This window comes from Vipera berus, assembly GCF_964194415.1.
Source record: "Vipera berus genome assembly, chromosome: Z".
NCBI lineage: Eukaryota > Metazoa > Chordata > Lepidosauria > Squamata > Viperidae > Vipera > Vipera berus.
The window spans coordinates 13693871-13824393 of record NC_138205.1 but is presented as its reverse complement, the minus strand read 5'-3'; the positions used below and the strand labels follow the sequence as shown (position 1 = coordinate 13824393).

Here is a 130523-nt window from a genome sequence, read left to right as displayed (position 1 = left end):
CATACATTGCAACTGGGAAGACCATAGCCTTGACTATACGCACTTTTGTTGACAGGGTGACATCTCTGCTTTTTAGTGTGCTGTCTAGATTTGCCATGGCTTTCCTCCCCAGGAGCAAGCGTCTTTTAATTTCTTGGCTACTGTTAGGTTCGAATAGACGATCACGCCGTGAGGTTTAATGCAAGAACGTTTATTAACACAAGCATAAGTCAACTGCCAATTAACCGTTTAACTCCCCCTTATATAGTTAGCTACATTCAAACAGTGGCCAATCCCCAGCCCGGAAACTCCCGCCTAAGTTGCATCAGCCAATCATGGCACTCAGAGCTTCCCGCTTCCAGAAAGGCCCCTTTTAATTAATCTACAGACACAACAGCTACAGTCCCCATCTGCAGTGATCTTGGAGCCCAGGAAAATAAAATCTGTCACTACCTCCATTTCTTCCCCATCTATTTGCCAGGAATTGAGAGGGCCGGATGCCATGATCTTGGTTTTCTTAATGTTAAGTTTCAACCCAAGTTTTGCACTCTCCTTCTTCACCCGCAACAAGAGGCTCTTTAGTTCTTCTTCACTTTCTGCCATTAGAGTGCAGTCTAGCGTTCCTTTAAATGGGGGGGGCCCTTCCGCGCATCTCAGATTGGTTGGGGGATCCAAGGAGGTTATGCAGGGGTAGGCAACCTTGGCTCTTTTATGCCTCGTGGACTTCAACTCCCAGAATTCCTGAGCCAGCATGGCTAAGCATAGAAAACTCTCCCTTTCCCCCTCAGCATGGCTGGCTCAGGAATTCTGGGAGTTGAAGTCCACGAGTCATAAAAGAGCCAAGGTTGACCTACCCCTGGCCTAGGTCTTAAAAGGCAATGGCTCCCCTTGAGTCCTGTGGAAATCCGGTAATCCCATGGACATGCCTTGAATTATTAGAGCAACACTACATAAATGGTTGGAAAGGGATGTTTCTCCCACATTAGACTACACGGCAGACCTGATGTTTGCATCCGACCACTGTATTCACCAGATGCAACCTTGTTTAGCGTTTCCAAGAGGAATGGGGGGGGTGGGGCCTTGATGTGATAGGTAACTCTTCCCACAATTTTGTAGACGGAGGCAAAAATGCCAAGAGTTTCTCGGTCTCTGCTGCTGGCCAGTAGTTATCCAGATTTGTTGTGGCCCAGATCCGGGAGCTTTAATTCTGGCTGGGGCTGCCCTTGGGCTGTGGAGCTGTGTGGCTAGAAAGAATACAACTGCTGGTTTTTATTTATTTAATTTGGTGTTAAAATATGCCTTCTTTATGACTGCCCAGGAGGAGGGACTTGCAGTTAGGTGCATTAATTGGGAAGGGGAGAGAGAGGGAAGAGAAAGAGATTGTTATGTATGTGCTCTGTAGTTTACCCTGAAGCTTTATTTATCTAAAACTTTTTCCTCCCTCAGGGCAACTGACAGCAACAATAAATGCAAATCAGAATTAAAACAAAATGGCAAAGACAGCATTAACAAAAGGCTGGATAAAGCGAATTAAGGCCAAATTAAAATAAACTGATTTCTGCCTCGTTGCAAAATGGTGTGAAAATACATAGTTCTCAGGGAAGGTACTTTTTTAGTTGGAAGCATCGGCTAAAACGGCTGCTTGGGTTCACAGATTTTTTTTCCCCAATAGAGGAACTAGGAAAAGAAAATCTTTAAATCCCGACCAAATGATTCAGAACAGAATTTCCCAACTGTGGCAAAATGTGTTGGCTGAGGAATTCTGGGAGTTGAAGTCCACCTGCCTTAAAGTTGCCAAGGTTGGAAAACTCTGATTTAGAGCCATTGGGCAGCAAATTGAGAAAGATTTTAAGGCTCCAAAGCAGAATTTAAGATTAAGCTATGAAGAGAAGGTGATCCCAACTAGCTAATTCAGCTGTTTCAAAGCGACTTGCTGGTGTTTGCTGAGCCTCAATGATTAACCGTGGAGCTTTGTTTTAAATAAACAGGAATGTCCAAATAATCCACTGAGATAAATCTCATGGACCATGCACCACATTCACAGAGCTGGGAGTTTGCCAAGGCCTCGATAATTTTAAATGTACAAGTAGTTCTTGACTTATGACCACAATTGAGCACAAAATTGCGGTTGCTAAGTTCAGAAAGTCATATTAAGTGATCATATAACCCCAGGACGCTGCACCCATCATAAATATGAACCAGTTGCCAAGTGTTCAAATTTTGATCACATGACCATGGGGATGCTGTAATAGTCATAAGTATGAAAAACGGTCATAAGTCATTTTTCCCCCAATGCCATTGTAACTTTGAGCAGCCACTAAACAAACGGTTGTAAGTCAAGGACTGCCTGTATGTATGTAGTTATTTAATGCATTGCTTTCCTTTATTTTTATATCAACAGGACAATAAGCCTGAATGTGACTAGGATCCATACTTGGGAGAACCTGTCCTAGTTACATTTACCCAAGGAAGAAACAAGTATCTTCCTAGTGGTTAAGTAGCATTGGGGAAGCAAATGTTTAGTTCTATAATGGCCTAAAAAGATAGGACCAAAGGAATTGCTACTCTCCTAGCCAAGTACTTATTATTTTGAAGGAAGGAAGGACATTTTTTTTAAATCAGGCATGTTCAACCTTGGCAACTTTAAGACTGGTGGACTTCAACTCCCAGAATTCCTCAGCCAGCCAATGAAGTCCACCAGTCTTCAAGTTGCCAAGTTGGACACTCCTGATTTAAAGAGTATGAGATAGGGTAGGATGGATGATGATGATAACTTTATTGTCACTTTGAATGTACACCAATCGGCATACATCAAAATGAAATTTCGTTGCATACAGCTCTCAAAGGGTCACCACCTCCGATATATACTCCTTGTTCAGGGCCCGCTCAAATTTCACATTGTCCATTTTAGTCTCTAGGGAGTGAATGATGGCAAACAGGACAGATGGAAATGGGGCTCCATGTGGATTTGCCCTCAAATTCGCTTGTATTCTGACAACCTCGCCTTCTTTCCTTTTTCTGATCCTGACTCTTCCACCTTTTCCTTAAAGAGGCCTTGCTTCTTTTTACGCCTGGAGCACGCTACTGCCGCTGCCACCAACTCCTCCAAAAGCCTCTCTCTCTTCCTCTGGGCCTGCCGACAGCCTCATCCAGTTCCTTCGCTCCATAAGCTCCAGGTCCTCTCCTCCTCTGCCTCCTCTGGAAACAGCCCTGATTTGCAGTAAAATCCATCACTGGGCCAGCAGTCAGATCTTGCTGCTGGTAGAACAAATTCAAACAGCGCCAACGACTTTTAACAGTCTCACCAACAGTTCCAAAACAACTAGAAACTCGCCAGGCCAGCAAAGATTGTCGGTCGTATGTCGTATGTTACCTTAGTTCCACCATGTTGCTCAAACACATTAAAATCTTCCTGATCATATGGCCTATAGCCCTTACTATCCCTCCCAAAACTATTCACCTTCAAGAGCCAATGCAGCCGCAGCCATTCCAGGCGCCGCCATCTTAGAAGAAGGGACCTTAAAGCAATCAAAAGCTATTCTAACAGGAAAAATCTTTCTTGTGTTTATGGGATAGTCTGTGTACTGTATGAACTCTTCGGAGAACAGGGATAACTGGTTGGTTGGCACATTTAATAGGAGCACAATGCTGCAATTTTATGGCCCAAGGTCCCATTTTATAGGTGTCAGCTGAAATGGGTGTTCCAATGCTCTGTCAGGATAAGAACACTTGATCTTTATAGCCAAATGTTAGAAGATGACCTTGTCTTTTATTAATTGCACTGTCTTTTATTAATATTTAACTTCAAACAATGTCATGCCTACATTTTGTGCTTTTTATTTATTTATTTTCATTTCATTTTATTTATTGCCTTTTGGAATGGCCCATCTCCTTCACAAAGGGAGTCTGGGCGGTGTGAGAAATGTACATGTTGTAATTTTCCAATTCTGTTAAAGGAATAGGCATATAGAGGCACTTACCTAAGATACATTTAGGAAAGGACATATACAGTAATAAGATGAAGAAATAGAGAAATATATATACTGACTTAAAGGATACTTTTAGAATAGGGCACACTATTGTAGAATAACATATAGCTTATGAATTCATTTTATATAAGGCTTATTCTTTATAAAAATTGCTTAGAGTTAGTATTTTAAAGTATAACTAAGAACCAAAGTGCAGCCATGTTTATCTGAAGCATGAACTCTGTTACACACATAGCTTCTAGATACAAAGCAGGCATTCTTATAGAAAAACAAGGGAAGACATAAATCTTTTATAATTGCAATTATCCAGCTTGGGTAACAGTTCACCTTGTAGATAAGGCTATACCCCAAGTTAGCAGGATGTTACAGAAAAGGGAGTGAAGATAAGATAGAAACAAAAGGGCATTTGATCTAATAATTGGAGGGTTTGGTAATTGTAATGGGTGCTAGGCTGTCAGAAAGCATGTGACCAGGTGGGCCTATCAACTGGACTCACTTTGGAAGGACGTGGCGTGACGTACGGGACAGGGTATAAAAACCTATGCAAAAATTGCTTCAGGTGTGGACTCTGGGATTTGCCATTACAAGAGTTCCACCACTTTTGCAAAAGCTTTAATAAAACTTGTTTTGTTTTCCAACATCCTTGGAGCTGAATTTTTTTTTGTTCCTTGCAGCGGTATGCAATAAAATATTTAAAAAGATTAAAAACAGTATACGAAAGTTAAAATTTTAAAAAGGCAATGCTAAATCCTAAGGTAAAGGTAAAGGTTCCCCCGCACATGTGTGCTAGTCATTTCCGACTCTAGGGGCTGGTGCTCATCTCCGTTTCAAAGCCGAAGAGCCAGCGCTTGTCCGAGGACGTCTCCGTGGTCATGTGGCCGGCATGACTAGACAACGCCAAAGGCGCACAGAACGCTGTTACCTTCCCACCGGAGTGGTCCCTATTTTTCTACTCGCATTTTTACGTGCTTTCGAACTGCTAGGTTGGCAGAAGCTGGGACGAGTAACAGGCGCTCACTCAGAAGTTCCTGTTAAATCAAATGACTTACAGGTAGTCCTCAACCTAAGAACATTTGTTAAGTGACCTTTCAAAGTTACGACAGCGCTGAAAAAGGTGACTTATCACCATCCTCGCACTTATATCCTCGTACAATGTGGGTGCTTGGCAACCAGCTTGCACTTATGACAGTTGCAATGTCCTGTAGTCACGTGATCACAATTTGCTAAATCCTGCATTTGTGCAACTCACTCTCTCTTTCTGATTGCTTAGATCATTTTGCAACAATTCTTGGCTAAACGCTTATTTAAATATACCCATAGTAGCACCATGAATATGCAGCTTCTTTTTCTAACATAGCATGCTGTGATAGCAAGTCTTGTATGGAAAAGCAAAAGGAAGGATGGCACCTTCAGGCAGATTTAGTCTAATGCGTGTACATTTAAAAAATAAAAATAAGATATTGTGTTTTTCCAAGGCACAAATTAATACTGTAGCACAGATAGTCCTTGACTTACAACCACAATGGAGCCCCACATTTATATTGCTAAGCAAGTCCGTTTTTAAGTAAATGGTGCCCCATTTGACAACCTTTTTGTCATGGTTAAATGAATCCCTGCACTTCTTAAGCGAATCATGTAGTCGTTAAGTGAATCTGGCCTCCCTCATTGACTTTGCTTGTTACAAGCTGGCTGGGAAGGTTACAAATGGTGGTCACATGACCTCGAGTTGTGGCAACCATCATAAATACATGGCAGTTACCAAGCGCCCAAGTTTTGATCCTGCGGATGTAAAAAATCTTATCAATTCAAATTACCGTAATAGATTGTTTTCAAAGAAACTTCACAGGACCTATGAATACTGTGTGTGTGGTTTTTGTGTGTGTGTATACACACATACATACATATACATACATATATACATACATATACATATAGGGACGCGGTGGCTCAGTGGGTTAGAACGCTGAGCTTGTCGATCAGAAGGTCGGCAGTTTGGCGGGTCGAATCCTGAGTGCTGCATAGCAGAGTGAGCGTCTGTTACTCGTCCCAGCTTCTGCCAACCTAGCAGTTCGAAAGCACGTAAAGATGCAAGTAGAAAAATAGGGACCACTACGGTGGGAAGGTAACAGCGTTCTGTGCGCCTTTGGCGTCTAGTCATGCCGGCCACATGACCACGGAGATGTCCTCGGACAAACGCTGGCTCTTCGGCTTTGAAACGCAGATGAGCACCGGCCCCTAGAGTTGGAAATAACTAGCACGCATGTGCGGGGGAACCTTTACCTTTACCTTACATATATATATATATATATATATATATGTATATTTTATTTATTTATTTATTTGATTTGTATACCGCCTTTCTCCCTAAGGACTCAGGGCGGTGAACAGTGACATAAATATCAAATGCACAAATACAGATATTGAAAACATTAATGTAGAAGATAAGTTACCTTAAAACAATAATTACAACAGAACCCGTCAGACCAGACCGGATTGCTCAAACAGATAGGTTTTTAGGTCGCGTCAGAAGGAGCGAAGGTCGGGAGCCATCCGGAGCTCAACCGGTAAACGGTTCCATAGGTCAGGTGCGCCCACAGAGAACGCCCTCCCTCTGGGAGCCACCAGACGGCATTCTCCGAATGGCAGAACCCTTAGGAGGCCCTCTCTGTGGGAGCGCACTGGACGGAGGGAAGTTGACGCTGGCAGCAGGTGATTCCTAAGGTACTCCGGACCCATGCCATGTAGGGCTTTGAAAACCATTACCAGCACCTTGAATCTTACCCAGAGGACAACTGGGAGCCAATGCAGCTCACGGAGTAGAGGTGTAACATGGGAGTATCGGGAGACTCCCAACACAACTCTCGCGGCTGCATTCTGTACCAGTTGTAGCCTCCGAGTGGTCCTCAAGGGCAGCCCCATGTAGAGAGCATTACAGTAGTCTAAACAAGAGGTCATGAGTGCATGAGTGACCGTACGCAGGGCATCCCGGTCTAGATAGGGCCGTAATTGGCGTACCAGGCGAACCTGGGCAAAGGCTCCCCTAGTCACAGCTATTATGTGGTCTTCCAAGGAAAGCTGTGAATCTAGGAGGACTCCCAAGTTGCGAGCCCTATCTACGGGGGGTAATAACTCACCCCCTATAGAAAGAGATGGAATGTTCTGAATATCCCGAGATGCCGGTACGTACAGCCACTCAGTCTTGTCAGGGTTGAGTTGAAGCCTGTTCCTCCCCATCCAGATCCGAACTGCTTCCAGGCAATGGGACATCACATCGAGGGCATCACTGAGGTGGTTTGGGGTCGAAATAAAAAGCTGGGTATCATCAGCATACTGGTGATACCCGACTCCAAAACCACGAATGATCTCACCTAGCGGTTTCATGTAGATGTTGAATAGGAGAGGCGAGAGGACCGATCCTTTTTGAAGCATGAATATATATATTCATAGGTCTTGTGAAGTTGAAAAAAACAGTTCTTGGTTTGCATACCTGCACAACTGATCTTCTTATCGGTCCAAGATCATATACATATACATATCTTGAGTATTTTGAACACCTTGCCAGCCCAAATACGGGCCAAATCTTTTTGCCTGTATCAGCCCAAACTCAGGCCGTCGCACAGTCGCAACTGCAACTCCCCGATGCAGCTGACAAAGTGAGAAAGAACCTGTGGCCTAGAGGTTAAAACAACTGCCTAATATGCAATCAGCCCAGGTTCGAATCTCAGAAGGGTCTGGCTGACTGATGAGAACAAATAAGTTTGAAATGGCTATATCAGTCTCCCTTTAATTCTTTGTTAGCAATCCAAAAAAATTTACGCACATACAGTATACATATATACAGGAATTCACGCTGACATTTCCAACCAATGTAATGAATGGTAGTAAAAAGGAAGAATCAAATAAGGAACATCAAGGTGCAATTCAGTGTCCTGGTGGTCATTTTTAAAACCTTCAAGAAAGGGAGCCAGAAAATTTGAGAGGCCCCTTTCTCTGCTTGTACAGCAGCCCAGCAGGAGAGTCATGCTCCATCTCTTAAAGAGGGCCATCTACTAAAACCAAAGAAGTGAGCCTTTTCTATTGTTGAGTTTGCTTGTCCATCTCATCCATGATTAGGTTGTCCCTGACCCTCGTGGCTGTTTGAAGAGCCTTAAGACTTGGCTTGTCCTCCCAGGAATGTGGTTTCGGAGGTTAGATGAGCCAGTGCGATATTATTGATTGACTGCTGATGGTTATCACCACCTGTCATTGTGTTAGTTCTATTCCTGCTGGGTGCATATTTTCATTATCTTTATTGTTCTGCGTTGTTTCGGAGTGATGCTTTTAACTCTGTTTGTCACCCAGAATTGCTCGTGTGGGGTGGAAGGCCATATAAATCCAATCAGTCAATCGATGGATCAACAATATTACGAAGTCCAGGGGCAAAGTTAAATTTTGGGTAACCCATATAATAGGCTAATGGCAGAAAGTGAAGAAGAACTAAAGAGCCTCTTGTTGCGGGTGAAGAAGGAGAGTGCAAAACCTGGGTTGAAACTCAACATTAAGAAAACCAAGATCATGGCATCTGGCCCTCTCAATTCCTGGCAAATAGATGGGGAAGTAATGGAGGTAGTGACAGATTTTATTTTCCTGGGCTCCAAGATCACCGCAGATGGGGACTGCAGCCAAGAAATTAAAAGACGCTTGCTCCTGGGGAGGAAAGCCATGGCAAATCTAGACAGCATACTAAAAAGCAGAGACATCACCCTGTCAACAAAAGTGCGTATAGTCAAGTCTATGGTCTCCCCAGCTGCAATGTATGGCAGTGAAAGTTGGACCATAAAAAAGGCTGAGCGCCAAAGAATGTAGGCCTTTGAACTCTGGTGCTGGAGAAGACTCCTGCGAGTCCCTTGGACTGCAAGGCGATCAAACCGGTCAGTCCTGGAGGAGATCAACCCTGACTGCTCTTTAGAAGGCCAGATCCTGAAGCTAAAACTCAAATACTTTGGCCACCTAATGAGAAGGAAGGACTCACTGGAGAAGAGCCTAATGCTGGGAAAGATTGAGGGCAAGAGACGAAGGGGACGACAGAGAATGAGGTGGCTGGATGGAGTCACTGAAGCAGTAGGTGTGAGCTTAAATGGACTCCAGAAGATGGTAGAGGACAGGAAGGCCTGGAGGAACATTGTTCATGGGGTCGTGATGGGTTGGACACGACTTCGCAGCTAACAACAACAACAACAATAACAACAACAACAGATGCAACATTTCCATTCATGTTGTAAGGGCTAAGTTGGGGAAAACAGGCAAAATAAAGACAATATTTCCATCTAAGGAGGTACTTGAGGACGAAAAAGAACAGGAACACCTATAGCAGTGATGGCGAACCTTTTAGAGACCAAGTGCCCAAACTGCAACCCAAAACCCACTTACCGGTATGTATCATCGGGGGCTGGGTGGGCGTGACCCATTGGGTGGGTGTGGCCCATTGGGTGGGCATGGTTGCAGTGATAACGGCAGACTGGGTGGGACTAAAAAGTTCAATCAATCAATTCCAACTTTGCAAGATCTTTTTTTTCCCCACAAGAAGTTGAAATTGATTGATTGAACCTTTTTGTTTTTTGCACACGGTGGTGGAGGCCTAAAGTGAAAAGGTTTTATAAAACCCAGCTGAAGACCTAGGACTGGGGCGACGGTGCACGTGCCCACAGAGAGGGCTCTGCATGCCACCTATGGCACATGTGCCATAGGTTCGCCACCATGGACCTATAGGGAGTCCCTGACATACAACCAGTTGCTTAGCAACCATTCGAAATTATGAAGGACTTATCTGGGAACTAATGACCTGGATTTGAAGTTCCGATGTTTGGGGGCCCCGTGGTCATGTGACCTGGCAGCTGGGCTGTATTTAAAGCTGTTTGCAATGTCCCATGGTCACATGACTGCATTTTATGCCAGTGTTGCTGAAAACTGGCTTTTAGTACTGGATTTTGGCCAAACCATTGATTCGCGTAATAATCAAGGTGTTCACTTAATAATTGCCACAAAAAAGCTTGTAAATTCAGGTCAAGCATGTGACTGCTTTCACAACTTATGACTGTGATGGGCAGGGTCCATTACAGTCATAGGTCAAGTACTACCTATGCTGCTTTTGAATTTCAGAGGTAATAAAATGAGGTCAGATTGAACCGTTAATTAAAATAAATTCTACATTTGGAACTGAATACCATAAAAATCAGAGAAATAAATAAATCATACAGGTAGCCCTTAATTTACAACTGAGCCCAAAATTTCTGTTGTTAAGCAAGACAGTTGTTAAGTGAGTTTTTCTCCATTTTATGATTTTTCTTGCCATAGTTGTTAAGTGAATCACTACAGTTGTTAAGTTAGTAGCATGGTTATTAAGTGAATCTGGCTTCCTCATTGACTTTGTTTGTCAGAAGGTCGCAAAAGGTCTCACATAATCTTGGACATGCAACCGTCATAAATACATGTCAGTTTCCAAGTGTCCAGATTTTGATCACGTGACCATGGGCATAATGCAATAGTCCTAAGTATGAAAAGTGGTCATGGCTCACTTTTTTCAATGCCATTATTAACTACAGTATGAACGGTCATTAAAAGAATGGTGGAAAGTCGGGGGCTTACCTGTAATCTGCCTGTAGGAAAAGGAGGATTGTGGGCAATGGAGGGCTTGCGCTACAGCTTATGTGTTCCTTTAAGATGGTACTAGATTCCATTTGTTTCTTTGTTTTTTTCTTTTCTTTTTGGTTTCTTCACTTTGAAGTATTTACCCAGATGCCATTCTTCACCTGCATCCACTTTAGTCAAACATTCACCCCAAATAACGTCAGAAACCTAGATGGAATGTAGATATTTGTTTCACCATTTCTACAAAGCCAACCGATTGAAAACATAGCTCAGCTTCCATCTGGAGCATTTAGAGGAGAGATATTTTTTTTCCCACCCAAAGAGACACAGAGTATACTAGGTGAGGAGGAGGAGGAGGAGGAGGAGGATGGGAATCAGAAGCCAGCACATGAGGATGGAGAACTCAGATACCGGGACATCTCCAGGATATGGTCAAAAAAGTCAAGATGATGGTCCCCACAATATAGTTGGAACTCTGCCTGGTTTTTATGTCCATTGTAACAGAGATACTAAATGGTTAGCAATTATCCTGTCCTGGCTGACATTTTGACTTTTTTTGACTACTTGAAGAGACCTCTGTCTGATACAAGAGAGCAGAGTTTCTTCTGATTGTTTTTTCTTCCTCACATTTTTCATATATATTTTTTCTGATCAAGCATGTAGTGATCCATTGGTTGCAACAGGAATTGAGTAACTGGCTTATCACCTGAGATTGATGTTCTGGGCTGAGAATGACCAACCCCAATCACCCAGCCAGCTTTCATGGCTAAGGTGAAACTAGAATTCTTTGCCTCCTGGTAATTGGCTCAGTCATGCAGCTGACTTTCATGGTTAAGGCAGGACTAGACCTCACAGTCTCCTGATTATTGATCCAAATCACTCAAAAATTTTACACACACACCCCTTCATGATTATGGCCAGAGAGATGAAAGATACCCAGTAATTTTAATTGAGTTTTTTTAAATACAAGGTTATGTTTATTAATGAAATTACTTTGTATTGATTTACTCCATAACTTTCTATCCATGGGCTAGAGTTAAAATGTCAGACTTGGAGCATATACCATCATTTGGTTACCTCCAAGTTTATATAAAGGGCCATTTTCTTATGAGCTTTTGCACATTAGAGATCCCAGGATTTCCAGGACAGGAGAGCAACAGAAGCCGTATTTCTTTTCAGTGAGGAATTGCTAATATTAATTTGATGCTATTTTCTTTGCAGGAAGTAAGACATTCTCCACTTTTCTTTGTTATTAGAATATTATCTGTTCACAACTTGTTGTTGTTAGCTGCGAAGTCGTGTCTGACCCATCGTGACCCTATGGACAACGTTCCTCCAGGCCTTCCTGGATTAGCGTGAGGCAAGACCCGGAGACAGCAGGCACGTTCTGGAACCTTTATTTAAGGGGAGCACCGGCTGAGGCACAGCCGGGGCTCCCTGCTATTTATACATAACTTGGACAAGTAAACAACCAATAACATTTCGGCGTTCTCCCGCCGCGTGGCTTCGGCCAATCAGGCGGCGAGCTTGACAGCCGGGAGTTGACAACAATTGCCGCGCCTCTTTCCAGCTGGTGGCAACACTTTGACAGCTTGGCGCTACTGCGCATGCGCAACCTCTGGCAACTTGACAGCTGTCATTGAGCTGCGCCTGCGCGGCCGCCTTTTGACAGCAGTCACTGTCAGCCGGCCGCCGCGCATGCATGTTAGTGAGCGGCAACCCGTTTGACAGCTGTCAAACGGGCTGCCGCGCTTTTTCCCTCACGGCGTTTGTGTGGATTGTGACTAGTTTAATACACAACACTTCCTGTCCTCTACCATCTTCTGGAGTCCATTTAAGCTCACGCCCACTGCTTCAGTGACTCCATCCAGCCACCTCATTCTCTGTCGTCCCCTTCTTCTCTTGCCCTCAACCTTTCCCAGCATTAGGCTCTTCTCCAGTGAGTCCTTCCTTCTCATTAGGTGGCCAAAGTATTTGACTTTGAGCTTCAGGATCTGGCCTTCTAAAGAGCAGTCAGGGTTGATCTCCTCCAGGACTGACTGGTTTGATCGCCTGGCAGTCCAAGGGACTCGCAGGAGTCTTCCCCAGCTCCATAGTTCAAAGGCCTCGATTCTTTCGCGCTCAGCCTTTCTTATGGTCCAACTTTCACAATTATCTACATTCTAATAATCCTTTCTTTGTGTTCAACAAATTATTTCCTAATGGCATAGCAAATAGTTTATTGAATACGTACAAACAAACACAAAGCAGTCATTTCCTAATTCCGAAGAACTGATTCTATTTGGTCAAGGATTATGGCTGATTTTTCTTCAAGTATTCTTTAAAAGGAAGTGCGTAAGTATCAAGGTTTTTCCCAAAATCCTTTAACAATAGGCTCGTGTTTATTATTCAGCTACCTGATCCAATACTTAGATGCAGATCTGAAAATGAAAGCAAACTGTTTGTTGTTGGAAAGCAAATAAAGAATTAAGGTAGCCGTAAACTCACCCAAACTCTTTATATCCTTGAGTTAGTCGAAAAAAACGAAAAAAACGCAGGCACGAGATACACTGTCCCCACTACCAGTTCTGTTTTACCCTTACTGAAATTTTTTTACTGTATTTATTTTAAAAGCAGACAGGTTGAAAAGATCTTAACAAGTAAAAATTCCAAGAGATTTTGGAATTCCAAAAATACTGAGGTAAACAGGGGAAAAACAACTTGGCCCATTACCGTTTGCAAAAAGGGTAGCTTTTCCGAAATTGAAGCTAGGATAAATTTTCTGGTATATGCCAAGACCGCTGATCTTCTATATGTCCATTTTTCATAACAATTTTCCATAATTTTTCATACCAGAGTGCTAATGTGGAATGTCAGGTGAATTGGGCAGCTAGGGTCCAAATGGAATCAGAGAGACTGAGACAAACTTGTAGAATAATAATAATAATAATAATAATAATAATAATAATAATAATAATAATATAATAATAATAATAATAATAATAATAATAATAATAATAATAATAATAATAATGATGATGATGATGATGATGATGATGTAAGTTGGAAGGGACCTTGGAGGTCATCTAGTCCAACCCCCTGCTCAGGCAGGAAACCCTATACCATTTCGGACAAATGGCTATCCAGTCTCTTCTTAAAAACTTCCAGTGTTGGTGCATTCACCGCTTCTGAAGGCAGGTTGTTCCACTGGTTAATTGTTCTAACTGTCAGGAAGTTTCTCCTTAGTTCTAGCTTGCTTCTCTCCTTTTACAACTATAAGATAAAGGTAAAGGTTCCCCCGCACATGCGTGCTAGTCGTTTCCAACTCTAGGGGCCGGTGCTCATCTCCGTTTCAAAGCCGAAGAGCCAGCGCTTGTCCGAGGACGTCTCCGTGGTCATGTGGCCGGCATGACTAGACGCCAAAGGCGCACGGAACGCTGTTACCTTCCCACCGTAGTGGTCCCTATTTTTCTACTTGCATTTTTACGTGCTTTCAAACTGCTAGGTGGGCAGAAGCTGGGACGAGTAACAGGTGCTCACTCTGTTACGCGGCACTCGGGATTCGATCCACCAAACTGCCGACCTTCTGATCGACAAGCTCAGTGTCCTAACCCACTGAGCCACCGCGTCCCTGCTTTACAACTATATATACAGCAAATTAGATAATCAGGCAAACAGGAGTATCGTCAGGTAAATCAACATAGCAGAAACATCATGAGATAAATTACAGAGCACATATATAGGAAAAAAGGCTGGGAGGGGGGAAAGAGAAACACCCAGTGCTTTTTTTGTAAAAGAAAAAGGTGCCAGAACTCACACATGTTATACAACCCGCCTTGCCTACCCTACAAGGTTCCATCCAAAAAAGGTGCCGGAACTCCGTTCTGAGCGTTCTACGAGAAAAAAAGCCCTGGGGATACCCCTCCACACCCACAGCAACCAATCAGAACGCAGACTGCCTCACGCAGGAGCTAGCAGTTTTCAAACAATCAATGACAAATGTCTGTTCTGGCTGACTGCACAACGCCACTGCTCCATCTACTAACTTTAAAGATCTTAACATGGAACCTTTACACTTTGTCATTATTGTGTTACGCTGCTTATGTTTCGTGTCCCTGCAGCATACCTTGTGAAGTTTGGGGGTGGGTGGGAATGGCGGGAGGAGGGCTTCTTGGAAGTAGCCCCACTGTATGCAACTCTCTCCCCGGGAGACATGCACAGCCCCCAGCTTACCTGGCATTTCAAAACCAGGCAAAAGGAATTCTATTTCATTCTTGTCTTGGTCCAAACTACAGGTCGTCCTCAGTTTACGACAGTTCATTTAGTGGCCGTATAAATTTACAGCAGTACTGAAAAAAGTGACTTATTGACCGTTTTTCACACTTACGACCGTTGTAGCATTCCCATGGTCACGTGGATCAAAATGCAGACGCTTGGCAACTGAGTCACATTTATGACACTTACATGTGATCACGTTTTGCGACCTTCTGACAAGCAAGGTCAATGGAGAAGCCTTTGTTAACCTGACAACTGCAGTAATTCACTTAACAACTGTGGCAAGAAAGGTTGTAAAACAGAGCAAAACTAATTTAACAGCTGACTCGCTTAGCAACAGAAATGTTGGGCTCAGTTGTGTGGTCATAAGTCAAGGACGACCTATAATTGAGGGACACATGAAAGAAGAGTGGGGTTTTTTCCCCTTAAATGAATTTATTGTACTCTTAACTACATTTTATTGTCATTTTATTTTTATTTTTTTGCTGTTTACAGCCCAGAGAGTTGGGATTGGAACAGTTTAAAAACACTGAAAATAAATAAATTAGAAATACAACACATCATGGCTTAGGATAATATATAGAGCCAGTTAATATCAGGGCTAATGGATGGTGTTTGACCTGCACAAATGTCTCCCCAAGTACATGTGCTCCTCCACTTATAATCACAATTGAGCCCCAGACTGTTGGTAAGCAGGACAGTTGCTTACCAACTGCATTTTGCCCTATTTTATGACTTTCTTGCATCAGTTATTAAGTGATTCACTACAGTTGTTAAGTTAGTAATACAGCTGTTAAATCAGTCTGGCCTCCCCCTTGATTTTGCTTGTCAGAAGGTTGCAAAAGGTGATCGCATGACACTGCAACCATCATAAATATGAGCCAGTTGCCAGGAGTCTGAATATTGTTCACATGACCATGGGGATGTTGCAGTGGTCATAAGTATGAAAAATAGTCACTTTTTTCAGTGCTGTGATTGGTAACTTTGAACAATCAGTAAACGAATGGTTGTAAGTTGAGGACTACCTGTATGGCCAGGACTTTTTGCCATATAGTAAACTATTTACACTGGTCAAAAATGTGGGAAGTCATCCTTTTAAGAATCTCCCACCAGCCATGCGGAAGGGAAACATTGCCCTCTCCGTTCAATTTCGTGGGCAAAGCAATTTCACCAATAAAGGTAGTCCTCAAATGATGATCTCAACAGGGATTGTAAAATTTGTTGTTAAGCGGTATGGTCGTTAAGTGAGACATCTTGACCTATTTTATAATCTTTTTGCTGTGATCATTAAGTGAGGCATCACACGACTGCAACTTGTGAGTTCCTACAATATTCCCCACTGAGTTTGCTTTTTGGAAGTCGATCGGGAAGGTCGCAAATTGTGATCACGTGACTACAGGACATTGCAACTGTCATAAGTGCAAGCTGGTTGCCAAGCACCCACATTGTACGAGGATGTAAGTGTGAGGATGATGATAAGTCACCTTTTTCAGCGCTGTCATAACTTTGAAAGGTCACTTAACAAATGTTCTTAGGTTGAGGACTACCTGTAAGTCATTTGATTTAACAGGAACTTCTGAGTGAGCGCCTGTTACTCATCCCAGCTTCTGCCAACCTAGCAGTTCGAAAGCATGTAAAAATGCAAGTAGAAAAATAGGGACCACTATGGTGGGAAGGTAACAGCGTTCCGTGTGCCTTTGGCGTCTAGTCATGCCGGCCACATGACCACGGAGACGTCCTCGGAGAAGCGCTGGCTCTTTGGCTTTGAAACGGAGATGAGCACCGGCCCCTAGAGTCAGAAACGACTAGCACGCATGTGCGGGGGAACCTTTACCTTTACCTTTGAGTTAAAACTGGATGTTTGGATGGATGTCTACTCATTTGTCCTTGCCTCATTTTCTCAGTCAGATTTCTCTGCATGATGTTGGGCTTCACTTAGGAGAAAAAGTTCACCTGATTCTTTTCACAAGCAAGCATAATGACGCATGGATGATAACATCCCCTGATGCGTAACTGAGACCTTGCTAAAACCTCCATTGTGCGGTTTCAGCCAAAATTTGAAAAGACAGTACGCAATTGGATTGCTTCCAGTATCAACAATCTGGTATGAAAATAAGTCCTCAGGGAAGCGTTAGGAATGAGGTTATGGGAATGACTCTTAGATTTCTTTTAAAATAACCTAATTTTGTCCCCCTCCTGAGTAAAGAGCTTGTATGGAATTTTGTTCTCTATGAGAGGGAATTGATGTGATGGAAAGAGAAGACAAGCTTGACGTTTGGCAGAGCTTGAAGTCTTATCAACTGGGGCTTTCTCCGGCATATCAAATATATGGTGGGGAGCGTAATTATTCTGCAATGAAAGGAAGACATCTCTCATTTCTCAAAGCCTCAAGAGAATTAGTTATGTTTATGCTTAAAAAGCAATACTCCAAATCAGTGTTTCTCAACCTCAGCAACTTAAAATGGTGTGGACTTCAACTCCCAGAATTCCTCAACCAACATGCAGGCTGGGGAATTCTGGGAGTTGAAGTCCACATCTCTTAAGTTGCCGAGGTTGGAAAACACTGCATTAAATGGAATTTGATTACTTTCCATATTTCCGTGTGTACTTTCTGCCACATTAAATGTTACATTTGCATACCTTTCAGAGAGGACTGGGGGATCGCACCCCAAGGTGTGATGAAGTCCCAGCACATACCAATACTGCTACATACAAGTTCAGTGCGGAGAAGACAGAAGGTTTTAATTTACAGGCAGCATTCAATGAAACAATCATAATAGTTATTGTGTTGCAGATTCTGCCAATTTGATACCCTCTAGAACAGGGGTCCTCAACCTTGGCAACTTTTAAGACTTGTGGACTTCAACTCTGACTGAGGAATTCTGGGAGTTGAAGTCCACAAGTCTTAAAGTTGCCAAGGTTGAGGACCCCTGCTCTAGAAGTCAGGCTGCAATTTTCACCGGTAGAACATTTGAGCACTTTTCCAAATCAAGCAGAAAGTGGTACCTTCTGGGCATCCACATTACATTCACCTCTGGATTTACTGGAAATCCCACATGGGTTTCTGAAGAAGTCCTGAGTCTCCCAGAAGATTTCAGTAGAACGATGGGCTTGTGAAATGAGGGTGAGCAGCAGGAAAATTGTTAGTGAAATTGTTCTAAAAGGAAATTGGTCAAGGAGGCTCTTAATTGTATGGTTTAGTCATGATGTCCCATCATGGAGCTGAATACTAGCAAAGCAGTTGCAATAAAGGAAGCTCCTAATCTTATTGTTTGTCTTCAGGCCAAGTTCAAGAAAAGCAAAAAAAAACAGAAAGGAAAGGATGAAAATGTTAGATAGCAGCCAAATATTACGCAAAAGTGACAAAATGGGCCAGAGTTCATAATTAGGAGTGATGAAACATTAGTGATCTTTTTCTTTCTGAAATTTCAACAGTTAGAAACCAGAAATAGAAGTATTTCCCAAATTTATGAGGGAGTCATTTTGTCAATATGTTTGAAAAAAGTCAGTTCCTCTTCTAGAACAGGGCTTTTGAACCAGTGGTATGGGTACCACCTGTGGTACATTGGCACCTGGCAGGTGGTACGCAACCATCCTAGAAAAGTGGTAGTGGGGGAGGGGAATGAGCTGAACTGGTGGCAGCACCACACAAGCCTGAGCGAGAGACGGCTGGAGCTGCAGGGCTGTCAGGGCTCAGCGGAAGCCCCAGGATCAGTGCTTCTTCGGGGCTGTCAGGGCTCAGCGGAAGTGCCAGGATCAGCACCAGCCTCCAGCTGGAGCTCAGTGTTGATCCTGGTGCTTCTGCTGAGCCCAGAAGACGCTCCAATCAGCTGGAATGTTGCAGCATCCCCAGGGTCTTGTGATTTACATTCAGATGCTTGGCAACTGATTCATATTTATGACGGTCACAGTGTCCCAGGGTCATGTGAAGTGACCAAAACCTGCTGCAACCACCCAGCAGACGGGGGGGAATAAAAACCAAATACACCCCACCCCCCCGCTGCCAATCCTCAACAGAAATGCTCACAACAATGGAAACCTCGGACAGGAGGAAGAGCGCCACCGGGTGGGCAGGCAGGTGTCTTGCTTTGCTGTGGCTTGGGAGGCACTTTTTTCAGTGCCATTGTAACTTTGAACAGTCACTAAGCGAACTGTTGTAAGTCGAGGACTACCTGTACTTCATCACTTTTTTCCTTTTTTTGGGGGGGGTCATCAAGTTTTTGACACCTTGCTAGGCGACTGGTGGTGCTCGGATGTTGCCATATCCTAAAAGTGGTACAATGGGTGAAAAGGTTGAAAAGCCCTGTTCTAGAAGTCCAAAATACAATTAATGGCTAAATTATGAAATTGAATTTTCCGCTTCTTGTTTCCTCTATGTCAGCTTTTCAGTTTGTGTTTTTATAAAAAAGAATTATTTGCAGATCTGATATTTGTGATCCGTTTACATCTTCACACTCCTTCATCACGGCTGTAAAGTAGGATTCAGAGTTTATTCTTCTACAAAGTTAATATTGATATCTATATTTGACATGGAATTCGCTATGCATATACTTAGGTAATATCTCATTCTTTCTGAATACAGGTAGTCCTCAACTTATAGCCATTTGTTTAGTGACTATTCAAAATTATAATGGCATTGAAAAAAGTTATTATGACCAGTTCTCGCATTTGCAACCATTGCTATCCCCACAGGCACATGGTCAAAATTCAGCTGCTTGGCAATTGGCATGTGTTTATGATGGTCACAGTGTCCCAAGGTCACATAGTCACCACTGTAGCTTTCCAGTTGGCTTCCGTCAAGCAAATTCAAAGGTGAAGCTTGATTCACTTAAGAACTTAACAGCTGTGGCAAAAAGCTTGCAAAATTGGGCTTAATACTTTACAGCTGTCTTGCTTAGCAATGGAAATTCTGGCCCCGATTATGGTTAAAAGTAGAGAACTACCAGTAGTATACTTATTTCCTTTCATTTTGGTGCTGCTTTTTAGAATGAAAAAATCAAGATCAGCCATCCTTCCTGTTCTCCCTCATCCCGCATTATAATTGGATCTCCAAAAACCATAAATAATCTAATTTGGTCAGTGATTATTAGATTATTTATAGTTTATGGAGATCCAATTTTACTGCAGGATGAAGAAGGAAGGAAGGAAGGAAGGAAGGAAGGAAGGAAGGAAGGAAGGAAGGAAGGAAGGAAGGAAGGAAGGAAGGAAGGAAGGAAGGAAGGAAGGAATATAGAAGCTGTCCCTAAAACTGCAGCACTTTCAAGAAATCAGAACTCTGCAAAATTACAAGAAAAGAAAGTGAATGTAAACACTGCAAAATTAGTTACCCCAAACGAAACAGAAATGGCTGCTGCCCACTGTTTACCCTGACTGTAACCCATTCTGATTAATATCCCTTATATTTGTCAAGCTGTCTAAATATTTCACCACTCCGAAACCAAATTAAAGTTCCTGGGATAATCCCCATAATGATGAGTACTGTATAAACAGAGCATTTGATTGTGTTATGATAAGCTAAGTTCCTTCTGTTAGTCAGGGTCAGAGGTCAAGTATCCATTCTACATTGATGATACATTTTTTTATAGTGGCAGGGGACGTGATCTATGCATTTGCAAAATGGCTGGCAGTGGAGGTGAAGCCATTTTACAAAGTCACAAATCACAAGAAGATAAATGGGGTATGATGCTCCGGGACATACCCACCAGCCCTCTGGTCCGGTTTTGCACGTAACCATGATTTAAATCTTCTAAGAGTGTATTTGCTGTAAATAAAGCTGAAATTGAAAGCTGTGTTTTGCTTTGCACTTCACTTTGTTTCTTCAATTTTATTTAGGGCAAAAAAAAAACTTTAAAAGGGGAAAATGGAGAGATTGGTAGGCAGTAGGGAAGGAAGATTGGGAGTAGGTGAATAGGTTTTCTAAGTTTGGAAGATCATCTACAAAAGAGACAAAGGATCTGATCTTGACATCATACAAAAACTGTGTTAGACTTTGGTGCCAAAGCATCAGAAGCCTGGTAGCCTGTCTTCCGACTAAGCAATTCATGAAAGCTTATGCCTTTTAATAAAATTTGTTACAGGTAATCCTCGGCGTACAACCATTCACTTAGTGACCATTTGACTTACAGCAACACTGGGGGAAAATGACATGTCTGTTTTTCACACATGACTGTTGTAGCATCCCCACGGTCAAGCGATCAAAATTCAGGCACTGGGCAACGGGCATGTATTTATGACGGTTGCAGTGTCCTGGGGGTGGTAGTGGTGTCATGTGATCAACTTTTGCGATCTTCTGACAAGCAAAGTCAATGAGGAAGCCAGATTCACTTAACAACTGCAATTATCAGCTTAACACCTGCAGTGAGTCACTTAACAACTGTGGCAATTGTAAAATGGGGTGAAACTCACTTAACAACTATCTTGCTCAGCAACAGAAATTTCGGGCTCCATTGTGGTCCTAAGTCGAGGACTACCTGTGATTGGAAAAAACTCCTGCAAAGATCTGTTCAGTTTCTGGAAATCCACTCTCTAGTTCAATTAACAATACAGTGCAAAAGACCAACCGCAAATTTGCATCAGAAGAGGACGGTGCCGTCCCGCTCTATTATATGATGTGCCAATAATCAAAATTATTTCAGCAACATTTGCCGATCTTCTTTGTTCTGTCATGGAGAGGGGAGAAAGCCCCCCCCCTGTGAACTCCATAACCATTGTTAGGAAATGATGGCAATTGGAAATAAAAGCGATTGCTAAACCATTTATGAGAAAGACAGGAAGTGAGCTTTTTTACTGGCCGAAAAGGAGGAAACTGCATGCATAGTTGGATGATGAGCTGAATCATAAAAATTAGAATGGAACCCAATGGAAAAAACAAACAAACTCAAATGCCCCTCAGAGGTGTCCCCTGGATAGCTCAAAGACTGGGGGTGAAATTTTTTTGGGGGGGAGAACTGCTTCCAATCCTTAAAACACCACAAAAATCCAATGTAAAATCCTGTTTCCCATTATAAGTAAAACAGAACTGAAATTCATTCATCTATTGTCTCATCATCTCTCTTTCTCTCTCCCATCTCATCTGTCTGTCTATCTATCTATCTATCTATCTATCTATCTATCTATCTATCTATCTATCTATCATCTATCTATCTAAAAAAAGTAGTGCAAGATCAGGAGATGTGGAGAGACCTTATCCATAGAATTGCCAAGAGTCGGACATGACTGAATGGATAATACTAGTGGTGGGATTCAAATATGTGAACAACTGGTTCTCTATGTAGATGCCGCTTCTGGAAGTCCATTCTGGGCCTGGGCAACAAAAAAATTAGTTACTGGTGCTGAACTGGTGCAAACTGGCTGAATCCCATCACTGGATAATACCATCATATCTGTCTGCCTGTCCATCTGTTTGTCTTTCTATCTATTTACCTGTCATCTTTCTATTCTCTTTCTCTCTCTCCAAAATTCAGGAGCATCTGTGGCGGGATCTCTGTATATATTTTAGTCTCTGTGAATGCTCTTTCTATTCTTATTCCCATTTTACAAATAGACTGACCACTGATCTAACCAATTAAAATTTGTTTCTGGCCCAAAGGTTGCCACACCCTGGGGCTGACACCCTGATCCAAGGTTCCTCCCTATGAGTCCTCTTGATGTTTAGCAATATTCAATCATTCTCTTCCTAAGGAACACCTTGGGAAACCAACGAAAAATGCTTCTTAGGAAACAGTTAGATAAGAGAAGGTGTAGCCTGCAACTGCATAGCGGGTGAAGAAAGAGACATAGAAGGGAAGGAACCGTTCCTAACTGCTGAGGCTGAAGAGGAGATGGTAGAAGATTTACACTTTCAGACTTGCAAGATTTGGTTGACAGAAGCTTACAAAAAAGTAGTATTAACACATCTGATTGTGTTTCCTGTCTGGTCTACCTGGAAAGGCTGACACTTCCTTCTTCTCCCAAACTGCTGATTTAAATATTTTTTTCCTGGAGATATTTGAGGGCTGAGACCCAGCTAATATTAAGCCACTGAATTTTGATATGTTTAAACAATAATTTTTCAGCATCTAGTATCTTGTTGGTGACATGGACCTAAGAGTGGCCTATAGTGTACTTCTGGTTAGCTTTTATCAGGCCAGAAAACACTAGAGTTAGGAATGTACTTGGAACAAATTAATTATTATAATGTACTTAAGGCAGGGCAATCATGAATAGTTGCATATTGGCACTACAGCATATTTAAATATTTTTTAAAAAAGCAGGATAGATCTTAGTAACTCAGAGCATCTAGACTGGAGGTATCCAACCTTGGCAGTTTTTAGACTTGTGGACTTCAACTCCCAGAATCCCCCAGGCAGCCACGGTCTTAAAACTGCCAAGTTTTAATGCCCTGATCTAGGCATTAATAGAATCATAGAAGCATAACATGGCAGAATGGAAAGAGACATTGGAGCTCATATAGTCCAACCCTCTGCCCACTTCAGAAATCGGCCGTTAATTAGTCCTTTAATTAGTCAGGGGCATTTGTAGAGGGATGGAAGGGGTGTGTCCAAAAAGTCAAAATGGTGGCCACAACCATGTGATGTGCAATGCACATTAAAAAGAGACTGTGTCACAGCCACTTCCCTGCACTTTTGGGATGCCCCTGTTTAAAAGATTATGCTGTAAAACTCCTTCTGTGTCAATGTGCGAACAGGCTTCTGTGTTGTGGACGCTCCGATAATAAACCAGTCACTTGTGATACATTGCAACCCACAATGAACCCAGCTGAGGGTGGGGGTGGGTTCTGGATCATGATTTCTGTCTTCATGTTAAACCAGACCTTGCTGTGTACTAGATGTGAACCCCAAGGCTATGATATTCTTGGTGCCAGAATTTCCCCATTAGCATCATTAGCAATAGACAAGATGGGTAACCATCCGGAGTGACTCCATAGGTGCTAAATGCCCGATCCAGCATTTCTTGCTCTGTGATTCTGGTGTTAAGAATTTGACTGCACCCCCTTACCAAGGCCATATCAAGGGCTGAGGAATCCCCAACCATTCAGCAAGACAAGGCAGGCCTGTTCCTGGATCACCTGTGTCTAAGGAAGGATTCACACAGCTCCTCCCCTCTTTTCTCACTTGACACATGGCCTCTCCTCAACTTTCCAGATCTCAGTCATCTTCACATACCTGGCAAACAGCAATCTCAGGCAATGCTCTCTGAGCTGGCAACAGAGAAGCCCATTTAGCATGAGCCAAGCCTGCCTATGAACCCTAAGGGAAAGGGGGAGTCTGAACTTGCATGTAATTGGCATGTATGACGAAGAAAGCAAGAGAGAGAGAGAAGCATGATCTCTCACAAGGGAGTGAACCTTGATGTCAGGGTTGCACTCCTGGGATTGGTGACTACACATCTTACATGCTCAGTGCTGACGAATGTCATCCGAGGCCTGAACTGAACCTTGGCGTGGTTGATGAAAGCAGATGTCCATCAAGATCCATCTTTTGGGGTGCTCTTCATGGTGCTGGAATGCCGGGCTGCCAAGTCCTGTAAACTGTTCCCCCTTGACACCTTGAAATACAGCTTCCATCATACCCTGCCAGACCATGCTGCTGGGCACAATAATAGTTGCAGGTGATTGGCCTTAACTTATCAAAAACTCCTTCAGGATGTTTCAGACTTTTATGGCCTTTCAAAGGCTTTGTGGCTTTTCTTCCGTTTCTGACTTAGTCTGTGGCTTGAACTCCAACCTTATAACCATGGTCTATGTTGTAAATCTAGCCACTGTGCTTTTCTCAGTAAAAAGGAAGCTGGGTTTCCCCACCTTCGTGGAATTAAAAGAGAAAGAAGAAACTTCTTCAGGTTAATCCAAACCTACAGTAGTGGCCTCATGGGCATGTTTTGGTAGATTCATGTTTACATTGTGGAATTGACCTGTTCCGGTCCTTTTGTCTTACTACAACTCTGCTATTTCTCATGGTTCCCCACCCATGTCCTTGCTTCCTGGTTCTACCTCACTATTTAAGATCATCCAAGGTCAGGTAGTGGCAAAAAAAAATGGTTAGTTTTTTTGAAGACACATTGTGGGCCTTTCTTGTCACCACTTCAATGGTGTTCTCTTGGCTCATTCCTTCTTTTTAGCCACTTTAGATCACTGTTTCTCAACCTTGGCAGTTTGAAGATGTGTGGATTTCAGCTCCCAGAATTCCCCACTCAGCATAGTTATGCATAGCATAACTGGCTGGGAGATTCTGGCAGTTGAAGTCCACACATCTTCAAACTGCTTTAAATCCATTCTTAGACTCTTCCTTCTAATCTGCTTTTCCTCTCATAATTCTGATGGTCCGTTCCATCCCATCGCTTCTTCTTGTCTTCCTTGCCAAAGGTCTGAGCACCCAACGTAGCAGCTGACATAGCATCTGAGCACTTATTGCTTATCTGTCCATCTCTACCTTTTTTCAATCAATCTTGACCAGAGAGAAGGAGGAGGAAGAGGATGCGGAGCGTGCAGGGGGGCGGGCGGGGGGAAGGGAGAAGTCGAGGAAGAGGAAGGAAGAGCTCCAAGAATGAGGCTCTTGAAATAAGGCAATGATTAGCCCACCAGAGTTTTCAGCTCCGCCTTGGCACCTAAGAGGTTTACTTTTCTTTGGAGGTGTGCCCTGCATAATTTTTCCAAAAGCAAAATATATGCATTGAACTGAACATTGGTGATCCAACCTAGAAAGGTTGGGGGGAGAGAGGAAATGCTGGCTGTATGAGTTTGAAGAAGGGACCTGGAAAGCAGAATATGGTTCTCATGAAAAGATAGCAAATTGTAAAGGTAAAGGTAAAGATTTCCCCGCACATGCGCGCTAGTCGTTTCCAATTCTAGGGGCCGGTGCTCATCTCCGTTTCAAAGCCGAAGAGCCAGCGCTTGTCCGAGGACGTCTCCGTGGTCATGGGGCCGGCATGACTAGACGCCAAAGGCGCACAGAACGCTGTTACCTTCCCACCGTAGTGGTCCCTATTTTTCTACTTGCATTTTTTTACATGCTTTCGAACTGCTAGGTTGGCAGAAGCTGGGACGAGTAACAGGCACTCACTCTGTTACGCGGCACTCGGGATTCGACCCGCCAAACTGCCGACCTGCTGATCGACAAGCTCAGCGTCCTAACCCACTCAGCCACCGCGTCCCTTATAGCAATTTGACATTTGTTTAATGAATCTTAATGACTGTTGCTGTTGCTTGTATTGCTAAGGAAAACAGAGTATCGGTTGTAGAACGTCTTGTAATAAATGCAGCCTAACTTTATCCTTCCTGGCTAAGGGACCCAGAATGACTCACGGATGCTGCTTTATGAAGGTAGTCATTAAAAAACAGTTTCTTATCTTTAGCCCTGGGAGAAATGTGAAGAACAGGAAGATACATGTTGTTCCAGCTAAGGGGAGACTGAGCCCATGTGTTTGGCTGCAGATCCATCCACACATCCACGATGAGCTGTTTCCTCCTGTCCCTGAGATAGGAGGGAAGGTATTACTTCAGAAAGCGAAGACCCCATGCTCACTTTTTATCATGAGATAAGACCGGAAAATAACTTGGGTTGCCTTCAAGGGTTCTCCAGTGCTGGGAAGAAGCAGCTCAAGGATCTCTAACCAAAGAGAATTGGATGGGATCGCTGGTGCTCTCTTGAGCTTGGTGGTTTCCTTGCAGGCATTTCATTACCAAACTAGGCAACATCGTCAAGTTTAAGATGTGTGGTCTTCAACTCTGATGATGTTACCTAGTTTGGTAATGAAATATTTTGCAAGAAAACCATTAAGCTCAAAAGAGCACTGAGGACCAAACAGTTTAACCCTGGGTCACAAATATTCCCTTCCATTGTAATTGGATGGGATTGGTACCCCTTGTAGCTCAAAAAGAGAAAGAATGCAAGGATCAGAAGGATTTAGCTAGCCGAAAGAAGAAGACGCACCAAACTGGGAATGTGGCATTATTATTCCAGACTTAATGGTATAAATCTCTAAACAAGGCATGCGAAGTTCCAGAACATCAGCTCATTTGCATTCAGTCAACAGGAAGAAACTAAGAAGAGGTCAAAGAACAGGCAGCCGACTTACGATTCTGCTTTTTCACTAGCCCGCCAGAGTTTTCAGCTCCGCCTTGGCACCTAAGCTTATCTAGCATCTCGTGGAGAGGGGAGGGCTGAAAAAATGCAGGGATCTGCTGGGAGGAACATCCCCTAAGTACTAACCATCTACAGCAGTGTTTCTCAACCTTAGTACCTTTTAAGATACAGCATATAGACTTCAACTCCCAGAATTCCGCAGCCAACATGGCTGGATGGGGAATTCTGGGAGTTGAAGTCCACACATCTTAAAGTTTCCAAGGTTGAGAAAAACACTGATCTAGAGACTCAAACCAAAGCTAAAATCCGTCCTAATAATTCTTTTGTGTACAAATGGGAATCCTAAGCATTGGTAGAGTTTTCCATGAGGCCACAAAATATCCCTCACCAAACCAAACCGGGGGGGGGGGGAAAGCCCCAAAAGGAGATTGTTCAGAAAAGGGGCATCCAGTCTCTCTGGCAGCCACTGTAGAAATGGACGCAGAGGCCTGAGGCCTGAAAGCTGGAAAAGGTAGAATTGCAGTGAGGCAACTGGAGTTGACTGGAGTAGATCCTGTCTTCCCTACTGATTCATTTATCAAGTGTCTTAACCACCCATCTCCAAAATTACTCAATTTCACAAGATAAAAGAAATGAGAAGACCACAAGAATATAGTCATCCATCCTGAGGGAGTAGATTAAGAAAAACACTTCCGTACATCACTCCCAACCTAAAGAGACCCACCAAACACCTTAACCGCAATCCTAGAGAATGAACCACATTTTTAGGGCTCCTAGGTCAGGGGTAGGCAACCGTGGCTCTTTTATGACTCGTGGACTTCAACTCCCAGAATTCTGGGAGTTGAAGTCCGCCAGTCATAAAAGAGCCAAGGTTGCCTACCCCTGTCCTAGGTAGAGTCGTATAAATCTTCGTGTGTGTGTGTGTGTGTGTGTGTGTGTGTGTGTGTGTGTGTGTTAGTCCACAGGGCATGTGCTGTGTTAGAGGAAGCCCACCTCCTGGGTTATTCTAGATGGTACTGATTGACAGGAGCTGCAGCAAGCCAACTCTGCAGGAATGCCCAGGATGGCCAAATCACTATTTTCCTAGGGCTGTCTGAAGGAATTTGAGCAGGGAAACAGGAAAAAGAAAAAGAAAAAGAAAAGAAGGGATATTAGCTGAAAGCTGAGGCCATTTGCGGAGCAGAATGTAACTGCAGAATTATCGTAGCAAGGTGCCTATGTGGATATTTGTGCTTTACTATATTTGTATATTTATAACAATTGTAGCTTTCATTAAATGGCCGATATGAGTGTGTGTTGTCACTGAGGGGAGTGGGTGGTTATTTTATTATTTTTTAATTCCTCCTGAATTGTGTTTTTATTTTCCGTAAGCTGCCTAAAGTCATCCTGAGCAAGTAGGTGGCTATATAAATTTTCCTAAAGAAATAAAGAGGGATCAACATGAGCAAGACAGCAGATGCAGCATCGTGATGCAGTATCAAAGAGGCATTGCGATGCCTTGTCCGCCATCTTGCTCATTTTGACCTCTTCCCGTGGACATCTGAGGAAACACTGCAAAAATAGCTGTAGATTTTCCCTTGCATCTATCCAAAACTCCTCCCTGCTCAGGAAAGATGGGAAGCCTGGAAATACAACAGATCTGCTTTTCAGGGGAGCTGGAGTCAACTGCTGTGTGGCTGGGAATTATGGACCTTGAAAGCTTGGAGAGGCAAAGCTTACTTCTGTCTGTATCCCTGAAAAAGGACTCCTGCATATGTAAAACCCAAAGAGATGCAAGCAGCAAAAGGTGGCAAGGGAGAAGCCACAGAACCATCAAAATTTCATATTCCTCCCCCCCCCACCACCACCCCCCACACTTCTGCTAACTCAGCAGGACCACTGTTGTCAATATTCTGGCAAAGCATAAGTCCTTTTGGGGGTGGCTGGGGGAAGGAAGATGACTAATTTGGCTACAGCCTTACACATGCCGAAAAATGCCAGATTGTGCAAGCAAGAAGAGGTGTGGGGGGGGCGGAGCAACCCAGAGATCCTCCTCCTGCAACATGCCTGGAATACATATAAACCTTGAGTCCTGCAGAGAACAAGCAGATGCAAAGAGATAACCTGGCAAAGATGACAAGACAGATAAGATCTGCCAACACTGGGCTGATTCTGGCCTTGGTTCTTATGGGTGAGTTACTAAGCTTGGATAAAAGGGTTAGTGAAACTAGGTGTGGGATTGGGCTATACAGGGCTAGTTTGATTTATAATTTATTGCATAGATGATTCAGTTGGCGGTTGGACAATCTGCAGTTTGTTTACTAAGGAGGTAATTGGGTGGTTAAATGGAGTGTCTCCCTCCTCAACAGACACTGTTTTGTGGCGGCAGAATACAAAGCCAAATTTGCCAGCCAAACCCAACAGCTTTGGCTAAAACAAATATTATCTGCCATAAGTAAGTTGACAGAGTTCTACCATGTGCCATATGGTAGGCATGGCTGGATAATGGGTGGGAATAAGGGCCATTAAGGGCCATAACCTCCCCACTAAAAATATTTATAGTATTTAAGATGTTTTTTTTAATGGGGGTTAAGAAATGGCACAAGTGCATCGGAGGGGGGTGTAGCTAATGATTAACAAAAAGCAGGGAGAGAATGCAAGCGATCGGTACTTTATCGAAAAAATATAAGTGGCTGGAAAGTTGCATAATCTCATTTGATTCTGGCTGCTTCTGAAAAAATGGGGGTGCTCAGTATTAGAAAAAAAAACAAACCCAGCTGGAGGCGACATATCCTCTTTGGGACAAACTGGAACAACCAACAACAATTTAGCATCCGTCAGATTCTGCAGTGTGATATCTTTGTTTAGAATAAGTTAAATAATGTCTGGAAGTAGTGTCCATGGAGCCATTTAGTTCAAAATCTCCTCATCGCTCATTTTGAAAGGAAAAAGGGTGAAAGAAGGGGGTCTAAGCAAAGCAGACAGCATTTATTATCCTGGCTGCTCCATGCTGATCTGCAGAAATCAGTAAAAAAATTTCCCCAATGTAGCAGCGACGATGAGCATCCTTTGCTCTCTGCAAACCAGGGGCTCTTATTAGTCCCAGAAGCAGGCGATTTCAATATATATTTCCAATTTATACAGGAAACGCACACTGTTTCACAAGAGAGCAGGGGCAATGATGGAGGAAAGCCAAAGTTTCAAGAAGCAGGATCACCGCTGGTGATGCTTGTGCAACAAATGGCAGCCTTTAAGAATAACCAAGCTTTTTGTGCCTTCAGAATCTACCAAACAGGCAGGAATTTAGCAGACAAAAGTTATTCCGAGTCAGGAAGCTCAGTAATGCAAAAAGCTGCTCTGAGGACACCAGAGTATCCTGGAGAGGAGTTAACCCTTCTAGATTACAGTGCAGTGTACATATTGGATCTAGACCAGTGTTTCTCAACCCCAGCAAAACTTGGACTCTGGGAGTTGAGAGTCCACTTCTGGGTGGACTCTCAACTCCCAGAATTCCCCAGCACCCGTCTTAAATTTTTGAAGGTTGAGAAGCATTGATCTAGTTTTGTCTATTCTCAGTTTCCCACTGTAATCAGCCAAGCTCAGGCTACTTATGACTAACTTTTCATATGCATTTCTGTGAGTCTTAAAACATGGCTTGGCACTGGAGAGCACGCATGTACTCCCAGTGTAAAGTTTCTTCCACTGGGGATGTTGCAAATGGGAGAAGATACATTATTCTTCTCTTTGTACTTATGGTTCTTGATAAGTTTGCAGAGGTTATTTTGTGACCTCTCTCTCTCTCTCTCTTCAACTAGCCGTCTGTCCGTCCATCCATCCATCCATGCATCCATGCATCCATCCACCCATCCATCCACCCATCCATCATCTATCTAGCTAGTTAGCTCAATCTCTTTGTGCAAGGACATTATGTTGGGGAAACCTCCCCCTGTTGAATTCTTGCCTGCTATCTTTGCTGACATTCTGTGTCTTGGAGACACCGAAGCAGTCAGTAGAACAAGCTACCAGCTAATGTAAAGTAGTTCCCAAAGGGCCCTCACTTGTGCATTCACAACCTCCATCTTGACCTCCCTCACTTCCTGGGGGCGCAACGGGGGGGAGGGGGAGGTTCCCCACTTTTCCCCTGAAGTTCTTTTATGGTAGGAATCTGAAGAAGTGGGAAAGCCAAACAGTTGTAGTTTTATTTGCTAAGAAGGTCAATGTTGGGAAAGGTAAGAGTTATAATCTTCTTTCCCAACTGACCAGCATGACCTGTTTTAAATGTCAGAACTCCAACCCCTTAACCTGTGAAACGCTAGTTTAAAAAGGCCAGTTTTGTTTGCCACCATCATTCTTCATTCTATCAGACACGAGCAGGAAATCTTTTCAGATTTCAGATCTCAAAGTTCAATATTTGATTTTTCTCAGGATTGCAAAGAGGTTTTACAAGGGAGGGGCTGGCCATGAGCAATGACTGTGCAGAAGGCCAGAATGTCCAGGGTGGGGTAGGGTGAGAGGGAGAAGGGATCAAAACAGCAAGATGGCAACTGTTGGTCCTGTTTACAAAACAAGACAGCTATCCTAAAACACAGGGAATTTTTTTTAAATTCCATTTATATCCCGCCCTTCTCCGAAGACTCAGGGCGGCTTACAATCTAAAGCACAAATCAATGTGCTTAGCAATAGCCTTCATTCTATGTATATGCTTGCTTATTAGGGCTTTCGCCCTCCCCCAAGCGGCATTATTACAAAGTCAGCTTATTGCCCCCAACAATCTGGGTCCTCATTTTACCTACCTCGGAAGGATGGAAGGCTGAGTCAACCTTGAGCCTGGTGGGACTCGAACCTGCACTAATTGCAGGCAGCTGGTGTTACTTAAGGAGACATTAGCCCACTGCTCCACCAAGGCTGATTTTATACATACGTGTTCTCCAGTGCCAAACCAGATTCCTTTCTAGCCACGTTTGAGACTCACAGAAATGCATGCAAAAAGATAGTCATGAGTAACTAAATCCTGGCTGATTAGGGAAACTCGAGATTAGATGAATCCAGATCAGTGGACATGAAGACTGAGGAATTCTGGGAGTTGGAGTCCACACATCTTAAAGTTGCTGAAGTTGAGATCCAATCTGTACACCACGCTACTATCTAGAGTCCAATCCACATGGCTGTGGAGGCCATTTTGACTTTTTTGACCTCCCCTTGGAGGAGTGACTAGGAAAACGGCACCAATGGTGGGATCTGAATCAAGGCCTGATTTGATGTGCTGGTACATTATCGTTTTGTTCACTTGATTGCTAAGAAACAGGATAGATCTTTTTCTGGGGTTTCCCTTTCTTTCTCAACCCTTGTAAACGTCCGTGACAAGCGCTGGGCAGACAAAATATTGAAATAAGAGATTTATCCCACCTTTTGTGTCTTTCCCATATTTTCCGGCTCTTTTGTTCATTTGTATTCTGTATTAGCGCATGCTGTATATCCAGTTACTGCCGTTGCTCAAACCTGAGTTCATAATCTGGCTTGTTATTTAAATCTGCCAACAATTAGTGGATGTGGTCATTGAAGGGGGTTTGGGAGATTGTGGGAAATTAAAGTGACAATCCCTGGTCCAGGGGTAGGCAACCTTGGCTCTTTTATGACTCATGGACTTCAACTCCCAGAATTCCTGAGCCAGCATAGCTGGCTCAGGAATTCTGGGAGCTAAAGTCCATGTGTCATAAAAGAGCCAAGGTTGCCTACCCCTGCCCTGGTCCTTCCTTTCCTGCTACTGCAAGCCAAACCTAAGAGAGGTGGTAAACAGACCCCAGGGGTATAAGCAAGAGAATTCAAAAGTCAAGATGGCAGCCATAACTTTCTATACATAAAGAGGGTGGTGCCGCCATCTTGATTTTTGTTGCGGCCGCCATCTTGAGTTTTTGGACCTGTTCCCTATGCATAGTCTAGAAAGCCTATCAGAAAATACAGCATTTGACCCACATTCTTCTCAATTTTGAACCACAATTTAATTCTAAGGAGGACCTGGCCTATGGGACAAATGAGGGAAAAAGAAAAATCCTGAGAATTATATGTACCACTTCAGATTTTTCTTTTTTAGCAGTGGGGAGAACTTTTAATTATTTTTAAAACATCCGGAAAATAAGAAATTTAGCCAAACACAGGCTGGCTTTAAAGGAAAGCTATTTCCCTCAGGGTGCTTTCCTTTTTTTTTTACAGACAATATTCAAGAGGGTTCCATAAGCACACATAGACACTCATTTACTCACACAGCCACACATACATATAGTTAAAAACTGAAATCTATGTAAACAGCTCAGAATTGCATGCAGGTAGTCCTCAGTTTATGACCACAATTGAGCTCAAAAGTTCTGTTGCTAAGCAAGGCAGTAGTGTGTGTTTTGCTCCATTTTACAACTTTTATGGCCACAGTGGTTAAGCCAATCACTGCAGTTATTAAGCGAATTGTGGTTGTTAAGCAAATCTGGCTTCCCCTGTTGACTTTAAAAGTCGCAAAAGGTGATCACATGACCCTGGGACAGTGCAACCATCATAAATACACACCAGGGGCAAAGCAGCTAAATTTTGATCACATGACCACAGGGAATGCTACAATGGTCGTAAGTGTGAAAAATGGTCATAAGTCACTTTTTCCAGTGCCGGTTTCCAGTGCCGTTGTAACTTCAAACAGTCACGAAACAAGTGGTAAATCAAGATTGTAAGTCGAGGACTTACAAATGGTTGTAAGTCGAGGACTACTTGTAGTGCTGATTTTACTCAGTGTATAAACTGAATGGGATTCAAAGAACGAGGTGATGAATGATGATGATAACTTTATTGTCACTTTGAATGTACACCAATCGGCATACATCAAAATGAAATTTCATTGCATATATACTCCTTGTTCGTGGCCCGCTCAAATTTCACATTGTCCATTTTAGTCTCTAGGGAGTGAACGATGGCAAACAGGACAGATGGAAATGGGGCTCCATGTGGATTAGCCCTCAAATTCGCTTGTATTCCAACAACCTCGCCTTTTTCTGATCCTGACTCTTCCACCTTTTCCTTAAAGAGGCCTTGCTTCTTTTCGCCCCTGGAGCACGCTGCCGCCGCCACCAACTCCTCCAAAAGCCTCTCTCTCTTCCTCTGGGCCTGCCGACAGCCTCATCCAGTTCCTTCACTCCATAAGCTCCAGGTCCTCTCCTCCTCTGCCTCCTCTGGAAACAGCCCTGATTTGCAATAGAATCCATCACTGGGCCAGCAGTCAGATCTTGCTGCTGGCAGAACAAATTCAAACAGCGCCAACGACTTTTAACGGTCTCACCAACAGTTCCAAAACAACTAGAAACTCGCCAGGCCAGCAAAGATTGTCGGTCGTATGTCGTATGTTACCTTAGTTCCACCATGTTGCTCAAACACATTAAAATCTTCCTGATCATGTGGCTTATAGCCCTTACTATCCCTCCCAAAACTATTCGTCTTCAAGAGCCAATGCAACCGCAGCCATTCCAGGCGCCGCCATCTTAGAATGCTGAAAGGCAAGGTGCATGTGGACCCTGAAGTGCGATCCCCATTTCTTCTTTCAGGGATAATCTTGCCTCCGTAAAATCTTGCTTCAGGCAGCAGGCTTCTGGATAAAAAGGATTAAGTCATGGTTTGCAAGCGTTACACCTACCAGGAGTTTATCTTAGCTCGTACTAAAGCTCTTAGTCAAGGTGGCTGGTGTGTCCCATGTTGAGAAAGGGGGAAGAATTCTCCGTTGACAGACAAAGCCACACCAGCCTGTATTTTTAGTGTTTCATCTGGATTTCAGGATTTCAGAGTGCCTGGATAGCTCCTGGTCAACGAACAAAATATACATCTAACTTCAGCTGAATAGACTTGATATATTAGAAAGTTCCAGAGCAAATAGACTTTATTGAGGCAGAGTTGAGCAGAGGTCAGCAGGAGAGAAGGGCTGAATTTAAATTTGCAAATCTGGAGAGCAGAGCATTACCCAGAAGTTGTGCTTTTAGAGCAGTGTTTCTCAACCGTGGCAGCTTGAAGATGTGTGGACTTCAACTCCCAGAATTCCCCAGCCAGCTGGCTGGGGAATTCTGGGAGTTGAAGTCCACACATCTTCAAGCTGCCACGGTTGAGAAACATTGCTTTAGAGGGCATCTGGTTGGTCTCTAGGATGTATAAAATGATGGAGCAGATTGGTAAAGATCTGGCCTGGTTTCCCTTCTACATAGTAACCAGAATTCATCCTACTTAACTTTCAATAATTACTGAGGCTCTTAATGGCAATTGGCAGGAATTAGCAGTTTACATCTTCTAAGCAGAAACGATCCATCTTGCTGCAGGTAGTCCTCGACTTACAGCCATTCATTTAGTGGCCATTCAAAGTTACGATGGCACTGAAAAAAGTGACCTAGGTGCATTTTTCACACTTCCAACCATTGGAGCATCCTCATGGTCACACGATCCAACTTCGGATGCTTGGCAAAACTGGCAGGTAGTTGCGACGGTTGCAGTATCCTGGGGTCAGCTGATCACTTTTTGCGACCTTCTGACAAGCAGAGCCAATGAGTCACTTAACAACCATGTTACTAATTTAACTATTGCAATGATTCACTTAACAGCTGTGGCAAGAATGGTCATAAAATGAGGCAAAGCTCCCTTAGCAACTGCCTTGCTTAGCAATGGAAATGTTGAGCTCAGTTATGGCTATATAGGCCGAGGATTTCCTGTACTTACCAACTACTGCTGATCACATGACAATGTTCGTGACACGGGTGCGAAAAAGAGGCCAGTTCAAATATTTGTGGCCAAAATTTCTCATCAGTTCTTTGTGTGGAAATGAGGGGGAGATCCTTCAAGGAGTGAGTTGGAAGCCCCTTGTATTTGTTAACTGTTGCAAGTTAACTGGAAATTGCCTCTTTGAGTAGCCCCTTTGAACTGAATCAGGCATGACTAATATGTCTGAAGTCACACAACTGCAGAGATAACCCAGAACAAACATCTCCATTTATCTCAAAGGCAATTCTTCACTATCAAATAAATCCACTTATAGCCAATAGAAATTCTCCAGCGAAGCTGAGGGTGTTTGTGGATTCATTTCTAATTGTTGATACTTTATCTTAGTTATATGTAACTTTAAATGTCTGCTTGGTAGCAAAGGGGATTTATGTAAGCATTTAATAAACTCTGGATTTATTTTTTTTGAAAGGATTTTAACACTCACAACCCTGTTTTTTGTTTTTACCAGTTCTTCAGAGAGGATCATCAGGTCCAGGTATGTTCATTAATGGGCCATACTTTTTTTTTATTTCACAATTTTTTCTCATTAAAGTAGAGTAATAAAGCATTAAGGCTGGGCTGAAAATGAATTAGTACGTGACCCTTCCATCCTAGGTTTGAAAGGTACCTGCAAACAATATTTGGGCGGGCTTCTGTGTTTAAATTGGAAAATGTTTCAAAATTGGTCTTGCATCGTATTGATATGATTAGGGCTATTTCATAAACGAAGCATGATTTCCACCCCCACCCCCCAAAAAAATCCCATCAAAGATGGTTACCTACTCTGAAGCTATACATTTCACCAGTCAGTAAAAGAAGAACAAGATTATGCCACTATTAATCCCAGATGGCTGATGACAGCTTCAATATTTTTAAAGAGGAATTCTGGGAGTTGAAGTCCACACATCATAAAGTTGCCAAAGTTGAGAAATGCTATCAGGTGACGGCTAGTTTGGTATGGTGGTTAAAACACCAGGCTACAAATCAAGAGACTTGAGTTCTAGTCCCACCATAGGCATGATGCCAGCTAGATGACTCAGGCCAGCCACTTTCTATCAGCTCTGGGAAGCAGGCAAGGGCAAACCACTTCCATAAACCTTACCAATAGAACTGCAGTCTCATCTAGGGCCGTTGCCAGGAGTCAATAGTGGCTCCGAGGGACCAAAACAAGATTGGATAATCTCTGTAAAAGATGCCTTTTAATCTTCCTGTTCCCCATCCAGCATTAACATGTGGAGTCCAAAAGCCTGTTCTACGGATAGCGGGTGGCGTGAATGCCCAGCCTGGCGAGTGGCGGTGGCAAGTCAGTGTCCAATATCGCAGCCAACATGTATGCGGAGGAAGCCTCATTAATGATCAATGGATTGTCACTGCTGCCCATTGCTTTTTCGAGTAAGTGAACATAGATACCCTTTTCTTCATGCCCCTAAATATGCTTCTTAGCCTGACAAGGTTCCTTGTACCTCCTGGTGGCTATTTGGTGGCTTAACCTCCTCCGGCCACCATTCCCCATTGAAGACTGTTTTGATTTTAATTGGCAATAGAAAGCTGCTTTTGTTACGACGTATGTAGTTGGCTTTGGTGCAGCAGCATGAAAGATCGGTCGGACCCCGAAAGGACTTCCTTTTCGGCAATGCGCTCTCTGTAACTGTAATTCGTTTAAATGTTAGATATTATATCACTTGGTTGTAATTTTACACATTATCATATTTAATGTAATTTTAGACTCTGCTACATTATAACTTTACACATCTGGAGCTCACTTAGAGTTGCTAGTTAGATTGTTTACTAAATGTATTTTAATTTTGTCTTAGAATTGATTCTGTTCATCAGCGCACACACACAGACAGACAGACAGACAGACAGACACACAGATATGCATCCTTATCCCAGTCTGCCTGCCTGTAGCTACCTAACTATCTATCTAGCTATTCTCAGGGCATTCTGCTTGTACTAGTCTACAATTCAATAATTGACTCAAATGGAACCAAATCAAATTGAACCAGTAGCTGTTGAATACCAAAACAAATCATTGGGTTGTCTACTCTGGAACCAATTCTCCAGAAAGACAGTTCGACCTGGAGGTACAAGGGACTGGTAGTTTAGGTGTGTCTGAATGAAATCAATACAGGTAGTCCTCAACTTACAACCACAATTGAGCTCAAAGGTTCTGTTGCTAAGCAAGACGGTTAAGTGAGTTTTGCCCCATTTTATGACCTTTCTTGCCACAATTGTTAAGTGAATCACTGTAGTTCTTACGTTAATAGCGTGGTTGTTAAGTGAATCTGGCTTCCCCATTGATAGCTTGTCAGAAGGTCACAAAAGGCAATTACATGACTCCCGGACACGGCAATTGTCATAAATATGAGTCAGGTACCAAGTTTCTGGATTTTGATCATGTGATGATGGGGATGCTACAACGATCGTTAAATGTGGAAAAAGGGTCAGAAGTCACTTTTTCCAGTGCCACTGTAATTTCAAACAGTCACTAAACAAATGGTTGTAAGTCGAGGACTAGCTGTAATTAACAGACATTTCAGGACTGTTCCATCTGTCTTTACTAAAAGTGATCAACTTTTTTCTATCAATTCATTGCAAACCCCTGTCATTTACCTCAGGGCACACTTTCTTCAACCTGGTGCCTCCCACTGGAGCCCTTTGTTTAACCAACCTCAGCCATTTACTGTATACCGGCTGTAAATGATGGGAATTTTGGTCTGGCACATCAAAGTGGCACAAGACGGCAGATGTTTGGAGGGAATTAGAGCTCTCTTATATGGATGCTGTTTTATTCCAGGATTGGGAAAGAAATCCATGTGAAGCACTGGAACGTGATCTTGGGAAGCCTGAAGCTGATGGGCCGGAGGGGCAGAGGGACAAAACGGAATGTCTCCATGGTTATCCCTCACGAAAACTACACCAGCTACGAGACAGGTCATGACATCGCTCTGGTGCACCTGGCCAAGCCTGTGCGCTTCTCCAGAGTCATCGCGCCCATCTGCCTGCCCTATGCCGATCACCGTTTTGCCTTTGGGACCCAGTGCTGGCTGACTGGCTGGGGAGACGTCAATGCCAATGGTAAATATAAAAGGTTAGAGCAGGGGTCCCCCAACTCCTAGTCTGTGGACCGGTACCAGGCGCGGCATGCCAGCAACAAACAAGCAAACAAGCAAAGCCCCATCCGCAGGTTGCAGGCAGCACACAAAACCACGCAGCCTCCGGTCCACGGAAAAACCTCTCTCCATGTAACCGGTCCTTGGTGCCCAAAAGGTTGGGGACCTCTGGGTTAGAGGGGAGAGGCCTGGTGGGTCTTTATATCTAGCTCAAGGGATCTGTAAAATACAGCTTTGTCTTTTTTAAAAAATGAAGGGTCTGGACTTTCTTATTTATAAGGAGAGGCTTTAGGGCAGAGTTTCCCAACCTTCCCAGCTTTGTGGATTGGCGGGGGGGGGGAGGCGGGGGAGAGGGGATGGTTCCATGCGAGCAATAGGCAAATGCAGGCACGCGCAGGTCCATTTGAATGAGCAGCAGGCACATGCAGCTTCCGCTCACGCAAATGGAACACACGTGCACACGTTCGGCCACTGCTTGCGCAAGTGGGGATGTGTGAGCGCGCTCGCTCTCCACTTCTGCAGCCCGGTTCCGAATGGGTCAAGGCCTGGTAGTATGGGCCATGGCCCAGAAGCTGGGGAAAACTGCTTTAGGTGGGTCGTGGATATGTTAAGTATGGATAAAACTATCACAGGCCATCATCATCATGCTGGTTGCATTCTTTTCTCCCCTCTGTGGGGAGAAACCAGCATACTGAGAAAGAGGCGGTCCCTAGGGGATTAGAAGCCAGGATCCATAGAAGTGATGGGATTAGTGGCAATGGATACAGCCCCATAGAGAAACAGGAAGAAACTGGGGCTGAAGCCAAGCTGAAGTGAAGTGGAGGTGGAACAGGACAGTATCTTGTCTGAGAAACTACAGGTAGTCCTCAACTTATAAGAGTTCATTTAGTGACCGTTTGAAGTTACAACGGCACTAAAAAAAAGTGACTTATGACTGCTTTTTACATGATCGTTGCAATATCCCCATGGTCATGTGATCAAAATTCAGGTGCTTGGCAACTGACTCATATTTATGATGGTTGCACTGTCCTGGGGTCATTTGATCACCTTTTGTGACTTTCTGACCAGCAAAATTAATGGGGAAGCCAGATTCACTTAACAATTATGTTACTAATTTAACAACTGCAGTGATTCACTTTACAGCTGTGACAAGAAAAGTCACAAAATGTCTTGCTTAGCAACAGAAATTTTGGGCTCAGTTGTGGTCATAAGTTAAGGACTACCTGTACTAGAGACAAGAGAATGAATATGTATGTGCAAGCATAGTAGTGTTTGTATGTGCATGCTTGAGTGTATCTGGAATGTGTGCATGCATGTGTTGTGTTTAGGGCTACCTAAATGCAAAGTGTTGTGCTTAGGGCTACCATTTCTGCAGGTTTAACCTCGTTCCTTCTTGTCTTCCAGTCCATCTGCCAGACCCCATGCCCCTCCAAGAAATAACCATGGACCTCTTGACCATCGACACCTGCAACTGCATTTACAGCAATCTGCGCAACAGGCGGATCATCAGCCCTGCCTTGCCTGGCATGGTCTGCGCCCTGACTCCTGACCGCAAGAGAGGACCTTGTAAGGTTAGTCAAACATTACAACCTGCAAAGAAGCATGCATTTGTCTGGCCACTTCCTAACTGTTGGAATACAAGTTGGAATACATTTTGTATTGCAACAACTACAGAAACATTCGCCAGTAGGTGGCAGTATTTACAAGTTTGGATCTGTGGTATATACTCTATGCTCTTTTTTCCTAAGTAGTTTCCTGTTTCCTGTTACAGTAATATAGTTGAGCAGTAAAGCACATGGTGACTGTACTTAGTTTGCTATTGGTGGTGTTAGAAACAGAATTTCTAAGACTAACCCTGCTGACCTGTCAGGGAATTGCATAGCAGGTGTCCAAATGAATTCAGAGACACCGATGCAAACTTGTAGTTTTATATAAATAAATATATTTTACATCTATATTTACCGCAGACAAGATAGTTAGACAAACAAGAGCATCATGAGGTAAATCACAGAGCATGTAAGGCACACAGAAGAAAAAGGTGGGGGAAAAAGAGAAACTGCCCCTCCACACCCAGCGCTACCAATCACAGCACAATTACCTCATACAGGAGCCAGCCCACTCCAATCTATCAACTACAATTGTCTGTTCTGGCTCACCGTTTAACCCCAATGTTCCAGCTACTAAATTTAAATAACTTTAAATTTACCTTTGATGGAGAAGAATTGTACACAATTTAAAATTGTTAATTTTAAAGCAAGAATGTTTCTAGACCTCTAGTTCTAAGCTTGGGAGTCTGCAGCAATGCTTGAGGGAATCTTCAAATCCAGAGGCTAGAAGACATTTCAGGAAGTACAATTCCCTCTTTTCCCTCCATTTTTTTTTCTGGCTGGCACAGAATTCAGCAGACAGTCTTATGTATAACTTGAGATACATTCAGTCTAGCCCCATATAACAGAACAACAAGGTTGGAAGGGACTTTGGAGATCTTCTAGTCCAACACCCTGCTCGAGGCAGGAGACCCTATACTATTCCGGAAAAATGGCTGTCCAGTCTCTTCTTGAGAACTTCAAGTGATGAAGCATCCCCACAACTTCTGAAGGCAAGCCATTCCACTGATAAATTGTTCTCACTATCAGGAAATTTCTCCTTAGTTTTACGTTGCTTCCCTGATTAATTTCCATCCATTGCTTCTTGTCCTGCCTTCCTGTGCTTTGGAGAACAGCTTGACCCCTTAAGAAAGTCAAGAAGGTGGCCACCACTGGCCCTCAAAGCCCCACCCCATTTTCACATCCTTCGTGTGTGAACCTTACAGAAACCTGCAACCTCTGATTTTGGTTGATGTTGGCTTCCAGGACATCATTTTCTTGACCTTTGCTATTGCTTTGGCTTTCCATTTCTCCAAACTGGAAATTCTTTTGAGGATACAAAACAGGGGAGATGCACCTCAACTTTTGAAACTGTAGGTATATTTACAAATCTATCCAAAATCTCTAAGCCTAAACCTAAAGCTAAGACTAAAAAACACACACACACACCCCAAAAAAGACGCTGAAGCCTTAGAAAGAGTAGAGAAGAACATCAAAAGATGATAAGAGCTCCGGAGGCTAAATCGTAAGATGAACGGCTAAAGGAGCTAGATGATACGCTTAGCCTCACGAACAAAGAGGGAGAGATGACAGCCGACTTCCAACACTTGAAGGGATGACACAGGAAAGAGGGTATGGATTTGTTCTCCAAAGCACCTGAGGGTAGGACAAGAAGCAATGGGTGGAAGCTCACAGAGGAGATCGAACCTGAAAATAAGAAGGAATTTCCTAAGAGTGAGAATGATTAATCAATAGAACACCTTGCCTTCTGGAGTTGAGGATGCTCCATCGCTGGAGGTTGTCAAGAGAAGTTTGGACTAGAAGACCTCCAAGGTCCCTTCCAGCTGTGCATTTCTATGATTAAGACTAAAAGACTAACAAGATTTCTCAGTTCTGCTGGTTGGTTTTACATCCATGAATTCACAACTCTCACTCTTTTCGCTGGTTCCCATCTCTAGTTCCTTTCCTTCATCTGCTCCATGCCCTCGGCTTAATTTTGTTGCCCATCCGAGGCTGGAGAGGTTTCTAATTTAGCAGCGGGACACATCTCCTTGCCATTAGCTCCCACTGGTGGATCATGGAGTAAGAGAACCTGCAAGCAAAGGAAGGGATGGGGTGATACACCACCGTCCATGCAGAGAAAATGCAGATAATCTCTCTTTCCACCCTAGGGCGACTCAGGCGGCCCGCTGGTTTGCCTGGAGAATGGCAGATGGTTCCAGGCTGGGGTCATGAGTTCCTCGCTGAGTTGTACCCAATTCTACGGTCCCACCCTCTTGACGGACACGAGAGCCTACGCCAATTGGATCCAGCATCATGTTGAAGGCGCCTCCTTTGCCCATCAGATTGAGCCCATTCCCAACACCACTGACAGTTACATGTGCAGAGGTAGGCATCTTCGCATCTCACTTCTGTGAATACCTTCATTGACAACCCATCTGTCCAAAGCCTTGCTTCAGGATTCTGGGGACATTCCATACTGCTCCATCTTTGCCTTCTGATCCAGTTTCAGTTCAGCCTCTCTTTTTTTTTCAGAATAGGAAAGGTCTTAATTTAAGTCAGCTGTGGGTGCCGGATAAGCTTCTAAGTCTGTTTGCATTGCCAATGCTTAAACCAAAGATCTGCAAGTTTTGCTTTTGCAATAAATATCAGCTATCAGCCCAAAGCAGAATCAACAGTGCTCGCCTTGGCAACCTGAAGATGTGTGAACTCCAACTCCCAGAATTCTCCAGCCAGCCCATGTTGAAGTCCAGATTTCTTAAAATTGCTAAAGGTTGAGAAACACTGCTCCAACTAGTCACCAGTTCTGTGTAATGGCTGTCACCTTATAAAGCAGCATTTCTCAACCATAGTAATTTTAAGATATGGACTTCAACTCCCAGAATATCCTTAAGAATTCTGGGAATTGAAGTCCACACATCTTGAGGTTGCCAAGGTTGAGAAACACTGGTCTACATGCTAATCTTAATTTAAGACCCATTTAGTGAAGGATCGATAGCCCTTCTTACATTGAACTATAATCTCCACCCCTACTGACGATGTTGCCTGGGATCACATTTGGAAGGCCACAGGATTCTCATCAGAACATTGCTTCTTATCTGGCCTATCGCCGTTTAAAGCTGGTTGCTCTCATCAGCACCTTTTTTGTGATGGGAATTATATGTGGTGGCTCAGTGGGTTAGGACGCTGAGCTTGTCGATCAGAAGATCGGCAGTTTGGCGGGTCGAATCCCGAGTGCCGTGTAACAGAGTGAGTGCCTGTTACTCGTCCCAGCTTCTGCCAACCTAGCAGTTCGAAAGCACGTAAAAATGCAAGTAGAAAAATAGGGACCACTACGGTGGGAAGGTAACAGCGTTCCGTGCGCCTTTGGCGTCTAGTCATGCCAGCCACATGACCACGGAGACGTCCTCGGACAAGCGCTGGCTCTTCGGCTTTGAAACGGAGATGAGCACCGGCCCCTAGAGTCAGAAACGGGGGAACCTTTACCTTTACCTTATTCATCTAGGCATCCAAAGGCCACATCCTGGGGAATGTGTAATAGCTTCTTCAGTGTGGAATAGTAAAATTTTGGATATGTGTGTGGGTTGGAAACTAGAAAAATGTTTTCCCTTTCACAGTGGCTCAATGGGCCTCTTTTGCTTCCTATTTTATTGTCCCCTTCCCTACACTGTGAAAATCTTCAGTGTCACCAGGCTGCGTTGCTTGGGGGTGTTTGAGGTTCATGACTGGCACACCCCTGCAACATGGAAGAGGTGCTGATGGAGATAGTTATCTTTGGGGACATAAGATGAAGTGGCACCTTATGTTACAGGTGGTCCTCATTTTACGCCCATTTGTAGTTACAGTGGCATTGAAAAAGTGACCTACGACCATTTTTCGCACTTATGACCATTGCAACATCCCCATGGCCACAAGATCACATTTTGGACACTTGGCAACTGGCAAGAACTTGTGATGGTTGCCGTGTCCCAAGGGTCACTGCGTGCAAAGCAAACATTGACAAGCAAAGTCAATGAGGAAGCCAGATTCACTTAAGAACAGGGTTGCTAACTGAAGAACTGCAGTCATTCCCTTAACAACTGTAGCAAGAAAGGCCATAAAATGAGGCCAAACCCACTTAACATCTGTATTGCTTAGCAACAGAACTTCTGGGCTGAATTGTGGACATAAGCTGAGGACTACCTGTGTTCTTTATTGATCTCCAGGCTGTGGGGTCCTGAAACAGGAGAACAAACCATGGCCTTGGTATACAAGCCTACGGCATCAAGGGCAGCATGTCTGTGGAGGCACTTTAATTGGTGAAGACCGGATTCTGACTGCTGCCCAGTGCTTCATTGGGTGAGTAGTTGTCAGGCAGCCTCTGAGTAGAGAAGAAGCCCATTGGTCGATATCCACATTCATCTCACTGACTTTGGGTTAGATCTGAGAACTTCTTTTCAACTAATGGTGTCCTTTGAATGTTCTCAAGCTTAGCTAAGCTGACCCATTCATTGCTCTGTATCGTAAAGATGAATGAATCTGGCACCAAGCCTCAGCCATGGATGGTGACTATTTATTTGTATCCTGCCTTTTATTATTTTTACAAATAACTCAAGGTGGCAAATACATTCAACATGTCTTCACTCTCCTACTTGTCCCCAGCAACAATCCTGTGAGGTGGGCTGGGCTAAGAGAGAATGACAGGCTCAAAGTGACCCAGCTGGCTTTCATGGCTAAGGCAGGACTAGAATTCACCATCTCCCGATTTCTAGCTTGGTGCCTTAATCGCTAGACCAAACTGACTATGGTAGAATCCCAACTCCCAGAATTTTTGGCCTGACTTTACAAAAATCAGGACATCTGGAAACCTCCCTCTTTATATTAAGTCAACCCCCCCAAACTGCAGATAATTATTACAGATAATTCTTGACTTACGACCATTTGTTTAATGAATGACCGTCCAAGTTACAATGGTGCTGAAAAATGTGACATGACCTGGCCTCCTACTCATGATCATTGCAATGTCCCCATGATTACATGATCAAAATTTGGGCACTTGGCAACCAGCATGTAGTTACAAGGACTGCAGGATCCTAGAATCATGGGATCACCATTTGTGACCTTTCCATGGGCTTCCAGCAAACAAACTCAATGGGGGAAGCCAAATTTGTCAACAGATGCATGATTCACTTAACAACCACATATAGGTGGTACCATACCGTATGCTCAATAGTAGTGACTGTGAGAGGGATCTTGGAGTCCTAGTGGACAATCACTTAACTATGAGCCAGCAGTGTGCTCCAGCTGCCAAAAAAGCCCACACAGAGCTAGGCTGCATTAAGAAAAGGATAGAATCAAGATCACGTAAAGTGTTAATACCACTTTGCAATGCCTTGGTAAGGCCACACTTGGAATATTGCATCCAGTTTTGGTCACCACAATGTAAAAAAGATGTTGAGACTGTAAAAAGAGTACAGAGAAGAGCAACAAAGATGATCAGGGGACTGGAGGCTAAAACATAAGGAACGGTTGCTGGAATTGGGAATGTCTAGTCTAATGAAGAGAAGGACAAGGGGGGACATGATAGCAGTGTTCCAAATCTCAGGGGCTGCCACAAAGAAGAGGGAGTCAAGCTATTCTCCAAAGCACCTGAAGGCAGAGTAAGAAGCAACGGATGGAAACTAATCAGTTAGAACAATTAATCAGTGGAATGACTTGTCTCCAGAAGTTGTGAATGCTCCAACACTGAAAGTTTTTAAGAAGAAATTGGAGAAACATTTGTCTGAAATGGTATAGGGCAGGGGTAGGCAACCTCGGCTCTTTTATGACTCATGGACTTCAACTCCCAGAATTCTGGGAGTTGAAGTCCATGAGTCATAAAAGAGCCGAGGTTGCCTACCCCTGGTATAGGGCTTCCTACCTGAGCAGGGGGTTGGACCAGAAGACCTCCAAGGTCCCTTCCAACTCTGATTCTATTCTATTCTATTCTATTCTATTCTATTCTATTCTATTCTATTCTATTCTATTCTATTCTATTCTATTCTATTATTCTATTCTATTCTATTCTATTCCTATACTCACTTAAGGACTGTGGCAAAAAAGGTTCTAAAGTTGGATGTGATTCACTTAATGTCTCCATTGTTTAGTGATAGAAGCTCCAGTCCCAATTGTCATAAATTGAGGACCATCTGTATTCAATCCAACCTAATTGCACAGACTTCCTTTCTTGTTTTTCTTGGGCATCATTTTTTCCCCCTTCTGCGTCATGTTTTCCAGGCGCCAGGAAACGGAAGGCTGGGAGGTATTTCTGGGAGAGCAGCTGGAAGGAGGGAATCAAACGTGGCAAGAGAAGAGAACTGTTCAAAATATTGAGCTACACGGTCTCTACGTTGACATGATGGAAGGTTATGACATTGCAGTAGTCACACTGGCGCAACCTGTGGTGTTCAACGACAGCATCTGGGCCATTTGTGCTCCATACGCTGCCCACCAGTTCCCCTTTGGCTCTACTTGCTGGACCCGTGGGCGGAGAATTGGTAGGTTGTAGATCAGCATGATGGGAGAGGGGGATGGATTTTTCATCTAGGATAGGCGTTTAATAGAATTTGTACTCTGCCAACTCATGCAGATAGAGGATGTGGAGAAAAGAGAGGTTGCTCACAACTCAGGATGCTGCCTAATGTTGAAGAGATCTGTGGTGCTTTGCAGGGGAAGGAGAAGAGAGATTTAGCATTACTTCCCCCCCCTTTTTCTTTTCTTTTAATGACCCTGTAATCCCTTGCACGCGGTGGCTCAGTGGGGTAGGACGCTGAGCTTGTCGATCAGAAGGTCGGCAGTTTGGCGGGTCGAATCCTGAGTGCCGTGTAGCAGAGTGAGCGCCTGTTACTCGTCCCAGCTTCTGCCAACCTAGCAGTTCGAAAGCACGTAAAAATGCAAGTAGAAAAATAGGGACCACTACGGTGGGAAGGTAACAGCGTTCCGTGCGCCTTTGGCGTCTAGTCATGCCGGCCACATGACCACGGAGACGTCCTCGGACAAGCGCTGGCTCTTCGGCTTTGAAACAGAGATGAGCACCGGCCCCTAGTCGGAAACGACTAGCACGCATGTGCGGGGGAACCTTTACCTTTTACCTAATCCCTTGCATTGGGGTGGAGTTGGGGCAACTGAATGGAGCTGAGTGTTTAATGGCTGGATGCCCTTCCTGACACCTATGCAGAGCTGACAGCAGATGTTTTTCACTCTTTGCACCCAGAGAGAGAGATATCTTCCCTCACAATCACAGCCTCCTGATTGTGAGGGAAGAGCTCCACCTCTAGGCCACCACGCTGCTCGTGTAGAATTACTCCCGCTATTCAACCATACTGTTCCTTCTTTATCCAGATGACCATGGGAAGGCAGGTCCTCTGCAAAGTGTGGAGGTGAAAATCCTTGGTCCAAAGAATTGCAACTGCCGCTACAATGCGACCAATGATCCTGGGCATAAAACTTCCATCATACCTGAGATGATCTGTGCTACACCACATAACAGAAGCATGCTTTGTGAGGTAAGGAATTGCCCTGTCTCAACTTAAAAAGGTAAAGGTAAAAGTTCCCCCGCACATGCGTGCTAGTCATTTCCAACTCTAGGGGCCGGTGCTCATCTCCGTTTCAAAGCTGAAGAGCCAGCGCTTGTCCGAGGACGTCTCCATGGTCATGTGGCCGGCATGACTAGACGCCAAAGGCGCACGGAACGCTGTTACCTTCCCACCGTAGTGGTCCCTATTTTTCTACTTGCATTTTTACGTGCTTTCGAACTGCTAGGCGGGCAGAAGCTGGGACGAGTAACAGGCGCTCACTCTGTTACGCGGCACTCGGGATTCGACCCGCCAAACTGTCGACCTTCTGATCGACAAGCTCAGCGTCCTAACCCACTGAGCCATGACGTCCCTGTCTCAACTTAGACATGATCATAAATGACATAAGTGAAAAAATGGGAGCTGCATTATCTCTTTAAAACTGAATTGTCCAGGTTTTTTTTTCTTGTATGACTTCATTCATTAACAGCTTTAATGCAATAAAAAAAACTACTTTAGGTCTTTTCACGTTTCCCAACAGTGGCACGTTTTGACAGATTTGGTAACATACGCACGTCTACCTGAGTGTTGAGCTGATTTTCTGCGAAAAGGGAGTGAATGAGGGCCCCAGCCAAGCTGTTTCTTACTTTCAGTCCCTTCTTAAAGTAAGAAACAGCTTGTCTGGGCCCTCATGGGTCCCTTCTGCACCCCATTTCTTGCTAGACACCAGTGGTTTTTACTGTTTCCTCCTCCTCCTCCTCCTCCTCCATGGATTCCATTGAATAAGAAACAGAAATGCTTGCTTCAGTGCAGCCTGTACAGAATTTTGAATTTGAATTTCCCTTGAATCCTAAAATTCTAAATTTCTCCTCAGAGTGAAATTTGTTTTTCTTCTATTAAAGTGAATTCAGGAGTACTCTGGGATTAGCCAGTGATACAGCAGCTGTTGTGGTGTGTACTATGTACTAAGACACCACCACCAGAATAAAGTTTTCGTCAGATGCTGTGGCTGAGAATCAATGGAATCATAATGAGGATCTTCACCTTGGCCACTCTCACAAACACTGGTTACAAGCAGCACAATGCCAGACGATGGAATTCATGCAAACCCTGGGCTCTTTCTTTTTTTTGGGGGGGGGGACTTGGGAATTCTGGATTCTCCCTGAAAAAATGAAAGGAACAAATATATTTGATTTGGATGCTCGTATGTTTTAAAAATTTGGCACTTGATTTAAACGTGGCCTGTTTTGTTAGAAGTTTCAGAGATAAATTATGTTGAGAATGGTGCACTTAAACATTTGTGGGAACTTTTTTATGCAAATTGACCCTGCTTGGGGTAGGTAGACTATTTCCTAACTCCCGGGAAATTAGAATTCCTTGCCACAGTAAAAAGGCACCCCAAACGTTGATTAGTTAAATATTATTAACTGAAGCACTGATGTTCCCCAAGAGATAAAGCAAAAATCATTTTTTCCGAAATGGAGCTGTCCATCATCTGTGGTGCTGAAATATTCAATACAGGGTTGTTCTAAGGCTGTGACCAGCTTTACATTTCAAAGTGCTTTTTATTTTTTGTTTGTCAAGTACCCCTGCCTAAAATTTCTCTCATTCCCCTACTCACAGTTTCAATTGTCAGTTCATGCACATCTTTTTGATGAACAGAAACAACAACCTACAATCCAAAGTGCCATAAGCCATAAGCCAACAAACAAGTGGTTTCTTTGGCTGTTTCCTAGCTTTAATCCAATATGCAGTTCTTTATGTTGATTGGAAATGAAACCCAGACGTTCTGTCTCAGATCTTTTCCTCATTTAAGCCAATGAAACTCAAAATGCAACCTAGGAATTTTCATCCATTTTGTCCCATATAAAAGACACTGCAGAGGTACTGTTGTAGATAGTACCATTAATGGGGCTCTTAAGCAAAATAGCATCTAGCTGATCTTATCTAGGCATGTAAGATAAACAGGGTTGGACCTAATTAGATGACTGGTGGGAGACCACCAGGGGATACCAGTAGGTTATTTTGGAAAATTGAAAAAATACCACAGAATAAAGCAGAATAAATGATTCCAACTCTTATTTTACACAGACTTAGATTTTTTTGAACATTGTAAGTAGAGACTATATTTGTCCTTTAATAAAGGACAACTGAATTATGATTTGCACCTACTGCTATTGTGTTTTCTAGAATCAATATTCAGATAACCCAAATAGCATTACTTATTTCTGCCTGCATTATCTCTGCCTTATGATTTGAAAATGTTGCCCCACAGCTTCCCATTTTGGTTCTTGTTGGCTAGAGATGGTAATCTTTCTAATCTTGAATCTCTAGGTAAGCATCGGAGACCCCTTGGTTTGCAGCCACAATGGGGTGTGGTTCTTGGCCGGAATTTCCAGCTTTGGAAATGGATGTGGAACCCTAATTCGTCCAGGGGTTTTCACATCAACCCAGTACTACGAAGAGTGGATCATGAAGGCTGCCTGGTCCGCATACTACAATGTGCAAAAGCCCCCTCAACCAAAGGCCACAGATGAAGAGACTTGCCTCATTGTGTAGCTTTCTTGTTAACATCTAGCAAACTCATGAATCAGGATTTCTCTTAACAGTGAAGGGTTGAAAAGCAAACTATTGCTTCATCTTATGATCTGTATATAAGCAACTTGAATCTTGGTATAATCCAGCAAACCAGAGAAATTCTCCAGTCAGCATTGCATTCACTTACTCATGTTTCTCAACTGTGGAAACTTTTAAGATGTATGGACTTCAACTCCCACAATTCCGTCATGCATCTTAAGGCTACCAAAGTTGAGAAACACTGTCTTAAAGATGCAGTTCATACAGTTTCATACAGTTACATTTCTGATTTCATTTTTTTTAGTCTCTTTTTTTTTAGTGGTTCTCCAATCCTGATTCTAAAATATCAGATTGACAAATACTTATTTGTCAAAATTTATTTCCTTTTTTCCACCTCAAACTATGCCTGGGACTAAACTGACCAAAACTGACTTGCCCAGTTTTTACACTCCCAAAAATCCATTGTCAAAGGCTGTGAAACTTATATAGTCAATATGTCCTGCTCTTTAATGGATTTTTCTTCTATCATTTTCTAAAAAACACACCACACATACCAAGTGACCTGTGTACTAAATCTGAGCTTTCTAGTGTAAGTAGAGTCTTGCCAATTAGTTACAGCCTCATACCATTTACATTCTCTAGCATTTCAACAGAATTATTAGACAAGAGGATTGAGACTGACATACGTCCCTCAATGCATTAAACCATGATATGGCTCGCTTCCTTCCGCGTTAAGTATTCTACAAACTTAACTGCTGTGGCTTTTGACTTAGCCTTTTAAACAAACCCTAAAGGTGGTTTGTTATACAGTGTACGCCATAGTTATATATAAACCTTTGTACCACATACGAGCCCAGACTACAAATTCCTTGGCATTTGTAGCCAAGCCAGGAATCCAGGTTTCTTACCCTACTCTTGCTTTCTTTGAGCCTCAGCACTTCACTACAAATCATCTTCAGTTTGAAAGCAGGATGCGGGCAGAATCTTGGGTTTTTCTTCTGAATTAAAAGCATCCAAGCTAATTTTGAGGGTTTCCCCCCCAAGATGATAAAACTGACGTGGATTTGTTGGTGTATTTATTTCAATGTTCCATTTAATGAAGTAAGTTATTTAAACATTTCTAAGCTCTCTGGCCAGCATCTGATTATTTGTACATGGTAATGTTGCTGATTGTATAGGCTTTAATTGTTGGGAACCAGCATCTTGTACTCATACAAAGCATTTGGTTGTTCACCTTTGTCTTTTTAAAAATGTCTTCTCCCCCATGCTGATTTATAATATGCTGTACTTTTCTGCCTCTGTGTGTAGATATATTTATATTTGGTAACATGTATTTATTATATACTGCTAAAAAAAATAAAGGGAACACAAGACATCCTACTATTAAATACAATACATTGTGTTGTTTAAGTGTTCCCTTTATTTTTTGAGCAGTATATTTTGTTTTTCTATTAAGTTACTGTGAACATTTGTTTGGAAAAATGGGATATAAACAATAATAAAAGCAAGGCAAACATCACCACTGTTTTGTAGCACAATATTGCCTCAATGATAATATTATAGAGAGTCCTCAACTTAAGACCATAATTGAGCCTGGAATTACAGTTATAAGTTGTGGTCATTAAGCAGGTCGCCATGTGACTGGACCTCATTTTATGACATGTTTTGAGGCAGTCCTTAAGTAGCGGACTGCAGCCAGGCATTGGGAAGCCCTGTATTAATGGGAGCCAGCGTGCACGCATGCACACACACACACACACACACACACACACACCCCTACTTATCTATCATCTAATCATTCATCTTTCACTCTCTCATCTAACTTCATCATCATCTCTCTAATCTATAAAAAAACCTAAATAAATAATTGCAAAACAATTGATATTCAAGATGTTAGAAAATGGTTGGACCCATCACAGTGTTACAGAATGCTATCGGTGAGCCAAAGCTTCAAGCTCTTAGAAATGGATCCCACTAATTTCACAAGGCTTCGCAAACACCCCCTTACTCAGATGGGGGCCCAAGTGTCGGAAAAGAAACACCCCCAAAATGGGAAGTCCCACCGGAAAGTGACTTTCTGTGGACTTGACCCAGCATAGATGACAAAAAGAAAGTCTAACGGCCGGACAGTGGCCCTGAGCAGCTTGGGTAGGCCTTGGATTCATCCAACGGTAGACTTGGCTGTTTCGTGAGATCAAACTAACAGATCTGTCTGCTGCTTTGCTGATGACCTCAGCCAGCTTGCCTAAAAATAATGTGACCCCCCTCCCCTCCCCGTATATTCAAAACAGCAGAGAAAGCACTTTTACTTTAAAAATTAAAAACAATTTATTTGCCACTGAGGTTTTTCCACAGTTCACGCCTGGGCGCCAGGGGGCAGCAAATACCTTTCGAAAGAAATTCCCAGGCCTTTAAACATAGTTGGGCAAAGTCTTCCTCTAATGGGGGAGAATAAGCCTTTCCTGGCTTGGTAACCTGAACCAGAGCACCAGTTCCTGCCAGACAGTGTGCTTGCTGGGGACGATAGGGACTGTCATCCAGCCCATCCATTGACGGTATCAATTTGGGAAGGCTGGGGTTTGAGAGCATGTCAGCACAGCAAAATATGAAGGCTGGAAAAACGTCTCCTCCTTCCATTCTGCCTTTCTTCACCACCACCACCACCCTCCTTCCCAGCCAGGAGCTTTCACATCTAATGACATCCAATAACGCCTTGGATCGTATTTCGTGCCAGCATTTAAGGAGGAGGGGAAGCATTTGAAAACGTACGAAACTCAAAAATTTTATTTTCCTTTTGTGAGGTTTCTTGTCTTTTTCTTTCTTTCTTTCGCTGAACCAGAGCTCAAATGTCAGTTATCCAAAACAGCAGCATAAACATTCTGGCGTTGTTGGGCACCGTAAGGAATAAAACATTGAAGGCAGAAAAACAGATTTCAGCTGGCGAAATAAACCAACACGTGTCCCTCCCACACCCTATTAAAAATATTACCCGCCTATGTTAGAAATTCTATAAAACTTTTCATCACAAATGAAGAGTTCTGACCTACTTAAAAACATTTATTCTTCCACTGAACCAAATTCTACCTGAATGAGAACAAAATTGGGGGCTGGCCTCAGAGCAGTAGTGAAACGTTGTACCCGTGCCAACCCCAAACAGAAGAAGATAGCCTGGTGATGGTCAAGTTTCTAGTCCTCTTATTTATTTTTTCAAAATCCCACCCACCGCATCCTTGCATTCTAAAAGCTGCTCACTATAAACCACTTACAAATTCTAGAGATTATGAGGGTGACAGCTCTTCGATGCACCTCTGGCTGCTCCCTTGGAGAACAGGGAAAACATCTGGGATGCTTCGTTTCAAAGCATCTCAATTCTGGCTGGTCTTTTAAAACAACCTCAGGTTGTTTGGAAAACAATCCCACCCAAGTTGATTCCCTTCTCTGTTTTCTGAGCTGTAGAGAAAGTCCTCCCCCCCCTTGCGGGGTGGGTGGGTGGGTGAGTTTAGAATCCTTTCTCTGCAATCTGATCTGCATCCAGATCAACACTAAGCCCTAAAAGGATCCAAGTACTGGGGGGGGGGGGGGAAACAGAATTAGATTTTTCTCTGGACAACTGAAAGAAAGGAAATCTACGCTTCCTGCTCTGTCGTCTTCCCAGTGTTGGACCACCAGGCCTATGATCCTGAGCCACCTTGCTACTGATTAGCATTGTTAAGTCTTGCCTGTTGAGAACTGAAATGGGGAGAAATAAAGGGCACTGCTTCACATTGTGCAGGATTAGGCTTAGTAACTATTCCTCAGGGGAATTCAGGTCCAGACTGAATGGGAGAATAAATATGCCTTTAACAGAAGGGTTTTTTTCTTATTAAAAAAAAACAACCCAACAACTAAGCATCAGGTGGAGGAAGGAGGCCTAATACAATCTGTGCCAAGCCCTGTGCAAATCTCATGAAGAACAAGATTAATTAGCTTTCCACATCAGCTAGGATCCCAATTATTAGGCTTATATTAATATTATTTACGTTGGGGGACACACACACACACACACACACACACACCCTGCATTTTGAACGCAAAGTGGCAATTGAAGAGAAATTAAAATTAAGTGCCTTCCATGCCATCTCAAAATAATGGCAGAATCAAAACCAATCTAGATGTGACAGGGCTCCGAAAGTTGAGCACTTTGAAAGGTTCCTTCAAATAAAAAGTACACCAGATGCTTCTCCCAACCTAACCCAATTTGGCTCAAAGAGAAATAAAGAATGTGAGATTTGAGTCTGGCCTTCAAAATCACCCTAAGGGAGAGTTTGGGTCATAAAATGACCTGTGTGCATCCTTTCCCCTACAGCTGGGCATCCCATGTCTTCTTTTAACAAGATGGACAGTTGGCTGTACCAGCCACAGAGATCCAAAGGGTGGTGAGGGTAGCTATAGCCAAGAGGCGTTCCCAGAGTTGGCTTCTTCCAGATGCTTTAAGATGGTAACACCCATCATTCTCAGCCAAAATGGTGATAGGGATGGTGGGCTAACCCATTTGGAGGAGGTCAAGGGGGGGGGAATCAAAAGGGGGGCTAAGAAAATGGAATCGTCCTCCAGAGAGAGAGGCCTGTAAGAAGTCCAATTAATTTCGGAAGGTGATGGAAGGATGGTTTTTCTTGATGACTCACTCACAAAAATCCCAAAATAATTTTTCCTCAGGATCTATCCTGATAAATCACAGCCAGCAGAGGTTCTGCCAAGAAGAGCCAGTTTTACCCACATAAACCTAAAACTTTCAGTCAAGTTTCTTTAGCAAGCATTCCACATAAAACCCTAGTACCTTTGAAAGCGATCAAAACCTATGTCTTGCGAACGGTTGTTAATGTTTCCTTGCATACCAAGGAAACGGGTACATTTTTTTGAGTGAAGGAGGTAGAATTTTTTTTTTTTTTAAAAAAAAGATTACTCCACACCAAGGGTTATTGTCTTCTTCTTTAAGTCTTTGTTCGGGAACAAAAGTGAGACCCACCCCCAGTATTCTTGTTTTTCCCTATGAGACAGTACTTTTGCCATTAAAAAAAAACAAAACAACCCAGCAATTTAAATACTATATGCAGCTTAAACATGGAGTTAGCTACTCATCGGACTTCCCAAAAGGATAGAAAACAGCTCAAAAATGCAAATAGCAGAATGTCGATCCACAATCCTCTGAAGTCTCGAGGGTGCTAAAAGTCAGTTCCCCAAAGAGGATCCGGGACAGAAAAAGATAGGACATATTTCCAAGAGACACCAGAGAGATGTGTTATGCTATGTGCTCAACGTAACATTCAGTTATAGGAGAAAACCCCAACCCCGTCCCACATCGTCTGCTCTCTTCCATGCTATCCCAGCTTGATTTTTTTTAAACTATCTTCTGAAGGGAAAAAAAAAGCTGGGTAATCATGGATCCGATTTTCCTTGCCTTTTCTCCCCTCGATGTGGCCCAGGGCTCCTATCTATGACCAAGTTTAACCTTTCCCTTTTTTTCAACGTGCGGACAATTGTTCCCGTGAAGCCAGCTTCCCACCCAACCCGTTTCCCTGTAATTGGATCTCCCTGCCATACAATCCTTGGCGCACCTTCCCACGTGGGCTAACAACCCTCAATTCCCTTCCCCCGTGATACTGCCCTGGGGAGCACGGTGCCCATCAACCTTGCTGTGCAACAACTGGTGCTGCTGGAAGGTAAGATGGTGGAAGAACGTCTTCGAGCAGACGGAGCAGGAGAAGGTCTCGTCTTCCTTAGACCTGCCGTGGACCTTGGTGTGGGCGGTCAACCGCTTGGCCGTCCGGAAGGTCTTGCCACAATGGGGGCATCGGTGGCGTCTCTTGTCCGTGTGGATGTGAAGGTGGTTCTTGAGTGCCAGGAGGTTGTAGAAGTCCCTCTGGCATGTGGGGCAGTGGTAGAGGCCTGTCGCATGGGCCTTCTTGTGATTAAGCAGACTACCAGGATGACGGTATGTTCGCTCACAGCTGTGACACTTGTAAGGCAGGTCCTCCAGCAACTTGCCTTTAGGACTATCCCCTCTTTCCTCAGCTTGATGCCTTCTTAGGTGCTGCATCAGATCCCTGGAGGCCCGGTAAGCTTTGCCACAATCTGAGCACTCCAAGCGTTTCTTTGTACGCGCACGGCTGCGGTTCTTTTGGGAAGCGCGGTTGCGAAAGCGTTTGGGGCGCAGCTGGCTCTGCAAAGTCCCAACAGGTGCCTCTCCGGGGCTGTTCCCCTGCTCCCTTTCGGGATCTGCTTTAGTTCTTTCGGGCTCTTGCCCTGGCGTGACCTGGCTGCAAGGATGAGGCCGGCGCTGGTGTCTCTGCAGTTGCCGCTGCCACTTGAAGGCCTTGCCGCATTCGGGACACTGGTGGCGTTTCACCTCGTAGTGGATGCGCTGGTGGTTCTTCAGGGACATGAGGTTGGGGTAAGCCTTGCTGCACAAGGCACAGGCAAAGTGCCCCACCTTGTGGCTCTTCTGGTGGTTGAGCAAGCTGCCTGCATGGCGGTACGAGCGCCCGCACTGCCCGCAACTGTACGGACGCTCTTCGGGATCCGGCCGCTGCTTAGCAGTGGCCGGAAGGAGTGGGAAAGTCTCTGCCTTGCCAGCTCGCCTGGTCCGAAGGGGCCTCTGGACAGTGTGGAAAGCGGGCTCCGGCCTCCTGTCCCGGTGCACACGCTGGTGGCTGACCAGTTGCTTTTGGAGCCGAAACGCCTTGGGGCACTCGGCACATCGGTAGCGTTTGGTTTCAAAGTGGGTGCGGTTGTGGTTTTTGAGGGCCATGAGGTTGTAGAACTGCTTCTGGCAAATGCTGCAGTGGAAGAGGCCTGTCTTGTGGGTCTGTTTGTGGTTGATAAGGCTGCCGGCGTGCTTGTAGCTACGTCCGCAAACATCGCACTGGAAGGGGCGTTCCGAGAGAGAGTCCTCCTCTTCTGCCTGAGGACCCTTCTCCTCTCCTGCTCCTTCTTCCTCTACCGTCTCCATTTCCTGTACTGCTGGGTGGGCCTCCTCCTGCTCATTCCCCTCTCCAGGAACACCACATTCCCGAGCTTCTCTGCTCTCCGGCAGGCTTGTGCTCAACTCTTCTCCTTGTCCCACTCTTTCTTTTGCTACAGGAGAGGCGAGGAAAGAATTACTTGGAGGAGCCTCTCCTTTTGGGGAACCGCCACAAGGCTCCTCCTTCAGCCTCTCGTAAGGGCAAGGCAGCCCTCTTTCTGCAGCAGGGACCGGTTGCCGGAGTTGGGCGATGCTGCCGTTCATCTTGCACCTTGGATGGTTTCGAAGGTGATTCCGGTAGGCAGACAGGTTACGGTACTGCCGGCAACAGACACTGCACTGGTAATCTCCAATTAGGTGGATCTTTTTGTGATTGACTAAGCTGCCACCATGCCGGTAGGTCTTGCCACACTGACCACAGGCGTAAGGCCGGCTGTCCAGCAAGTCATCGGCAAGAGGAAGTGCTTCCACCAAAGGTGGGGGTGGAGGGGGCGGGTCATCCTCCATGCGCGGAGCTCGCCGGAGCTGGATGGAGGTATCAGCCAAGGCTGCAGCTTTCTCTTCCAGATGCCCATTGCTGTGCTCTTCCAAGCTGGCCATATCGTCAAATGTCTGTCCACAATAACCGCAGATGTGGGAGAGGAGCTGGTCCTCCTCTGAATCCCCTGCACCGTCCAGCTGCTCTTCGGTTTCCCTTTCCAGCACATCCTGACTGTCGCTCTGGCCTTCGCCGTCCTCGTGCAAGAAGCTGTGGTGATGCTGAAGGCTCTCTTCGCTGGGGAAGATCATGCCGCAGAGGCTGCAGAGGTACGGCTTCTCCTCAGAGTGGCCTTCGCCCACCGGGTTTTCCTGGCCGGGTGCTGTGGCCTTGGCGTGCCCGTGGAAGTGGTGTTTTAGAGCAAGGAGAGTGGGATACTCTTTAGGGCAGAGAGAACATTGGTAGATGCCAGCTTGATGGGTCTGTCTGTGGTCAATCAGGTTCTCAGCCTGGTCAAAGCCCAGCCCACACTGCTCACAGAGATAGGGAAGAGCTTCAGGATCACCAGGCAACGGGGAAGACGCTCGTGACTGGGACTGCCAGCCATTGGCTAAGGCATCTTTTCCCAGAGTGCTGCAACTATCTCCCGGCTCTTCTGCCAAAGATAAAACCACAGGCATGGCAGCGCTACTTTCAGTTTCAGTCTCTTCGTTTGTGGTCACCAGCGTCTCGGACAGTCCTCTCCTGGGCCTCTGATGGCCACGCAAGTGGCTTTTAAGGGAGGCCACATTTTGGAAGTGTTTGCCGCAAAGTGAACAGCTGAAGTCCCCCGTCTGGTGTGTCTGCTTGTGATTGATGAGACTTCCCGAATGCCGGTACGATTTGCCGCACAGGTCGCACCCGTAGAGACGCTGGAGGGGGACAGGTGGGTCGGTTCCTTCTGCCATCCCCTCCAAGTGCTCCTCTCCACTGCTATGTTGCACGGCATGAGCCTGCAGGCCAGCCACGGTAGGAAAGGCCAACCCACACTGGTGACAAACGTGAGACATTTCCGAGGCCAGGAGGATGTCCTCGGCCACCGCTGTCCCATTCTCCAGGGCTTCCACATCCTGTTTAATAGTCTGAAGAAGATCGGCTTCCGGAGAGTGAAGGACGCCAAGCCGAGGCATTTCTGCCGTCTCAATGTCCTCCGTGCAGGGCAGATGGCGCAGCTGGTGAAGCTGGAATTCAGCCTCTTCCTCAAAACTCTCTCCGCAATTGCTGCAGGTCAAACCGTCCCCTAATTCTTTGCCCCGCATGCGGGCAGCCCGCAAATGCACACGGACGTGGTTGCGGAGTGCCATGAGATTGGAGTACTGCTTGGGGCAGATGGAACACTGGAAGATTCCGGTCTGGTGAGTGTGGCGATGGTTCACCAGGCTGCCCCGGTGGCGGTAACTCCGCCCGCAATCTTCACACCGGTAGGGCCGCTCTTCCTCTCCAAGAGTCCTTTCTTCCTCTTCCTTGGGACAGGCAGCTGGCCCCCTCCAGGCATCCAAGGGCTGGACTGGGCAGTCGTCAGGGCAGTCCTGCGCTTTCGGCAGGTCCAGGAACCCAGACGGGTGCTGGGAGGCCTCTTCTGGGGCCGAGGCGTTGAGCTTGGACCTGAGGTGGACCCGCAAATGATTCTTCAAGGCAGCCAAATTGTACAACTGTTTTGAGCAGACGGTACAACTGTATACTCCGATCTGGTGGCTCTTCTTGTGGTTAATGAGGCTCCCTGCGTGGCGGTATGTCCTCCCACAGTCCCCGCAGCGGAAGGGACGCTCCTCAAACATGGGAAAGCCTTCCTCGCTCTTCAGACGGGCTTCCCAAGCTTCGCTGGAGCTGGGTGCTGCTTGTAAAGGGCTGCTGCCTTCAGCCTCTTCTTCGTCCGCCTCCTCTGGGTAAAGGCAACTGTGTTCTTTCAGCTCCTCCTCGTTGGCGAAGGTCCCGCCGCAGCGGACGCAGAGCTCTCCATCCGGATTACAGCGTTCCCCACCACCAGCCTTGGAGGTATCTTTAAGGCTGCAGGGTGCCCTGTCCCCAAAATCTGTGCCCATGGGCGGTGGCTGATAGATGTCCAACTTTGCTGAAGTTTCTATGGAGTCCTCCTCCCAAACGTCGTGCTCCGAATCCTCCCAGGACTTGCTCTCCTCCTGGCTGTGGGCTTTCTGGTGGCTCAGCAGCTCCGAGGGCAACCGGAAGGCTTTGTGGCAAAACCGGCACTTGTAGGGCCGATATTCTGAGTGGAGACGGGCATGGCTTCGGAGGGCCATGAGGTTGGAGAACTCCTTGTAGCACATGGCACACTGATAGACCCCCAGTGTGTGGCTCTGCTTGTGATTGGTCAAGCTGCCGGCATGTTTGTAAGCCTTGTCACACTGGTTGCATTTGTAGCGGCGCTCGTCCTCCACGGCAGCCAGCAGCCCAGGCTCTTCCCCAGCCTCCTCGTGCCCCGGGAGCGGATCCTGCTTCTCCCGTTCCATCTTGATTGGAAACTCCTGCTGAGAAAAGTCAGCTGGCACCACCGACTCAGCAATGTACTTCTCCAGATTGGACAAGAGGCTCCCGCTGCTGCCTTCCATCCCAGAACGGGGGTCAACATCTGGAGAAGATGTGCCTTGGCCCCTTTGGAAGCTGTTATCGCTCCGGCCTTCTTCCTCCTGCTCCTGGTTGGCCTGAGCTGGGCAGTGGTGGCTGGGAAGCTGGGATGAAACGCGGAAGCTTCTGCCGCAGTCTGGGCATTTGTGACGCTTCTCTTCCGTATGAGTGCGCAGGTGACTCTTCAGAGACATGGGGTTGGAGAAGTCTTTGTGGCATAGCAGGCAGCGGAAAAGGCCAACCTCGTGGGTACGGCGGTGATTCACCAGGCTGCCAGCATGGCGGTAGCTCCGCGGGCACTGCTTGCATTTGTATGGCCGTTCCTCCTGATCCACAGTTGGCTCACTGCTCAGAGCAGCATCCCCCTCAGCCATCGCTCACGTCCAATGTCCTTCTTAATCCTGGCTCCCTTTAAAAAGGGAGCCACTGGCATTTGGAAGCACCCCTCGGTCTCATGCCACGGCTTCGGGTCCCCTCTTCTCGCCCAACCATTCCAAGACCTGCAGAGAGAAAGAGGGACAGCAATGAGGAGGAATCACCGTGATCAGAGTGAGCATTACCGGAACTAGAATGTGCAAGAAATGGTCAAATGCTACAGATCACATCTTTGCGTAGAGCGGCTTTTCTCAACTTTGGCAGCCTTAAGGCATGTGGGCTTCAACTCCCAGAATTCCCCAGTCAGCATGCTGGCTAGGGAATGCTGGGAATTGAAATCCACAAAAGTTAAAGTGGATTTATACCAGGTGTAAATTTACACCAGGTGTAGAGTCAAGACTGAGTTTTTCTTCTGTACAGAATTCCAGTTCAAGTTTCATGTCAAACCTTTGACTTAAAAAAAAAAGGTATATGGTATAATAGGAAGCCATACAACTGGTAATCACAGAACCTGGGCGTCTTATGAGTATCTTACAGTATTTAACAGAGACAGGAGACCTTTTACCCCATAAAGCAGGGGTCTTCAAACTTGGCCCTTTTATGACTTGAGGACTTCAACTCCTAGAATTCCTCAGCCAGCGTGTCTGGCTGAGGAATTTTGGCAGTTGAAGTCCACAAGTCATAAAAGGGCCAAGTTTGAAGACCCCTGCCATAAAGGATGCCTAATTTTCTGAGGGGAATTGGCAACAGGTGGACTGTCACTATATGTCACTTTATTCTGTCACTCTTTAGTTTTACTAATTGATTAAAGCTTTCTAGAGTAATGTTGCTCAACCTTGGCCACCTTAACATGTGTGGACTTCAATTCCCAGAATTTCTGAGTGAGCATGCTGGCTGGGGAATTCTGGGGGTTGAAGTCCACGCATCTTAAAAATGCCCATAGTTGAGAAACACTCTCTAGAGCTTGATGGGATAATTGTGGAGTTTCCCCCCACTTCTTTTGCTGTTCCATTTATTTCATATTTCCCATTTTTAACTCTAGTGTCTTTGTTACACAGGGTCATTTACACACACACACACACACACACACACACACACACAGACAATATTCAGCCAGCTGGCCATCTGTTACATCCCTTTAATTAAGAACAACTCTGCCAAATGCAGTAAATGTTAATTATGGAGAGGCAGTTTCTTAATTGGTTTTTTCCCCCATTTCTTCCTCCATTTATATATTTTTGCAACTTTACTACTGTTTAAAAATCCCTTCCTTTCAGTCCTCTCTTTTTTTCACAATCGGAAAAGTGTAAGCCACATTAGTAGCACCTGCAAGCTTGACTGTGTGTAAAAATGCAACCGTGGCGCTCATTCTTGCAGTTTCAAAGACAGCTTTAAAAACAGGGATGGAAGTTCACCAAAAGGAACCATGAAAAAGGGCCAAGAGAAAGAGATTTTTTTCCCCCTCTTGCTGCTCCATTAATAGGAAGCTGTGCCTTCAAGTCAGTCCTGGCTTCTGGTGAGTGCTTGGACCAGTCCCTGCAGTTTTCTTGGTAATGTTTTTCAGAGGTTTACTAGTTTCTTCCTAGATTTCAGAGGAGGTCACTGCATTGGCTTCATGTCCAACTCACAGTCTCCTGGTTTCTAGCTTCGGGGCCTAAAAGCACTACACCAGCTCACCTCAAGAGCTATACAGGTAGTCCTCAACTTACAACAGTTCAAAGTTACAACGCCACTGAAAAAAGTGACGTATGACCGTTTTTCACACTTAAAAGACTGTTGCCAGCACCCTCAGGGTCATGTGATCAAAATCCAGATGCTTGGCAACTGGTTCATATTTATGACAGTTGTAGTGTCCCGGGTCACGGGATCTGCTTTTGCGACCTTTTGATAAGCAAAATCAACGGGGAAACCAGATTCACTTAACAACCGTGTTACTAACTTAACAACTGCAGCGATTCGCTTAACAACTGGGGCAAGGAAGGTTGTTAAAAATGGGGGCAAAATTCACTTAGCAACAGAAATTTTGGGCTCAATTGTGATTGTAAGTCGAGGACTACCTTTAGTGTTGTGTTTGTTTGTTTTTTTAAATAGGGACAAAGCTTTTATTAGGGTAAGCACCAAAAAGCTCCCACCCTCCAAAGAAGGGGGAAAAAACCCAGTAAGATAGCAGGAAAAACATTGTGTCTAGCGGGACTAGTCCCCAATGGGATAATACTAAAATGCACAGGCTTTTGTGAACTGCATCCTAATCTCCCTGGACACTTTACAGCACACTTCCGAATGATTGTTTCGGAAAAACAGGATTCTAACAGCTCCTCCTATTCAGGAACTGCTGAACTCGCACAGAGGAAAAGGTTTCAGCTCATCTCCACACTCACAAAAATGGGTTTTTAACCCGTTACAATCATTAAGGGATAAGGTACTTGAAATCCATCGTGTCTGAAGTCGCATCTGCATAACCCACCCGTTTTTCTCTCTCTCTTCCCCATCCCAGTTTAAAAACTAAGCGTACCTACTCCAAGGGCAGCTCCTGAAAGCGCGTGCCTTTTAATAAAGGTTGGCTCGGCCGCAAAGGTGCTTTCAGACTTCTCATCTGGCGGCTCCGAAGTAATTTTTGGGGTCCCCATCAGTGGGAAAAGCCCAGGCTCCTGGCACGGATGGAGTGGCTGCCTCACTTTTCTTTGGCTAGCCACGCTAATCAGGATTGACTGAATACGGTCTACCCAACACAGTAAACCACAAACCAGTTTGCAAGCCGTAGTGGCTCAATCCATGCAATACGCTTAATATGTTGGAGCTGCAGGACTCTGCTCATGAATTTGGTACCGCAAGTAGTCCTTGACTTACGACCACGACTGAGCCCAAAATGCCTATTGCTGAGACAGCTAAGTGATTTTCTCCCCCCCCCCCCGTTTTATGACCTCTCTTTGCCATGGTTGTAAAGTGAATCACTGCAGTTAAGTTAGTAACACAGTTGTCAACGACTCTGGCTTCCCCACTGATTTTGTCAGAAGGTTGCAAAAGGGGATCACATGACCCTGGGACACTGCAACCGTCATAAATATGAACCAGTTGCCAAACGCCCGAATTTTGATCAGGTGACCGTGGGGATGCTGCAGGGGTCATATGTGTGAAAAACAATCGTAAGTTACTTTTTAAAGTGCCATTTTAACTTCAGATCGTCACTAAGTGAATTGTTGTAAGTCAAGAACTTCCTGCATTTTCGTATCTGGAGGGTACTTGTGTGAAGAAGATTGTTACATGTATGTGCTCTAATTTTTCCACCTCCCTCTTTTGCAATGTCTTCCCACAGAAACCAGCCAATAGCAAATCAGAAAAGGAGCCATTACAAACACTGCCAGTCACACAAAAAATAATAATAAAAAAATGGAATGAATGCCAGCTTCTTAGAAAAGGGTCATAGCAGGACACAAAAGGAAATGTTGTTATGTCCTGGTTGTAGACTTCCTGGAAATATCTGGCTGGTTGTGATAGGTATTAGAATATTGATTATTCACTCTTTGGTTCTTAATACACAATCGTATTACGAAAGAAGTGACCCAAAAATATAGCAATGGCTATTGCTCAGGGTATTTTGAGGTGGTGGTGGTGGGGGAGGGAAGCTCTTATAACATGCATCTTGTTAGCTTCCTTTATGCATTAATTTGATACGGTGGGAGACGTTTTATAACAAACACATGCAGTGTCAAGAATAAAAGCTGCTCTTAGAACAAATGTGCTAAGTAAACCACACTGGCTTTTTAAAACCTAAATTAGCAAGTTTCAGCTTCTGAGCTCTAAAACACAGGTAAGAAGAAGGGGCATAGTTAAGTAACAATAAATCAAGTGACCTCAAATTATGAAATCCTCAATTTGTGGATAGGGTGTGTTAGAACTGGTTTTTTGTTGCAGCGATGTAAAGTAACCTTTTCCAATTGGAGGCCTTGCAGCACAATGGACTATAATTCTCCTGTTCTCTAAGAACAGAAAGACTGACAATTGTGTTTTGAAAGGGAGAGGAAACTAACTTAGGTCCGAGACTATAAGCCAGAAATTTAGGAGTTTCTGAAGCAGAACAAAACACTAGTTTTATTAGACCTTAGGTAGGTCTAATAAACTAGATATCTTAGGTAGGTCTAATAAACTAGATATCTCAGTGCCCATAACAGAGTTTGATTTCACCAGATGTCATTCTTTTATTTTTTTGTTCTGCTCAATAACAGAAATTTCCTTGCGTGTCTGCCTTCTCCTGCCCAATTACTGTACTTTATTCTAATCTCAAGGCACAAGGAGAGATCCAGGAAAAAGGAAGAAGTACTTTAAACTAAATTTTTCCTCACCCAACAACAAAAGCATGGGTTTTATAATAAATAAGACTTATAGCGCACAAAAACTTTATATTACATTTTTTCGGAGCCAGGCTTTGCCCAATCTTTACTCTCCAGATGGTTGGGCCTGTAACCCCCCCATCATCCCTGAACCTCACCACGCAAACTGCAGTTAATGGGAACGGATGGCAACCAGACTGGAAGAACTATGCACTGAATACAAGCGAACGCGCGCACGCACCCATGCACGCACATACCTGACCTTACCTGTCCGATCATTCTGAGTTTACCAAACCAGCACAACGTTCATTCATCAGGAGCCACCGACACAAACGTCCTTCCTCCCAAAACAGGGAACGCGGCCAAGAGGCGGACATCTTAATGTACATTAAAACATGCACAAATCAGAAAAGAAGTTGGCGACGAGTGGGTGTGTAAGTTGATTTTTCCGTTCCGGGAGGGGGGGGGCTGAGTTCAAGCTACAGAGCAGGGGAACAACCAACCCCCCTGGCTTTCCCAAGAGCCAAGTCCTTCAAAGGCAACACTCTTCAAGATCGAGGGAGGCCTTCAGAGCCCCATCTTCATTCAGAGCAGGAGGTATCAAGGAAGAAGCCTCGGGCCCAGAGGCCGAAGAAGAACACGAGGAGACCCTGAGTGCTGAGAGAGAGAGAGAGGCGAGGAGCTGGACCGCCAACCGTAGACTCCAGTGCATTTCAGGACATCCCACCGGGAAGCATCCCGTTCAAGTAGGGCAACAGCAGCAGCAGCAGCAGCCCGCAGGTATTCCAGGCTTTCTAAGGCATCGGCGGGAGAGGCGGCGTTCGGGCGTCGAAGGAGGCCGCGATCAGCAGCGACGAGCGCCCCCCCCCCCCAAAAAAAACCCTGAGATTTCGGATCCCGGAGCGCGAGCGAGGCAACTCCCCGTCCACGGGCCCGCTTCCCGGGCGGCTCGAGGCGGACGGGCGGGAGGCTCACGGTCCACGCGGGATCCCGCCCTGAGGTAGAAAAGAGGCCCCGCGACGACGCACCATTTCCCGGGAAGAGAGCCGCCGAGCTCTTCGCCGAGCAACGGACGGAGCGGGCCGAGGGGAACCAAAGCCGGGCAAGGCCAAATCCTCCGGGCCGCTCGGACGTCCCGCCGCTCCCTGACGGGTCCCGCACGCCGGGCTGGGGGGCCCCCGCACCGCCTCTCGCCTGGAGACCCCGGGATTCCCTGGTCAGCGTCCCGGAGGAGAGGGCAACAACAAATACTTCCTTTTGTTGCTAGGAAACAGGAAATGTGCACCCCTTCAAGCGTTCCCCCCTGCCTGGTGAGACGGGAAGAGACTTCCGGCGCCGCCTTTTCTCTATGGCAGGCAAGGGGGTCCTTTCCAAAAGCTTCTCCCACCTCACCCCACCCCGTCTCCCGCCGCCGCCTCCTCCTCAAAATCGTAATTTTTTAAAAAAAATTTTTTTTTAAACGCGCGTTTCGGGTGAGTATCTTCAACTCTTCCGTTGTCGTCTCGGGAAGCCTATGAGGAAAACCTTCGCGGAGGAAGGAGGACTTAGCGTGTAGACCTGTTTGCTTAGAACGGAAGTGCCGAAACGAGGACGGAGCGTTCTAAGGGTTTTCTATCTCTACGTACACCGCCTTATTGTCTTGTTTCCGGTCTAAGGTGGAACCACTTGTCCGTTCTCCCAAAGCTGTGTAGCGATTTCGCCATAGAGATTCAAAGGGTAGAGCGGCGTTGAAAATCTGCATCTACACGGGATACTGAACAATGGAAACGTGTCAACGTTCTTAGAAGACCCGTGTTTTTGTTTTTAAAAGTAAAGAATCGCCTCTTCTGAAATGTTGCAAATATATAGGGCCGTGCTCTATATCCCTCACTTGGCTGGGCTATATATATATATCTGAACTGGAGCGTATAGCATCTATAGTGCCGCGATTCACATTTCCGCTCTCTCTTTGGCGAAAGGAAAGCATTGACTTCAGAACTGTTCGCCTCTCAGCGGCTCCCGAGCAGAAACGAATCGCAGAAAGCCCTCCGGGCGTCATTCACTTCTTGTTGCAGTGGAAAAGGAACAGCAGCAACAAAAGCAAAGCAAAGCTGGTTTACTGCAGGCGAAGAAATCCTGTGTTGCATTGTGCTCTAGCTTGTCAGAATTGGCTCCGATCCTCACTCATGTCTCTGGGACTTCTACCCGTTCCACACACTGCAGATGTTAGCAAGTTAGCGCATTTGGGATGGGAGACCACGCAGAAATCTTGGAACGATAGAGAAATCGGGAAGACAAAAATCACCCGGGAAAGATGTCTTTGGAGATTCTCAGTCATCCAGGTCATAGTTGTCACAAAGGTGCTTTTTCAAAAGGCAACCGTACTGGGTTTTTTTTCCCCCTCCTCTTTGAGGAAGAACAAAACATTTCGTTTCTCATTCAAGAATCAGTTCATCAACCGATGAAGTTTCTTGGATGAGAAACAAAACGTTTTGATGTTCTTCCTCAAAGATAAAAAAACTCAGTCCGGTTGCCTTTTGAAAAAGCACCTTTGAGACACCCTGGGAAGAAGACAGCGGCGAGCCGGGCCTCGTCCATGAAGCCAAGAGGAGAAAGAGCTTCATGCTGGCTCAGGAATTCTGGGAGTTGAAGTCCATGAGTCATAAAAGAGCCAAGGTTGCCTACCCCTGCACTAGGTTTTCCCACCTTTCCCCCTTGTTGCAATCTAAAGAGATGCTTCCATGAAGAGCTCATGAACAGCCCAAATGCTTGGTCCAGAACAGGGGTCTTCAAACTTGGCCCTTTGATGACTTGTGGACTTCAACTCTCAGAATTCCTCAGCCAGGCAAGCTGGCTAAGGAATTCTGGGAGTTGGAAGTCCACAAGTCATCAAAGGGCCAAGTCTGAAGATCCCTGGTCCAGAAGATGAGCAAGCTTTGGCCATATTTTTCTGGGCTGAGGTCCATGTGGCAACAGTGGTAGGCATAATTAGAGGAAAATGAAAAATGAGGGGTTCTTGGTGCTTTCTCAGGAGAGCAGGGGGGGGAGGCTCAGTTAATCTCAATGTACACATGTTGTACTTTGACAATAAAGGTTTATTTGTTTTTTATTTTCTTGCAGACGTTTCATTATCCAAAACTAGGTAACACCACCCGCGCTAGCTTCCCGGACGTGCCGTACACCATTACCCCTCCCCTCTGGTGCACTCTCCACACCGTTCCCCGGAGTGGCTTCGCCGCACTTCCGCCTGGTGCAACGCCTGCCCGCTTCCCCCCCCCCGGGAAATGCCACACTTCCTGCCTGCCCCTCGCCTCCCCTACCCCTTTCGTATCCCCCCACCCTCTTCTAATCCAACGTCTCAAAGGCAGCCGGAGAGGGGGGGGGAGGAGGAAGAGTAGATGCCTGCAGTTCCAGTTCATTGCAGCTGGACAAAACCCCCCCCCCCGCGCTTTCCCCGCACGCGCCCCGCCCCGCGCCTCCATTTCCTCCTCTTTCCTCCGCGGTCCTAGCGCTCGGCTGCGTCGAGCCGCAGAGAAAGGGGAGAGCCCCTCTAGACAAAGGGAGCCACCAGCAGGTAAGGCGGGGGCCGGGGCGAAGGGGACCCGCCGCTGGGGCTGGGCTTTGCTTCGCCGCCGGGGCTCCGGCTCGGCTCCTCTCCCTCCTTTCCTCCCGCTGGAAGGACGAGCAGCCCCGAAGCTGCTCCCGATGCCGAGCCCTGAAAGCCGGTCCCTCTCCCCCGCCTGGCAGGTCGCTGTCCCCTGGTCCTAAAGCCAGCCATTTTGCCGCCCGGGATGGCCAAGAGCGGCCGCTTTGCTGGGGATGCAAAGAGCTGCCGCTCTTGGCATCGCCGCCTTGGCCCACCGCCTGCTGGGAGGCGGCGGCAGAAAGCCCAGCGGGTGCGGGCGGCTGGCCTTCCGACTCCCGTCGGGTGTGTGTAGGGTGGTCCCTCGGTCCTAGAGACAGCCATTTTGCAGAAGGGGCTCCGGCTGGGCTCGGCTGGCTGGCCCGACCGAGCATCTGTGTGTGTGTGTGTGTGTGTGTGTGTACCACGCCGCAGTTGCGGGCGCGGTTGGTGGGTATCGGCTCTGGAGGACCGCTCGATCCTGGCCGCGAAAAGCCGGCCAGATCGGTACCCGCGTCGGCCTTCCAGCGCTCGGAGGGCTGCGGCTGGCGGACCGAGCTAGTTAATTAGTTACCCTTTTGGAAACGATGTTGCCGCAGCCTTGCTTTCCCGGTCGGATTGCAGGTCTGGCGAGTCCCAGACTTTCTGCCTGGGGGGATGGGGGCGAGAGGGAGGGAGGGAGGGAGGGGGAGGCGATTATTCGACACGCAGAGCACAAAGCGTGCCAGCCATCCAGCCGCATGCCCTTTGTCCCTTCGGCTTGTTTCAGGAAAAAAGGGGGGGGATGTCTTTTTTCCCCCCTAGCTCTCGGTCAAAAACAGCGCACGGTGTCTTCTCCTGGGGATGATTTCGACAGTAGGCCTACCCATTGACTTGATTGTATCCCCCCAACTGCCATCCAATAGCTGCAGTAGGATCATCTGGCATGCCCAGCTCATCCCCACCCCCTTTTGGCAGGGAATGGGCAGGAGCAGGACCTTTATGATAGTGGCACCCCTGGCATGGAACAGTCTCCCAAGGGAGGTAGGGTTGACTGCACCTGCTTTGCCCTTAAATCAGTGTGCCTCAGTCTTGAGCATTTTAAGTTATGTAGACATCAACTCCCAGAATTCCCCAGCCACCCATATCCCAAAGGTGTTTTTTTTTCCAAAAGGCAACTGGACTTTGTTTTTTTTCCTTGGAGGCGCTTCACTTCTCATCCAAGAAGCTTCTTCAGCTCTGACCAAATGGTGGAAGGATTTATATTCCTCCCCTCTTTGGTCCGATCTGAAGAAGCTTCTTGGATGAGAAGCGAAATGTCTTCAAGGAAAAAATGAAGTTGGGGTCAACTATGACCTGGATGACTGAGAATCTCTATAGACATCCACCCGGGAATTCTGGGAGTTGAAGTTCACACATCTTGAAAAGTTCTCAAGATCGAGAAACACTGTTTTAGACAATCGAAAAAGGCTGCCCCCAAGAGCAGATTGTCTTTCTAGTGGCTCTTTTAAAAACTGATTTTAAGAATTGTTGGTCTACAGTGTTTTTATTTAATTGTGCTTTTACGACTCCTGTGCAAAGTGCTCAGGGCATTTCTGAGAGAAAGGAAGGTATAAGGTAAAGGTTCCCCCGCACATGTATGCTAGTCGTTTCTGACTCTAGGGGCTCATCTCCGTTTCAAAGCCAAAGAGCCAGCGCTTGTCCGAGGACGTCTCCGTGGTCATGTGGCCGGCATGACTAGATTCCAAAGGTGCATAGAATGCTGTTACCTTCCCACCGTAGTGGTCCCTATTTTTCTACTTGCATTTTTTATGTGCTTTCGAACTGCTAGGTTGGCAGAAGCTGGGACGAGTAACAGGTGCTCACTCTGTTACGTGGCACTCGGGATTCAACCCGCCAAACTGCCAACCTTCTGATCGACAAGCTCAGTGTCCTAACCCACTGAGCCACCGTGTCCCTTAAAGGAAGGTATAGAAAAGGTAAATAAATAGAGGAGACAGGAAATTACAGAAAAGCTCTTCAGACCTCTTTGCTGATAAAAGAGAAAGAGTTTGCTCTATTTCCCCCCCCCCAAAAAAAAGACTGACCTTGATTCTAAATTGCTGATTATTCTCAGACTGACCTTTTGTCCACTCTCTGCTTTCCATCTGCTGAAGAATAATGCTACAACTTACTTTTAAAAAAACCTGTCTAATGTCACAGAGTATAAAATAGTTGCCACTCCAATACATTAATCTGCATTGAGTAATTTTAATTTAATTTAATTTAATTTAATACTATTTCTATACCGCCCTTCTCCCGAAGGACTCAGGGCGGTGAACAGGGCAAGAATAAAAATACAAATTACAAAAGTTAAAACAAGATTAAATAAATGCCCACATACTAAAATACATCATTAAAACCTAATAAAAAACAGTAGCAACCCCCCCCCCAATCCCCTCATCAGGCCAGGCCAGCTTGTTCAAAAAAGTATGTTTTTAGCTCGCGGCGAAACCACGGAAAGTGTAATCAAATGGAACTCACTATACATACATCTTCGTTTAGGGCAGGGGTAGGCAACCTTGGCTCTTTTCTGGCTCGTGGACTTCAACTCCCAGAATTCCTGAGCCAGCCATGCTGAGGGAAAAGGGAGAGTTTCCAAGCTGAGCCATGCTGGCTCAGGAATTCTGGGAGTTGAAGTCCACGAGCCATAAAAGAGCCAAGGTTGCCTACCCGTGGTTTAGGGAAAGTCAATTTTTTTTCCCCTAAATCAGGAAGTGTGCTTTTCCCTCAAATGGGCTGGACAAGTGAAACAGAATGGTGCCTGATAAATAGACAGCTGGGATCTATTTAGATCTTACAAGGCCAAGCAGTCTGGACATGACGGAATAGTCATAGTCCAACCGAACTGAAGGGCACCAGATTGTTAAAGGCTGTTGCAGACCGAGAAGCAATGATGGTGTACAGTTTTGGGTTGTTGGGAGTTGTGGTCTTATGTTCTGGAAGAAAGTGAAGAAACCTGGCCTGGAACTTCTTAATGCAATAAAACCCTGAGCTCGGAAATCCGCAGATGTGATTATCATGGATTCCTACGGTTTCACCCTGCTTCTCTTTTTTCTTTACTTCATCCTTTCCTTGAAATGATCTGAGTGTTATTCTAGATCTGATCATGGAGCTGTATATATTCCATCTTACACAGCTGTTTCTTACCTATTGTTTCCTTCCTCCCTCCCCCCTCCTTTTTTCCTTCCTTCCTTCCTTCCTTCCTTCCTTCCTTCCTTCCTTCCTTCCTTCCTTCCTTCCTTCCTTCCTTCCTTCCTTCCTTTTTCCTCCCCTCCCTCCCTCTGGGATTGGACCATGATTTCAGGGCAAGCTCAGATGAATTTGTCTGAGGGGAACATCCTGAACTGCCCTGCAAGAACGTCGTCTGCTGATTTTGCTGCCCGAATTGTGCTGGCGTGTGCTCATTGGCCAGGCACCCCACAGCAGGAGTGGGCAGCCCTAGACTTCTCCTGCCCAGCCTTGCTTTTTTCAGCCCCCCCCGCCCCCCCCCCCCAGCACTCCCTCATCGACCACGAAGATAACAATTGGCAGCAGAAGACTGGAATAAGAGTTGAGCTGCTCAATTTTCCAGAATTTTTTTAAAAAAACAGAAAAAAGTATGCTAAACCTTTGGTAGCTTTGTCTCCTATTTTGTCTTTCTAAAAGAAAGAAGAAGCACCCATCCTTCTAATGTCATGGCATCATTGCCAAGCTCCCTGCTAGAGCAGGGATGGTCTCTTTCTCTCTTTCTCTGTCGGTCGCCAGTCAAGGTGTGCTCAGCCTCAGAGGCACTCTTGCAGACATGTCAAACACAAGGCCCGGGGGCCCAGATCCGGCCCGCAAAGTAGTTTCATGTGGCCCATGAAGCCATCCTGGAAACAGTGAGGGAATGGCCCCCACTGCCTTGGCCCTGGCCCAGAGACCCTCAGATCTGTCCCACTGCTGCCCAGGCCCCCATAGGCACCCTTGATGCCAACGATGTAGAGCTGGCCACGCCCACCCAGTAGGCCACACGCACTCTAGCCACGCCCACCCAGTAGGCCACGGCCACCCAGGCCGTACCCACCCGGCCCCTTGAGGGCAACCGCAGTGCTGATGCGGCCCTCAATGAAATTGAGTTTGACACCCCTGCACTCTTGCATGGTCTCTTGCATAGTATTCTGCGTGGTGGCGCAGTGGTTAGAATGCAGTACTGCCGGCTGACCGCAGTTTGGCAGTTCGATTCTGGCCGGCTCAAGGTTGGCTCAGCCTTCCATCCTTCTGAGGTCGGTAAAATGAGGGCCCAGATTGTCGGGGGCAACAGGCTGACTCTGTAAAGCAATGCAGAAGTCTAAGTGCTATTGCTATTCCTAGACATGCATCTGGGAGTACCTTTAAAGCCCAGGCAAACCTTTCTTTTGCAGGCTGCTATTTATTCTAGTCTTTTGTCCTAGTAGCAAACAGTTCTGCCTTGTTTTTGCACCTGACATCTCTCCCCCCCCCCCAGAGCCTCTAAAGCTCCAGGTTTTGAGTTCTTCAGCGGTAAATGAGAGGGAGCTTGTGAATAATTGCAGTTCCGCTCGGCAGATTCCAAGCACTCCCATTTTCAAGAGACTTGCAGTTTTATTTTATCTTCCTCCAAAATCATCTGTCTCCTGTAATTCTAGCCCTGTATCTGCGTCTGATGGCTTTCCTTTTCTTCGCTCTTCCCTTCTCTCTCCAGATCCTGAATCCAACCATTTTGCAAAGAGCAGGCAATTTCCCCACCATCTCTGCTCTGGCAGAGTGGAGGAAACAAGCAGCCTTTTTTTTTCTGCCTATTCCCCTCGCCCCTGAGGTGCAGATGCTGACTTCTTACATTACAGACTCTTTCTTTCTTTCTTTCTTTCTTTCTTTCTTTCTTTCTTTCTTTCTTTCCTTCCTTCCTTCCTTCCTTCCTTCCTTCCTTCCTTCCTTCCTTCCTTCCTTCCTTCTTTCTTTCTTTCTTTCTTTCTTTCTTTCTTTCTTTCTTTCTTTCTTTTTCTCTTTCTTTCTTTCTTTCTTTCTTTCTTTCTTTCTTTCTTTCTTTCTTTCTTTCTTTCTTTCTTTCTTTCTTCTTTCTTTCTTTCTTAAAAAAATCTGATTCTGGAATACCAAGTAGACTTGTGTACCTTTTCCTCCTGCTTTTATTTTGTCAGTTACACACTCCTTACAAACGAAATTTCATATAACTTCTTGCATCTCCTAAAAATTAATAATGCCATATGCACGCCCTACGAAATCTGCATATGAACTACAGGATAGATGTCGCTTCCAGCTTTTCCAATCTTGCACCTGGCAGTTATGTTGGATTATAACCCCCACTGTGTTCATTCCGCACAGCCAGTAAAAGCAACCAGGAGGGGAGTGAGGGAAGCCAGGAGGGGAGGGGGTGGTGGAAAAAGAAGAAATAGCTATGGATCGGGTATGTTGGGTCATACAAAAGAGCCGTCCCCTTCTTGGTTTTGTCTGTTTCTGTGTCTTAATTTGTTTCTCTTTCAAAGCTCTGTCCCTTTGAAAGGCGCAGATCCTAACTCAGGAGGGGACAGTGGTGACATCAGCAACTTCCCCAGTTTTTGTGGCACGAGGTTTCTCAAAAGTGGAGGTGAAAATAGAAACACAGGATCTCTCAGTCATTCCAATTCCCACTCCTAAATGCTTTCCCTGCCCCACAATCCCCCCATATTGTTACTGACAAAATGTAGTCACTTCGCCACCAAATTCCAGGGATTTTAAAGAATGAAAACGGGGACAGTTAGCTTCATAGAAGCTTACCAACTCATCCCTATCCGTACAATCTCCAGCCTTCCAAAATAGCCCAGAATTAGGCAAAACAGGGCAAAAAAAAGAGCCAATTTAGTCTAAAGTTTAAGGCACCAAGCCTCAAAGCCAGAGACCAGAACTTCAAGTTCTACTTTAGCCGGAAAAGCCAGCTGGGTGACTTTGAGCCAGTCAGTTTCTCTCAGCCCAGCCCACCTCACAGGATTGTTGTTGTGGGAGGAAGAGGAGGAGGAGGAGGAGGAGGAGGAAGAAAGAGTTACCGTGTGTGTTTGCCACTTTCTTTGTACAAATAATAAAGAACAGAGTGCAAACCAAACAAGTAAAATAGTTGTAGTCTTCCAGCGACATCACTGTCTTTCTTTCTGTTCATCCTCCAGGTTGTTCAGGGTGGGAGCTATGCTCCCCAATTTTGAGGAAATTGCTAACCCCATTAGAAGTGTAGATTTACTCACCACCCCCACCCCAAACTGTCTTAGCTCTTCCAATGACGATTTAATGAAGCTCTCCTACCTATCTGCTTCTCTCTATTCCTACTCAAAAGATTCCCACCACGTGTGGCTCTGCTTCAGTCGTGTGTTCAGGTTGAAAAAGTACCACCTGCTGTGTCTCTTTGAGATTGAAAGAAAAAGGAATTTTTTTTTCCTGCTGTCTTCCAGAATGTATTTGGGGCTGGATCTATTTTTTTTTTTTTAGCTCAGCCCCATCTGTGCTGGCTGAATTTGAACTGAACGTCCTTAGCGGTTAGTAAAGACAAAAGCCAATTCCAATAAATAGATAGGCTTCTTCAGACGGGAGAAAAAGGAAGTGCCTAAAGGGGAGGATCAGATGGTACCCAGTATCTGTTGACAGATTTCTAAGTGATGAACAGTTGACTTGGCATCCAATTTTTTTGGCTTACGTACTCTGTCCCTGAATCAGGAAACTGATATTTAGCTGAGCGAAAACTCAAGTGTTTTTGTTTTGTTTTTTTCAAACAAGTCTGACTTTCTGAAAGTTCTCTAGAGTTGAAAATATCCATAAATTGGGCTGTTTTTTTTAAAAAAATACCTTACTTGTTTTGATCATGTCTGTCCTCCAGGAAATGTACTAGGTCAGGGATAGGCAATCTTGGCTCTTTTATGACTCATGGACTTCAACTCCCAGAATTCCTGAGCCAGCTATGTTGAGGGGAAAGGGAAAAGTTTCCAAGCTGAGCCATGCTGGCTCAGGAATTCTGGGAGTTGAAGTCCATGAGTCATAAAAGAGCCAAGGTTGCCTACCCCTGCACTAGGTTTTCCCACCTTTTCCCCTTGTTGCAATCTAAAGAGATGCTTGCATGAAGAGCTCATGAACAGCCCAAATGCTTGGTTCAGAACAGGGATCTTCAAACTTGGCCCTTTTATGACTTGTGGACTTCAACTCCCAGAATTCCTCAGCCAAGCACGCTGGCTAAGGAATTCTGGGAGTTGAAGTCCACAAGTCATCAGAGGGCTAGGTTTGAAGTCCCCTGGTCCAGAAGATGAGCAAGCTTTGGCCATATTTTTCTGGCTGAGATCCATGTGGCAACAGTGGTAGGCATAATTAGAGGAAAATGAAAATGTCCTGTGGACACTGTTTCCACACTACAGGTAAGTCCTTGGCTTTTAAACATAATTAAGCCTGCAGTGAAATCATTATGGTTGTTAAGTGGCTTCTCTAGCGACCACAACCCAATTTTACAACCGTTTTTGCATTGATTGTTAAACAAATGCAGCAGTCATTAAATGAAGGTAGCGGTTGTAAACTGAACCTATTGTTCATTATGGACTTTTTTTTACTGGAAACAAAAAGTAAATGCTGGTTTCTGACAAAAACATAAATCACAGTCATGTGACAATTTTTGTTGAGCACCCCCAAATACGGTCATGTGACTGCAAGGGTGCGGCTGTTGGAACTTCATATCTGGGTCATAAATACCTTTTTTTGAGGTTTGTCATAACTTTTGATTGCTAAGCAAGCGGTCATAAGTTGAGGAATGCCTGCACAACAGTTTAGTGAGTGTTTAAAGTGACAACGGCACTGAAAAAAAAGAGACACATGACCGTTTTTCACATTTACGACTGTTGCAGCATCCCCAGGGTCATGTGATCAAAATTCAGACCCTTGGCGATTGACTCACATTTAATGACGGTTGCCGTGTCCCGGGGTCACGTGATCCCCTTTTGCGATCTTCCAACAGGCAAAGTCAGTGGGGAAGCCAGATTCACTTAACAGCCGTGCTGCTAACTTAACAAATGCAGTGGTTCACTTAACAATTGTGGCAAGAAAGGTTGTAAGATGGGGCAAAACTCACAATAACAGAAAGGTTGGGCTCAATTGTGGTTGTAAGATGAGGACTACCCCCCATTTTTTGGTATTGTCCGGACATTTTGTCACTGAAGGAAAGTGTTGACAGAGTTTGATCACAAAACATCACACAAATGAACTGGGGGGGGGGTACATGCCATCCCCACCTGTCCCTGTCTCACTGTGTAAAAAGACAATTTGTAAAGGCGATGCCCATGTGTATTTCAGGTGGCATCCTCTGGAAAGATGGCCGAAGCAGAAGAAGGAGACGTTAGTGTGGAAGTGAAGCTAGAGGAGGAGGAGGAGGAGGAGGAGGAGGAGGAGGATGAAGAGCCTGGCTACATCCAATCTGGGCGGCGGTACAGGTGCCTGACCTGTAGCAAGACTTTCCCTAGCGTGCCACGGGTGTTGCGTCATTTAAAGTCCCACGCAGCTGGCACTGTGGATGGCATAGCTGCCAAACTCGCATGTCCTAATTGCAGGAAAGAATTTCCTGACCGGGCTCAACTTCGCAAGCACCAGCTCAGCCACCAAACAGAGCGCCCGTACCAATGCCAGCTTTGTGCCAAGGCTTACAAAACGGCCCCCGAGCTGCGGAACCACGGGCGTAGCCACAGTGGCGAGAAGCCCTTTGTTTGCCACGAGTGCGGCAAAGCGTTCATGCAGCCTGTTTGCCTGCGAGTCCACATGGCCCGGCACACGGGAGACCTGCCTTTCCGCTGCCAGCAGTGCCACAAGGGGTATGGCACTCTTTCCAAGCTGAAGATCCACCAGCGTTCTCATACGGGCGAGAAGCCATATTCCTGCGGTGAATGCAGCAAGCGCTTTGCCGACCCCTCGGTGTTCCGGAAGCACCGCCGGACCCACGCTGGCCTCCGCCCCTACCAGTGTGAGGTGTGCCACAAGACATACGCTGAGCTGAAGGATCTCAAGAATCATGAGCGCTCCCACACTGGTGAACGCCCCTTCTTGTGCCAGGACTGTGGAAAGGCCTTTTCCCGGTCCTCATCGCTGGCCTGCCACCAGCGCATCCATGCGGCCCACAAGCCCTACCGCTGCAACCTTTGTGGGAAAGGCTTCACCCAGCTGTCCTCCTTCCAGAGCCACCAGCGGACCCACTCTGGCGAGAAGCCTTTTCTCTGCCCGCAGTGTGGACGAATGTTCAGCGACCCCTCCAGCTTTCGCAGGCATCAGCGAGCCCACCAGGGCCTCAAGCCCTACACCTGCGACAAGTGTGGGAAGGCCTTCCGCCAGCCGGCGGACCTGGCCATGCACCAGCGCATACACACGGGCGAGAGGCCCCACAAGTGTTCGCAGTGTGACAAGAGCTTTGTGGCTTCATGGGACCTCAAGCGCCACCTGCTGGTGCACTCCGGCCAGCGCCCTCACCAGTGCGGGGAGTGTGGCAAGAGCTTTGCTGAGCGGGCCAGCCTCACCAAACACTACCGTGTGCACTCGGGCGAGCGGCCGTTCAAGTGCGGCCGCTGCGGCAAGGCCTTTGTGGTGTCGTCCAGCCTCCGGAAGCACGAACGCACCCACGGCAATGAGAATAGTGATGACAAGAGCACCCCTGTGGGCAACCAGGACCCATTCCTCAGTGACCCATCAGCCATTGTGGTTGCCACTGTGGTGCCTGCCTGTGGGGAGTGTGGGGAGGTCTTTGCCTCCACCCAGGAACTACGCCGCCACGAACGCCTGCTGCATCCTGGCCTGCGCCCGTTTCCATGCCCAGAATGCGGGAAAGGCTTCTCGGACCGGGCCGGCCTGCGCAAGCACGAGCGGATCCACTCAGGGGTCCGTCCCCACGCCTGTCCCCACTGCTCTAAAGCCTTCCTGGGTGCCTCAGACCTGCGCAAGCATCTGAAGACCCATGCAGCCCTAGAGAACATGAACGCCGAGGACACCATGGTGACTGCCACCATCATGACCTACGAATCCCTCCTCCCTGCTCATCTCCATCCCCATGACGACGGGACGGAGACTGACAAGGACTCTCCCTCGGATTGTCTGCCTGACCCCCTCACAGAACCCTCGTAAGTTCCGCCTCCCTCCCGCCCTGCCTGTGATTGGGCAGAAAGAAGCCAGCTCAGATGCTTAAAAGCCCTTTGCGTACTTTGATGATTGCCTCATCGATGTGTATGTGTGGACCACATTCTTTCAAGGCCTCCCATCCAGCATGTCTCTCCAGCATTTTTCCCCAAGCAGGGCTTGGTGTACTTTATCACTGGCTGTGTGCGGTTGCTGTGTCTCCCATCCTCCATTGTTGCCCACACTAGATGTTCACTGGCCTGCCCAGTGGGGAATTAAATGTGCCTGGTGTGTGTCTGTGAGTGTGAGTGTGCGTGTGCGTGTGTGAAGCCAGACTCATGCTTTTGAAATTTTGCTCAGCAAAAGGGGCCTGCATCTTATGAGATCACACATGTGTGCGTGTGGAGAGGTGTGTTTTTTACTGTTCATAAGGTGATATGCATTCATCTTATGAGGTGTTTCTGCCACCACTGGGAATTGCTGGGTTTTTAAAAACAAAAACAAACACCCCCCCCCCTTCCATGTCTTTTTAAGAGCAAGAAGAATTAAATTGAGAAAATTAAGGGAGGAAGCAAAGAACAACTATCCTTTCTTCCTGGAGAGTTTTTATAAATTATCTGAGGGTTTCCTTGCTTGTAAGAAAAGATTAAAATAAACTGCTTGCTTTTTTTTTTTAAAGGGGAAAATTAACTTGGATTGCATGTGGGAGGTGCAACGTTTTTGGCGTGGGGAACCGAATCCTTATATTATCCTTATCTCACCTATTGAAATTTATCTTGCTTATTGAATTTTATTTCAAGTTTTATTTTATTTCTGTATTTATTATATTTCTTTACCATTGCAATCAAAAGCTTCTCAGCAATAAAGGCTCTTTGACTGCTGGGTTTGAAAATCTTCCTTGTTTTCTTCTCCCACTACGCTTCCAAAAAAACCTTGCAGTCTTGGTCCTTCTACCATCCGTTTATGTCCACAAAGCCTCTGAACTCTTGACTGGTTGGCCTGCAGTGATGTCATGGAAGGTTCACTTGGTCAGAGTGCAAAGCAGCCCACCAGCGTCTTTTCTGAGTGAAAATATATTTATTACTGTGAACAGGATTTAAACCATCCATAGGATTCTCGGGAAGAGATTCTGAGGGGCAGAGAAACAGAATGGTAGAACGAAAAGGACCAGAAGAAGGGGGCAATGTGTAGGCCAGATGTTAAGAATTGGTGACTTTCTGAGTGTTGTTGAACCATAGCTTCCATCACCAGCAGCCATGCTAACTATGGCTAAGAAAAGCCAGAAAAAAAGAAAAAGGGAGAAATGAAATCAAAAGATGAATTCTCTTGTTGGACCAGAAGACAACCATCCTCTAAAGCAGGGGTCTTCAAACCTGGCCCTTTGATGACTTGTGGACTTCAACTCCCAGAATTCCTCAGCCAAGCACGCTGGCTGAGGAATTCTGGGAGTTGAAGTCCACAAGTCATCAAAGGGCCAGGTTTGAAGACCCCTGCTCTAAAGAGTCTTCTCAAAAAGGGGTTCTATAGAGATAGCTTTAATTTCAACTCTTGATCAGAAGAGTTGTTGGAGGATTTCTGGTTGGGAGGTGTCCATATTTGTCCAACTGTGGGGAAAATTGATGGTAGAAGATGGGCTAGGTCAGGGGTAGGCAACCTCGGCTCTTTTATGACTCATAAAAGCTGACTCAGGAATTCTGGGAGTTGAAGTCCATGAGTCATAAAAGAGCCGAGGTTGCCTACCCCTGGGCTAGGTAGTCCAATATAAAATGTGAGAATGAACAGCTGGTCGACATGAGGGGGAACCAAAGAGCAAGTTAGAAGGGCAAAAGGTAAGGAAACAAAAAGAATGGAATGAACATGTCATGGTTCTGACAAATGAAACTCTTCAAAGATCTTCAAGGCATTGTTTACCTTAAAGAATCTTTAATAGAATAGCATAGCTTTGGCACATACATGGTTGAAACTGAAATCTGAATTCCCCTCCCCTAAACTCATAGTATCAAAGCACAATTCACTCCCCTAATTTACAGTCATAAATCACATTCTCCAATTAGTTTGAAATGCAAGCTTTCCCTCCCGTTCTCCAACCCGCCATTTCTTTATCATCTCTTATTTCAAAACAGCCTTGAAAAATGCTCTACTGCTATGTTATTATGTCTGTCTAATCCTCGTACACATTCTTCCTCCCCACCAACATCGTCTAATTCTAACTCTAAAAGCAACACGCCCGGTTAAAGAGAAAATGGCTGCATCTTCATATACTGTCAAAGCAAGAACACCCAGCGTTAGCAGCATTGACAGAACACTCATGAAGGTACTTAGGCAAGTAAAAAGAAGTGTCTGCAACCAAACAACCAGGCTCACCACCAAGGTCTCCCCAGTTCAGCCTTGAGCTACAGATATTCTCTTATTGACAGGCAGGAAGGAATGGGTGGGTATCTTAGACGGAGTTTCAGTGACTCTTGACTGGGACATCCTGTTTCGGTGTCATCTTGTCATGGCAAAATTATGACCTGGCAGTCCTCCAGGAAATGGCTGAAGGAAGACAGGGTACACTCTCAGACATTTCTATGGCAGAGAGGATCTCTTACTCCTGGCCCAATCTTCAGCAACCTGGAATGAAAACATCTCATCTACTGTCTTGCCATTTTAAAGGGCACCAGGATGTATAGGCCTTTTCAAAGGGGTGGTTTTTAGTTGGATGGACTTCAACTCCCAGAATTCTCAGCGATGGTCTTTCCGGCTGGAGGTTTCTGGGCGTTGAACGTCACAAATCCAGAGAGTAGGTCAACCTATCGGGGAAGGCTACTTTATCTGCTTCCATTTTTTTTTTCAAAAGCCCCAGAGGCAAAATATCACACTTTTAAGGTTGCCACAGAAGGAATGATAGGACGTTTTGGTGGATTTTGGCCTTGAGTTCTTCCAGATTATTAGGTTTTGATTCCCCAATGCTCAGACTGTATAAACCAGGAGTGTCCAAGTCTGGCAACTTTAAGACTTGTGGACTTCAGCTCCCAGAATTCCCTAGCCAGCTTGATTAGAGGCTGGAGGTTAAAAGATGAAGAATGGTTGCAGGAATTGGGTATGTCTAGTCTTCACTAGACTACGTTGATGTGATAGCAGTGTTCCAATATTTGAGGGGCTGCCACAAAGAAGAGGGGGTTAACCTGTTTTCCAAAGTACCACAAGACCAGAAACAATGGATGGAAACTAATCAAGGAGAGAAGTAATCTAGAATTAAGGAGAAATTTCCTAACAATGAGAACAATCAACCAGTGGAACAGTCGTGGGTGCTTCATCACCGGAGGCTTTTTAGCAGAAACTGGACAGCCACTTGTCTGGAATCGTATAGGGCAGGCGTGTCAACCTGCTGCCTGGTTGCATTATGCGGAGGCCGTGCCCACCCCAGTTCCTGCAATGTGAAAAAAGTCATGATACGTCACGACACATCACGTGAGGTGGCAAGTTTGACACCTGTGGTATAGGATCTCATGCTTGAGCAGTGGGTTGGGCTAGAAGACCTCCAAGGTCCTTTCCAAGTCTTAACATCACCAAGATTGGACACCCCTATATAAACCATGGCAGCTTCTTCCTCAATGGTTTCCGTTAGTCACCGCTGTCTCTGAGGTAATCTTAATAAGAATGTGAGAATAAATCCCACAGTTACTCTTCCTGAAACTTAGTGGCCAGTGGTGTCAAAACAATAAAACACTGAAAAACTGCTCACGTGGTTTTGCAGAATCAATAAACACACAGACCACCATTTCATTCCATGACACCCAGCCCTCTCACCATGACCGTGGCCCACACTTATATTGGCCACTATCTTGTAGTTTCCAAATCCAGTCAACACCCGCACAAGCCTGTTTTGTCCCAGGCTACATGAGTCCTTGTTATGCTCACAAGGAGAAACCCCTCTTCCAAGAAACAGGCGGGAACCGCAAGAAAAACAACAACCCCTTTTATTCTCACAGACCTGAGTCAATGTCCAAGGCAAACAAACACAGTCCACAGAAACTCGATCCTCAACACAAACAGTTGCCTTCGGCAACCTGCACCTCCCACACCTTCCCTTTTATAATTCAGCCAAGTCGTGGCTTCCTAATGTCTTCTCCTTTGCCTTTGGAGCTGCCCCATTGCATTCCTCTGTCCTACTCGCTTCTCTTGCCTGCGCTTTTGTGCATCCTGCATATTTCCCAGCTGTGCTTCATCACTGTCCAACTCAGGCTCCCAGCACAGCTGTGTCTCAGCCTGAGCGGGAGTAGAGGGGCCAGGCTCCTCATCCGCCTGTAAGTCTTGGAGCTCCTCAGAGCCTTCCTCTGACTCTAATGTCACTTCAGGCCCCTCCTCCTTATCTGATTCCTCAGACTCAGCAGCCAGATCCACTGGCTGGTGAGGAATCACAACAAAGCCTTGGATCCAAATTCGGCTTCTGAAAACACAAATGGTGGTTATTCCAGGATTGGCTAACCCAGAAAGCCTCTAAATTAGATTAACAAGCCATGTGGAGGTGGGGCTGGATAAAAGGAAGTCACAGGAATGACCCTTAATGAGGTTTTTATCATAAGGTATGCAAACAACCAAAGTATGATTATGAGTGACTCTAGAGCAGGGGTCCCCAACCCCCAGTGTGTGGACCAGTACCGGGCCACAGCATGCCAGCAACCGGTCCACACAACCAAGGAAAGCCGCATCCACAGGATGTAGGCAGCACACAAAACCACGCCCCCTCTCTCCACGTAACCAGTCCCTGGTGCCCAAAAGGTTGGGGACCTCTGCTCTAGAGAACACATACAAGAGTCAGTCTGTTGTATTAGGCAGTCTTTGTCTGACAACCAAAATTGAGCCCAAAATCTCCATTGCTAAGTCAGACAGTAAGTTAAGTGAGTTTTGCCTCATTTTACAACCTTTCTTGCCACAGCTGTTAAGTGAGTCGCTGCAGTTGTTCAGTTAGTAACACGGTTGTTAAGTGAATCTGGCTTCTCCACTGACTTTGCTTGTCAGAAGGTCACAAGAGGTCATCACTTTTCTTAGATGGCTGGGGAATTCTGGGAGTTGAAGTCCACACACCTTAAAGATGCTGAGCTTGAGTAACACTGTGCTTAAGAGTAGGCTGGAAAGTACTAGAGACTACACTATACTCTCTTCAGTTACCAAAAACACAACAAGCGCTTGTCGCTAGCAGATTGTCAGGAGGGTATCTTGGTTCAGATGTACCTCTTTAAGGAATATGAATGTTGCCCTGTTGTGTCTCTAAGGTTTTTCAGCTCAGAATCCAAATAAATCACAGAGATTCTGAACACGAGGCTACTGAAAACAACACAGCTTCATTTTTGATCAAAAAGAAAAGCCAAGTACTTTCTAATCTCTTGTTTCTAATGCAGAGAGACTGAGGAGAAAAGGTGCGTATACACACACACACACACACACACACACACACACACACACACACACAAATAAAAAAATTCCCTTTTATAGCTAAGGCACTTTCTCACGCTAACAGGCTAAAACAGGGGTCTTCAGACTTGGCCCTTTCATGACTTGTGCACTTCAACTCCCAGAATTCCTCAGCCAGACGCTGGCTGAGGAATTCTGGGAGTTGAAGTCCGCAAGTCATCAAAGAGCCAAGTCTGAAGACCCCTGAGCTAAAAGATTTCTTTTTCCTCTGAATTTCTTTCTCAATCAGGTTATTTATTTATTTATTTATTTATTTTAATTCCATTTATATCCCGCCCTTCTCCGAAGACTCAGGGCGGCTTACAAGCTTAGCAGTAGCCTTCATTCTATGTATATGCCTGCTTATTAGGGCTTTCACACACACCCCAAGCGGCATTATTACAAAGTCAGCTTAATTGCCCCCAACAATCTGGGTCCTCATTTTACCTACCTCGGAAGGATGGAAGGCTGAGTCAACCTTGAGCCTGGTGGGATGCGAACCTGCACTAATTGCAGGCAGCTTGTTACAGAGCTTAGGCTTGGAATACACAATTGCTGGCAAGCAGCCCAGAACTTTCTCCTTGGGCAGATACATTTGCAAGGTAGAGCCAGTAAGGATATATTGCAAGCTATAGAGAACACATTTAAAGTGACAGCTAAGCTTTTTCTTTCTTTCTATTTATTTATTATTTATTTATTTATTTATTTATTTATTTATTTATTTATTTATTTATTTATTTATTTATTTATCACAGCACAATTTCAAGTTATCTCTGAGCAAAGTACAGAGCGCAAACAAGAAAGAATGAGCAACGGCTGGGTTATACATAAAAGATTTTTTTAAAAAAAAATCCCTTCGTGCCTTTAAACCTTTCCTGATAATGGAGTAGTCCAGTGGACAAAAATGGGAAAAAATGAATACTCTGCATTGTCACAAGCCAGCTTTGATTAAAGTAGCTTGGATAAAGTCTTGGCTGCATCGTGAGCAGAACAGATATTAAAATATATGAAACCAAAGTCCATCTGGCCAAACAGCCATGACCCTGATCATGATCATGGGATAGACTGCATCCTCTTAGCATCCTTACCTGGTTTCTGGGCAGATACAGAACACGGAGCCGGAAGGATGGGCTTTGAAGAAAGAAAAGAGAACCCCAGAAAGATATTTTAATGAGGCCAGAGGTATGAATTCTTTTGTTCTCCCCACAAGTATTTATGACAATACAGGTAGTCCTCGACTTACAACAGTTCATTTGGTGATCGAAGTTACAAAGGCACCAGGAAAAGTGACTTATGACCATTTTTCACACTTATGACCGTTGCAGCCTCCCCATGGTCACGTGATCAAAATTCAGACGCTTGGCAACTGACTCTTAGTTATGACGGTTGCAGTGTCCCAGGGACATGTGATCCCCTTTTGCGACCTTCTGACAAGCGAAGCCAATGGGGAAGCCAGATTCACTTAACAACCGTGTTACTAAATTAAGAACTGCAGTGATTCACTTAACAAATGTGGTGAGAAAAGTCATAAAACAAATGGGGCAGCACTCATTCAACAAATTTCTCACTTAGCAACATACATTTTAGGGTCAGTTGTGGTCGTAAGTTGAGGACTACCTGTAAAAGCCTCCATATTGTGTGAAGTTAAGAGTTTACATCTCAGAATCACACCTATTCATGTTTTGTTCTTCAATAATTGAGTCATCCCTTTACTGGGAGATTGATTTAAAAACATGGTAGGATATGTTCATGTACACATACAGAACTTACACAACTAAAGGGGCAAAAAGTACACACTCACCTTACTCCAGGTACAATTAAAAGTCAGTCAGTCAGTCAGTCAGTCAGTCAGTCTGCCTGCCTGCCTGCCTGCCTGCCTATCTATCTATCTATCTATCTATCTATCTATCTATCTATCTATCTATCTATCTATCTATCTATCTATCTATCTATCTATCTATCTATCTATCTATACCTATCTATCTATCTATCTATCTATCTATCTATCTATCTATCTATCTATCTATCTATCTATCTATCTATCTATCTATCTATCTATCTATCTATCTATCTATCTATCTATCTCAACCACCTAGCTATCTCTAGCATTTCTGTGAGCAGAGAGGTCAAGAAATAAAATGCAGGGTCTGATAATATGCCTAATTTTTTTTCTGCTTCTCAACTTAAGAATGAAGGGGGAACAACTATAAATAAAACAGATCCCAACTTTGGAGACCCTTGTGCAGCCTTTAGCTTTCCTGCTAAAACATCCCCTTTGCGCTTTCAAACTCTATTAACCCAGCCTGTAAGCTGGATTTGTTTTGGATGGATAGTTAGGATTCTCAGAATGACAAAAATCAGTCTTAGCATTCCCACTTTTTTTTTTAAGTGGTTGAAATTTACAAGTTAAGATAAGATGAGATGAGATGAGATGAGATGAGATAAGGTAAGGTAAGATAAGATAAGATAAGGTAAGGTAAGGTAAGACAAGACAAGACACGACACGACAAGACAAGACAAGACAAGATAACCTTTACTGTCATTTTTTACTGTGGGCACAATGACACACATCAAAATTTTTGATCATCTTTGATCATCACATATTCTTAGAAAGCATTTTGAGGAATACAATGAAGATTTCAAAGGAGGAAATGAAGGGAGCAGAGAACAGTTTGCCAGCTAGCTCCCATGCTCTGCTGGGAAAACGTAACATTTTTAATGGGAAAATCCCAAATACAGCAGTAAATTCAGATGCAAAGTTTGGTTTCGGGTGGGTGGGTGGGAGGGATATGTCTATAAATATGGAACTTATCTAGTAACTGAAGCCCAGACTGAGTTTTGTTAGTTAAGCAACGTACAGGTAATCCTCGACTTACAAACACAATTGAAGCCAAAATTCCCATTGCTAAGGAAGATAGTTAAGTGAGTTGTGCTCCATTTTACGACCCTTTTGCCATGGTTGTTAAGGGAATCATGTGATCATTTAGCAAAGCTGGCTTCCCCCATTGACTGTGTACGTCAGAAGCTCCCTAGGTCTAGGAAGTCTCCAATTAACAAAACCATGACCCTGGGACTTTGCAACCATCAGAAATACCTGTCTGATCATGTGCCCGTTTCAGTCCCATTGTAATTTTGAACAGACATTAAACAAATAGGTGTACATCAAGAACTACCTACAGTGGAATTCCCCAAGCTGGGACCATTTTGAGGGGACTTCAAAAGTATCCCTTTTGTATCCCCCAGGCAGGATCAGTTAGGAAACACTTCACTAAACAAAGTGGAAAACTTGTGAGCATGTTGAGAGAATCCTGTTAGTCAGGGGTCTCCAAAGTTGGCAAGTTTAAGACTGGTGGACTTCCAACTCCCGGAATTCCTCAGCCAGCTTGCCTGGCTGAGGAATTCTGGGAATTGAAGTCCACAAGTCATAAAAGGGCCCAGCTGAAGACCCCTGCTGTAGATACTTGAAAAGTAATGCACTGCAGATATTCCTCCGGCTACACACACCTCTGTACCCATTCCTAAAAAAACTTTGCCCGTTCCTATAACTTGCATTGGAAAAATCCCCTAATCAGCTTACATGAATATGATGTCTTCTTCACACAGCTTCTTGTAATTTGCAATTTGCATTTTCTCCACTGATGTTCACAGAAACTTTTTCTTTCCATATTTGAGGTTCTCTCCCTATAGCTTCTCTTCCTTCTCCTTTTTCTGACCGGGGTCGCCCCCCAGTGCCCGATCAGCACAGTGGAGCAAAAAGACTTTAAGGTAAAGGTAAAGGTTCCCCTGCACATGCGTGCTAGTCGTTTCCAACTCTAGGGGCTGGTGCTCATCTCTGTTTCAAAGCTGAAGAGCCAGCGCTTGTCCGAGGACGTCTCCGTGGTCATGTGGCCGGCATGACTAGACGCCAGAGGCGCACGGAACACTGTTACCTTCCCACCGTAGTAGTCCCTATTTTTCTACTTGTATTTTTACGTGCTTTTAAACTCAGCGTCCTAACCCACTGAGCCGTGACTTTAGAGCTACCTAAATTGTAAAGCTTCTCTATTGGGCTCTAATATTCCAGACAAACTGGAGATGTCAGCAAAGAGACTTTCTCTCTCTCTAATGCCATCTGGTGGTCATTGTTTTGCAGCACAGATAATTTTGCAGCACAGATATGATTACCAAAGTTTAATCCAGGATAAATCCAATTAAAAGGAGTAATAGGTATCATTCCTTACAGATGCTGTGACCAGTTGCTGGATTATCCATAAACTACATAAACTACAGCTTAAGGTTTCACAATCTGTAGGGCTTCACAAAATTTCAAAATATCAGTTTTCTGATATTGCAAATGAGTTCATTACTTATATTAATAAAAGTGATCCCGATTACTTATTCTGTCAGCATTGTACATGTTATGTGTTATTTTTAAATTTACATTTAAGTGTTGTTTCTAGGATATCCTGCTAACATCTCTCTTTTGGGCACTCACAGTGTGGTTTAGGTTATCTTTTTTGAAACAGGGTTGTGTAAGGTGACTCAGGCCAAGTCTGTGGGACAGCAGGAAACAAAATTAAAGTGTTCTCAGAACGGGCTTCAACCCCTCTTCCCCCCCCCCGCCCCCGAAAAACTTCTTTTTTCAGCCTTTGTTGAGTTGAAGATACAAACCTGTGAGGGGACAATGTGTAAGCTCATTTCTTTGAAGTCAAAATGAATAAACAAGTTAATTGGTGGGCAAAAGGCAAGCTGAGGTGTGAATTTAGATCTCGCCTATGTGAGGTTGTGTGCAAACCTCAGAGTCATATCGCCGCCTCTGCTTTACATCTTTTAAACAAGCTGCATCATAGATGAGCTGAGTTTCTTTTTCAGACTTCCGAGGGTGTGTATACATGTGTTTCTCTTTCTCCTGCTAAGGTATGTATTTATGGAGAGATATTCATGGGTCCATGTTTAAATCCAGGGGAGGAAGAAGCATGGAAGTAACATTGCAACGAGCAGAATGGTTCATTTATTCTAATTATTTTTTTTGTAAAAGTTTCTATTATTTTTTTCCCCATACATACAGTAATAATTTCTCAACCAACGTGCTGTCTGAGTTTACATTCGCTAATACATATTTAATTCCTAATCCTTTATTCTTTCCTCTAGCCAATGATAAAATAAGTTCCAAGTTTGGTAATATTCCAGTTTTTCTTTTTCTTTCACTCTCACAGTCAGTCTGTTCATCTCTGAGCATTCTAGTATTTTTTTTAATTATTTCTTCATCTGATGGTATTCCTTCATTTTTCCAGTGTTGTGCAAATATAATTCTTGCTTCTGTTGTGACATGCAAAATCAAATATAAGCTTTGCTTGTTAGTCTTTTCTGGCATTATACCTAATAAAATAAGTTCAGGTTTAAAATCTATGTATTCTCTCAACGTCTTTTCTAGCCAAGCATGTATCTTTTTCCAATAACTCTTTACTTTGTCACATGTCCACCAAACATGGTAATATGTGCCTGACTTATGTTTACATTTCCAACATCTGTCTGACATGTTTTTAAACATTTTTGCTAATCTTGCTGGTGACAGGTGCCATCTATAGAACATTTTATATAAATTTTCTTTGTAGGAAGTTGACATTGTTAGTTTGTAATTTCTTTCCCATACATTTTGCTATTTTTCTAATTCTATATTATATCCAAAAATTTTCACCCATCTTATCATTGTTTCTTTAACTTGTTCGCTTTCCATTTTCAAAGTTAATAGAAAATTATACATTTTCTTAATTAGTTTCTCATCCAAAGTAAACAATGCCTTATCAAACACAGTTTGTTCCTTGTAAAATCCATACAGTTTAACATCTTTATCATATCCAGCTTGCATCTGTAAATGTGCCCACCTTGATAGATTGATACCCTGATTTTCCATTTTTTGTTTAGATTTTAAATTTCCTTCAGAGTTTAAAATATCTCTAAATGTCCAGATTTTTTCAAAGTTCACTAAATTTGGGTGTACAAATGCTTCCATTGTTGACAACCACCCTGGAATTTTCAAATATATTTTACATTTTATTTTTCCCCATGTTGTTAATGCATTTCTTAATGATTTGGGAAATTTTTATGAACTTTAGTTTTCCCGTACCATAAAAAAGTGTGCCATCCCAATTGTAGATCATACCTCCCCAGATATGTTGTTGTTAGCTGTGAAGTCGTGTCCGACCCATCGCGACCCTATGGACAACGTTCCTCCAGGCCTTCCTGTCCTCTACCATCTTCTGGAGACAATTTAAGCTCACACCTACTGCTTCAGTGACTCCATCCAGCCACCTCATTCTCTGTCATCCCTTTCTTCTTTTTTACCCATGTTAGTACAGATGCTTGATAATATAAAATCCACTCCGGTAGACCAAATCCTCCATTTTCCTTGGAACCTTGTAACATTTTCATCTTAATTCTAGCTTTCTTTCCTTGCCAAATAAATTTCAAAATCAGTGAATTTAAGTCTTCAAAGAATTTTTTCTCAAGTTTTATAGGTATAGTTTGAAATAAAAATAAGATTTTTGGTAGTATGTTCATTTTCACTGTAGCAATTCTTCCTAATATTGACAATTGCAAGTTTTTCCATTTTTCCAGATCCAGTTTTATTTGATTCATTAGTTTTATGTAATTATCTTCTTTTATCGTTGAGCATCTTGCTGTTAAATGTATTCCCAGATATTTAACCTTTTTAACTATCTGCAATTCTGTTTTTTCTGACATTTGACACAGATAAAAAATTATAGACCGATATCGACATTGAAAGGGACGCGGTGGCTCAGTGGGTTAGGACGTTGAGCTTGTCGATCGGAAGGTCGGCAGTTTGGTGGGTCGAATCCTGAGTGCTGCGTAGCAGAGTGAGCGCCTGTTACTCGTCCCAGCTTCTGCCAACCTAGCAGTTCGAAAGCATGTAAAAATGCAAGTAGAAAAATAGGGACCACTACGGTGGGAAGGTAACAGCGTTCCGTGCGCCTTTGGTGTCTAGTCATGCCGGCCACATGACCATGGAGACATCCTCGGACAAGCGCTGGCTCTTTGGCTTTGAAACAGAGATGAGCACCGGCCCCTAGTTGGAAACGACTAGCACGCATGTGCGGGGGAAACTTTACCTATCATCATTGAATGTGGATTATAAAATTTTTACTTCAATAATGGCAGAGAGACTGAAAAGATATTTAACTGAATTTATACACTCAGATTAAAACTGTTTTTTTTTTTTTGCCAAAGAGACAAATTAAAAACAATTTATGAGTGATAATGGACTTATTAGAATATTATGAACTACATCCAGGGAAACAACTGGCACTAATATTTCTAGATGCCCAAAAGGCATTTGATAATGTTTCCTGGCAATTCATGATTCAGCAATTACAAATAATGGACTTTGGACAGAACTTTAAAAACATGATAAAAAAGAGACAATAGACAAACAGCGAAAGTGATTATGAATGGAGACTATACTGAGAACTTTGAGATAAGAAAAGGCACAAGGCAAGGATGTCCATTATCTCCATTGTTATTTATCTTCACTCTGGAAGTTTTAAATAGAAATATTAGACAAGATATAGAAATTAAAGGGCTAGAAATAAAAGGCGAAACATATAAATTACAAGCATTTGCTGATGACTTGGTAGTTACTTTAGAACAGACATGTCAAACACAAGGCCCAGGGGCCAGATCCGGCCCGCGAAGTGGTTTCATGTGGCCCGCAAAGCCATCCTGGCAACAGGGAGGGAACAGCCCCCACTGCCTTGGCCCTGGCCCAGAGACCCTCCTTCTGCCAGAGACCGTCAGATCTGTCCCACTCCTGCCCAGGCCCCCATAGGCACCCTTGATGCGAACGATGTAGAGCTGGCCACACCCACCCAGTAGGCCATACGCAGTCTAGCCACACCCACCCAGTAGGCCACGCCCACCCTGGCCATACCCACCTGGCCCCCTGAGGGCAACCGCAATGCTGATGCGGCCCTCAATGAAATTGAGTTTGACACCCCTGCTTTAGAAGAACCTGTGGAGATGATTCCTAAACTACTGGGAAAGATAGAACAATATAGAGAAATGGCAGGACTGAAAACAAGCAGAGAAAAAACCAAAATAATAGTTAAAAACCTCACAGATAAACAAAGAAACAAAAAAGTATGGTTCAATTATTCTAATTTTTTGGCTCTAATTGAGATGGGCAGGAACCAGTTTAAGAATCCTAAACAGTTTTAACAAGCATCCATTCTTGGCTGTTGGGCTGAATTCTTTTGCAGGCTTTTTAAGCTGTGTCTTGAGCAATTTGGGGGTGATTTGTTGGCACACCTGATGTGAAAAACCCTTTTTCATCTGCCAATTTCTGCATATAAAATAGGCCTGCTTTCCCTGCCAGATTGAGACCTGCCAAACTGGTTACTATGTTGGATTAGGAAAGGGGTTCTAGTCCAACTTCAACCATGGAGACTTAAGCTGGATAATAGGAGTCAATCATTCTGTCTTAGCCCAGCTTACCTCGCAGGACTGTTGTGGAGAAAAATAGGAGGACAAAATCCTAGACATGCCACAATGAGCTCCTGAATAAAAGGCAGAGTGTACCTTAAATTATTAAGTATGTCAAGATCAATTGGTACTCCAAAGCCATCATCATTCATCTTTCTCAAATATTACTCCAAGGCAAAAACAAAAAAAAGAACAAATGAATTTACATTAACAAGTTCTTACATGCCAAACGTGTTTATGAGCATTAGAATATTTTGTGGATCTCTTCACCTTTAATGGGGAGAAGTTTAATGCCACAATTTTATAGCTGATACTTAAGGTAAAGGTAAAGGTTCCCCCGCACATGCGTGCTAGTCGTTTCCAAATCGAGGGGCCAGTGCTCATCTCCGTTTCAAAGCCGAAGAACCAGCACTTGTCCGAGGACGTCTCCGTGGTCATGTGGCCGGCATGACTAGATGCCAAAGGCGCATGGAACGCTGTTACCTTCCCACCGTAGTGGTCCCTATTTTTCTACTTGCATTTTTACATGCTTTCGAACTGCTAGGTTGGCAGAAGCTGGGATGAGTAACAGGCGCTCACTGTGTTAACGTGGCACTCGGGATTCGGCCCACCAAACTACTGACCTTCTGATCGACAAGATCAGCATCCTAACCCACTGAGCCACTGCGTCCCTTAGCTGATACTTACTCTTCCCTTAATTGCACTTCTGAGCATGTCTGTTTAGTTTACCCCATACATTGTACATGGGTTTTTTTAAGAGTGAGAGGCAACCCATGTGTGGGTGTGATGGGGTACCCCACAGTTTCATGGACAAAAAAGGCTGTGCAAATAAAATTGTTTTATAAAACTTCTGATATCAATAATACTTTTTAAAAGTTTCTTTTTTTAAAAAAAAATCAAGGACAATAAAAATGTGGGTCTAGGCTCCTCTGCCAAGGATTTTGCTTTGGCTGCCATTCCAAATGTGGGAGAGAATAGCTTACATGTTCTAGTAGCAGAAAGACTGCTAACCGCAATTTGAAGCTCTACCTTTTTCAACATGTTTAAATGGAGATTGGATCTGTTAGGATTACTGTAATAGAGGATTCTTACACTGAACAGGAGGTTAGACTTTAGGAGCCTCCAAACTTGGCACCTTTAAAACTTGTGGCTTCAACTTCAACTTATAGACTTTAACTCCCAGAATTCCTCAGCCACCCATGCTGGCTGAGGAATTCTGGAAGTTGAAGTCCACAAGACTTAAGGTTGCCAGGTTTGGAGATCCCTGGATTAAATCAATATTTCTCAACCTCAACAATTTTGGAACCTGTAGACTTCCCAGAATTCCTCAGCTAGCATCCTGTCTAAGGAATTCTGGGAACTGAAGTCCAGACATTTCAAAGTTGCTGAGGTTGAGAAAAATGATCTCCAAGATTCCCCTCGAATCCTTACATTCTGTGATGCTATGATTGGCTGAGATCTCTTTTGAAGGAAAATTGGAGTGTATCAAGCCTCCTGTTGTTGCCTCCCGTTGATAGGGTGCGCAACTTAGGCATCCTCCTGGATGCACGACTCGACTTAGAACATCATATAGGAGTCGTGGCCAGGGGGGCATTTGCCCAGGTTCGCCTGGTGCGCCAGTTGCGCCCCTATCTGGACCTAGATGCCTTACGTATGGTCACTCATGCACTCGTTACCTCCCATATAGATTACTGCAACGCTCTCTACATGGGGCTGCCCTTGAAGACCACTCGGAGGCTTCAGCTGGTGCAGAATGCGGCCGCACGGGTTGTGATGGGAGCATCCCGATACTCCCATATTACACCCCTCCTGCGTGGGCTGCATTGGTTGCCGGTTGTCCTTCGGGTGCTGGTTCTTACCTATAAAGCCCTACATTATTATTATTATTATTATTATTATTATTATTATTATTATTATTATTATTATTATTATTATTATTATTATTTATTCAATTTCTATACCGCCCTTCTCCCGAAGGACTCAGGGCGGTTAACAGGGCATATATAAATAACAATACAAAAATTAAAAAGAAATTAAACAAATGCCCGATTAAAATACAATAACAATAAAAACAGTAAAAAAACCCATTAAAAACCCCTAATGTTCCCCATCAGGCCAGACCAGCTAGTTCAAATAAGTGGGTCTTCAGCCCGCGCCGGAAGGAGCGAAGGTCCGATGCCATCCGGAGCTCAACCGGCAGTTGGTTCCATAATGCCGGAGCGCCCACAGAGAAGGCCCTCCCCCTGGGGGCCACCAGTCGACATTCCCTGACCGGAGGCACCCTGAGGAGGCCCTCTCTGTGGGCACGCACAGGGCGGAGGGGAGTTGACGCCGGCAGCAGGTGGTCCTCGAGGTATCCCGGACCCATGCCATGTAAAGACTTAAAGATCATGACCAAAACCTTGAACCTCACCTACATGGCTTAGGCCCGGGATATTTGCAGGACCATCTGCTGCCAGGAACGACTTCCCATCGCCCTGTGCGCTCACAAAGAGAGGGCCTCCTCAGGGTGCCGTCGGCTAGACAGTGTTGGCTGGCGACCCCCAGGAGGAGGGCCTTCTCTGTTGGGGCGCCTGCCCTTTGGAATCAGCTCCCCCGAGAACTTTGGATGGTCCCAGATCTCCGGTCCTTTCGTCGTGACCTAAAGACATACCTTTTCCAACTGGCCGACCTGGACTGAAGACGGGGGTTTTAATATTGTTCTAATTTTATTGGTTTTAGTAAATAATCAATGGGGCTTTGTAAATTTAATCTTTTTAAATATTTGTATTTACTGTTGTTATTGTTGTTTTATTGTTGTTAGCCGCCCTGAGTCCTTCGGGAGATAGGGCGGCATATAAGTCCCATAATTAAATTAAATTAAATGTCCTTAGTTCAGCGGGTCCTCTCATTTACAACCTTGATATTCAATTTTTCTCTCATGAGGAACATTCTTAAGTAATATGTTTGGTTTAAAAAAAGTCAAGGAGGGAGACCTGGAAGAGTTTACAGATGTTCTTAAGCTCCCATACAGAAGCTTCTGCTTCCAAATGTGCAAAATTCAGATTTAAAACTGGTTGATGTGGCTGGTTTGAAAAGTGGTTGTGAGGAAGCAACTGCATGCTGGCTGGGGAATTCTGGGAGTTGAAGTCCACCTCTCTTAAAGCTGGTGAGATTGAGAAGTTCACTGATCTAAACTGAACTTGGAGGCTTTGTTCTGGCTGCATTTGGTTGAACTTAAATGCTTTAGACTAGGGGTTCCCAATCTTGGCTACTTTAAGATAAATGGACTTCAACTCCCAGAATTTCCCAGCCAGCCAGGTCTTAAAAGTGGCTAAGATTGGGAATCCCTGCTTTAGATGCCTAGTAATTACTAAGAATTTCTATGACCCTTTTGAAAGCAGAAAAGGGACGCGGTGGCTCAGTGGGTTAGGATGCTGAGCTTGTCGATCAGATGGTCGGCAGTTTGGCGGGTCGAATCCCGAGTGCCGCGTAACAGAGTGAGCGCCTGTTACTCGTCCCAGCTTCTGCCAACCTAGCAGTTCGAAAGCGCGTAAAAATGCAAGTGGAAAAATAGGGACCACTCCGGTGGGAAGGTAACAGTGCTCCGTGCACCTTTGGCATCTAGTCATGCCGGCCACATGACCACGGAGACATCCTCGGACAAGCGCTGGCTCTTCGGCTTTGAAACGGAGATGAGCACCGGCCCCTAGAGTCGGAAATGACTAGCACGCATGTGCGGGGGAACCTTTACCTTTACCTTTTACCTTTGAAAGCAGTAGGCATATCTATATTGTGCATCGGGAGGGGGAGGGGACTTAAACTAATTATATGTCTTTTTCATGCAGCGTTACAGCTGATGAATGCCGCTCCACTTTGAGATCTCATTTTTCATGCAGCTTCTGGAATTCATAGTCTGTTTTTTTCCCCTGTGTAGGATCAACCATGCCGAGCGCCAAGCCCATCTCTGCTGCCTTCACCCTAGGGCTTCCTTTCCTCCTTCTTTTCTTGACTGGCGTCTCTCCCTTTTGCCACGTCAGGACAGCCGATGAATGCGATGAGGAAAAAGACTTTGTGCCTGGCTACAGCTTGGCTGGAGAAGGCCTGGACATCACCACGCTGGAGAAGAAGGAGGCCAAGGTGTTGGATCTGAATCAGTGGCAGAAAGCTGATGGCACCTGCACCCTATGCCGTAACCCTCTTCTGCAGGACAGGCCTCTTCAGAGACTTCCCTTGGTGGCCGTTGACTGGACAGCCAAAGCGAAGTGTCAGAGGAAGGTCCACACCTCCCTACAAAGCTCTGGCATTAATGTGCTTCACGCAGCAGCATCTGACGTGAAGAACGACTGGAAAGCCGGACTTGATGTGCAGCCAAATCCCGGGCTTCAGGTCCAGATGAGTCTGGCTGGAGCTCACTCCAAGATGGCGGACTTCACCATGCAGAAGAGCAACCAAGACAAGTACAGTTTTGCAAGTCACGAGGTCTCCTGCTCTCATTACAGGTGAAGAAGGCCTGGGTGAGGTGTAATACAGTAGCTGAGAAGTCCTACAGGGCTTTACTATAATCATCCATTTGTGTGGATGTTTTGAGGGCATGTTATGAGGAAATGGGCAAGTTCAGATTTCTTGCCTGACAGGTAACAGGTAGTCCTCAACTTACGACTAAAATTTCTGTTGCTAAGCGAGACAGTTGCTAAGTGAGTTTTGCCCCCTTTTACGACCTATCCTGCCACAGTTGGTAAGTGAATCCCTGCAGTTGTTAAATTAGTAACATGGCTGTTAAGTGAATCTGGCTTCCCCATTGACTTTGCTTGTCAGAAGGTCACAAAAGATGAACACATGAACCCGGGACACTGCAACCGTCATAAATATGAACCACTTGCCAAGTGACCAAACTTTGATCACGGGACCACGGGAATGCTGCAACAGTCGTAAGTGTGAAAAATGGTCATAAGTCACTTGTGTGGACTTCAGCTCCCAGAATTCCCCAGCAGGCTGTGTTGGCTGAGGAATTCTGGAAGTTGAAGTCCGCACATGTTGAAGTTGCCAAATGTGAGAAACACTGCCTTAATCTAACCAGCAGCTCTGAAATTCCTATCCAACTATTAACGAGGCTTGATTCAGCTAGATGTTTTCACCTGCTAAGGCCTGGATGGTAATTAGTATTAACAACATAATTAGCCTTACCAATAGTCCTGGCACCAGATGGAAATGAGTCATTATTTCCATCAGAAGTGGAAAACTGAGTCAACAGTATTTCTCTCTCTCCCGACTGCAGCGTTCCATTGTAGTACTGGCTTCCATTTATTTATTGAAAAAATAATTATGCTGCTTTTCCTACGACCACAACTGAGCCCAAAATTTATGTTGCCAAGTGAGAAATTTCTTAAGTGAAATGGATTGATTGATTGAACCTTTTTTTTTGCACATGGCGGCAGAGGCCTAAAGCGAAAAGGTTTTATGAAACCCAGCTGAAGGCCTAGGACTGGGGCGACAGCACGCGTGCTCACAGACAGGGCTTTCTGTGCCAACTGTGGCACGCGTGCCATAGGTTTGCCACCACAGTTCTAGCTGATGAAGCTGCTTAGATGATCAGCGAAATGTCTCAAACTAACAAGAAAATAAATCCAGGTGCCATGACCCAACCTTCAGACAATTTTACCTGGATGAACACTGAACTTGGCTCAGATAGGTTTCTTGATGGATCTTGCTTGAGATTCATTGGAATTCAGATCTCCTGGTAGCATGTGGCCCTGGTATTTGTATATGATATGTGCTTATATTTAAAGGGGTACAAGTCCTATTTTTGTGAGGCTGGGGCAGCTGAGAGAGAGGAACTGGCTCAAAGCCACTCATTGAATTTCCATTGTTGAAGGTGAATCAGAATATGGGTCTTCCTGCTCCTGGTTCAACACCTTCTCCACCATACTATCCGTTCTGGGCCAAGTTGCCCACTAGTTCTAATTCTACCAAACCAAAATAAAACCCCAGAAGAGATTGATCATGTGAAGGTATCCACCCCAGATAATATAGCTGGCATCATTCTAAGTGATCAATAGCTGAATAATATATGATGATGTATAAACAGAAGATACAAGGGACGCGGTGGCTCAGTGGGTTAGGATGCTGAGCTTTTCGATCAGAAGGTTGGCAGTTTGGCGGGTCGAATCTCGAGTGCCGCGTAATAGAGTGAGCGCCTGTTACTCGTCCCAGCTTCTGCCAACCTAGCAGTTCGAAAGCACGTAAAAATGCAAGTAGAAAAATAGGGACCACTACGGTGGGAAGGTAACAGCGTTCCATGTGCCTTTGGCATCTAGTCATGCCGGCCACATGACCACGGAGACGTCCTCGGACAAGTGCTGGCTCTTTGGCTTTGAAATGGAGATGAGCACTGGCCCCTAGAGTCGGAAACGACTAGCATGCATGTGTGGGGGAACCTTAACTTTACCTTTAAACAGAAGATATTTATCTGTGCAAAACCAATATATGGATTTGAAAGGGGCAAGATGTGGAGGTCTCATGTATTAAGGACTTACAAATTCATGGAGTACATATCCTTCTCTGATTGTTAGAAAAAATCACTAGGAATAAAGCCACCTAGTTTAATTTAACTCTTGATAACAGCTATGGGGAGCATCTAACTCAGTGGTTCTCAATCTAAGCAACTTTAAGATGTCTGGCTTGGGAATTCTGGGATTTGACATCCAGACCTCTTAAAGTTGCCTAGTTGAGAAACACTGATCTAATTAGTCACCAATTCTGTGAGGTTGCTACCCTTTGATCCCAAATGACTCCTTTATGATTTGATCAGAAGGTCCGCTAGTTCTGTCATCCTATCTGTGTGGTCTTCTGCTTCTTTTGTAGCTTCCGTGTCAGCCAATACATTCCTACCAGCCATTTCAGGCACGCTCTTCGCAGTCTCCCTGCCAAGTACCGACCTGACTCCCGTCTGGAATATCGCCAGCTCATTGGCATCTATGGGACCCACTTCATCAGTCATCTGGAATTGGGGGGCCGCGTGAGGGACGTAACAGCCTTGCGGGTTTGCCAGACAGTGTTGGATGGTGTGTCTGTTGACGAAGTTAAAGACTGTTTAAGCCTCGAGGCCTCGGCCAACATTGGGGGTGGCAAAGGGAGCCTCAGCGCAGCCTCCAACACATGTGAAGAGCTGAAGAAGAAGAAGAATTTCAAAGGGAATTTCCGCAACACCTACAATGAGAGACACACTGAGGTGGTGGGAGGGGAACAAAACACTGACTTGCTTTTTTCCAATGAACACAACCCTGAAGGCTATAAGCAGTGGTTGGAAAGCCTCAAATCTATGCCTGCACTCCTTTCTTACTCCTTGAAGCCCATCCATAGTTTGCTGCCTAAGGGTGACCCAAAGCGGGACAGTTTGCAGCAGGCGGTGAGCGAGTACATCAGAGAAAGGGCCCTTTGGAGGAACTGCAGCCAGCCTTGTCCTCCTGGTTCCCAACGCAGCCTCCGAGATCCCTGCTCCTGCACCTGTCCCAGTGACGGCACCACTAACACCATGTGCTGTTCCCGGGAGCGAGGCCAAAGCAAACTAACGGTGACGATTCGACGTGCCTTTGGTCTCTGGGGAGATCATACCACAAGTACGGATGCTTACGTCAAGGTATTCTTCCATGGCGTTCAGAGCCGGACATCCACTGTGTGGAATAATGACAACCCGGTATGGATGACCCACTTGGATCTGGGGAAGGTGCAGATGCTGGGAGAAGCCAGCAGTCTTCTAATACAAGTCTGGGATGAAGACAACCGTTACGATGATGATCTTCTAGGCACGTGTGACCGAACTCCCAGGTCTGGGAAACCTCAGACCCAGGTGTGTTACTTTGATCATGGACGCCTTGAATTTCAGTATCATTTGGAATGTGGCCCCTTTTTAGGGGGCCCCTACTGCTTGGATTATGTCCCTCAGCAGCCACACAGGCTTGCTATGTTACAACGTGGAGCAAAGTGAAACCCACGATAGAAACAGGCGGGGTAAAAGACTACAGGTAGTCCTCCACTTATGACCACTAACTGAGCCCGGTTGTTAAGTGAGTTTTGCTCCAATTGTGACCCCCTTTTTTGGTCACAATTATTAAGTGGTTCAGTGAATCATGGGGTCATTAAGCGAATCTGGCTCCCCCCACTTCCTCTCCGGACTTTGCTTGTCAAAAGCCGGCTGGGAAAGTTACAAATGACTCCAAGACGCTGCAACTGTCGTAAATACGTGCCAGTTGCCAGGTGCCCAGATTTAGATCATGTGACTATGTGGATGCTGAAATGGTCATATGTGTGAAAAATGGTCATAAGTCATTTTTTCAGTGCCATTGTAATTTTGGTCACTAAACAAATGGTTATAAGTCGAGGACTACCTGAATTCCTGCTACAGCTTATTTTTAAAGCATGCCCTGGGTTTCTTCTTATAAGTTCTTGTTTAATGTACTGAAGATCAGTACTTCTCAATCTTATACCAACTTTAAGACATGTGGGACTTCAGTTCCCTAGGCTGGCTGAGGAATTCTGGGAATTGAAGTCCACACATCTTGAAGTTGCCAAGGTGGAGGTTCACTACTGTAGATCTAATAGAAAAGCTAAAACAGGGAACACAAAATAGAACAGGCTGCTTAGGTACCAAGGAAAACTAATCCTAGATGCAATGTAGAATGCTTTTTTACATATAGAAATGGAAATCATTTTTGTTGTGGCCTCAATCAAATCATCCTGCAATATTAGAATTATGCAATGTTTGGAAAAGGTCCTTCTAAGGGAGCACAACACCGCAGCCTGTGACAAAAGGTAGCTGATTGTTAGGAATGCCTTTTCAAATTTCACCTTGAACATTGCCTAGCCCAGGGGTAGGCAACCTTGGCTCTTTTATGACTCGTGGACTTCAACTCCCAGAATTCCTGAGCCAGCATGGCTCAGTATGGAAACCTCTCCATTACTCCTCAGCATATCTGGCTCAGGAATTCTGGGAGTTGAAGTCCACGAGTCATAAAAGAGCCAAGGTTGCCTACCCCTGGCCTAGCCTTTCCCAATATTCCTTTTCATTGTCCTCCTGTTTGTTTTCCTATCTGTATTTTTTAAAAAAATCAAATTTGGAAAAATCAAATTTTCCAGAAAAAGCTTGATATGAAATAAATTGTCTCTCCACAAATAAGCCATGTACCACAAAAATACATCATACAAACTAATATTGTATTTTGAGCACCAGGTCAACAACAGTTAGCTGAACCTACTAATTTACCTCTTTAACAATGGCATTCCCAGTTCTTTGGGCACCAGGCATTCAAATTTCACATCTATTGTCTCCCTATAATCTCAGATATCTAATTTTGTAACTAGCTCTTAGAAGCATATTTGATATGTTATTGATACGGAGAATATGCATAGGCTTCACTTAGTGTTAAGAGGTTATTTTTACTGCTTTCTTGTGCTTTGGCCCAAATGAAATACTGCTTGGGATTGACAGTCCTCAAACAACAGTAATCTGTAACTTGATCCAATTAACTGATCTAGAAAATATACTCTTCCCAGATTGGCAACCAAAATATTGCCCTGCTCATTTCATGCTTTAAATCCTCCCCTGATGTTAATTTAGCTGCATGTTCATAAAGATGAGTTGGTAGTTGTATTCCTTTTTTATGTATAGATTTTATTATTTTTATAGGGTTAGGAATAAGATGGTGTCGGGGTTAGGGTTGGGTTTTGGATTAGGATTAGGGCTAGGGTTGGGGTTTTTCCAAATAACATTTTCAATAGTTAGCAAACAGCATAATGTCTGGGTTCATGTGTTAAACAATAATAGACATAGTTAATTATCATAAACAATATGTTAATTAATCACTCAATAGCCTTCTTCTTGCTAATATATATTCAAAATTACATATCACGTTCCTTTCTCTCTAACTCGTTTTTCTAGCCATTGATAGATATTATCCCATGTTCTAAAATACACTGAGTCTTCTTTCTCTTTAATCTTTAAAGTCAATCTACCCATTTCTGCACACTCTAAAATTTTCTTAATTAGTACTTCTTCAGTGTGTAGTTGTATTCTAAAGCTCACAACACAGAAGGGGAATAGGTGAACTTTCCAAGGTAACTTGCATCCTTGCGTTCTACACTTTTTAAAGAATGGAAAATGCATTGAATCCATGAAAAGTAAATTTCAACAGGCAAAACTTGTCCTAGATTGATTTTAAAAGTGTACTTTGTCAGAAACGTAAATGTGGAAAATTAAAAAGAGCCTTGGTGGAGCAGTGGGCTAATGCCTCCTTAAGTAACACCAGCTGCCTGCAATTAGTGCAGGTTCGAGTCCCACCAGGCTCAAGGTTGACTCAACCTTCCATCCTTCCGAGGTAGGTAAAATGAGGACCCAGATTTTTGGGGGCAATTAAGCTGACTTTGTAATAATGCCGCTTGGGTGTGTGTGTGTGAAAGCCCTAATAAGCAGGCATATACATAGAATGAAGGTTACTGCTAAGCTTGTAAGCCGCTCTGAGTCTTCGGAGAAGGGCGGGATATAAATGGAATTAAAATTAAAAAAAATAAAAATAAAATAAAATACATTTGTAGCTTTTGCAATTAAAAAAAGGGAGCAAGGGAAATCATTTTCTCAAGGAAACCTCCAAATTAATACATTAAATCCCTACAAATAAATTTTAAGAATCTTCAAAAATACTGTATCAAGAATACATTGCACAATATGTATTTTTAAAACTTTAAATACAGCCAAGAGGAAAAAAGAAAGTCTAGATCATCTTGAATCAAATCTTTGAGCCCTTTTTGGCACAATTTGAAAAAGACAGGAAACAAGGAGGCATTGATGGGAGCATGAATGAATCTGAAATAGAATTACACAAAGATGAGTAACATGTGATTGCGAGAATGTACAGTATATAAATTGCTGTTAAATTCTGACACAGAAGCTGAACAAGTTAAAGAATGTAATACTACATAGATGCTAAGTTCTTGGCATGGTATTGGCATGGTATTTGGGGGGAAATGTGGGTAAAATATATTTACTTTGCAATAATTTAAGAGGAAAATGTTGCCAAATGATGCACAGATGGCATTTGACACCTGTGAAAGTTAATACCAAAATGTGTAAGAACATTTTAAGTAAATGTTGGAAATGCAGAAAAAAGGATGTAACCTATGATCATACATGGTGGACAGAATACTGATGGAAATTATAGGAATCCCTTTTCAGATGAAACCAGAAATGCGCTTATTAGTCTATGGAAGAACTGAGTAAAAAACACAGTGCCTTATTGTTATATAAGCTCACCGTGACAAGGTTATTACTGGTGTAGAAATGGAAAAAATAAAGAAGTCCCAAATATTGAACATTGGATACTTAAAATTATGGCCGTAGCAGAGATGGCAAAACTGGTACATCCAATAAGAGAGAAATTTACAGGAGATTTTATTAAAGACCGGAGGATGTTTAAGGGTTATATTACAAAATCAGAGAAAAATAGCTTGATGATAATGGGTTGATAGATAAATAAGGGGAGAATACTGTACAGAAAATGTAAATGGTGATTTAAAAAGTATGAAAGAATAAGAAATGGTTAATGGATCCATGAGGACAGTGAACTGTGAGTTAGAATGTATATTTTTAAGTTGCATATTTAGTTTTGTATTTGCAGGTTTAAGTTTCTGTATTATGTTCTGTACTGTTTTTAATGTTTATCTTTATGTGTAGAATTTTAATAAAGTTTTTAAAAAACCCTGGGGCCTTTTTTGATTCCTCAGTTCTGCTTCAGCAGAGTGCTTATGCAGTGCACTCAACACAGCAGTAAAAGCTAGGTTTAATCTAGGGCACTAGTAGTCTTAAACATCCATTTCTTGTCTTTTTACACACATTTAGGTGTGGTCCCAATAACACTTGCAAAAGCTGTTACCCAACTGCTATTTTTAATGTGACAGAAATATGAGAATTACTAAATAATCAGAGTATTTAACTTCATTTAATTTTGTATTGTATTGATTTAATTTTAACGAAAATTAATTGCAATCAAATTGATTTTTCCAGCTTCACCCATTATTTTTAAAATCATGGCCACACACACACACCCACACACACCCACACACACACACACACACACACAGAGGATGGAAATGATTATGCAAAATAAGAACATGAAAAGATGAGTATTGGATCGTTCGGTTTTGCAAATGGGGAAGGAAAAGTGGTAGCAACCTATGTTTCACATACAATAATTTAACATTAATTCACCCAGACTGAGAGTTGAGGAGAAATGAAACCTCTTTAACATTTAGCAGCACTTACTCAAAGTTTCCTGCAAAATTGGCTTGGGTGGTGGGAGTCAAGACAAATGACAAGATGGTGACTCTCCAGAGATGGCCGTCTTTGTTTGACGTAAGTCTCCATTAATAAATCATACTAACCATTTCACACAACTGCTTGGAGGACAACAATCAAAACAATCTCACAGATGCAGGATTACACATATCCAGACACTTTTGAACACTAAAGCGCAGGGGGGACATTCAATTAAGAGCGAGGTAAAAGTACAACTTATTTGAAATTACTGTTACCAGAGCCTCTTTTACAAGCATCAGATGGAAACCAAAAAGCCACATCAGTTTATTTCCCCCCCTTGGTATCCTGTATGAGACCAAGTCAGGAAATGGAAAGAAATGTGACACATCAGACCTACTGGTGGCAGAATTGGTTGTTTTTCCCCCCACCTAAAAGTGTTGAAGAAAACAGGTATTAAAACAAAAGGTTTGTTTCTCTTCACCAACCTAACCCAATTGCTACTCTTCTGCTACCAATCCTGCACAGGAAAAAGCTAGACAGTAATTTTAAGAGGCACTCAGGGTTTTTTTTTCCCACCAGGCATTTTGCAGGTTGGTGGATATTTGAGCATGGAATTCTATTCATCACTATCCAGCAGGGGAAAGCTGGGATAAAAAAAAAATATGCACACCCATAATTTATGGGTGCAGCGCTGCACAATCCCAAAACTACTTTTGCATCTTTGGCCACACATATTGCATTAGTCTGGTTTGGAAGCATCACTGCTTCAGACAGGAAGGCGGTGAAGGAAGTAGTGAGGAATGCAGAAAAGATTATTGGCAGTTCCCTCCCTTCCATCCAGGACGTGGCACATAAGCGTTGCTTGAGTAGGGTACGCAGGATTGTCTGGAACACTACAGATCTTCTTCATGACCTGTTTTCCTTGTTACCTTCTGGGAGGAGGGGGCTCCGTGGTATCCGAAGCAGAACATCCAGATTCAGTCGCAGTTTTGTCCCATACAGTATCAACCTTGTGAACTCTCAAGCTTCCTCTTTCTGCTATGTATTCAAGATGGAGAATGACAAATATTTATATGTAAGGATGTAGGTACGTATGCATATGTATGTATATGTCATGTTTATGTGTGTTATGTATGTGTACTTTTGAGAACAGGCAACAGAATTTCATTTTTAATGTGTGCCAGTGTGCCCACAGTAAAAAAACAACAATACAGATTATATTAGTTGTCAGATATTGGATCCACGCATTTTGAGGTCCAGAAACATCCTACAATAGGTCTAATGTAATCTATAAAAAAAATTCCATAACCTACTCACTCAGCATAACAATTTCTGATTTCACCCACATTTGTATCATCACTGCACTATGGAAGTGGTGGGTCCATATAAATTTAGGCCTCAGCCCTAAAGGTTGCCCGTTCAATATAAAACTCTGCATTCAGATGAAGTATATTAGCAGCATCCTTGCACCCACCTACCTACTGGCTGTAGAAGCTAAGTATTTTGTTCTATAACAGGAGGTCACCAAACTTGGCAACTTTTAAGACTTGTGGACTTCCAGAATTCCTCAGCCAGCATGGAAGTTGAAGCCCACAGGTCTGAAAGTTGCCACGTTTGGAGAGCCAGTTCTATAATGAGCTACTCCCCAAATCTTAAAACCTGGTGCTGGTTGGAAGCAGGAAGTTCTGCTTTCCCAGCCACTAAATTCAAGTAATCTTTCATCTTCGATAAGTGTCTTTTGATCCTTGACTGATGCTGCATATCTGGCAACTCTCAAATCCCAGTACATATCCTTGAAATCAATCTGCTGGTATCTAGTTCAGGTGATAACGTTTTGTTAAATTTGAGGGTCCCTTTTATGCAGCAATTGTATCATGTTTTCTAGTTTATCTTGCTGAACCTGTACAAAGACAAGGAGATGGTCTATTTGTAGACCCAGCTATGGCTTCTTGCAAGCGTCATCTAGCAATGGAGTCCAGCAGCTCAGGTATGGAAGTTTCTTTGCAAAAGGAAGGCTTTTGATGCAATAGGTAAAGGTAAAGGTTCCCCCGCACATGCGTGCTAGTCGTTTCCGACTCTAGGGGCCGGTGCTCATCTCCGTTTCAAAGCCGAAGAGCCAGCGCTTGTCCGAGGACGTCTCCGTGGTCATGTGGCCGGCATGACTAGATGCCAAAGGCGCACGGAACGCTGTTACCTTCCCACCGTAGTGGTCCCTATTTTTCTACTTGCATTTTTACGTGCTTTCGAACTGCTAGGTTGGCAGAAGCTGGGACGAGGAACAGGCGCTCACTCTGTTATGCGGCACTCGGGATTCGACCCGCCAAACTGCCAACTTTCAGATCGACAAGCTCAGCGTCCTAACCCACTGAGCCACCGCATCCCTTTTTGATGCAATAGCAAATCCCAAATGATCCATAGACCCTGACTGAAATGGACAGGGTCTCACATCCAGCAATCTGGAACAAAGCTCCTGAGAGACTTCCAGGTGACCATCACCACATCCGTTATTCATGCCCGACATCTTGGCTGTTACCACACTTGATACCTCCACTGAGCACATTTCTGAAATGTCCTTTCCCACTTCTGGACCCAGCCAGGTCTTGGCAATACATGCCAGATTGGTCCTCTCATCTATGATATCATCTCATTTCTAAATCACAAATGAGGGAGACCTCATTATAGACCAACCTAGCATTTAGTAGCAGTAGCTGGAAGCCAGGGCCTCTGAAGATCTGATTGAGAAGAAGTGCCTCTCTTTAGGATTTAAGGAGACAAACTACTTTGCAACTGTTTTTTAAAAGTGCTTTTATTTTTATATTACAAAATAATTTGTGTTGGTCTGCTTTTGAGTACATTGAGACTTCAAGGCAATTGGGGGGGGAAGCTTAATTCTCTGATAATTTTTTTTTCAAAATACAAAAGTACTAGATTTTTAGAAACAGGACCAGGAGATCCTAATTTCCACTTGTATCATGATTTCCCAACAATTTAGCTACACTTGTGTGGGGAAAGACAACAGATGACTTGACTGTTACTCCTTGCTAGAATGTTTGGGGGACCTTGATTTAACCTGGTCCTCTGAACATGATATTTAGGCCACCTGGATTCCAGATCTCTGCAAATCCCACAAGGGCCAAAGTTTGTATAGTTCACTCGCAATCCTTTTAAAGTTGGCACTGGGTTATTTATCAGGACTAAAAGATCCAAGAGAGAGAATGAACTAATTGTGGTCACGACCAAAAGTTGTCCACGCACGATTCCCAAGGCACGTAGGTGGAGAAAAGACATAGCAAAAGCCATAAGGGTAATTGGAAAATAGCTTGGCAACCCCAATATTTCAGCCGAGAATAAACCAGGATGCATTCATCTGCCATCTTGTATCAAAATAGGCTGTGTTCGACATGACAAGGAAAAAAATCCAACAAATCAGCTCAGGATGAAGAGTAGATTTCCCCCTGCATGGCTGAGCATAGGGTGGGAAGGATCAAGGATCTGCTCCAACCTCTGCAGAATATTCTTTATCTTCCTTTGCTCTCTGGTGAACATACAATGTTTTGTGTGGGGAGGAGCCATTTTTTTAAAAAAGTGACATGGCACGAACTGTGACAGGTTGAGGAAGGTGCTGAAGCCGGTCTCGGGGGGGGGGGGGAAGTGCCATGATCAGTAAAGGAAAACTAGGCTTGCTTGTGAAGTTGCTTTGTTGCGTCTTTACAAGAATAAACCAAAAAAAAAAGGAATTTTTCTTTCGAGGACTCCTTCGTGGAAGTGACCGATTACAGTTTCTATAAGGATGAGTCAGGACTACAATATACATCGAGGAAAACCTTTCAAAAATAAACCGGAAAGGTCAGAACCAAAGCAGCAGAGACCGTCTTCTAGATTACGACCGTTATAGGCATCTGGACATGGTTTTGAACGTAGGGGAGGTTTCTAGGCGTAGGCAGCATGTGCTTTCAGGACTGGAGGGGCCCTACCAGTCATCTGTAGTGCAAAGGCCTCCCCAGTGATGGGGGAACAATTCCAGGATAGAGATGCAGCCCAGCAGAAATCCTAAAAAAAAAAAGAAAAGAAAAACAATTCCAGAGTGTCACTATTTCCATTCTGACCCCAACTGAAAAGCTCTAATATAGGGGCGGGCAACTCTGGCCCTTTTATGAACTATGGACTTCCAACTCCCAGAATTCCTGAGCCAGCATGGAATTCTGGGAGTTGGCCCACAGGTTGCAAAGGAGCCGCAGCTGCCCACCCCTAGCCTTCTCAGGTGTTTAACTGGTACAAGAAACCTTTCCAAGGTTTTCAACTCCTTCCAGACCTGGGACACTAAGGAAACACACACACACACACACACACACACACACACACCTATATCTATATACATAGATAGATAGATAGATAGATAGATAGATACAGTAGATATATCTATCTATCATCTATCTATCTATCATCTATCTATCTATCTATCTATTTATCATCTATCTATCATCTATCTATCTATCATTATCTATCTATCTATTTATCATCTATCTATCATCTATCTATCTATCATTATCTATCTATCTATCTATCTATCTATCTATCTATCTATCTATCTATCTATCTATCTATCTATCTATCTATCTACCTACCTACCTACCTACCTATCTTTCTTTCTTTCTTTCTTTCTTTCTTCTCAGGTGCCTAACTGGTACAAGAAACCTTTCCAAGGTTTTCAACTCCTTCCAGACCTGGGAAACTAAGGAAACACACACACACACACACACACACACACACACACACCCCTATATCTATATACATAGATAGATAGATAGATAGATAGATAGATAGATAGATAGATAGATAGATACAGTAGATATATCTATCTATCTATCTATCTATCTATCTATCTATCTATCTATCTATCTATCTATCTATTTATCATCTATCTATCTATCATCTATCTATCTATCATTATCTATCTATCTATCTATCTATCTATCTATCTATCTATCTATCTATCTATCTATCTCTATCTATCATTATCTATCTATCTATCTATCTCTATCTATCTATCTATCTATCTATCTATCTATCTATCTATCTATCTATCTATCTATCTATCTATCTATCTATCATCTATCTATCTATCTATCTACCTACCTACCTACCTATCTTTCTTTCTTCTCAGGTGCCTAACTGGTACAAGAAACCTTTCCAAGGTTTTCAACTCCTTCCAGACCTGGGACACTAAGGAAACACACACACACACACACACACACACACACACACATACCTATATCTATATACATAGATAGATATAGATATACAGTAGATCGATCGATCTATCTATCTATCTATCTATCTATCTATCTATCTATCTATCTATCTATCTATCTATCTATCATCTATCTATTATCTATCTATCTATCTATCTATCTATCTATCTATCTATCTATCTATCTATCTATCTATCTATCTAATCTGTCTCCATCTCAGCAATGTGTCTAGTTAAATGGCTGCGGCCCTTTTCTTTTGCTCACATTTATGTAATCTGTAATTTGAATATAATTTAGTAAAGTATAATATAAAGCACTTTTAGGGATGCATCTCGTCACCAGGTCTCTAGTTCAAGCCTGCTCAGCGGGCCAACCAAGTTTAACCCAGCCGCATTTTGGGGGGGTTTCATCTCTTTGTACGTACCACCAGGCTTTGATCGTGCAGCGTGAAGGAAGACAGCAGTGGGAAGTCCTTCTAAATCGTAATGGCCAGGATGATGATGATGATGATGATGAATGCTGTGATAGTCAAGCAGATGCCAATCATGAACTTCTTCTGCAGAGCCCCAAAACAGAGAGAAGGCAAAAAAGGGGTGAAGAGATACAGATGGGGAAGCATCTCAGCTCCTGCTATACTGGATTCCTTTCTCTGCTAGCTTCAGGGAATAAGCAAAGGAACTCAACTCACCTCTCGTCTCCCTGAGATTCCACCATGTGCTACTAGCTATTTTGGGACTGCAGGGATTCCAAATGTTTCCCACCCCACCCAAAATTGAAAGAAAAAAAACTCCCAGGAGAGTTGACCCTTGTATGAGACAAGCTGAAAGGTATTTCATTTTACAGAACGTGCGTACTTAATACAGGTAATCCTCGACTTATAACGGTTCTTTTAGTGACTGTTCGAAGTTACAGCTCCACTGGGGGGGAAAAGTGCCATAGGACGGTGTTTCATGCTTACAACCGCTGTTAGCATCCCCGCGGTTTATTTATTTATTTATTTATTTATTATTGGGACTTATATGCCACCCTGTCTCCCGAAGGACTCAGGGCGGCTAACAACAATAACATACGATAAATACAGAAGTTAAGATAAAATTAAAATTAAAGGCCTCTGTACAATAAATTAAAATTAAAATTAAAATAAATTAAAAATTAAGAGTTAAAAAATTAAAAACATAATTAAAATCCCTGTCAGTTTGGATCAAAATCCAAACCCATGGCAAAGGACTCATATTGATGACGGCTGCAGTGTCCCGGAGGTCACGCGATCACTTTTTGCGAGCTTCTGACAAGCCAAGTCAATGGGGGAAACCAAGATTCACTTAACCACCATGTTACTAACTTAACAACTGCAGGGATTCGCTTAACAACTGTGGCAAGAAAGATGGGACAAAACTCCCTTAACAAATGACTCGCTTAGCAACAGAAAGTTCGGGCTGAGTTGTAGTCGTACTTTGAGGGGCCACATGTACGGGCTGAAGATTTGGGGGGGGGGGCGCGGCTTACCTTGAGAGCTTTCTTCTGATTCTCCTGAGCTGTGTGAAGGTGCTGCTGCCCTTTCTTGACGTAGTCCCCAGAGTCTAGAATGTTCTTCTCTATCCTGTCAATCGTTTCTCCCTAAATGGAATCAAAAGGGGGCATTTAGATAAGAAGCTTTCGGGCAGAGATGGGCAGGAAGAGAGACTAAAGTGGTGCTTCTGCAGGCCAGCTGTGGGATTATGGGACAACTGGTGGCCAAGTGAAAACAAAGCCAACCAATGACAGCTCAAAAATGTTCAAACGTAGCTGTCATGGTTCCGATAAATGAGACAGTTCAAACAAATTCCAAGCATTATTTATCTAAAAAGTGATCTCCTCCCCCCAAACCCATCGTAACACACACACAATCCCCGCCCTTATCTACACGTCATAAATCACATTATCCCAATTAGTTTTACATATGAGGTTTCACTTCCCATTCTGTACACTGGGCTTTTCTAAACTTCTCAAAACATCCGGTTGACGTTTCCCCCCCCAAAGCGAAGCAATTTAAAGTAACAGGCTGTCTCTTATATCGTCAGAGCAAAAATATGTCAATGTTTGCAGCATTGACAGTAGCAGCTCAACTTTTGCATCACTACCAGTGAGTAAAACCTCTTAGAAAGCACACGCAGGAAGTCTACTTGACAACTGATGGGAAGGAGACTGGATGCTTGTAGAAAGTCAGTGTCAATTCACGTCCTCAGAAAGAAGCAAACACGAAACTCCAGCAGGAACGTGTGACAAAACAGAGGTTGCTTTATTCAGCTCCAGTGGAAACAAAGCGTTGGTAGCACATCGCTCCCAATGCTTACATAGCCATCAGGTACAAGGGCTCCGCCCTCACACCACAGACCAACATCCACCCACACATCCATATAAACCCTCCTCCACCCCTACAGTTCTGTTTGCTGCTATCCCCAGACGCCATCCCCACGCGCGTGTGTCAACCTGTCTCCCCCCTATCCGGCATGCCACCCCCAACCAGGTAAGTACACCAGGTAACCCCTACCCTTAACCCCAGGTGCCCACCCCCATTGCACCCAACCACACCAGAGGATTCGCGCCCCAAACCACCCTCCGCAAACCCGAGGAAGTCCGGTCCCGCACTCTGGAACAGCTGTTTGGCGGCAGGCCTGGCAGGAGGGTCCGGTTGCTCAGCCGCGTCTGCCCGGGTCCCCGAAAGCAGCCGGCAGGCAGCTGAGGACCCAGGTATCGCCCGGCAGTCAGCAGGCCCGGCAGGAGGGTCCATTCGTTCGGCCGTGCCTGCCAGCATTCCTGGAAGCAGCTGGCAGGTGGCCAAGGACGCAGGGAGCAGCTGGCACTCGGCAGGCCCGACCGGATGGTCCGTCTGCGCAGACGCGGCCGCTGAGTCCTGGAAGCGGTTAGAGACCGGCCGACGTACAGGGACGACCAGAAAGGCCGACGACAGCAGGGGGAACGGGCAAGCGACACGGCTGCCCGGCAGTAGGCCCCAGACAGAGGCTGCTCAAGGCCAGATAGGAAGGAGGCGCAAGGCCAGCGTGCGAGGTCGCCCTCCCCCCCATGGAGTGTCAGGCCCACAGGGCTCGACAGTCAGGACAAGTAATAAAGGGAATCAGAGGACTGCAGAGAGATTCCTTTCTCTCTTTGGGGAAGTATTGCATATCCCTTTCAGGCAACATCTCCAAAGAAGCCTGGGAAAAGATCCCTGACATCACAACAACCTACAGGTGATCAGTGTCAACTCGACTAAGGTGATCGGGCTAAAGGTCTGATTCTGTCGTGATTCAGTGTCAGCCTATGCTCCCAGCAGCTGAGTCCGATGAATCTGAGGAGGAGGAGGAGGGGTTTGGAGAGCCTTTGGTGTCAGAGGGAGGCTCTGATGCACTGCAGGACTCTCAGCCTGGCCCCTCCAGTCGTGTTCCTCATGAGGCTCAGCTGTATGAGGAGGTGGTGTTGGACTCAGAGGAGTCACAGCTGAATCTGTTCAGAGACGCTAGAAGCAGAAAGCAATCCAGCAGAGCAGACAAGAGAAAATCAATGAGGCACCTCAGTGAGAGGAGGAGAAGGCAGTGAGAAGCCACGCCTTGGAACAGATAATAAAAGGGGAAGGTGTGGGTGGGGCTGGTTGCTGAAGGCAACCGTTAGAGACATTCTAAGGGAATTCCTGGTCTGTTTTTGCTACTTCTGTTTAACTCTTGTTTGTTGACTCTTGTTTGATATTTTGATTTATTTATTGAAGGACACATTCTGTTGCTTTTTTTTGTTTGAACTGTAAATAAATTTGGGTTGGGTTTTTCCAGCCTATTGAATGTAAAAAGGAAAAAAGGGGTTGTCCCTGACACACAAACAGGGCCGGTCATAGGCTGGAACAGAACAGATTCAACAAAGTCTGACCAGAGCATCCCCCCACCCCCACCCCACCTCCCTCCCACTTCATACTTGCAGCTCCACTTCTGTAGCCAGGAACATAAACAGGTCATGCAGCTCCTGGATACTGCGCTCCAGTTTCAGAATTTCACTGTGTCTGGTTTCGATCTCGTTCAGAGCCTGCTTTGTCACTTGTGTGTCCTTCATGAGCTGCATGAAAAAGGGTGACGTAGATTAATCCCCTTGTTTAGGGCCCTTTCCCTCCTTTCAAAGGACCCAATATTCTGACACTCACATTTGAAATAAATACTTCAGTCTGCCCGCTCTCCAGCATCTGATCCAGCTCTTCATCAGATACCACCGTGCTACCAGCTGGAGGGAATTAAAAAAAAACACAGTGTCACTATCAAGAAGCAAGAGGCTTTTCAATCTCCCACCAGAAAAGGGGAATGGGAGTTCGAAATATCTTTTTCCCAGCAGTCTGACACTTGTTTTGCCCTGTGAACAGAATCCCAAAAAAGGCTGGGGCTCTATCTGAAGCATAAGACCCAAAGGTCAAGGGGTGCACTGGGATTTTGAGGTTGTCTGCACCCCAATGCCCTCTTGTGGCAAACCGCGTAGCTGGAAGGCAGAGAACCCGATAAGGTTAGGGATAAAACCCTCTCTGCATTTCACAACTGGGTGACATCAGCGTTTGTTGCTTGTTTGCTTTCTTTCCGTTTGCTACAGAGGTGCCGAGATGACTGCGATTGTGATTTTAAATGTAGTTGTTTCGACTTTTTTGATGCTAGGAGTTGGTTCACACATCCTGGAAGTTGCCAAGGTTAAGAAATAGTGCTTTCAAGCAGGGGTCCCCAAACCCCGGTCCGTGGCCACAAAGAAGTGAAAGTGTATCCATCTTCTTCCTGATGAAGGTGAACGTGGCATTTTCACAACTGGAAACCTGCCAATGTTAGTTTTGAGCTTTACAGGGGCCTAGCTGTTCTTAGCATGCTATGGCCTATCTTGTCTTTGACTGTACCCAGGCCTACAAAGAACGTATCGGATGTATAAATTGAATTTAAACAGACTACTTAGGCCAGCTTTAGGATACTGGAAAATTATGTGATATTCTTCAACGGTGGAGTTCACACATGTACATCCAAACAATTATGTTGGGTGGGGATTTGACAGCAAATCACAAAATGGAACAGGCTGGCAACGGAATGCTTCATTTTCCTTCCAGAATGTTCCCTTAATTTCTCAGGTGGGCAGGTCTCAGGGTTACATTACAGTATGTTCCTGTGTCTTAGGCTACAGGGCCACGCATTTTTAAAAAGCCTAACTCTTTTCCAAGAAAAAAAAATTCATTTAAAATGCATTAACGCACATTAAATTTGCATACTAGTTTGTTCTGCATAATTTTTCTATTTCTATATTCACTGACAGAGCTAAGAGTAAAAAAAAACAACCCTTTTTTCAGTTAAATTAATGGTCATTCTATTCATGAAATAGAACACAGCATTCCTGCTTTTTAACTGCTGTCTCTTTAAAGAGTATAGAAAATAGGATATATCTCATTTGGACATTCTCCCTTACTTATCTAATGCATTTTTTAAATATGCTTTATGTGTACTGAAGCATTTGGAAGCAATTTACAGTAAAAATAGTGACTTCTGGAGGATGAAATGGTGGGCTGAGGATGGCTCTTGAAAATTAAAACTGACAATTGTGACAAGCAATGAAGCCCTGGTGAGTAGATTGGCTTTATTAACCTCTCCAGAGAAAGAGAGGTGACTCCCACAAGAGCTCCAGTTGCTCCTTGTGAGGAAACCTCAAAATAACAGTCTCGGGTGGGTTTTGAGTACTGGGAGATGAGGTAGACATTTTGCTCAAACTGCGGTTGGCCCCTTTAAAAAGATACTAAGTTCACATACTTCTTTTTCTAATCAGAAAATTGTGTATTAACTACTATTCAGCTATTGGAACCTTTGGATTGACAAATCTGAAAACCCCGGGTGGGTCTGCCTTCAATCGTTAATGGAAGAAAATAATTAACTAAAAGCTTAAGGAATTTGAAATAAATAGCAAAACGCTGATTTTAGAAAGGATCCAGACAAATTGGAAATAATATTTTGCAATTAATTATAAGAATTTTTTCCCATAGGGAAGTAGACTACTTTTGAGCAGAAAGAGATAAAAGATTTTAAAAATTGGACTTAAAAGGCAGCTAAAGATTTAATTAAAGGAGAAAATACATAAACCTGATTTAACCACCACAGAACAATGCAAAATATTTTAACACTGGAAATATTGAGGGATGCTTTTCAAAAATGAAATCAGAAATTAATATCAACAACGTTAATAGTGATATTTGCTTCTATAGATAAGCCATGTCCCAAAAAATATTTTGGAAGAAATGACAGAAGAGAAACAAGTTTTATCTGACGAGACAGAGACACTGAAAGAGATCTACAATTAACAGGATACAAGAATGACATGGAAAAAGTTGTTTCATCAGACATAAAAATGTAATTCATTGATATTTTAAAAGTTAAAAGAGAATTACAAATAATAAAGTGATCTGGATAATTCTGTCATATTAGATTTACAAAAGAGGTTAGTTAAAGCTTGGATAAATCTTGTGGGAAGGGTTAAAAAGGAAATAAGAATTAATTCTACAAGAGTACTTGAGTGGACTAAAAGAAGAAAAAGAAAGGAATACGAAGTTGGTTTATTTGATCAAGGTTAAAACAGTTATGTTATTTCTGACAACTTTTAAAAGACTTTTGCTGATACCAGGACTGAAATGATGTTGCTTTATGGATTTATTTATAGATAAGAAATGGAACATGGGATGAAGAGATCATTGGTTGTAAAGTAAGAGGTGAAAAATTATTAAAATTGTTTATACTTGTTGTGATGAAGGCTGGAAGTCATTTCTTTATATATTTCTTTTTCTTTATTCTTTTCTTCTACATTTTTTTCTTTTCCTTGGCACTTTTATTTTTTCTACTTTTTTACTTTCTTCCAGTTTGTATTAGTTTTTATTGTTGCAATTATAATCTTTAATGAAATTACTTTCAAAAATACAAAAGCAGCAATAAAAGTATATAATGCTAACTAATATATTAAAGGAATGTAATGTATTCTTTATAAAACCCTAAAAGTTGCTATAGAAGGTGTCTCTCAAATGTCCAGAGAAAGAACATTCTAGAATGGAGGAGGCACCATCGTTAAGAAGGCCCATCTGTGAGCAGTTGCCAGATTTCTCATAAATGCATGATAATCTCAGTGACTGACCAGATCTGTAACTGAGATTCTCTAACAGGTATCTTTATTTGCAATAGTGGCAAATATCTGTAGCTCAGGTGTAGGATGAGGGTGAAGGTTCGTTCTCCGAGCTTGTGGGTTTGTTTCCGAACATTTTGTTACCAGGCTAACATCTTCAGCTGAATTTAGGGGAGTTTAGGTATCTTTAAGGGACGCAGTGGCTCAGTGGGTTAGGACGCTGAGCTTGTCGATCAGGTCGGCACTTTGGCGTGTCAAATCCCGAGTGCCGCGTAGCAGAGTGAGCGCCTGTTACTCGTCCCAGCTTCTGCCAACCTAGCAGTTCAAAAGCACGTAAAAAATGCAAGTAGAAAAATAGGGACCATTGCGGTGGGAAGGTAACAGCATTCTGTGCGCCTCTGGCGTCTAGTCAAGCTAGCCACATGACTACGGAGACGTCCTCGGACAAGCACTGGCTCTTCAGCTTTGAAACGGAGATGAGCACCGGCCCCTAGAGTCAGAAACGACTAGCGCACATGTGTGGGGAACCTTTACCTTTACGTATCTTTGTCCCAAATAACTAAAATTTTGAATCTGGCCCCAGTAGCTACCTGGCCACCCTCTGGGACTTGCCTTAGCCATAAAATATCCAAGTCTCTTTGGCTGTCGCACTCTTTCTACAGCAGGCACGTGGTTTGGGGCAATTCTACGAGATGATTTGACATTAAAATGCAGCATTTTCTGCGCCTAGCAAAGGCCACCACACAAATACTCACTAATCTGTAGATGTCGTTTGATGCGCTCCAGATTTCGGTCTCGGTAGTCAGACTGTACGGAGTTGCATTTATTGATGAGATCCAAGAATTGTTGGGAAAGGATCCCGTGCTGAAGCAGAAATGTTACCTAATGAGTTATGCAGACCATTCCCACCTCCTCACCTTGCTTCCCCATGAAGCCAACCCACTGCTTTGCTTCTCACCTGATTTCTCTTCATTCGGTTGTTGAATGAATTTCTGTTCTCATCTTGTTCCTCCTTCGTAGGCTCAATTTCTACGTAATTAAAATCGGCTATTAATTAAGATTGTGATGCTTGTTTCAGGAAGAGAGATCTGAGGACTAAAATATTTAATTTTTCAGAGCACTAGATACTAATTCCCAAGCTGAAGAGTCTAGATACAATCCCTCTTTGTTTTCCTCATTAAGTTGTGCACACTCACTCTTCAGACGAGCTCTGATGTCTTTTGCCAACTGCTGAATCTCTTCACGCAGCTTTTGTAGGCCTTGCTTCATGTCTAGAAAACACAGTGAAAATTCAAGGAGGTATTATTTTTCATCATATCCAACTTTCGCAAGCTTTGGAACTGAGCTACACTGCCCTCCCTTCCCCCAAACGCTTTCCTCCGGGAAACTAATCAGGACTACCTGTAAATGAGGGGAACAAATTTAGTCCTCGTTTAGTGACAGCAATAGGGACCATCAACCCAATTAAGCAAAGCAGTCACAAAGCGAAAAAATCACGTGATCATGACTGTTCGTGATTTTACACAGGAGACCCCTATCAACTGACTGTAATGGCAAACCTCTGACTGACAGAGAGGTGTGCAAATGCGGGCAATGAGTCAGAAAGTTAACTTTTCATTGTAACTAGGAATTGGTTGTTGTCTTGAGGCAGTTGCTAAGCAAGGACTGATGTGGTGACGCAGTGCTTAGAATGCAGCATTGCAGGCTAATTGTGCCGACTGCCAGGAGTTCAATTCAGACAAGAAAGACCAGCTCGAGGTCGACTCAAGCCTTCCATCCTTCTGAGGTTGGTAAAATGAGGGTCCAGATTGTTGGGGGCAACAGGCTGACTCTGTAAACGGCTTAAGAGAGGGCTGTAAAGCATTGTGAAGCGGATTATAAGTCTAAGCGCTATTGCTACCTGCAATCCACTATAAGTCAGACCACTTCTTCCTGAACAATTCTGCAAAAATCTGTCACCTTTATTCATTCCAGTCTGTTTCATAACTGCTTAATTTTCCTCTGTATAGGTAGCTCTTGCTTAGTAACCACAATTGGTACTGGCAGTTCTGTTGCTAAGTGCCTCCATTGCCTAAGCCAGGGGTAGGCAACCTTGGCTCTTTTATGACTCATGGACTTCAACTCCCAGAATTCCTGAGTGAACCTTGGCTCTCTTATGACTCATGGACTTCAACTCCCAGAATTCCTGAGTCAGCATAGCTGACTCAGGAATTCTGGGAGTTGAAGTCCATGAGTCATAAAAGAGCCGAGGTTGCCTACCCGTGGCCTAAGCGAAATATCACGTGACCAGTTTACACATTTATTTCTGTCTTCTCTATTAACGCTGTTTGTTTCAAGCCAGTTCTGAAACGCCCGAATGGTGATCACATGATTATGATGGTCGCAAGCGCCAAGGGTTGATTGCAACACTTTTGTTATACGCTGACATAATTCTCAACGGTCATTTGGCAAGGCAGTCAGGAAGTGAGGACTCCCTGTACTTTATAGTTCTTTCTCTTCAGTAATCTCTCTCTTTCTCTCCAAAGCTCAGTTCTTAATATTTCTACTAAGAATTCTACTGCCAAACTCTATTCTTCTGACTCTATTCACGGCACAAATTCCTTGCCTTTGTTTTTAAATCGATCTAAACCCAACTCATTTTCTTTCGGTTCTTGTTACAGTCAACCAGGCTGGTTTCTATTCCTCTTACTCTCAGCTCCCCAAAGGTCTCTTGCTTTCTTGGTCAACACTTCTTCCTTGCTGCCTCATTTGTGTCAGTTTCCTGTTTGAAGCACGTTTCCTTTTTCCCCACTAATTTCTTCTCAAAGAGGGTATTTTCTTTGCCATCTCATCTCAAACCACGGTTCTCGTTTAACTAAGCGTTTGTTCTGTTCCAGCCTACTACCGGCCCTGCAGAAAAGGCAGGGACAACCCCTTTACAAAAAGGCAAGAGGCTGGAACTAAGCCTGCCAAATTTATTGACACAAAACAGAGCAAACAGAGCAAAACAAAAACACAAACCATGAAACAGGAGCTATTCAAATGGTTGCCTTCAGCAAACCAGCCCTCCCACACATTCCCCTTTTAAACAGTTCAAGGCGTGGCTTCTCTCTGCCTCCTTCCGAGGTGCCCTATTGCCTTCCTCTGTTTACTCCTGATTGACTGCCTCCTGCGTCGGGCGTCCTTGAACAGGGCCAGCTGTGGGTCATCTTCATCCATGCTGTCAGGCTCACACAGCTGGGTCTGCGTAGTAACCAGATGAGAGGGGCCTGGCTGAGGGCTCTGCAAAGCCTCAGGACTGTCCTCTGCAGGCTCTCCACCCCCCCCCCTCCTCCTCCTCCTCTGAATCGTCTAACCCAACTGCCGAACCCACAGGCTGACCCTGAATCACAATAGCTTTAAAGAGGGACTGCAGCATTGGCAGCTAGTTTTCTGTCTGTAATTTTTGCAACAGCCTGCAACGTGCCAGATATATATTTTAAGCCACAGGTTATATGATGGCAGATTGAAACATGATCATTGGAAACCTACTGTCATCGGGGATTGGCGAAGCCAGGATTGTAGTCTGGTTTTTCTCTAGGTCCTTCACTTTGCTTTCCAGTATCTTCAAGGCTTCACGGATGCCACGTGCCTGGAAAGGGGATAAATGATGTAACGAGAAGGTCACTGTCAATTACGGTACTAAAGCCTTATCTCGCAGAGCTCAGAAACACTGATGATACAACTGGTTCTTCTAGGTCAGTGGTTCTCATCCTGTGGTCCATGATGTTATGATTTAAGTCTTGAGGCTCCGTGGCCATGGTCTGTGGCCAGAAAAGGTATTTAAAGGGCGTCCAGTTGTCCATTCAGGCAAAATGTTTCATTATGCAAGTTATTTACTTTATGATAAGATTTTTCTCTAAACCAACATATATATTTTTCCTATCGACATAGTCAATGTCCTGCTGAAAATAATAAGCCTGATCTACATACCCCCAGCAATCAATGCACTTTTGCTCACCGTCATATTTTTTCTATCAAAGTTCTGCTCAACATGTTCCCAAGCACTTAAACTAATCCTGCTTTGGGGGTGTGTGTGTGCTGCATTTACACAATTGCATTTTTCTCTAGGTGTAGGAAAATAACAGCATTTTCTCAACTCAGATTTGAGTGCATTATTCACAAATACGTTGAACGGCCACTCCATATTTTAATTTTTCCCAGGCACACCATCTTAATTGGCAGCTTCACTATTTTTCTACATTATCAAAAGATTTACAGCTTTCTTTTCACCCTTTTTTTGTGGGGGACACGAACTTTAAAAACATTTAACTCCACTCTTCAACATATCATTGTAATTTTTATACAAATCTATAAAATCCTCCTTCAAGCATTTTCTTATTTTGTCTGCATGCCCCATCACTTTATTTCTTTTTCACGCATATGCAAAAATAAATCTATTCTTAGCATATTCAAAATACAGATCTTTTCCTAAGCAGATATTACTGGGTCTTTGAATGGCTCATTATTATTTTTTTGTTCCAACTGTTGTCCGTTGTTCACCCAAATTAATTCCAGATTTTTTCTGTTAACTCCATTCTGTGGACTGTAGCATAATGCCAACCTATTTTCATTCATACTCATGGCAATCCAGTAATACCAATATATAATTGCTAACATACATTTTAACTCTGTCATTCATAATTAAACCCACACCTTCGCTTTCATGCATATATTCATCGCCATGGCTCTTTCAGAACACACCCAAGCTTCATTCAGCTCCACTGCATTCTTTCCCCTTTTCTTGATTTCATGAACAGCATAACTACTTTTTTTCCCTTTTTGAGTTTTGGGACATTTGGGCAGATATGCTACCGGTGGCAACTAAAGTCACTATTCTATATAAGATTTGCTATCTATCCTGGAGATTTTGCAAGCCAACAAACTGTTGCCTTCCTCTCACCAATTAGGAGAGCGATGCAGCGCACAAATCAATTCAAGATACTAATGGATGCTGGTCAAAAGAGTTTTAGAAATTGTTCAGGTAATTGGTATTCAAAAGGAATTATGTCAAGAAAGTGTGGCTACTACTATAATTCATATCTTTACAATCCTATAAAAATAAATTACCTAATCATCAACACGAGACCCAACTCATGTAGGACTTTGAAAGTATCTTTTGCTTTCCTGTCCTCCCAATGTATTAGAGCAGCAAAACAATGTTTTTCTGCAACACTGAACATATCAATCAATCAAACAGCAGGCTGTTGTGGCCAAAACCTGGCTCACCAAAGCAACCAAATTGCTTTGAAGATACAACAGAAAACAGTTGAAGCATACAAACCATCACAGTGTACATTGCACTTCCAGCAAAGCACTGATTGCTTTGCTGAGCAGTCCTGAGCAAAAGCAGAACCACAACTTACACAATACATCTTTGGCCTATTGCATTTTAAAGACTAGACAAAGAAAGGGGCAGACACAGTATGAATTATAGCATAACGCTGGAATGTTTTTGGATAAACCCATCTGGAGGCTCTTCTCATTACTGGTCCTTTCCTACTAGGTCAGCATTCTAGCTGTACTATCTTTATACACAGTCAGTGAATATAAATAATCTGGGTTATTTGGGCCACTGATTCTCCCCTTGTTGCCACTCAGGATCATTTTTTTTAAATTTTAATCCCATTTATATCCCGCCCTTCTCCGAAGACTCTCAGGGCGGCTTACAATTTAAAGCACAAATCAATGTGCTTAGCAATAGCCTTCATTCTATGTATATGCCTGCTTATTAGGGCTTTTGGCCCCCCCGAAGTGGCATTATTACAAAGTCAGCTTATTGCCCCCAACAATCTGGGTCCTCAATTTACCTACCTCGGAAGGATGGAAGACTGAGTCAACCTTGAGCCTGGTGGGACTCGAACCTGCACTAATTGCAGGCAGCTGGTGTTACTTAAGGAGGCATTAGCCCACTGCGCCACCAATTCAGCTAGCTGTGAATGTTTTACTGCAAGGGGACTATAAGCAGTTCACAATGGAGGGGGTGGGGAGAGGTATCTTATAGTGCTGGTAGGGAATGCAGTCACTATGTTTAAATGGGTACTTTTAATCGCTACAGGAAGAGATGGAGTTTTTACAGGAGACAGAATTTTTTTCCCCTTCACTGTTATTTATATATACATGCACACAGAGAAAACAAAGAAGTGGGTTATCAACTCCCAGGTGCTCAGGAAAGAAGATCATAATACCGTTTGGAAAAATTCATCAGTAGGATCAGGGGAGTTGTGTTTTGCTGATCCACGCTGTATGACAAGAGCCACACGTTCAACATCTTCATTGTCTGATTCATCATCTTTCTGCAGAAAGTAAAATAAGCAAAAGAAAATCAGGTACAGTATGTCTTGAGAAAGCACATATACCTCATGCATGGCAGGTACATGCGATCACAGGGATGCTGCAACACAAGTGCAAGGACAGATTATAGGACTTTTTTTTTCAGTGCTGTTGAAACGTTGACAACAAATGGTTGTTAAGTCAAGGTCTACCTTTAGTTGAAAGCTACATTATATGGACTTGTCAATGGATGCAGAAAATGCAAAGTCTTTCCAACCAACTAGTGCCCATCCAGATTTCTGCAGTCCAGAAAATGTAGCCCAGCCCCAGGCACTACTTACTTAATCGTTAATCATTAATCTAAAGTTCACTTGTAATGACTGAAATGAAATTGGGTTTATTGTATTCCTCTTTCTGGTCGTATAGGAAGTGGCTATAATATGCAAGGTTTGTGCAGACTTTTATGTGTGCATTGAGGTTAATGCTACTGCTTAACCAAAAAAAGTCCACCTTGTTAACCAGTGCTTTTAATGCAGAATTTTATCTTTTATTACAGAATAAAATTATTTTATAGAATTTGTAGGGGGAAAAAATCTGTAGCTGACCTTGGCAATTTGGCATGGTTGGGCTCAGGAATTCTGGCAAGTGATGTCCACAAGTCAGAGTTGCCAAGTTTGGAAACCGCTCAGCTAGACAATAAACATTTCCTCCCATGGAAATTCTCTGTGTCACTGCTCTAACTCAGTAGTCCTCAAACTGTGGTTGCATCAAATACATGTTTTTTAGAAGACACCCAGAACTGGCGCAGCACATTCTCTTAAGGAATCATGAGTTTCCAAAAGCTAACAAGTCTCCTTTCTCAAAATGTAAGAGAAAGTAGTAGAACTATTAGGTAAAGGTAAAGGTTCCCCCCGCACATGCGTGCTAGTCGTTTCCGACTCTAGGGGCCGGTGCTCATCTCCGTTTCAAAGCCGAAGAGCCAGCGCTTGTCCGAGGACGTCTCCGTGGCCATGTGGCCGGCATGACTAGACGCCAAAGGCGCACGGAACGCTGTTATTACTATTTAATTAAGCTAAATGCTGTGGCCAATTAAAACTTTAACCATGTATTACAATTATCCAGCCCTGCTTAATTAGTAGGGCTTTGCTCTAAGAACCACACTTATGTTCTGAGAATAGTTGAATCAATCCTCTCCTCTCCTTTATAAAATTTTAGGAGGCTATCTATTAACTGGAAATAAAACTATTTTTCATCTTATTGTGAAACAAGTACCCTTTCCAACAAAAAACGCAAGCAGCTGGAATCACCTCTCTTCTGGGATTAAAACAAAATCACATTTAAAAATGCTTTAAAATAATTCTACAGTAGGGCAGTCATGCTGAATCAGTACTTAGTAAAATATTTGTTCTGCTACACAGGGATTTAAGAATTTTGGAAGACTAAGGAAAGTCCAGAGAGCCAGTTCATGGTATGTTTAAGGCATCACCCCAGAAAACGGGAGACCATGATTTTTAGTCCATCACCTGTACACACACATTTACTTGAGTGACTTTGAGCCAGTTATTTTCTTTCGGCCTATGAATGAGGCAACTGCAAAACACTTCCAAAGTCTTGCCAAGAAAACTGCAATGACTTCTCCAGACAGTTGCCAGGAGACAAGACTGAGTCAAAGGGACAAAAAAAAAGGAAAGTCCACAATACAGGCCTAATGAATATACAATTTAGTGCCAACTGCTGAGAAAACAAAAAGCATGCATAAATAAATGTGTAAATAATTTTATACCAACACATTTACAAACCCCCTCCGAGACAAAATTAAAACTTGCCCTTCCACTGCAATTCCATGCCAAAAGACCAGGTCACGTTCACATTCTATTATCCTGGAAATCCAGGTCAGCTCTCTCTACTCATGTTAATCAATCACCTTGCTTTTAGATTAGATTGGGCAGTGGCAGCTGACCCTTGGCCACTTGGGAGTACCTGCTTCACCTGGTGCTTTTACTATTCCAACCAGGGCCCAGCCTGCATCAACTACTGAGAGTTGTAGTGCCAAAGATTGAGGCTGGCTCCCAAATCTTTCCCCTTTCAAGCTTCTGTCTCTTCAGGCTGACAGCCATTCCCTTAACCCTAGTGTTTCTCAAACCTGGCAACTTTAAAGATGTGTGGACTTCAATTCCCAGAATTCCCCAGCCAGCCACAGCTGGCTGGGGAATTCTGGGAATTGAAGTCCACACAGTTTGAAGTGGCCAAGGTCTGGAAACACTGCCTTAAAACTTTCTCTGGGGTGACACTGCCAAGGGAAATTGTGTGTGTGTGTGTGGGGGGGGGAAACAACCATGCCAAGAAAAGTAACCATGGAGGAAGGGGTGTGTGTGTGTGTGTGTCACATATAAAGGCTATGGGTCTGCAGACGATGGGAGAAGGAATGATGGCAGTACAGAGGAGGGAGGGGGAAATTGCAGCTAAGGGGCAGAGATCATTGGGAGGCCAGGTAGAAAGAAAGGGGGTGGCCGCCATTTTAAGTAAGATTATTGTAACTCTTCCCACTCCTGTGCTGGAAAAAGAAGAGGCAGAAGGACCAAGCCAGGTTTTTCTCCATCCCAGCCCGGGAGGACCTTCTATCTACCCGGGCAGGAAGAAGAAGCAGCCTCAGACACTGATGGAGCCATTAAATCGGGAAGGGGGAGAGAAAGAGGATGTGTGAATGGGGTCCAGCGGAGAAAGGAAATTACGAGCCAGAAGGGAAAGGGGAATAAGCCGCAGGTTTGACTCGAGAGGGGGGGGGGTTGTGAGAAAAGCCACCCAATTTGCGGAGGGGGCGGGGGAAGGAAGACAGAACAGCCAGGAGAAAGCGACGGAGGGCAACGCGAAGCCAGAGCGGCCGGTGGCGCGAAGGGAGGGGCAACCGCGACCGTTGTGGGCGGGGCTAAACCGTGCGTCGTGAAAAGGGGCGCGCGGGCGGCGTTCTCACCTCTCTCAGCTCCTGCGTTCGGTCTCTCATAGCTTTGTTTCTATTTTTTTTTTCACACCTCGGAGATGAACTGGCGAAAGGGCGGGGAAAGAGGACGGAGGGGACCCAAGGCGCAGGCGCACGAAATGCTCGCAGACTCTTAGCCGGCTCCTCCTTCCTGGCAGCTCGATGGCTCTTGAGGGCAGGAATTCCCCCCTCGGACGGACAAGGAGCACGCCGTCCCGGTCTGCGCATGCGCACGTACTTCCACCTTTTCGAGGCTCCGGTTTTCAGTCGCCCCCCCCCCACACACACACAGCCAATAGAGAAACCGAAACAATCAAACCGGAAATATATCAAACCCCAATAATGAATGTAGTACTGTGTGAGAATGGCAATCTAGACACCGCCGTCCTTTCTCGACCGGAAGTTGGTTCGTAAAACAGGAAGCATTTTCAGACTACCGGGCTAAAGCGTTATTTCGCGGATTTAATATGGCCGTCGCCGGAAGTCCATTTTCCTCAACCGGAGGTCTTGTCAATCGTCAGCTAAAAAGCGCCATAGAGCTACGTAAATTGTTAGAGTGTCTCTTGCCTTTAAGGCTTTTTTTCCCTAATTAATATTCCCGGTCTATACGCCAAATAATGCCGGTTTTATCTGAAAGATGAACTACTCGAATATATTTTCTTCTCCGAAGTCATTAAGTAACCGCATTGCCAGCCTCTACTTTTAAAGATTAAGTATTGTCTTACCACAAGTAAAAAAAGCTCTTCTTTCTCACAAAAAGCAAATAGCCGCCTTTCTCCCGCGCTTCCTTTAGACCAGGGGTAGGCAAGCTCGGCTCTTTTATGACTCATGGACTTCAACTCCCAGAATTCCTGAGTCAGCTATGCTGACTCAGGAATTCTGGGAGTTGAAGTCCATGAGTCATAAAAGAGCCGAGCTTGCCTACCCCTGCTTTAGACTGTTTTAGAGGTGACTGTTTCTAGCGGTGGCTCAGTGGGTTAGGACGCTGAGCTAGTCGATCAGAAGGTCGGCAGTTTGGCGGGTCGAATTCCGAGTGCCGCGTAACAGAGCGAGCGCCTGTTACTCGTCCCAGCTTCTGCCAACCTAGCAGTTCGAAAGCACGTAAAAATGCAAGTAGAAAAATAGGGACCACTCCGGTGGGAAGGTAACAGCGCTCCATGCGCCTTTGACGTCTAGTCATGCTGGCCACATGACCACGGAGACGTCCTCGGACAAACGCTGGCTCTTCGGCTTTGAAACGGAGATGAGCACCGGCCCCTAGAGTTGGAAACGACTAGCACGCATGTGCGGGGGAACCTTTACCTTTACCTTTTAGAGGTGAGCAGAAATTCTGCCCACAGGTAACCATGATGAGAAACGATTTAGGGGCTGAATTTTTCTATCAGGATGTTAGTCAGTCGTTGAAGAGGAAAAAAACCCCACAAAGCTGCCTTCATCTGTGAATGAAACGAGCAACACCCCCACCCACCCCCTTCCTATAATTATCCTCCCATAATTGTATAGTAGTAATACTAATCCTGTTAGATTATTATGGTCCGTTGAGTCAACTGTGGGAAGAACATTCAATTCAGAAATAATTTTATTCGTGCACTTCCTGTGAATTTACTCATCAACATGACTTGCCAGTAGCCGAAAGAAACTTGCAAAAAAAAAACACAACCCAACACCACCAAACCTCAATGCAATGTTGCAGCTTAAACTTCTTTCAGCTGATAATTAACAGCCAGGCTGAAACTGATAAAGCCACATCTCTCTCAAAGAATTAGCAAACAGGCAAAAGCCATTCAAGATATAGATCTTTCCTGAATATACAAATGTGGCACCCTAAAGTCAGCACAAAGGCGCACACAAAAGGAAGATCTTACACACTCAGCAAAGTTAGATAAGAACATCAACCCATCAGAGCTGCACATCTACTAAATTAAACGTTTCAAAGGGCATGTTCACACACCTCCCCAAAGACCACTTTTCCTGTAAATATTGCAGTATTACAAATATTGCAATAAGAAACTGAAAGCAGAAAAAGACCGGGGCAGTCAGGAAAGGATCTTTTGTTTATTGATAAGTGTAACCTCTGGTATCCTGAAAGGAATGTTTTCCTGAATGGCTGTCACCTTTGGCCAGTTTTATTATTTTTTTTGTGTGTTATGTATATAGTTGGGTGTTGTACATATAGTCGGGGTGTTCAATTACAGTGTGGCCATTGATAACACCAGGTGGCGCCTGTGAAGTGTCCGGATTGGCTGACCACTGCATGGCGGGAAAATCTGACGTGGGGAATGGCCTTTTAGTGGATCGGGCAAGGTATTTAAGGGACACTGGTGTTCTGTACCAGCCTGCTACCGGCCCTGCAGAAAAAGCAGGGACAACCCCTTTTACAAGAAGGCAAGAGGCTGGAATTACGCCTGCCAAATTTATTGTTACAAAAACAAATAGAACAAGACACAAACCCAGAAACAGGAGCTTTTCAAGCGGTTTCCTTCAGCAAACCAGCCCTCCCACGCATTCCCCCTTATATACAGTTCAGGGCGTGGTTTCTCTCTGCCTCCTTCCGAGGAGCCCCATTGCCTTCCTCTGTTTACTCCTGATTGACTACCTCCTGCGTCGGGCGTCCTTGAACAGGGCCAGCTGTGGGTCATCTTCATCCACGCTGTCAGGCTCACACAGCTGGGTCTGCGTTGTGACCAGGTGAGAGGGGCCTGGCTGAGGGCTCTCATCAAGCTGTCCAACCCCCTCAGCAAGCTCTTCAACACCCCCCTCCTCCTCCTCCTCCTCCTCTGAGTCGTCCGACCCAACTGCCGAACCCACAGGCTGACCCTGAATCACAACAACTGGGGGGGCTTCTTCTTTGTCTGGTCTTGTACTTCAATAAAGGCTGTTACTGCTGGGACCTGGTCTATTGTCTCCATGTGGTCCTGAACCCACTACATTACATTGTGTGTAAAGGATTTCCATATCCTGAGGGGATTTCTAATGGTTTTGATTGAGATGTCTGCCAACTTCCTACCAGCTTCATCCAAAGTGTCTGTGTAGAAGGAAAAGTCTTCATCAGGGTCCAGTCCAAGCCAGGAATAAACAACATGGCGACTGCTTTAGAAAGAAGGTTGCAGTTTACTGAAGAGGAGAGCCAGACAGAAAGATGGCTCAGGAAGAAAAGAGGCGGAGTGGGTTTTTATACCCACTGGGGCTCTTGAGGTTGTTCCTGTTTGAGGCTTTGTATTTCCTGTGTCATGTACTTTAACCTGAGTCTGACTATGCCCCTTTGGCATCTGTGGGTTAATCCTATTATGTCCTGTCTTAGAGTTTGGGTGGGGTATGTAGATTTTAAGGTTCTTTGTCTTCCTAAGCTTCTAGCTGGAGGGCTATAACCTTCCTGAATGGGTTATCACATCTGCATTTCTACAGAGTTGGTTTCTGCTTGGGGGAGGGAGACTTGGAGCTATTAAGAAAAAACTGGGCATGCTTTTCTGCCTCTTTAAGATCCTTTGAGGAAATATAATATTCTGACCTTTTAATATTTCCTTCTCTGGGAGGGGGGGGCTGACTTCCCATAACTGAAAGGCTCAAGTGGTTCTTTATTTTGTGACCTGAAGTTTCCTGGGGTCAGACATGCCCAAGATTAGTATGTGATCTGGCTAGAAGGTGCCGTGGAGGCTTTTAC

General features: G+C 44.3%; 4 protein-coding genes across 4 annotated transcripts; 2 read left to right on the top strand and 2 right to left on the bottom strand.

Annotated features, from left to right (window-relative positions):
* Positions 1-29017: 29017 nt before the first annotated feature.
* Positions 29018-51494, top strand: LOC308676900 (serine protease 53-like; the record flags this gene model as incomplete). Its single annotated transcript, XM_081342961.1, has 10 exons — positions 29018-29099; positions 36150-36176; positions 36904-37072; positions 38478-38758; positions 40198-40364; positions 42551-42767; positions 44585-44717; positions 46635-46894; positions 47739-47902; positions 50246-51494. 10 exons carry the CDS (start codon positions 29018-29020, stop codon positions 50468-50470), a joined length of 1725 nt encoding a protein of 574 aa, XP_081199087.1. The 3' UTR covers positions 50471-51494.
* A 1756-nt stretch (positions 51495-53250) lies between these two features.
* LOC308677425 (zinc finger protein 646-like) lies at positions 53251-66491 on the bottom strand. The gene is made up of 2 exons (XM_081343795.1): positions 65559-66491; positions 53251-61088 (listed from the first exon to the last, which is right to left on the bottom strand). Exon 2 carries the CDS (start codon positions 60960-60962, stop codon positions 56106-56108), a length of 4857 nt encoding a protein of 1618 aa, XP_081199921.1. The 5' UTR covers positions 60963-61088; positions 65559-66491; the 3' UTR covers positions 53251-56105.
* Positions 66492-81732: 15241 nt separating this feature from the next.
* Positions 81733-100882, top strand: LOC308678655 (perforin-1-like; the record flags this gene model as incomplete). The annotated part of the gene is made up of 3 exons (XM_081345884.1): positions 81733-81784; positions 96833-97397; positions 99760-100882. The coding sequence occupies 3 exons, from the start codon at positions 81733-81735 to the stop codon at positions 100880-100882; spliced, it is 1740 nt and encodes a 579-aa protein (XP_081202010.1).
* A 7110-nt stretch (positions 100883-107992) lies between these two features.
* On the bottom strand, positions 107993-127159 carry LOC308678480 (syntaxin-4-like). The gene is made up of 11 exons (XM_081345691.1): positions 126857-127159; positions 123801-123908; positions 121105-121204; positions 118791-118865; positions 118553-118623; positions 118350-118458; positions 114620-114696; positions 114397-114534; positions 111961-112071; positions 110879-111010; positions 107993-109252 (listed from the first exon to the last, which is right to left on the bottom strand). The coding sequence occupies exons 1-10, from the start codon at positions 127088-127090 to the stop codon at positions 110930-110932; spliced, it is 1104 nt and encodes a 367-aa protein (XP_081201817.1). The 5' UTR covers positions 127091-127159; the 3' UTR covers positions 107993-109252; positions 110879-110929.
* Positions 127160-130523: the final 3364 nt, after the last annotated feature.

What these genes read in the sequence shown, in the direction of transcription:
- LOC308678480 (XM_081345691.1), bottom strand. Translation starts at nt 127,090, where the DNA reads ATGCGCAGACCGGGACGGCGTGCTCCTTGTCCGTCCGAGGGGGGAATT. An exon ending in ACCGAATGAAGAGAAATCAG is followed by an intron (nt 118,459 to 118,552) that starts GTGAGAAGCAAA and finishes TTTCTGCTTCAG; the next exon opens with CACGGGATCCTTTCCCAACA. An exon ending in CTACAGAAGTGGAGCTGCAA is followed by an intron (nt 112,072 to 114,396) that starts GTATGAAGTGGG and finishes GATTCCATTTAG; the next exon opens with GGAGAAACGATTGACAGGAT.
- LOC308677425 (XM_081343795.1), bottom strand. Translation starts at nt 60,962, where the DNA reads ATGGCTGAGGGGGATGCTGCTCTGAGCAGTGAGCCAACTGTGGATCAG.